The 139983-nt window shown below is 39.1% G+C and overlaps 1 protein-coding gene across 1 annotated transcript; it reads right to left on the bottom strand.

Annotated features, from left to right (window-relative positions):
- Nucleotides 1-31320: 31320 nt before the first annotated feature.
- Nucleotides 31321-107745, bottom strand: SEL1L (SEL1L adaptor subunit of ERAD E3 ubiquitin ligase). Its single transcript, XM_037832139.1, has 21 exons — nt 107579-107745; nt 101408-101445; nt 100257-100485; nt 78242-78409; nt 76317-76422; nt 75320-75482; nt 72872-72925; nt 72723-72782; nt 70540-70621; nt 70029-70183; nt 67778-67834; nt 66980-67048; nt 65073-65150; nt 48770-48832; nt 47367-47454; nt 46916-47064; nt 46025-46190; nt 45406-45480; nt 44467-44639; nt 39607-39735; nt 31321-36978 (listed from the first exon to the last, which is right to left on the bottom strand). Exons 1-21 carry the CDS (start codon nt 107646-107648, stop codon nt 36769-36771), a joined length of 2382 nt encoding a protein of 793 aa, XP_037688067.1. The 5' UTR covers nt 107649-107745; the 3' UTR covers nt 31321-36768.
- Between the last annotated feature and the right edge of the window lie 32238 nt (nt 107746-139983).

The following is a 139983-nucleotide window of genomic DNA, read 5'->3' as shown; positions in this document are numbered from 1 at the left end:
CTGCAAAGAAAATTGTTGGAATTTTTATTGGGATTGCATTGAATCTATAAACTGCTTTGGGTAGGATTGATATCTTAATGATATTTAGTCTTCCAATCCATGAACATGGAATATCCTTCTATTTATTTAGGTCTTCTTTGATTTCTGTTAACAATGTTTTGTAGTTTTCTGTGTACACCTCCACACACTTTTAAACACTGCTCTGATCCATCATGGTAATTGATGTCAGAATGATCTAATGCATGAATATCATTTCTCTCTCCTACTCAAAATCTTTCAATGACTCTTCTTTACCTAAATGATAAAATCTCAGTTCCTAACATGGGATTCAAGGTCCTCCTTGGTCAGGTCTAGCCTATATCTTCATCCTCAACTTTTGTCATTGTTCTCTTAAAATTTATATTCCTCTAATGCTGAACTAATTGAAGTTCCTGAATATACCAGGTACTCTCGTGCCTCTGTGCCTTTAAATATGCTCTTCCCTCTACCTGAGGTGTGTTGTTCCTCAACTACCTCCTCCAGCCCCAGTTACCATCTTCCAGTTCCTTTATTGCTCATTCATGTTTCATCTTCCCTGTAACCACACTCTCTCTCTCACACACACACACAACAATGATGATGACAACAACAACAACAACCCTCCTCATGGAAGCAGCTGCCTTATTCTGTGGGATCTTCATCCTCTGCCTTCAACCACATGTTTCTAGCAGGGACTGATAAGTTCTTACATTACTTCATGAAATGTAAGATCTCAGGGGATCTCAGGTGATTGGTCTACACATGGGCAACTGAGTCAAGGTGGACCAATCAGAGTCTCCAAGAATTTCCTAACAGGAGCAGAAAATTGCAGTTTTTCTCTCTCTGTGTTGTAAGAGGCAGAGAGAGATTCCCCACACCCTTTCTGCTGTAGACCAGTTATTTCCTTGCCCTTTCTTAATTCAGGTCCTTAAACTTTTCCTTTTATTTTGTAAGAGAGTCCAGTAACCTTACAATTAAGTCCCTTTCTCAAGAATTAGTTTGAATTGAGTTGCTGTCACTTGCATCCAAGGGCAACACATTCTTAATAGCCCTAGAAGTCCCAGCATTCCTTGACTTCCCCAAGTTGACAAAGGTGACTCTTCTCTTTCAACCCCCTGTATTTTATAACACCAGACTACTTTCTAGTGATTATCTGTGTTATTTTGACATTTTTGAGTAGAAGACAGACTATTCTGTCCCTCTTGCCTACTTTGATTGTTCTATTTATCATCTCTGATGGGAAGGGAGTTTAAGGCTTAATAACCTATTGACAACGTGCTCTAAAAGAAGTTAATAATTAGCAACAAAAAACTTTTTTTTATGTTTTAGCTGCTCCACTATGGAGATATATTAAAGCTAAGCTTAATTCTAAGAAGAGCTTTAAGAATCTACCAACTACAGGTATATCTCCTCTGCTTTTCTTCCAGGATGGACCTAGAAATGAAAACGTCCTTGGAAATGACTCAACAGAGAGTAGCCCAAGATGGAGTCAGCACGTGGTGATGAGAGCAGGAAGGTTGAAAACACTGAAGAACTCATGAAAGTGAGAGTCAGTGGCAAAAAGGGTATCTGAGAGAGAAGGAATGCTTGTAGTTCCATCTGCCATTGAATCTCTGTGAAATAAAAGGCAACTCCATGAGAAAAGTAATGTTTTCCACTATCCATGGACTCCATTGTGATACTACTTGGCTAAATAAGATTGAATTCTTTCAGGTAATTGGTTGTACCTATCATGAACCCATTCAGGTATTCCTTGGCATGACAGAGGAGTTACTTCTATTTGCATATTTATCTTATTTCTAGACTGGAAGTTCATTGAGAAAAGAGACACTTTCCTTTAGTGGTTGCATGTTGTGTATCTTGTACAAGACTCAGAATCTAGCCCACTCTTGAGTAGGACTCTGATGTTTTTAACCTATATATAAGTTAGCAATGTTTTTCAGCTACAAGTATCAGATTAACCAGTTATAGTGGTTTAAGCAATAAAGACATTTAATTTTCTGAGAAGAACAGTCTGGAGGTTGGCAGTTCCAGGCTATATTGGTTCAACAATTGCAAAAGGACCCAGACTATCTTTCTCTTCTCCCATCCTTGGCTTTTTTCATCTTGGGCTTGTTGCCTCATGCTTGCAAGATAGTTGTCATAGCTCCAGGTATCACATCATCAGAAAAGCATACTCAAGGAAGGAAGAAAGTAGACTGAGATAGAGAAGAGGCCTTCCTTTATATCAGTATCTTAGTTTTCCAGCTGCTAAAACAAATAAATAACAGGAATTTATCAGCTCACTGTTTTGAAGCTAGAAGTCCAAAATTGATGCTTTCTCCCCAAACATTGCAGCATTCTGGGGATGGCTGCTGATGATCCTTGCAATGCACATGGATCCTGGCTGCTAATAATGTCTTGACTTTTCTGTCACATGATAATGCACAGGGTGATGTCTTCTTTCTCCTCTGGGTTCTGTTGACTTCCAGCCTCTTCCTGTGGCTTTCACTTTCTATGTCTGAATCTCATTTTGCTTAAATCCTTTAATTGGATTAAAGTCCAACCTGAGTCAGTTGGGTTACACCTTAACTCACCCAGACCCTGGGCCTCAGAGGTCCCTGTACTTCGGAGTGCCTTCCTCATGATTTTCTGCTCTGGTGCCAGAAACTGGTTGGAGCTGACAGTGCTATCCCAGCTATAAAAACTTGAGCTTGAATCAGGACCCAAGTATGCCTGCCCCAATATTTTTTTCCCTTTTGGGCACTCTTGTACCCTTGGTCTTGTACATGGAGTTGACCAGAGGCCCCAGTGAGAATGTAGATTTGCACTTATGGGATCTTTTGGGGATCTTCTGGTTGAGGTCCTCTCTTGCCTCCAAACAGTGTGGTGACATCATACTCTCCCTGGTTGGTTTTAAATTGTGTGGGTGAAGGATGGAGGTTCCCTGTGTGGATGAGACTATTATTGTTCTGCTCATGGGCTCCTCTCCAATCCTCCCCAATGGTATCAGTATGTGGAAGGCAGGGGTGCCATCATCATTGAAAGAGATCATGTTCTGGGAATGCAATGATTAGGGCCCAAAGAACTCAAGAGAAGACCTGGTTGGAAGATGTGTTGTTCTGCCTTTACATTATAAAATTCCAAACAGTAACTTTATCACGGCTAGGAAACTAATTATCATCCTCAGTTTCCTGCATATTCTGGGTTAGGCTTGTGTTTGCGGTCAGCATCAATGAAGCACAGTAACAACCTTTGAGAGAGTCACTGGAAGTCAGTATTTATGAGCAGCAAGATGGACAACATGGTGTCATAGTTAATGATACCAGTATTTTTAAAATGGTATTAGAGAACTACAGAGGCAAGAAGATCTATATTGTTTCAGGAGTCACAAGACTGTGAGTAATGATAGCATTGCCACTTTTATCTTGCAAGGTAGATATGAAATTAGCAGGAATGGCATATTGGACAATAGAGAATATGAAGAGGTGGTTCCTGGACACCAGAAAGAATCTTCACTTGCACTAAGGGAACAATAAACAAATATGTAAGTAATTCTTTTGAACCTTGTTCCAGTTTGCTAATGTTGCCATTACACAAAATTCCAGAAATGAATTGGCTTTTATAAAGGGGGTTTATTTGGTTACAAAGTTAGTCTTAAGGCCATAAAGTGTCCAAGCTAAGGCATCAACAATAGGGTACCTTCACTGGAGAAAGGCCATTGGCATCTGGAAAACCTCTGTTAGCTGGGAAGGCACATGGCTGGTGCCTGCTTGCTTCCAGGTTGTGTTTCAAAATGGCATTCTCCAAAATATTAGTGTCAGCTTTCAATGGCCGTCTTCAAAATGTGTTCCTTAGTTGCAGCACTGAGTTCCTTCTGTTTGTCAGCTTTTACATGGCTCCAGTGATTTAATCAAGACCCACCCTGAATGGGTGGGGTAACACCTCCATGAAATTATCCAATCAAAGGTCTTTCCCATAGTTGATTGAGTCACATCTCCATGAAAACAATCAATTGGTTTCAACCTAATCAACACTAATACATCTGCTACCACAAGATTGCATCAAAGAACATGGCATTTTTGGGGACATAAAATATTCAAACTGGCATATACCTGTTATTCTAAATCTTCATCAATAAATAACCATTCCTCAATGGGTCCACAAATTTTGAAATTCATTTTTAATTAAATGGCTTATATGGACAGGGACCCTGGAAAAAATATTTGCTTAGGTCCCTGCACACCCCTGGGGAGTGTCCTTGATTACTAGTATTTAATGCAAATAACATTATTTTAGACCTAACACAATAAAATTTACATAGCAAAAAAGGTGAATAAAATCTCAGTGACTTAACAAAACAAGTATTTTCTCAGTCTTGTCTTGTCCCATCCCATATGAGTAGTGACTGAGGTGGGGAAGGGGTGAGGCAGGGCTGGGGTAGTGGCAGGCATTGCCCCACGTGGTCAATCAGGGACTCAGGCTCCTTCCCTCTTGTTGCTCTGCCTGCTCTATATCCACTGAGTCAGCAGATGTGGAAGGGAAAGGAGCACTGTGCCTGGAAGTTTCTGTGGGCCAGGCTTGGGGGTGGTGTACATCCATTGGCCAGGAACAGGGCCATCTCCAACTGCCAGGGAGGCAGTCAAGCTGTCTGCCTGGGGTAAGAGAAGAAACAAAATATTGGCAAATACTGCTAGCTCAGCCAGCCTGGGCAAGGGGTAAAATGGCTCTGAAGGGCTTTGGGAGATCAACTAACCATCTGCCACAAACTTATGATGTATTTTATTGGTAAGATGAATTTTAACTTTTCAAAGTTAAAAATTTTTAATGCAAATACTTATTAGACACATGGCTTTGGTTAGGTCACTAACTTTTGTGAGGTCATTTGTAAAATGCAGGGAGGGGCAGGTAGGGATCATAATTCCAGCTCTGCCTACTTTGATAAGGTTGTTAAAGATCCAAATGAGGTAATGAGCCTGAGTGTGCTTTATATCTACACAATTGTGCACAGACATTAGTTATTTTTATTAGTCCCATTTGACAGATGAAAAAACAAAGACAAAACTAAGGAAGAGGAAAGTTAAATGCCTTCCCCAAGATCGAGAGGCACCTTGAGAGAGTTGTTAGGATGTAAGCTCTGACTTCAGATGGCCTGGGATTGACACCCAGCGCTGCCACCTCCTACCCACATGGTGCTGGGTCAGGGTTGAGCCCCAGTTCCATATTTATAAAGTGGGAATAAAAAACATACTCATTCAGAGGGTTTTGGTGATCATTAAATGAGAGTTGCATGTCAAGCTCTTAGCACTGCGCCTGGCACATAGTAAATATTCAATAAATATGAACTATTACCATCCTTATATGACACAGATAGTTGTGACAGGGCTACAAGCCTCCTGACCCTCAGCTCTGTTCTGTACTAGAAATGAGTTATGATGGGGGGTAGGGAGTAGATCTTCCAAAGTGAGATTGCCAGAGCCTGCAACAGTAGGTTAGATTGTTTGGCATTTGAGAAGCAACATGGCAGATGGATAAGAGCAGATTTGGGAGCCAGGCAGCCTGGTTTGGATCCTGGCTCAGTCACTTAAGACCCTTGGCAAGTTTCTCAGCCTCTCAGTGCCTCAGTTTTTTCATCCCTAAAATGGGGATGATAATACCACCTCATAGGGCTCTTATGAGGATTGAACAAGTTGACGCACATTGATTGTTTAGGACAGTGCCTAACAATTATTAGAGAACAATATTATTATTTTGACTTCATTTAAAATTCAAAGTGTAGCTGGTTCTTAAAAATCCCAATTGGCTTTTATTTCAAGGAGCCTGCATTTCAGTGACTGGGAGCAGAGGGGCACAGAGATCGCCCCCTAACTTTGTGCCTTTGCCTAACAGCTTCCATTGTGTGAAATCCCTCCTTCTTGACCAGCAAAGCCACCAGGCCTTCTCTACCCCTGGGCAGCTGGGCTCCTTCTCTCGTGATCCTTCCCCTCAAACAGGATTTTTTTTCTATCTCCTTTTCGCCATCTGCTCATTTCCAGAGCCTGTTAAATTTGATGTCCTCAATAGATGTTTCTCGAATGCAAAAGCAAAAGAGTAAGGGAGATGACTATACTGTTGTAGTTTGCAGACAAATACAGAACTGTAGCTCATAGTGGAACAAACATTCTTCCTCAGAAGATGAAGGGATTGGCAGAGCGATTTAGGAAGATGGAGTCTCAACACCGGTGGGGAGAAACACAATGACAACAAACGATCCAGTCCTGGACTAGATGAGCCCCATGGCATGTCCTTCGGTACTGGGTAGAGTCAGTGTGGTGGAGTGAACCTGGGTGGGTCGTCAACCCAGAACCAACTGTGCTGGAATCCCACCTCTGTCAGTCACCAGCGGATTGCCCTTTGGACCAAACATCTCTCAGTTTGTTTCCTCACCTGTAAAATGAGGGGCTACCAGCCTCAAAGGAAGGTTTGGATGGTGAAATGAAATCAGTGCAAAATCTGGTGCTTGATGTTTGTTGAATGAATGAAGAGGACTTTAAAACTACAATTATTGGATGATGCACAGCACTGCTTAACATTGTCCTCTCTTCGTCCTTATCCGTTACTATTCCCCAAATCTTGACGGCCACCTTGACACAGCTGCACAGGCTGTTAATCTGGGGTTAATCTGAAATCAGAAGCCCAGATGGGAGGAGATTTGGCAAATCCCTTCCCCCAAACCCTTCTCCTCTCCAGCTGGCACAGAAATGCTCCATGTCTGCAGCTTCCTTGGCGATTATGAGAACCTATACCCTTTTATTGTTTTTCTTTTCATAAAGATGGAGCGATCACATGATTTCAACAGGAAAAACCACTCTGGCAATCGGAGACAGTCTGGATTGAGCCATGAACTTTCTGGTCCCCATGTCTGAGTCCCCAGAGAGAGAAGGCATTTGATGCTGGTGGGATGGGGCTGAGCGGGACACAGAGCGTGGCCAAGACAGGCTTGTTCCAGCCAACTGAACAGGTTGCTATTCACGTTTAAAAATAGTAATGGTTCTAACAAAATAGGCACTCACATTTTCTAAGCCTTAATACCAGGTGCTTTACAAGGGTTGTCAAGCTTAATCATCACAACAATCCAAGATGAAGGTTAAGTTATCTACATTACAGAAGGAGAAAAAGCCCAGAGAGCTAAGGGGTCTCAGGAGCATATGTGGAGTTTGCCAGCATTCCATCCCTCTGCAAGCCCAGAGCCCGTGCCTTTATCCTTTAGCAGCCCCTGTCCCAGTCCTCCCACAGCAGCTCTTCTCAAATCCTAATGTGCACACAAATCTCTTGGGGATCTTGTTGAAACAAAATTCATCAGGTCTGGGGTAGAGCCTGAGATAAGGCATTTCTAACAAGCTCCTATGAAATGCTGCTGTTTAGGGACTTCACTTTAGTGCAAGGGTTAGACCAGTGGACGCCACCTTTGCTGCACATAAGAATTACTTTGGAGCTTTCAGAATGCTGGTGCCAGGGCCCCATCCTGGAGATTCTGATTTAGTAGGTCTGGGGTGCAACCGGGGCACAAGATTTCTAAAGCTCCCCAGGTGACCGAATGGGCAGCCCTGGCTGAGACCGTTCTGTTAGGAGGTAGTATCTACAGGCTTCCAGAAGCCCGGTCACCGTGGGCTCCCTTTCCGCCGCAGAGGCGTCTTTGGCTGGGCTTTGAGGTCGCCCTTGAAGGGGCCTCTCCCAGCAAACCCCAAGCTTTGGAAGAGGCCAGAGATACCACCTGTTTCCTTGAAATAGTTCACAGCTGTGCACGGTGACCTCATCGTTCTGTGGTGGGCTGGGCTCCGATCTGGAAAGTCATTTTCCCAAGTCACTTTCTCAAGTCTGCACCGAGGGCAGCAGAAAGGAGGAGAGCCGTGGTGCAGGGGGAGCGGCTGGGCAAGGTCAGAGTTCCGACTCCTGGAAGGACCCCGGCCCCATATGGGGACCCCACTGGACTGTGTGGCCCAGGCTGTGGCAGCCCAGCCCTCTGCCTCACCCCTCACCCCACTCACCCGCCCCGAACACTTGTGTGCTGATGAAATCACTAGGGGGTTCTCCTCCTCTTCCCTTTAAAAGTTGTATAAACAGATAAACATTGAAGTATGTGGGTGAAAGTTGCAAATGCTCATCCCCTCACACTTCCCAGAGGCAACCACACTTAGAAGTTTGGCTCATATCCTTACAAACATTTTTCCTTGCGTGAACATGAATATTTATGCACATATACCCACATCCTGTTTTATAAAAAAAAAATGCATCCAATAATACTCTGAACATTATCTTGGATATCTTTCCTTGTAAATATATGTAAAGTAATTATGAATTAATTTAGTTTGTCTTGAACTTGTTTGGCAATAGAAATCTCTTGGGGGCAGTTACTAATCAGAAATTACCCAATTTCACCCAAAACTGGTTGAATCAGAAGCTCTAGTCCCCTATTGTTGAATATTTAGGTTGTTTCCAGCATTTTTCTTTCTGTCATAAACAATACTTCAAACATATGCACTTTGTACAGGTGCCTGTGTGCATGTCTCTGTAGGATAGTTTTCCAAGGAGTGGAATAGCTGAGTCAAAGGCTTACCTATAATTTCTTTCCCCCCTTAAGACTGTTCCTATTTGAATCATGGAGCCTTATAGTGGGACAGAAACCTAAAACCTGCAGTTGAGACCCATACTCTTCAATAGAAATGTAATGTGAGTCACATATATAATTTTAAATTTTTTGATAGCCACATTAATTTTAATAATATAATTATTCAACTCAATATACCCCAAATATGATCATTACAACATATCAATATAAAATTACTTATGAGATAATTTACACCTGTCTTTGAAAACTGGTGTGAGGTTTACATTTACAGCACATCTCAATTCAGACCAGCCACAGAGGTACCATTAAGTGAGGATGGGGCAGCATGCAGGGAAAAAGTTGGGGATCAGTAATGAAATCAGAGCCCCCACTTTGTGGGGACAATGTTTTGCAGATGAAGCTTTGTGGGGGGAAATGTTTGCCGATGATTTGACTGAATAAAATTTTGCAAGAATGTGTCTGAACTCAATTTCCCCACAGAACAATCCTATGAGAAGGCAGAACATGGGTTTTATTATGTCCATTATTTCACCTGAGGTTGAGAGGTTTCTGTGATTTGCCAGATTCATACAGCCAATAAGCAGAGGCAGAATTGGATAAAGATCTTCTGATTCCAGAACCTACACATTTGATTTTATTCCAAAGATGTCTCAGAGACAATTATTCAAAGTCTATCCTTACATTAGTGGTGCAGGGATAGCTGTCAACACATTAAGTAAATTATCAGAGGTTACAAGTGCAGCTAATCTAAATGTGGTACCAGGCTGTATACAGTTAAAAACATGTGTATTGAGGACCCCTGGTGGAAATTGTAGGTATTGCAGTTTGTGGACCTGCCTAGTTCTTTAACCGAATATATGAAAATTTGACAATTATTACATGGAAGCTCTCAAAAAAAAAAAAAAAAAAAATGGCTCTTCAGACAGAAGAGGGACAGTCACAAAGAGGTACAAGTTACAGATTCTGCCATAGCTGTGTCATTACTTTGAAAGTGTGTTCAGTTGCACTTGGCTATATCTCAGTTTTGAAGTTTACTTGTGGGTGTGTTGTTGTGTCCATTCCTTAGCTCTATTGTTCATTACCCAAAGGAAAAGACTTGAACCTCTGATTTAAGACTCTGGACATTCAGGGCACTTGAATGAGTAGTGTTGACTGCCTGGAAAAATGGTTTAAGAGATTAAACTAAATACGATGTTTGTGATGGAATCTTTTGACTTTGCCTGCTCAGCATCTCCGTCCCTGCTTTGGGCTGCAGCACATGGATTCTCTTTTCTTCCACCAGTCCATGTAGCTTTAGTGAGGCTGTCAGTCAATCACCTTGCCCTTTCCTGGGTAAGGGCTTGGCCTGGAGATTAGAATCTGAAACAGAGTTACAGAGCACTGCTTTATCTCCAACAGCTGGGCTCCCAATTTCAGTTACCTTGACTATCAGAGTTTTCCGCTTTTTCACTTTTCTATGTGATTCTGAAACCTAACTCACATCCTTTTCATTATTCCTTTAATGTCTTAAATTCCTTTTTCATTATTTTCAGAATAAATCTAAAATATAGTATATTATATATTTATTTAATTCGGCTTCAATTTGGAAATTTAAACAAGTTTTCACAAATATTAAAGAAATGGAAAACTTCCTGTTGCTAAGTGTACAACTAGCTGTTTCTCTCTAGAGGGCAAAATGATAACCAACGAATAATTTGATAAAATTGAATTTAAAAATCTTATTTTTGGTAACCTTTGTGAAGAATGTGAAATTACTTAAGATCAGCATCTGTTCAAACCAGCCAACTAGAAGCCTAGCCTCTGGTTGGGGTCCCTCATTGCACCCCTTTCAGCCATTAACCATGGCTGCAGCAGGTTGAATTGAGGACTGTGTCTTTTATAACCAAAAGGACCCCTTGGAGGGTGAGCTGCTCCTCCAACCCTCATGACCCCTATACACCCCCTCTGACCCTTTGCTCCTTGCCAGCCCCATGCTCTTGACCCAACACAGCCCTCACTAACCCCAACACCTCAAAAAGAAGGGCCACCTCACCAATGGCCTTTTACATACAGATCCCAGGTTGCACCCTCACTCTTTCCTGGGCCACATAGACCCAAGGGAGGTCTGAGTCACCACTCAAAGCCAGGGTGATTGACTGAGTTATTTCTGAGGAAAAGTCATCTTTGCAAACTTTAAAAAAATTAAACATTTATGAATGCTAGGTGTCATAACAACAATGGCGACAACACAATGATGTCACCATTCTTGACAGCCAATAGTTGTGGATATGCTGCCATTTCACAGTGCTTCCACACCCCATTTTTTTTGTGTGTGTTTAGTCCATGATTAAAATAAAACAAGTTAAACATCACCAAAAAGCCATCACAGTGGCTTTTGGACTAGCCCATAGGTTGTTATTAAGCGTGGTAACAGTGCTGTGTCCATAGCTAGCACTTGCTTAATACTTGTTAACAGAAACTTAATGACTAAATTTAGACAAGAGCTTAACCCAAATTTCAGGCTAGTATAGAGTATCATTCAATTGGGTGACAATCTTAATGACAGAAAGAGGAAGGAATCCCTCCCTACCTTGGTGTGGAGCCAGCCCACACTCCCAGTGCAGCTTCCGGTAATTCTTCCAGAGGGAGCAGAGTAACCCTTGTGTGCGGGACACTGATTACGTGCTTCAGCTTGGCGGGCCTGGGCCAGGGGACCGGATCCGCCCCTGGGGAGGGTGGTGGGCACGGGTGACAGCGCCCTCCACAGGCCCCCAGGCCTGGGAAAGTGAGGCCGGAGGCAGGCCCCATTTCCTCACCCAAAATACCACTGTTAGGGGAGGCTTGCCGGAGGGAACCGCCTTTTCCCCACCCCCTTATCTTGCCACACACTCCCCGTTGCCAGAGCAACTCCCCCACCGCCAGTGCGCATGCACCGTTGCCAGAGCAACTCCTGCCCGCGGCAAACAGCTTCCGCGTCCTCTCAGAACCAATCCAAGCCTTTAACCCCTACAGCTACCCCGCCCTCTAAACCGCCCGATATAAGCTTGTACTCTCCCCTAATAAACGCTCTCTCTTGGCTTCTTCACCCTAAAAGAAACGTGTCCCGCCTGTTCCTTTCTCGCCGCCCTCCATACTTTGCACGCCTCCGCCGGGGACCGGGCCCAGTCCCCCGCCTCGCCCTCGCCTCCGGGAAAGAGCCCCCGCCGCCGGTACCCTCCGAGCAACGCCGAGAGCCGAGGGTTCAGCAACCGGCCGCACCCCCCCCCAGATGAATCAACTGCGACCGCACTTGTGCACATATTAGGATACATGTTTGTCTGTATCAGTCTGTCTGCTGGCAGCCTGCAGGACTGAACCAGGGCACTCATGGCTGGCTCATGATCCCAGAACTTGCCCTACAGGTAGGTGGTTAGAATGCTGTCAGCTAGAATGCTGTCGGAGAACAGTCAAATTGTAGCTGCCTGGAGCAAAGGAGTGCCAGCCATGGGACATACAGTGTAGAACCCAAGACTGTGAGGAAAGACTATTTCCTAGGGAAAAAGGGGACATTCATATCTGTGAAAATGGGAGAATTCCAAGGCCCACACACACATGCCCAAGACAAGACACATGCTCAGACAAGACCAGTGTTCTAGTTTTCTGGGCTGAGCAAGAAAATACCATGAAATGAGTCAGGTTAAACATTGGGAATTTATTAGCTTACATTTTTGAGGCTAAAAGAAAGTCCAAATCAAGTCATCATCAAGGCAATGCTTTCTTTCTGAAGACTGGCATTCTGGGACTGGCTGGCAGTGATTCTTGGCTCCTCTGTCACGTAACAAGGCACGTGACATCTCCTGGTCTTTCCCTTCTCTTCCAGTTCCATTGATGTTCAGCCTCTTGCTTTCTGCGGCTTTCTCTTCCTGTGGCTTTCTTTCTATCTGAATTTCACTCCACTTATAAAGGACTCCAGTAATAGGATTAAGACCCATTCTAATTGAGATGGGCCACACCTTATTAACTGAAGTAACCAAATCAAAAAGTCCTCTACTTAAAATGGGTTTATACCCACAAGAATGGATTAAACTCAAGAACATGTTTTTCTGGGGTACATATAGCTTCAAACCAGCACAACTGGGAATGACTTGATGCTTTTGCCTTGGGCTATTTTTAGAACTCATTGTTAGCCACTCACAAAGGCCAACCTGAAAAGCAGGGAAAATGTGTTTTCTTTCCTCTTTTTTCTTTCTTTCTTTTTTCTTTGCTAGCTCTGGCATTAAAGAATAGATACCTCAGAGACAAAATTCCAGAGATAATGTACTAAAATATCAAAGTTTTCAGAGTGCAACAAAAGGTTATAAGGCATGAAAAGATAAGGGAATGATGGTCCATGCAAAGGAGGAAGATTAAACATTATAAACCACTGATGAGGAGGACAAGACCTGGGACATACCAAAGACTTTTTAAAAATTGTCCTAAATATGCTCAAAGAGTTAAAGGAAAACATGGACAAAGAACTAAAGGAAATCAGGGAACTTATAGAGGAAGAAAGAAAGATTGTCAATAAAGAGATAGAAGTCATAAAAAGGAACCAAATGGAGATGAAGGACACAGTTAACCAAAATAAAAAATTCCCTAGAGGGGTTCTGAGTAGATTGGATCTTGCAGAAGAAAGAGCAAGTGAACTTGAGGATAAGACAATTGAAATTATTCTGTCTGAGGAGCACAATGAAAAAAGAATGAAGAAAAGTGAACAGAGTCTGAGGAACCCATGGGACAACATCAAGCATACCAATATACACATTGTGGGAGTCCCAGAAGGAGCAGAAAGAGAGAAAGGGGTAGAGAGAATACTCAAAGAAATAATAGCTGAAAACTCCCCAAATTTAATGAACAACATGAATATGCACATCTAAGAACCTCAATGAACTAACAGGATGAACCCAAATAGACACATGCCACAGCATTTTATAATCAAACTGTTGAATACCAAAGAAAAAGAGAGGATTCTGAAAGCTGCAAGAGAGAAACAACATGTCATGTACAAGGCAGGCTTAACAAGATTAAATGTTGATTTCTCACTGGAAACCATGGAGGCAAGAAGGCAGTGGAATGTCTTACTTAAAGTGCAGAAAGCAAAAATTGCCAACCATGAATCCTATCTAGTAAAATTGTCTTTCAAAAGTGAGGGAGAGATGAAGATTTTTCCAGATAAACAAAAGCTGAGAGAGTTCATCACCACTAGACTGGCCCTGCAAGAGATGCTAAAGAGAGTTTTGCAGGTTGACAAGAAAGCACAATAGACAATAGATCGAATCTGTATGAAGAAATAAAGATATCTGGTGAGGGTAATGACATGGGTAAATATAAATGCCAGTACTATTATATTTTTGTTTGCAACTCAATTTTTATTTCATATAGGATCTAAAAAGCAAATACATAAAATGTAATGATAAATCAATAGTTTGGGGCTCATATTTACAAACACGCAATTTGTGACAAGAAATACATAAAGGTGGGGGAAGGTGGGGTATAGGAACATAGTTTGTGTATGTTATTGAAGTTAAGTTGGTATCAAAGCAAATGAGATTGTTAAAGACTTAGGGTATTAAATTTAAGCCCTATGGTAAATATAAAGAAAATATTGGAGAATATACAAGCTCATAGAGACAGAAATTAGTGTAGAGTTTGCCTGGGGCAGGAGGGCAGGCAGGAAGAATGGGGAGTTAGTACACAATGGGTGTAGGGTGTCGGTTCGGGGAGATGGGAAAGTTTCAGTAATGGGAGGTGGTGAGAGTACTGCAATATTGTGACTGTGATTAATTTTTTGAATGATATGCTGGGTAATGGTTGAGATGGGAAACCTATAGCCTATATTATAGGTTCCCAAAATGGAAAAAAAAAGAGCAATTATAGGCAACACATGATCCTGGATGGGGTCTAGCAAGGGAGGGGAAAAGGCTCATAAGGACATTATTGGAACATAATGAAATATAGGTTGGAAGCTTTATATCAATGTTATACTTCTTGAACTTGGTAACTGCACTTGAAGTGGTACATAAGTGAATATCCTTGTTTTTAGGAAATGTACATGGCAGTATTAAGGGTTTAAGGAGCATGATGTATACAAGTTACACTCAAGTGTTCAGAAAATAAGATTGATAGATAGACAAGTAGGTGGATAGAAAGAATGATATAGCAAATGTGGCAAAATGTTAAAATTGGTGGTTATGGTTAACTAGGGGGGTGGTGTTGGGGGATGCTGGAATTTTATTTATGGGGTTTGTGTTGTTTTTGTAACTCTCCTGTAAGTTGGAAAGTATTTCAAAATAAAAGTTAAACAAAGAGAAAGATCTCAAGTCAATAACCTAACCGCACACCTCAAAGAATTTGAAAAAGAAGAGCACAGTAAATCCAAAGTGAGCAGAAGGAAGGAAATAATAAATATCAGAGCTAAGATAAATTAAATAGAGAATAGAAAAACAATAGAGAGAATCAACAAAACAAAAAAAAATTGGTTCTTTGTACAGATCAATAAAATTGACAAACTTTTAGCTAGACTGACACAGGGATGAACTGTGTATGTGGGCAGAGAGATGAAAATCAGGTGTCAGGGAAGTTCCAATTTCAAGCTCAGCATAGAGTTTTCTTCCATTTGTGGCGATGTCATGGAAAAACCTGCAGTGATAAAACCTTACTTCAATGCTGTAGAAACAAAAAACATTTGTAGAGACAGAAGTCATCTGCTTTTCTTTTAGGTCCTTAAATTCAGCTAACAAAAGAATCCTTAAATTGGTAATATAAAGGCAGAACATGACTAATTTTGCTAGCAATAAAATTTTAAGAAAATGCACCAAAAATTATAAATGCTAACTTTAAATTCAGATCTTTTACTTTTAACTTAATGTTTGAACAGGTAACACAATCAGGTGATTCAGGGTATACATTCGGAAGTTTATCTTCCACCTTAGTCCTACTACCATCCAGTTTCCTTCCCTATAGTACACCTCTGCCACTAATTTCATATATATCATTCCTCTGATAATCTAGGCTCATACAAATACATATATCCATTCTTCCTCTCTATTTTTACAAAAATGGCACCATTTTGTAAACATTGCTCCTTGTATTTTTCACTTAATATATTTTGAAGATCTGTTCAGAGTAGTACATAGATAGACTCTTCATTCTTCATTTGTGACTACATAGTACCATTTTCCTTGGATGTAGCATAATTTACTTAACGAGTCCTAACTGATGGACATTTAGGTGATTTCCAGTCCTTTGCTATTACTACCAATGTTGCACAGTACATCCTCAACAGAGGCAATATTGCCCCCAAGGGGGTGAAAATTGGTTCTTGGGAGGAACAAAAATAAAATCTTACTCTTTTTATTTATAAAACTCTGATGTACATACTGTACATAACATACAGTGCATGAACATATGGTGTATCAATAGTATTAGAATTCCACAAGGGGAGGGGATTGGGGGAAACCCATCTCCAATGGCTCCTTAGGGTGCCAATAATGAAATAAAGTTGGGAAACGCTGCCTTAGCCCAATTACCACTTTCAGGGGAACACAGGACTGCTGTGACTGGCTCAGACCCAGCAGATCCATCCCTGATGCTGGAGCACAGTGGGTCCTGTCGGAGAGGCAGGACCGCTCTGGAAGTGTGTAGTCTTGAGGCTGCCGGAAACACGGCCAGAGGTGGGTTCCTCACCACCTGGTGCCACCACCGGCTCCCTCGGATTCTAGGTGTGTAGAGCAGGACACGGAATGAATGAGTGAACACAGCTTTCCAGTGACAACCTTGCCTCTTTCTTGACTTACTCAAAAATGTTTGAAGTATTAAGGGTTTCTCTTGGTTTTAGAGTTTCTAGATTTAAATACAAAACAAAACAAACACAAATGCTGCCACTCAGTCAAGGTCTATTCCCCTTCCCCTCTCATTAACTTATTTTGCACCAAAACAGTTTCCCTAACTGTTAATCCTCCTTGTATGTCATAACAATTGACATTCTATGAGAAAAAGAGGAATAGAGGGTAATGACCCAAATACAGTCATTTAAAAATTATTTTCAGTCCTTTTCTAGTTAAGAGCCCAATGATACAACCACAAGATGTAATTAGCATTTTATCCACTGAAGATATGTGGGGTTGATACCGTTAGAAAACACGGTTCTAGATAGTCAGGCCGGCCTGATCCGGCGTCACACAGAGAAACGAGTCTCTTTGCTTTGGTGAGAAGGTGAGTTTAGTGAAGATGCATCAACAAGGAATGGGAGGAAAAAAACAAAACAAAACAAAACTTTTCATGACTCGTTCAGAGTGAGAAGAGTTGTTTGGGCTTTTATAACCCAAAACAGACAAAGAAATGGCCAGAATCCAGAAGAAAGCAGAAGGGGAAAAAAATAGAAGAGAGAAAGCTATGTGGTTGAAATCTCCTGTTATCCTGAAGTCCTCCCCTCATTCAGGCTTGTTTTTCAAGAAGGTCCTGCTTATGAGACCTTATGGTTACATCCCTCACATCTTCCTGCAGGCAATGCTGGGAAAGTTCCTGGGAAGAGAGAATAAATGTTTTTTGTTCTTGAGATTAGAGCAACAGCAAGTTATTTTAACAAGGGCTTTTTATGCTTAGAATAACTCAAGGCTGCTTGAGTGAAGTGAACTTAATAAATAGTTTTTTTTTTTCTCTCTCTATTGGCTATTGAAGACTATACTAAGCATTTTCCAGCTAAAGAATTATATTGAGTATTTTCTACTTATCCAGCTATTAGGGTCATGCCCAGTGCCAAGTCCTTTCTGGAACCTTCCCTGCTACCCAGCTCAGGCCGAGAAAGCCACTTCCCTCAACACCCAGGTGGCTTCTGTTCACAGACCACCACCAGCCCCGGTTTCCTTTGCCCAGGTTCCCTCTGGCTCTTCAAGGGGGAAAACAGCTCACTTCATGCAAAGGATTCATTTCCCCAATACATTGAAATTAAAAAGGGTCAACAATCTAATAGGAAAAGTGAGCAAACAGCAGTGTTAAAGTTCACACACAAAAAAGACATGCATATGATTTCTAATATCTCAAAGATGATCAACCTCACTCATAAAAGAAAATCAAATTGAAATAACACTGATAGCTCTTTGGGGGAACTTATGGGAAAATAGGATCACCTCCTATAGCAGACCCCTCCACTCCCCACAGCCCATCTCTGAGTTTTCTGCAGCTGAGGACACTTCTTTTGCTCTGTCAGTTTCCCACATTGAGTGCCATGGGTTGAAGGGTCAGGGATGCTTTCCGTGTGCCCCTAAAGCCAGGTGTGCCAGTTTGTATATATTATGTCCCCCAGAAAAAGCCATATTCTTTAATGCATTCTTGTAGGGGCAGACATATTAGTGTTGATTAGGTTGGAACCTTTGGATTAGGCTGTGTTCATGGAGCTGTGACCCACCCAAATGTAGGTGATGACTCTGATTGGATAATTTCCACCGAGGTGTGGCCCTGCCCATTCAGCGTGGTCCTTTATTAGTTTACTAGAGCACTGTATAAACTCAGACGGAAGGAGCGAGCTTGCTACAGCCAAGAGGACACTTTGAAGAATGCACAGGAGCTGAGAGACGAGTTGCAGATGAGAGACAGTTTGAAGACAGCTGTTGTGGATGACCCAACTGTGGATGATGACTCTGATTGGATAATTTCCATGGAGTTGTTACCCCATCCATTCAGGGTGGGTCTAAATTAAATCACTGGAGCCATATAAATGAGCTGACAAACAGAAGGAACTCAGTGCAGTTGAGAGTCATGTTTTGAAGAGGAGCTACAGCCAAGAGGGACACTTTGAAGAATGCACAGAAACTGAGAGAGTAGCTGCAGATGAGAGACAGTTGGAAGACAGCCATTGAAAGCAGACTTTTGCTCCAGAGAAGCTAAGAGAGGACAAATGCCCCAAGAGCAACTGAGAGTGACATTTTTGAGGAACTGCAGCCTAGAAAGGAACATCCTAGGAGAAAGCCATTTTGAAACTAGAATTTGGAGCAGACACCAGCCACGTGCCTTCCCAGCTAACAGGTTTTCTGGATGCCATTGGCCATCCTCCAGTGAAGGTACCTAATTGTTGATGCCTTACCTTGGACACTTTTAAGCCTTAAGACTATAATTATGTAACCAAATAAACCCTCTTTATAAAAGCCAATCCAATTCTGGTGTTTTGCAATCTGGCAATATTAGCAAACCGAAACACCACTTAAGATGGAAGTGCAGGGAGATCTCAGTTCCAGAAACTGTATTTGCCGAGGATCCAGGCTTTTCTCAGGCTATTTCACGGAAAGAACTCACCATGAGTTAGTGGACAGAGCACAAAGATATATTCCAAGGACAATGGGCTAGAGATGGAAGAGGGGACAAATTGAAGGTGGTGTCTGCACCTTAGACTATGTCCCTCTGGCCGTTGACCTAGGCTTCATGCAAGAGTCGGAGGGGCCACAATAAGCATAAAAGAGCTGCTTCGTTAACATCTCTCTCCAGTGTAGCAAGCACGCTGTGATGAAAAGAAATGGGCATTATGGGACTGAGGGGTACATTCCCCACTGGGGGTACCACAGGGCACTGTGGGGAGGGGGAAGATACATGTGCTGAGTCGATCACACAAGAGAAATATCACCCACTGGAGAGGACTTACCCTAGCTAGCAGGAGATTGTAACACCATGTCTGAGCCTGCTTGCAGACTCCAAAAACTAACTGGGAGGAATTTGAGAGGGGTCTGGGTGCTCAGGGTGGTTGGAGTTGGAGCCAAAGAAATAGCCCTTTTGCTACTGTCAACATGATACAAGTTTTTACCTCCAGTGTGATGATGTCTGGAGAAATACAGGATTGAATGAGTGGGAAAGAAGGAGAGGAGGAGAAAGAAGGGGCCATGTTGTTGAATCTTGAGTAGCAAGCTTGGGGAGGATTTTACCCTGTAATGGTGAGCCACGGATGGTTCTTGAACAGAGGAAATGCATGTCATAAGTTGTTTTATGAATATTTGTCTGGTGTACAGGGGAAACCAGAAGGAAATGGGAGCAGAGATGGCATGGAGACTGTTACTTAGGTGTGATCAGATTGGAAGATCTAAATCCCGGTGGTAACTGCAGAAATGAAGAGGGTGGAGGATCTGAGACAGAGCACAGAGGAAGTTTCTATTTTCAGATGGAAATATTCACTCTGCCTGCAACCCTGCCCCTCCTTTGCCTGGCTTATTCCAACTTGTCCTCATGCTGGCTGCTCTTCTTGGAATTCTCCCCTTCACCAGCCAGGAAGGTAGGGCCCCCCTCTGCACCCCATCCTGGCATCCCTCCATTATAGCTCTTACCCATTGTGTTGGAAGTATGGTCTGGTCTGTCTCCTTTCTATACTTAGGCTAGAAAGCTTTGTGCACATTTCACAGCTTACATTGCTGATCCAATGTCCCCTTTCAAGTTCTGTAATAAGCTTGGTTGTTCATTTCTATATTGTGTGCCCAGCATGCGTGTTGGTTGTACTTAGGGGGCTAGAAAAGAGGAAGAAGTTGATAATGCTTTTATCTGAGAGGAAAAAATAAAATAAAAACAAACAAACCATAGATCCCAGCTGTTTTTGTTTTTCACTCTCTCTCTCCTTCTTTCCTTCCTCCCTCACTCTCTCCCTCCCTCCCTCCCCCCCTTTCATCATAATTTTCCCTTGTGTCATCTTAAAAATTAAAAATAATGCTGATGTGTGTGCAGAATAGGCCAGGGCAGTATTTTTCAACTTTTAAAAATTATCATGCCACTAAGAATCCTTTTTAGAGCCCCCCCCCAGTTGTCCTTCCCTCAATAAAAAAAATTTAATACTTCAGATATACTGTGTATCTATGTAATGCGGCCCTTTGGAGTGCCACAAACCATTGCAATATCTGACTTTTTTGCCCTGCCCCAAGAACTGATTTTCTTGTCCTTGGGGGTCATATCGCTCCTGCTGAGAATGCATGGTGTGGGTGACTCAAGTATTTCAGGAGGCAGAGGACAGATGACCTGTCCATAGTGGAGATACTCACTCTTCAGTGATACTAAGCTAGAAAGCTTTGTGCACATTTCACACTTGACATTGCTGATCCAGTGTCCCCTTTCAAGCTTTGGAATGCTTCGAGTAGTTACAATGATTTTGCTCTGGGAAGCTGGGGAGCATATGTTCCTCAGATCTCCACTATCCCCCAGAAAAGACTCTCCCCCTCCCCCCACCCAACGCCCCCATAACAGTCCCTCAGAAGTAGCCCTTTGGTGCCCTCTAGTAGAAGTTGTGGTAGCTACAAGTCATACTTTCTGGTATTTGCAAATGTAAAATGATTAGGTATGTGACACATAAGATAGAAATTAAACAAGAAAGGAGCTTGGAATATCTATACTAAAATCCACTACAATTTTCTGTTTACCCTCAAGAGAAGCGATGATGGGTAGAGTAAAAGGAGACTGCCTGCTTTGGTGATTCGAGGTCTCCTCTGCCCTGCTTTTCTCTTTACAGAAACAAAAACAAGTCTGGAAGGAGGCTAGCTGGGGGAGGGGATAGAATGAAGACAGCTTTATCTCTCTCCCAGACACGAAACCTAAGATAGCAGTGAAGTGTTTCCGTAATGAAGAGATATTGAAAACTTTAAAATTTTTAATAGTGTTTTAACCAAATACTTGGTAAGACTTGGTTTTTTCAAAAAACAAACAAACAAACAAAAAAAACCAAGCAAATCCTCCAACTATATTCCTTGGAAGTTTTTGATCATTATGTTCTCATGACAGTATCGGCCTATGGGATGAAAAAAGATCCGTTTGGGAGGGCCCATTTCCCATATAACTATCTACACACCTAACAGTGACATAGCATTTCCAGGTGGCACTCTCTAACCTCCAATTTCATCATCCTTCTCATCTCCTCCCATCCCTCCTGCCCAGCATGAGCTCTTGCACGTAAATAACCATTCAGGCAGTAGTGAGTGGAATTGTTAACACTGAAGTTAGCAGGGCAGAGGTTGCTTTGGTTTCTTTTTTTTTTTTTTTTTTTTTTTAATGCATTTTTTTATTGTGAACTTTAACATATATACGTAACAGTGATAACTGTCAAAATACGATTTAATAAGTAGTTAGAAAGCAAATTTCAAAGAATATCATGGGTTACAGTTCCACAACTTCAGCTATTTCCATTATTGTAAAATATAACATACATATGGAAAGGTGTTAACTTCCGATGTACAGCTCAACAAGCAGTTGTATAAGTAATTTCAAAAATTGTTAGGGATTACAGTTCCACAGTTTCAGTTCTTTCCTTATTATGCAATACAGGATATATTTATAGAAAGGTGAAGATTTCAAAGTACAATTCAACAAGTAGCTATAGAGCAAATTTCAAAGGGTGTTGTAGGATACAGTTCCACCATTGCATTTACCTCCTTCTAGCTATTCCAACAATCCAGCATCTAAAAAAATATATATTTTATATAAACTTTCAGTATTCATAGACCTTTGTTAAATCTTATCTTGTTTGTTGCTACCCCTTCCTCTCAATCTCTTTCTCCATCTTCAGGGATGTCTAGCCCACTGCCTTCTTGACTCTAGGGTTTCTGATGAGAAATTGGCACTTAATCTTATTGAAGCTCCCATGTGTGTGACATGTTGCCCTGCTCTTACAGCTTTCAGAATTCTTTATCTTTGGCATTTGACAGTTTGTTTGTAGTATGTTGCAGCATGGGTCTATTTGGTTTTATACCATTTGGAGTTAGTCAAGTGTCTTGGATATGTATATGCATGTCTTTCATTAAATTTGGGAAGTTTTCAGCCATTATTTCTCCCTTGCATATTTTCTCTGCCACTTTCTCTGTTTCTTCTCTTTCTGGGATACCCACAACGCACATATTGATATGCTTGATGGTGTCCCACCAGTTCCTCAGACTCTGTTTCCACTTATCTTCAGTCTTTCATTTTTCTGTTCCTCAGACTGAATGATTTCACTTGTCTTATCTTCAGGTGCTCTGATTCTTTTGCCAGCTCCAATCTGCCTTTTTTTTTTCTTTTTTATTGAAATACATTCACACACCATACAATCATCCAAAGTGTACAACATTGTTCACAGTATCATCCTTCCATTCTTTTCCCTATCCTTTTGTGTGTAGGATTTCAGGTGTCTTGTTCTCCAGTTTCTGAGTGTTTTCTTCTGCCTCTTCAGATCTGCTATTGTATGTTTCCATTGTGTTTTTCATCTCTTATGTTGTGCCTTTCATTTCCATAGATTCTGCCAGTTGTTTTTTCAAACTTTCGATTTCTACCTTATGTTCATCCAGGGTTTTCTTCACAGCCTTCATCTCTTTTTGCCACATCTTCCCTTAACTCATTGATTTGGCTTTTAATTTGATTTAGAATATTTCTTTGAAAATCTTTAATAGATTGTTTCATTAAAGTGAAACAATATCTCAACTGTATCTTGATTGAGGTGTAAGTTTTTTCCTTTGACTGGGCCATATCTTCGTTTTTCCTAGTGTAGATTATAGTTTTCTGTTGTCTAGGCATCTGGTTTCCTTGGTTACCCCAATCAGATTTTCCCAGACCAGAATGGGTTCAGATCTCAGAGTGGTGTTATATTCAGTTTCGAGTCTTCCTGTGGGTGTGTCTTAGAGATTGACAGATTTTCCTGTGAGGTCTTTAACAACTGTGCTTTTTATAACCTGCACATCAGGTGGTGCCTGTCAGTCTGTTGTTCCCAACTTGTGTAAGGAGGTGTGGCCCCTTTAGTTTCTGTTTTGGCTGTTTTCCCCCAGGCTCTGGTGTCTGGTTCTGAAGAGAAAGCTGGGCCCCACCTTCCTACTCTGAGGGAAGATAAAACTCCTAGGGAGTTATCATCCGCATTTGAATTGTTGTCTCTCTGACTCTCTTATCTCCACCTGTCTGGGTCAGAGCACTGCGAATTGAAAATGGCTAAGGCTCTCTCCACTGAGCCCCTGAGGTTGAGAGAGAGAAAAAGGAACAGAAAGCCCCCTTTTAGAGCCAGTACATGGTCCCCCAGTTTCACTCATTGGCCAGAGGTAACACCTGGTCTTTTGGGCGCCCCATCCTGAGACAGATGAGTCTTCTGGTTTTTTAAGGTCAGTTGTCACTAAAAGCCTCTGCTTGTTGGGGGTTTGTAGCTTGTATTCAGCAGTCCACATTTGTTAATTAAAACCCCAGTTGGAGCTTTGCTGAGCTATCTTGGAGAGTGCTGCTCTCTACCACAGAGAGGTTTTGCAGCTCAGCCTGCCATCAGAGGAGGGGGTTCCCGGAGCAGCTCTGCAGTTTTACTTAAAGATTTTATGCTGCAATCTCAGGCATCCCTCCCAATCCAAGCTGGTGTACGATGTGTGGACAGTCATGGTTGTCCCCCCAGCAGTTATTCCAAATTATTTACTAGTTGTTCCTGGTTATTTATTTGTTGTCCTGGGGGACTAACTAAATTCCACTCCTCTCTATGCCGCCATCTTGTCCCCTCTCCTCTCAAGGGGGTTTTGCAAGTACTTTTTATTCTCTGCCCAAATTACTCTGGATTGTATTGGGGCTTCATGCTAACCTGTACAAACCAACAAGATCTCATTCCCTAGTCCAGGTTCCATGTAATTATGGTATTTGAGTAAACTGACCATACAAATTAATTTATATGGTTTACTACCAAAAATATTGATTTTGCACCAAGTAAACATCTCTTCCTTTGGTCCCACACAGAAGCCAAAGTTTTAAAACACAGTTAATATCATCCTCTACCCTTTAGTCTGATCTACCCCAATCTCAACCAAGTCCATTTCATTCATATCTCCAATCGAAGTCTGATCTCCTTTTCAGCCTCTTTAACAGTTGATTCATGGAGCAGTGCCAACACTCACAGCTGCCAAACTCTGGCTCCAAGTCCCAGGTGCCACACAGACATCTGAAGCTCCAGGGACTGACCACATCTTACATAAACAACTCAGTATGTCAAAATTTAGAAATAACTTGCAACTCATGAATAGGTGTGACTATTGTGAGAGCTTACAATCTAGGAACCTTTGCATAAGCCTTCCCTGGTAACCTATCCTCCCAGATTCAATTCTCAGAGTTTGCACATTATTATTAGTCCATATTAGTGAAGCATTATAATGTTTGTCTTTTCATTTCTGGCTTATTCACTCAACCTACTGTCCTCATGGTCCATTCTCCTGGTTGCATACCTCACAACTTCATTCCTTCTTGCTACTGCCTCATGCAAAAACAGTCTTATAGTTTTACATTTAATCACACTCATTGACCACTCTAGGTTTCACTAAGTTATACAGTCCCCATCTTTATCTTCCATCTTTCCTTCTGGTGTCATACATAACCTTCCTCTTTCAATTGTATTCACAGTCATCTTTTTTTCAGTGTACTAACAATATTGTGCTACCATCACACAGTATTGTGCTATCCATTTCTGGATTTATACAGTCAATCCTATAGAACATTCTGTACTCCTTCAACCACAAATGCCTGATCTCTACCCTCTTTCTATCTCCTGATATCTTCATTTCTACACTGTTCTCCCAACCTCTCTCTCCTGTCTTTTCCTATCTGTCTGTAGCATTCCCTTTAGTATTTCTTGTAGAGGTGGTCTCCTGTTCACAGACTTTCTCAGTGTCTGTTTATCTGTAAATATTTTAAACTCTCCCTCATTTTTGAAGGACAGCTTTGCTGGATATAGGATTCTTGGTTGGCTGTATTTCTCTTTCAGTGTCTTGAATATATCATATCACTGCCTTCTTGCCTCCATGGCTTCTGCTGAGAGATCTGCACTTAGTCTTATCAAGCTTCCCTTGTATGTGATGGATCGCTTTTCTCTTGCTGCTTTTAGAATTCTCTCTATGTCTTTGATATTTGAAAATCTGATTAGTAAGTGTCTTGGAGTAGATCTATTTGGACCAATTCTGTTTGGGGTATGCTGTGCTTCTTGCATCTGTAATTTTATGTCTTTTAATAGATATGGGAAATTTTCAGTGATTATTTCCTCTATTATTCCTTCTGCCGCTTTTCCCTTCTCTTCTCCTTCTGGGACACCCATAAGGTATATTTGTGCACTTCATGTTGTCTTCAGGTCCCTGAGCCCCTGCTCATATTTTTCCATTCTTTTCCCTATCTGCTCCTTTGTGTGCAGGATTTCAGATGTCCTGTCCTTCAGCTCACTGATCCTTTCTTTTGCCTCTCCATGTCTGCTGTTGTATGTCTCCATTGTGTTTTTCATCTCTTCTATTGTGCCTTTCATTCCCGTAAGTTCTGCCATTTGTTTTTTCAAGCTTACGAATTCTTCCTTATGATCACACAGTGGCTTCTTTATATCCTTTATCTCTTTTGTCATATTCTCTCTCAACTCGTTGTTTTGATTTAAAAGATTTGTTTGAACATCCATAATTTGTTTTTAACTCCTGAATCTCAGTCGAGGTGTTAGTTTTTTCCTTTGACTGGGCTGTATCTTCCTTTTTCCTGATGTGGTGCATGATTTTTTGCTGTCTATGCATCTGATTTTCTTCATTGGTTTATTCTGGAGGTTGCTTTCTCTTTTGCCTAAGGTTTTGTTGTTGATTGACTTTGATCGTTATCTTTTCTTTGTTTGTCTCTCTGGCCAGTTGTCCAACTGGCTCTGTCATCCAGTCTTCCCCCCAAAATCAGGCACCCACTGTGGCCTGCCAGAGGCACTGGGCACCCCAGCAAATTCACTGTGTGTGGTAATACAAATATGCTGGCTTCCAGTGGTACTTATTTTCCACTGGCTGGCAAGACCTGGGTTTGTTCTGGGGCCTTGCTTTAACTGTTGGGTCTTCCCTATTTCTCAGCCAAAATGGCTGTTTTTCCGTGCACGGCATGTAGACCAGCTCCTGTGCTCCTAAGAAAGGGTTGCAAGCATCTTTTAAAGAGTATTTACTTCCCTTGCACTCCTGGACTGTCCAGCAGATGGTGATGTTTGGTAATTTAATTGTCCTCAGAGACTGCTTTGCCTCCGAGCACAGGTTTTATATGACCCGGAGAAGCTAGAACTGCAGGATTCCTATGCCCTCACTTTACCAGCCAGAATCCTGCTCGATGTTGGGCTCCAACTGTGGCAAAGTACTTCTTCAGGTGACCCAGCACTCCAGTTGCCTCCAAGGTGAGGAAACGGCCACCAGCTGCTGCTTCCCTCAAGGGTGGGGAAAGGGCTTTCAGACCTGGAACTAGAAATGGTCTCTGTCCAGGTTTTCTCAGTCTCTTTGTCCCTCACTGATCTGGGCCTTGAAATGTCCTCCTTCGTCCACCAGGTCTTAAAACAGTGAGGGTATTTTTCACTGCTATGGGAGATTTTAAAATCTGTGTCTCTGGTGGGGGGGTCCCATCCGCTGAGTCTGTGCCTCAGAGACCGAGTGAGGGGGAAGGGAGAGGATCAGCTGGTCTGGGATGGAAAATTCCTGCCTGATATTTCTTCTCTTTCTTCAGTTCGGCATTTGCAGGGTGTTTCTCCAGTCTACATCCTCCTCCAGAGTTTCAAACAATTATGAATTGTCCTTTCTCTCATTGAATCTCTGGAGAGAAGTTTTCAGTAGCTGTTTACATTGCCATGTTGATGACATTGCCTGCCTCCAGTCTGCTCTTGATTCCCTTTCGGGAAATTTTCATTTCTGTTACTGTGGTCTTCAGCTCTGTTTGGTTCCTTTTAGTAATTTCCGTCTCTCTATTGATATTGTCTTTGTGTTCATCTGTTGTTTTCCTGATTGCCTTTAGTTCTTTATCCATGTTTTAGCTCTTTAAGCATATTTAGGACCATTTTTTTGAAGTCTTTGGCTATGTCTCAGGTCTGTTTCTCCTCACTGATAGTTTCTAATGCTTTAATTTTCTCCTTTGCCTGGTTCATCACTTCCTGTTTGATTGTATGTGTTGTAAGCTTTTGTTGAAACGTGGACATTTTGATATTTTAATGTGTTATGACTGGAATTTAGATTCTCAGGGGTCTGTTACTTAATCTTGCCTCCAGCTAGAGTTATGACAGCTTTCCTTGAGTGCCTGGAGCTTTTTCTTGATTTGGCACTTTCCCTGTTACTGCAGTCCTTTAAATATTTTTCTAAAAGCTTTGAAAAAGATGCTTCTGCCAGCCTGCTGGTTGTTCAAAGCTTCTGTGAGGGGATGGAGCCCTGAAGCTTCTTATTCCACCATCTTGATTGGGGTGGTGCCTTAACTTTTTTTGTTGTTATATAAACAGTGCTACAGTGGCTGTTTTTGTATTCTCTTTTTGTACATGTAGAAGTGCTTCTCTAGGATAGATACCTTTTGAAATTGGCATCACCTGCTCCAGGTTAAAGAGAGACTTCTTTTCCAGGCAAGTAAGAGTCTTGTTTAACAAAGCTTTGTTGGATCAAGTTTGAGTCCAGTCTTGGATCACTGTGTGCTTCACTGGAGGATGGTCAATGGCGTCCGGAAAACCTCTGTTAGCTGGGAAGGCATGTGGCTGGAGTCTGCTCCAAAGTTCTGGTTTCAAAATGGCTTTCTCCCAGGACATTCCTCTCTAGCAAGCTTGCTCTTCTTCAAAACATCACTCACAGCTGCACTCCGTTGCTTTGGTTTCTTTTCAGTGGTGGCTTAATTATGAAATGGTTCCTGCTTTTTAGTTTGTAAAGTACTTTGTCACATCAATGCGCTGCCTTCAATGTTGAAATCTCCTGTCCCTATCTCTCGAGCTCCGCCCGGGGCTCTGAGGGGTAGGAGCTGTCATTCCCTGGCACCCCCACAAGCCATAAGGCAGCAAATGCCAGATGCACTCGTTCTCCTCTCCCTCCACTAGGGCTGTTTACCCAGGAAGGATTTCTCCTCCTTGTGTGGGAATAAGGAGAATAGGGGAGGGTGTCATGCTCCATAGAAACCTTACACGGAATGGGTAGGTCACACAATACTGCATAAGTCCTTCAAGTACATTTGCACTTCAGTAGGTTTTTTTTTTTTAAGCTGACTCGATCTTACCCACTTTTATATGTTATAATGTTTATAATATTATTTGCTGGAAAGTCCATCCACTTATTCCAACATTATTCAGACATGATCTGTGTGTCAGGCATCGTGCCATGCTCTGGGCAGACACTGATGAGATAGAAGCAGTGCCTGCATTCTTGAGATTTACCAGAGGGAGACCAAGAGTAAACAAATATGGCAAAAAGTCGATGATAAGAAGTCCTGCAAAGGGCAAGCACAGAATGGTTTTAACAGATGGACCTGGTTTACCGTGGGAGATAGGCAAGGCTGGGCAGAGACCTGGAGGCGAAGGAGGATGAGGGAGTCTGGCCAAAGGGCAGAGGGAGGGAAGGAAGGGCATGAGCTAAGCCAACAGGCAAGAAGCACTTTGAGGCATTGCACACCGTCAGGTATGGCTAGCACTGCACACGCACATACTCCCCATTAGCGCTATTAATCCCTTTCATGAGCTCAGCTATTTTAGGAAAACGGACGTGGGAGGTCTAGTTCTAAACTTTTAAACTGTGTTGGTAGAAGTCAGAGTCAAATTAGAAGCTTTTAAAAATTGAAGTCAGGGAAGCGGCTTTGGTCTTGCAGGCCACTGCTTATGAAGACCTCGAGGATGGGCTCATGTCTGATTCACTGTGTCCCCCGACTACAAGTGTCACATTAATATCACAAGTTATATACAGAGAAATTATCTAGAAGCAAGTCAAACACTGATGATTTCCTTAACTAACCAATCGATTGTTCAAAGGTTATTGATGATGCAGAGGAAAATGAATCTGTGATTGTGGCAACCTATCTCCCAGATGCCACCATTGATTCCTTTCCCCCTAAGAGGTGGGGTCTATTCCTCTGCCCCACCCTCCTTGGATCTGGGCTGGTCTAATTGATTTATTGACCAATAGGATGCTGTGGAAATGATGTTTTGGGCTTATGAGACTAGATCCCAAGATGCCTTGCAGCACCACCTGGGATCTTAGAGCACACTCTCTTATACTGTTCACCCTGAAGGAATTTTGCCCACCCTGAGATCCCTGCATGTGGAGAGGGTGCTGCAGGCCAGTGCCAGCTGTTTCAGCCAGCCCAGACCAGGCACATACCTGTAGGTGAAGGAGCCGTCTTGGATATTCCGGCCCAGGCACAGCAGATGCCAAATGAAGGAAAAGGGCTGAGGCCCCCAGCTGCTTGGCTTCTCAAGCCATTCAAGTCACTCCTGTGGAGGCCCCAGACCAGTGGAGCACATACCAGTAACCCAGCATGCCCGAGATGTTGCTTTCATGCCTCTAAATTCTAAAGCAGCAGTAGGTAACTGTAAACACTGCTATAGCAGTTCATGCTAAAGACAGAACAGCACCTTAGCAAGGACCAGGACAAGGCTGACATGTAAATTCGAGAATGTTGTGATTTTTGTTGTTAAACTTTCCTCTTTCCCCTTAGCTCTGTGTTCACACCTCCATTATAATAAACCTTACCATGTTGCATTAAAGAGAGAGCATAGTATAGTAGTAAAGAAGATGGGTTTTCTACTCAAGACAGTCTTTCATTTGAATTTCAGTTGTAAACCTCATTTATCCTAGCTGTGACCTTGAGCAAGTTGCCTTGAACCCTAAGCCTCCGGATTCCTTATCTGCTAAATGGGAATGACCCTTCTAGTATCTATATCATGGAATATTTAAGATCAAATTCAATAATGCATTTAAAGCACTTAGTGCCTGTCACATAGTGCACTGAAACTGTGACTCACTTGCAATTATAAAACCACCTTCATTAGTGGTAGTAGGTCTAATGGGTTGGATGCTGTTTAATTTTCTGCAGATAAGGTTGGAGTTTCCTCAATTCATAGGACTTTCTTCTATTTCACTACTCTAAGGCATAAATGTCCTGACCTGGTTTACTTTACTGTGTTTGGTGAGACCCAATAGATTCTTTTTTGGTTTAGCTAACCCGAGAAGTACACAAAGCATCAGTATAGTTATGAGGTTTTAATTATTTTGAAGTCTCAAAAGAAGTGATGAAATACAGCTAACAAATAAAGAAACTTAGGGCTTCTTCAATTACTTTATTGCTTGCCTTTGAGATAATATAGGCTGCTGTTCACAACTCCAGTATGAACAATTCTTTCAGCACATATTTCATCAAGAGTCAAAATAGGACTGTAGGGAAAGTCTGTGCCTTACTTACCTCTTTGTTCTGAATTTGAATTTCCGTGCATTGTGTAAGATGTCACCAGCCAAAGGACATTCTCCAGAGTATGTAAAATAACACACATGAAGGTTGGGAAAATTCAACTAAATTCTTTACTAGTACATAAGGGAAACAAGACCAGATTGGATGGCAGCCCCCTACCCCAACCAGGATTAGTCTCTATGCGTCTTAAAAGATTTTACTTAGAACAAAATAAGTTCAAAATTAATCATATTTTCCTAAGAAAAACACTTATGGGCAGGGCCAAGAGGGAAGAGTGCAGACAGCCAGATGGACAAACTCTGAAACCCACAGCTGTGCTTTCACATCTTGAAATAAATCTGTTTCCAAGCAATGGAGGTTTCTGTTGTTCACATTTAAATTCTTGAATGATGTGAAACTCAATGATGTCTTCATTTTCAAGGTTAGAATCCTTATTTAGGATGCTTGAATCTCATATGTAATAAGAGACTTACAAGAACATTTTTTCAATCTTGAAAAGCTAATTACTTTTAATAGAGCCCTATTTTGAGGTAGAAAAGGAACAAGGAAACGATTAACAACAAATACTTATGTGAATACTCTGAAGTCAGTTTTAACTGACCACATTTTATTCAACTTAATGTGAGAAGAAATTCTGTCGGGCTTCTAGAAGTGAGATTTAATATACAATTCAGCATTAACACCAGGCAGGCCATGTTTAAAAGAAATTAATCCAGACAAAAAGAATTTGGACTCTAAGAAAAGGACGGTTTTGCTCAAAATGTCATACTACATTCTGGTACAATGTTGGCGGAATTTTCAGAAGTCAGTTATAAGGATGTTCAATCTGACAGCTAAGAGGTGGCAGAAATGACAAGACGAAATAAGGCCTATGACAAAGCAGTACCTTCCTTTTGACTTTGTGGATTCCAAAGCTCATTTTATTTTTTCTTGCCTTTTTGTAGAAAATACCCCCCAATTAAAAATTTTCCATTTTCGGTGTTTTCATAGCTTCTACTACAGAAATTACTTATAATTTTTCACTCGCATATATTCACGTATATACTATAACTTAGTTTAAGCAAATTTCAAGGTGAATATAACCAATCAAAATTAGTATCCTAAGGGAAGTTAAAGGAGAAAGGCTGCTTTTTCTCATTAAGTCACCGCCAATCCAGATGGAGACTCATTTCATGACTTGTCAGAAGAGGGTGAGTGGTCAATAGGCATCAGGCACCCCACCCAGCTCTTCGTGGATGGTCAAACTTGAAGTTACAGCTCTGACATATGACTTCCCGCAACTTTTATTTTTAGCCCAAGGCCAGAGTCTGGATTGGCTGTGCTCAAAGAAGTAAAATTTGAGATGCAGCTTCCCACTTGCCACAATCAGCATCATCCAGACTTTTTAATCCAAGGACCTGATATTTCTATGCTAGAACATTTTATCTCAATTCCCTCTTTGAGTTGGCTGGTAGGACATTTACAGGTCAAATATGTAGCCACTTCTAACACACACTGAGTGTACAACATTCATTCCTAGTTTAATATTGTTTTTTCATTTTTTCTTAGATAGTCTTATTTATTTTATGTATATTTACATATATTTAATCATGTTATTCTGTATACATCCCTAAGTCCTCAAATACCTTCTGGGACAAGGCAATGCATACATAAATTAAACTTTAGATAAGTTATACAATAATCAGGCTAATGTGAATTATACTTAATAAATATTGGAGGTTACTTCAGGTCAAAGATTTCAGGCATAAAAAATGGTAATATTTCTTAGTACACTCATGTGCTTCCTAGGGTAATATTCAACTTACAGGAGTCTGAATGTTAGGAGTTAAAAGCCAATGAAAGATGGATTAAAACTGCCCCAAATAAATGCTTTTCCAGAAGCTTTTGCTATTCCAAAAAGGTTCATTAAAAAACTGAAGCATTTAGGTTAAAAAAAGTCTGACTGGAAAGGTGTTTGGCCACAGTATATTACAGCATACAGGATAACCAGAGGTGGAATTTTTATTTCACAAGTTTCAAGATACAGTACAAAATGAATCTGTACATCTCTCTATTAACAGGATTTGTTTGTTTACACAAGTATATTACACTTCATCAGCCTTTATACTGCATTTTGTTAAATACAAAATAAATTTACAAAAAAGTCTACCACGGCGTTTTTTCACAATGCCAGCGTATGGTCTTTTAAAACTTCCTTTTCTATATAGTGGTCAGACCTTGATCATATCAACAATATAATTTTTTTTTTTTTAATTAAAGAGAATAGTGTCAGCCGGTTTGCAAATCCAAATAGGAAAAAACAGTGCATGTGAGATGACCCCTGCACATACCCAAGAGATCTTCTCATGCACAAAAAATGGGATTTTTACTTAAGCAAATGGTCACTATAAAATAGGAATCATTTTTACTTGGGATCATTTTAAATTTTCTTGAAATGCCAAATGGAAGGAGAAATTTAGCTTCTTTTGAATGAATACTAGACATTTAAAAACCAGGTAGTGCCTCAGACAATATGGTATCCAGAAATTTTATATTTCCACTTACATTTCGAGCAATGACTAAAGAAAACATTTACATGAAAATGTGTTCTTTTACTCTGATTATTTCCTACATACTTCTAGCCATAATATTGTGCAACATTAAATTCACTTTCACAACAATACCAGCTGTCATTGGAGCAAACAGAGTCCACATTGCCATGTTGGTAGGTAAAGGGGCTGTTTACCTGAAGCATCTTGCTTTGAAATGTGCATGGGAAATGTTAGTCAAAACCTTTGCTCTGTAAAGGACATTTTCTGCAGATATATTTAGAAATTAGCATACATGAAACACACAAGAAGAGTTATGGTTTTCATTTACAGTCCTGCATGCACATTTCCAAAACACTGGTTTGAAGAACAAACCTCAGGAGCAAGGAATGGAAGGAAAAACAAAAAGCAAAAAATCCTATACAAAATACTTACAAGTTTCCTGGAGGCAACAGCAGCTCCTTAATTAAATAAAGCATCGGATGATCAACAGGTCATTGGTAGAAGTTTCTAAAACTTCCCAATGGTACAGAGATAAAACAGTTTAGAAGAAAAACTCACAATTATCCTTGTATGTAGGAGAGTAACAAATCCTCAAGAATATGAAGTTTAATGATTCACAAGCTAATCTAATCAAAATGCTAAATAATGAATTTTGAAAAAAAAAAAAAAGCTTTTTCATTTACCTTTTCTGTGCCATTGAATATTAACCAAAACTAAGTTAAACCCCATGTAGAAAAATAGCAAAAACTTTGGGCACAAAAAGAAAAACAAACAATACTCTCTTTGTAACATAAACCAGAAGCAAAATGGATATAGTCTCAAGACTCTGAAACAGTTGGCTATCCAACAACCCAAACGCATGAAAGAACAGAAGCGAAACAGAGAACTACTGTCATCGCCTTCTAAAGCAGGAAGACAGACTACAAAAGGGATCAGGAGGATAGGAGAATATGGGCTACTGTGGAGAAATGAATTCGCACTCTATCTGTTAACTATAAATTCTAACTTTAAAACTCCTGAATCCCTGAGTTAGTTTAATGTCACTGACATTAACTAGCTTTTGTTACTGTTATTTTATTCAAATGGATGCCATTTGATTAGGTAAGTATTGAGTATTATTTTAGGAGAAAACCCCAAACTCAGTTCCTTTTTCTTAGGTAAAATGTCCCATGAACAAAAAGAAAAAGGGAGCAAAGTATTTTGAGACATTCTTTAAATTGAAGTCACAGGAACTAAGTTTATTTTAAATATTCCATTCAAATTTCTGGTAACAAATGACCCCAGGGTAAAACAGGAGGTGGGGAAAAAAACCAAGAAATTGATATTTTGAATAATAGTTAAGAAAAAGATATGGAAGATGGTAAACTAAACAGGAAGTTTGTTATTGCCGGAAGAACAAGACTACACTTTCCCATCTGGGCTTAGGTAGTGCACACTGTTAATAAATGTTTTTTTTTCAAAGTACTAATGAAAGAAAATAAGCAGAGAGATAAAAATGTTGCTCAAGAAAAAATTAGATGGATGGGAAAGGAAAAAAAATAGTCACTGATAGTCATCTTACAGGTTTTTAAACTTTTAAATAAATTAAAACAGTTCCTTCTAAATGAAGTGTGGATTATACTTATTTTGAAGGGTGGGGAGAGGAGGCAGCGGGGAAGATACCAACATATTGTACCAACTGCACTCACATCTCTACAAGTAAGAGATCAAACAAGTCTTCGTATTTACAAGAGCTGCTCAAAGCAAGACTTTTGAGGGTAAAATTTCCTACCTTTCACAGACATCTATATAATTTATTCATATAGTTCTCTTCATGACCACCTCTTCAAATATGGAAGCAATTTATCTGAGAGGAAAGTTTGCTTGCCAGGTTCCTCACAATACTCTAAACACAAAAAAGAATACAATTTCACATTTAAAGCCTTCATGTTCATTATAAACTAATTAAATCTAGTTCTCAATACAATCCCAACTTCAACAACCAAAGCCTTAGAACTTTACAGATAATAAACTCTTCAAGTTTTCTGGCAGATGATGGGTTATAGGAAAAGGGTCTGCAGGTTAATATAACAGACTTGAGGTCAGCGGGCACAGAAAGTCGGGTAGCTGCTAATGGAGTCTTAGACTAGAACAGGCTGGTGAACACCACCATCTGCTAATAAAAACAAATACAAATTCAGTTTTTCTTTTGTGTGTGTGATATGTGAAGTTCTCAGTTTTCTTTTTTGTTGTTGTTTTCCGTACTCTTTAACCAGACAAATCTGAAGTGCAGTAGCCTTGAATTTCCTAATGTTAACAGTGAGAGGATGGTGCATATGATACCTAAGCAAGCAGGTCACTTCTACTGTAATATAAAACCGGCAGAAATAAGTATCTATGTGAACAGTAAAGAATAGTATTAACAGGCTTTGGCTTTCCTCAACCACTGAGTTCAATCCATCTTTGATTCTGAGTTTTGGTATTATAATGTTAGGTCACTGTGGGTCATATCCTGGAAATGACATTTCATATCTAAAGAATTCGGGAGGGTGATCTGTTCTTTGTGCAATAAGAAATACAAAGTGAAATAAATCCTGGGAACAAATGCTTCAACTCTTTGGGAAAGTGTATCTATGTTCTTGGTATCCCATCCAGAGTTCTTGAATATTATTTTCTAATTTCTCCCATTGAGTCCATCCTCTGGCTTCCAGATCAAGGCTCTGTATACTCAAACAAGCAAATTACATTGAGTAGGTGGGGCAATTTCATGTTAGCTCAAGGAGTCAGTTCACAATGTTTTACACGTAATTCCATTCCAAAGAAGTGGAATCCACATAAGGCTCTTTAACAATGTCTTTCAGTCTCTGAAGGAGAGAAGTCTGGTTTAAAGTATGACAAATGGCGAATAATAAGAAACCTTCGAACCTGCCCTTTAAAAATAACAAATATGCTGAATGTGCAGAATTGCATGTGGACTGGTAAAATAGATTCTCAGGTATCACAGTTCCAAAACACTTTGAAGACATCTTTCGCTCTCTTTTTTTTTTTTTTTTTAACTTAAAAGGCAAGTTCTATTTTCAGACTTTGAAACATGTTAAGGTTAAATTTGCAACTGTGTTTTTCTTTTTACATCTATCAGTTTTTAGTGTTGGTGCACAATACCGTAAGGATGGTTGACATAAAAACTTACGCATTTTGAGAGAATGACCAAAGGACCCAAGAAAGACCGTTGGATACAGTAGACAGTACTCTAAGTGTCTCATGTATGTTTCCAAGAAAGAAAAAAAAGGAAAGCCATTGTGAGTTGTTATTCCATATGGCACTAAAATGAACATTCAACTCAGTTTAGGTAAGAGTTACTTATCCCTGAAAATAAAGGCATCAGATTCTAAGCAGCTTTAAGAATTAAATGCTTCCTCGTGCCTCTTCCAGGAGGTGGCCACTGATCCAAAGTCCTAAACCAAATGCCAGTGTTCTCAGCAAACAATGTCCTTGGTTGTCACTGATCAAGGCTGGACATGGAGGCTGTTATTGTGGTGCCTGCTGCTCCGGTGGCCCCTCCGGCTGGGGTGGAGCTGGCCGTGGCCCCGGAGGCCTGGGCATGGGCATGTCTTGGTGCTGCCTCTGCCTGTAAGCTATTACTGTTCCCAACAGCAACGCAATGATGGTCATGAGGTACAGGTCCCACTCAGGTCCCAGCAGCTGGTCCATGTCAAGATGGGTGAACACATCTCGAATCTTAATGAAAATACAACAAAAATCATTATGATCACTACAACTTCAGAGATGGAACTGGGAGAGTTGTATCACAAATTAAAGATAAATACAGAACTTATTAAAATACTTGATTTTAGGAACTCTCAATGATGTACTTTAAAAAAAGGTTTCAAAAGCCGTTGACTGAAGCTCAAAAAATGTATCAGGAATTAAGCTATTTTATAATAACTATAATATAGAGTGTCTAACAGAGTTCCTTTCCATCAGTAATCTAATGCACTAAGTTCCAGCCATTTCTCACAGAAAATATTAGGAAGGAATGCTGGGGAGAATGGAGGGCACGGGATCAGGATTTTGGCCCACCTGTTACCTATCTGCAATGATGGCACACAGGCTGAAAAGCTCTGTTCTAATGACAGTAGGGCTATTTCACCAGTTCTCTCATGTATTTGAAGTTGGCAGGAATTAAAATTTTTAACCAAATGAATAATACTTTTATACTGTTTAGTTAGGATTCAATTAAAATGCAAAATGAAACACCTGATTTTAAACTCAAAAGTTATGTTCTCAGTTTACAATTTTTTTTTATTGTTTTAGTCCTGATCATGTCATATTGCTACTTAACCATACAGAAGGTTAATAAGGGGTATAAACCATTATATTTAAATAAAATTACTTCTAAAAACCCCCACAATATATACTTGTAATTATAGGTGATAAATTTTTGGGGGAAAAATATTATAAGAAACTATTAAGTAGGCTCCCTGGGGAGGGACCTGAGATGGGAGATGTGGGGTGGGAGAGGAGGCTTTCACTTTTCATTTTGTGCTTCTCTGTACTCTTTCTGATCATGAATACCTATTACTCCCTTTAAAAAAAAATTTTTTTTTTTAATTTCTCAGTTGGAATATGTGAGTGGTACAATTATGGGGCATTTTATGTTTTCTTTACAAGCATTAAAAAAACAACAGAGATAATATACTCAGTATGGTGTATTGCATGAGCAAATTGTTAGACTGTAACAGTTTATCAGTGATAAAAGCTGTAGGAGACGGGGTCTGAAATATCCTCATAGAGAAGCAGCAGGCTGCCACACATGATTTAATCTTTAATTAAAGGACTAAAGATTGTTTTAGTTAGCAGATGGCACAGCTGACTCTGGCTCAAGCTACCAAGTGATTACAGCAATTTGACATTACAAATGCATAAGCAATCGGAGGAAAGAGAGATATCTCCAGCACTCTGGAGCCCTATAGAGGGAGGATCTCAGTGCCAAAAGATAGGGTGGCAAAAGTAAGAAGTCGGATTTCTCTTTATAGATGCAGGAGCAGCAGAGCCTACATTTACATCTGTGTAACATAGGAAGGAAAGTCTGTTCTTAAATCTAATGCTGAAATGGTTTATCAACTTGTTCCAAAAGATACTAACAAAAAGTTGAAGCATCATACTTTTCTGGTCCTGAGTGAAATTTAGTTAAACAGCCCTTGCTTCTACATACATGTTTGGGTCTTCAGAGTTAAATACTGTACCAGTTAATCCATTATTAGGAACTAAAGTATGTGGTAGATTGAATTATATACCCCAGCAAAGGCATGTTCTTCCTCTTAATCCATGTTCCTGTGGGTGTGAACTCATGTATAAACAGAACTTTTTGAAGATGGTATTTTTAGTTAAATTGTGGCCAACTGAATTGTGGAAGGAAGGGGGATGGTCCTCAATCCATACTATTGGAGGACTTACAAAGAGAAGAAATCAGAAGCAAGAAGTCACAGAAACACAAAAGGAGCCACAAGCTGGGGAGTCAGTGGAAAACCAGAGGAGTAGACTTTCAAAGGAGGGGATATCACCATGTAACAGGAAGCAGAGATACATGCCAAGGAAACCTGAGGACTGCTGGCAGGCAGCACCAGCACACTACAGACTCGGAGAAAGCAAGCCTTGTCAATACCTGGATTTTTAACTTCTATCCTCAAAACTATGAGCTAATAAATTCCTGCTGTTAAGCAAAAACCAGTTGTGATATATGCCATAGCAGATGGGCAAACTAAGACAAGATACTTAAAACAAAGTATAAAAATGGCAGAACCCCCAGAGCATCTCTATATAAGAATTGTTAACTAAAGTTGGTAGTTTTGAAGAGAATGGGTAACCATCTCCTATCTAGCTTCTACCATTAGCATATTTAAATAATGCAAGCTATTTTTAGAGAACAAAGTTTAGGTGGCATTATAAACATGATTCATCATCAGAAGAATTATCAGAAGAAGGCCAACAGGCTCCGGCAGGTTTTTTATTTTTCCTTACAAAGGACTCATATGAGTCACTGCCAGGCAGTCATATGACTTAATGTACACTGAATTTAGTTAACTACCACTTCAGACTGCCATGACTTAGTCTCACTATTTCCCTAAACCAGAAAATATCTTCATCAGTGAAAAATGTTTTAGCATTGGGAATTGTCAAATGCTACCTGAAAACATCTATACCCATCACTCACCTGATAAAGTCATTTCGTCCTTCAACTGGGGGGAAGAAGGGAGAGACCTGACACTGCAGGATACCCTCTTCTGCCCTGCTTCTTAAATACAATTCTCCAGGACTGAGAAGGTTACATTTGTATTTTAATCACAAGAGGCACGGACCACTTACGTTTGTTTCCCTTATGTACTGCAAGAAATAGACAACTCCCAATTTGCAGAGTGCTAGGAAGACGGGTACTTGTGCATCTGGGCTGGCTTCAGCAGCCATGTCATAGAAACGTTTTGCTAGGTGAATATCCTAAAACATAAGGAATAAACCAGAATTCATTTCTTGTCAAAAGGAGTAAAAGTAATTATTTCTTAGTTCCTATATCAGGAAAACTTACTCTACCTTTCAAGTTTTCCTTTACAATGCGTTTCCCTTACCGAAAGAAAACCCCCAAGCTTTATATGGGAAAAAATTAATTATCTAACTGCTTAATTTTGAAAAATTTAATTAAAAATTAGAAAATTTCACTCCATTTTCTCCTATCCAATATCTCACTTGCTGGATACTTCCATATATTTACATATACTACTGTTAACCTGAAGACTTCCAGGGGCAGGCTATAAGTCTCAAGCTCATTTTTCCCTACTCAACTTCAATCAGTGTACAACAACTCCTGGTTTCAGTTCGGAATAGTGATCTTCAACTGGGACACAGGACTGTTAAATGGGGTACTGTCATGGATATTAAGGGTCTCCATTTTTTATATCCTCAACTTCCATATGGGAGGATATAAAAGAGGTCTGCCTGAGAACATGTCTGTGTACTCAGCAACCCAGCAACCTCTCTCCACTTTATAAAAGAAAGGTGCATCCCTCACCCACTCAAACCTTACTCAGGAACAGTGCCTTGAGGTGTGAAAACCTCAGGGATCAATAAAGACATAGTTTGAAATAGTGATTTTGGAGAAGGCTCTTTTAATGATTAATTACAAAACCGTAGGGGATCCTGTGTTTCCCTGTCTGAGACACATTTCTGTAAAGGGTGAAACATGTCATTATTAATTTTGGCTCAGGCTGGAATGTTTTCAATTCAGATGGAAGGAAGATTGGGAAGGTGGGAGCTGTGTCAAGTTTTGTTCAACTTCACTTCCTTGCCCTACTGTCAAAGAATACCAAACTCTTAAGAAAGAATTCCATGAGAGCATGAGAAAGAGAAGCTAAACACTAAAAATAACTTTTTTCATGTATTTAAATGCAAGTAGTTACTTTCAGATATTCCCTGTACTCATCCCTAGGATGTGTCATTAGTTAAAACGAAAAGTGCCTTCAAACAATGGTAACAGTTTGGCTAGTGTCTCCAATGTCTAAAAAAATATAATTGAAATTTTTTTTGGACTGCTATATTTTTTCAAGATCACAGATCAAACTTTTATGTGATCACACAGACTCTATGTGAATGATTCAACAGGGTAATGAAAACTTATCAAATATAACCTCAATTATTTATTCCAATTATAGCCAATCCTTACCTTATTTAATGCTTAATATTTTCTAGCTATGCTAGAGGCTGGATTGATTAGTTTTTAGCAGTATAAGCGCAGCTTTTTATTTTAAAAACAGGAAAAAGTAGGAAAAGGTGATCATAAAGTCTTACAGAATTTAATGGAGTTACTCTACATTTTATAATGATTATTTAATTATTCTCAAAAGCTGAACCCTAGAGCTCACCCCAACTCTTATCAATGGAACACTATGTCTCATATTATACTCTTTATCCACAAGAATTTATAGTATTAGCTATATATTATTTTATATTAAACCTGAATTGAGAGATGAGAAAAGCACAATGATTAGCCTTCTTGCTTTATAACCTATTCTAAAACAGATTATATAATTATTTTAATCTTGATGCTTTAAGTAAATTATTACTAGAAATATCCCCAAAACACCATAACTTCAATGTGCTCTTTATATTAGTCCTCAAACACATATTAAACTTTGTTTGAATGAAAAAATGAAGTCAGACTTTCTGACAGAAACTAAGCCTGATTTGGCTGACTGGTTTGACAATGAAGAGTGGCTCTGATAACTACATTACACGGCAGAGATCTTTCATAGACTGAATGCACTGGACCTTAAGTTCCAAGATTTTGATAAAATTGTAGTTATTTAATATTACTATTCCAACTATTAAGATAATTTAAAATTTACATATTGAAATTAAAATAAAATGACTATTTAAATGTGACAAAATAAAAAGCATTTTGTTAAAAAACTATATCAGCATATGTATAACGAAATTAACAATATTCTCCCTAACCATTGAACACACGAGGTCAACAAAATGCCCCTAAGTCACAGAGGAAGAGGTGGAATTGATAGTCAATTGATAATTCTTGGTAAAGCCTTGTTGATATTCTTCTCAGAAATGAGAAAACAAATGTCTCCAATGGTCAGGGAACACATCCTTTTGCAAATCTGTGGTTTCCAATTCTTTGCTTTCAACAAAATTAAAGGGGTACCTGATAAAGGTGTCAGTTGATAGAACATAATAATTAAAATAAAATTAAATAATTTTTAATGACAGATAATTCTGAATTTCTGCCATATGACTCCAAAGCAGTTTAAAGAAATGAGTGTTCTTGCTATAATAAAACTTCTATTTCCCACATACTTATTTATCTGAACAAGATTCCAGTTATACATCTATAAAAATGAAAAACAGAATTAATTGAATCCACTCAATGACACATAAACTAATTTTTTAAAAGGGCTCCATTATCTCATTAAAAATGCATTTTTAATAATTAACACAAAAGTAAAATTTTATCACAATTTATAACATTATATTGATTTGATCAACAGTATTAATTTGACCATGACTAATAATATATAAAGAATTTTCCTTAACATTTGGAGTCTTATGATCACAGAAAATAAAATTCAAAATTTGAATTATATATTTTTGATTCAGCTATGTATGATAGAATGGCATTTAAAGATATAAGCATTAAAACATAAACATTGATAGTATACAATGTGTGGGAATAGTGGACTGGAAATATAAAATTCAGTGAGAAAAGGAAAAGATTCAAAATTAAAGACCTATTTCATAAGGACTGTGGGGAGATGGTGAAGTAGAAAGGTCCAGGAATCAGTCCCTTCACCAAAACACCTATTGAACTGGCAGGAACTACCTGAATGAACTATTTTTAAACACCAGAGTCTAGTGGAACACCGTGCAGCACCTAAGGAAGAGCTGGAGGAAGAGAATGGTAAATTATGGTAAATTTCCCCCAGTTTCATGGTAGTCAGCAGTGGGGTCTGCAGCCCAGGCTCCTGATGTAACTTGCTGCTGCCAGGGTGGAAATAAAAGACTTATGTTCTCTAAAATCTGGAGATGTGTGGTCTGATTGCTAATCACTGCTTTTGATCAGCTACTGCAGATTGCTGGGGGCTGGTATGAGACTGGCCATTATTCCAAACCCCCTTAGGCAAAGGTGGAAGAGGAGTCTAAAGACATTAACCTTCCTCAAAACTACAGAAAACAGGTAAAGCACTTAGTAATTGGGCAAGTGCTGAGTCAAGAAAACACAGCTTCAAAAGCCACAGGAGATACCCCTGGCACCCTTGCTGGTCCTCTCTCCACAAGGCAATGTTGAGCCAGCCTATACTCCCACTGTAGGTCCCTGACCCTGTTCTAGTAAAGGTAATCAGAGTAGGTAACCCATAATCAAATCATATGGGCTACTATAAATGCCAACACTATTGTATTGTTTATTTTGATAAATAACTTCACTTCCTACTGCTTAAAGCTTCAAAAATGCGAATGCCTAAAAAAGTAATGATAAATCTATAGTTTGGGAAATACAATGTATAAAAATTTCATTTGTAACAAGTACAACAAAAGAGGAATGCAAGAACAGTGTATGTGTATGTTACTGAAGTTAAGTTGGTATCAAATCAAAATGACTGTTATAGATCTAGGATGTGAAATTTTAACCCCATGGTAACCACAAAGAAAATATATGAAAAATATATACAGAAAGAAATGAGAAGTGAACTCAAAATGGTACAATACAAAAAAATCAAATAAATATGAAAGTAGGCATTAATGGAAGAACTGAGGGAGAAAACGGTACAAAGACCAAATAGCAAACAGGCAGAAGAAAGTCCTGTATTATCAGCAGTTACTTTAAATGTAAATGGGTTAAACTCTCCAGTCAAAAGGTAAAAGCTTGGCAGAATGGATTAAAAGGCATGACCCAACTATATACTGCTTAAAAGAGACTTAATTTAAGTTCAAGACACAGTAGGCTAAAAGTGAAAGTACGGGAAAAAATATGTACTTGTGTTAACAGCAAACAAAAGAGATCTGGGATAGCTACACTAATATCAGATAAAATAGAATGAAGTTAAAAGCTGTTATGAAAGACAAAGAAGGTCACTATATACTGATAAAGCAGTCACTTTGACAAAACATAACAATTATAAATATATATGTACCTAATGGTAGAGCTCCACAATATATGAAACAAATACCAACAGATTTGAAGAGAAAAACAGAAAGTTTTACATTAATAGTAGGAGACATCAATATACCACTTTCGATAATGCATAGAAGACTAGACTGAAGATCAATAAGGAAATAGAAGACATGAACAATACTCTAAACCAACCAGACATGACATATATAGAACACTTCATCCAACGGCAGCAGAATACACATTCTTCTCCAGTGCATGTGGATCATTCTCCAGGATAGACCATAAGTTAGGTCACAAAACAAGTCTCAATAAATTAAAAAATACTGAAGTCATACAACGTATCTTCTCCAACCATAAAGGAATGAAACTAGAAATCAATAACAAGATAAGAGAGATGCAAGGGCAGTGCTCTGAAATATTACAAAACCACTTTATGACTTCATGGCTTAAACTCTGAGTGGGTTCTAAGGAAAATCTGCTTTGTATAAAAATGCAGATGCTTCCCCAAAATCACAATTCTATTATTCAAACATTTGTTTTGAAGCCACACTCACCTGTTTAATGCCTAGTCCTTTCTCATGCATATATCCCAGATTAAACATAGCTTGTGCACTGTGTTGTTGCTCAGAAGCAAGACGATAATGAATAAATGCAGTCTCGTAATCCACATCAGTGCCAAATCCATAGAAGTGGTAGTCTCCAAGCTTAATTCTAGCCACAGTATAGCCTTAAACAAAAGTTAAATGGAAAACTGCCAATAAATAAAGTTGTTTAAAAGAGACCAAATTGTTATTTCTCCTCCTGCCATCATACTTACATAAAACACAGAATTTTAATTCATAGTACACAAACTTTATAACTAGCCCCTGAGCTATGCTATAAATTCAATAAAAATTTAAACTAGAAGTGTAGCTCTTCTGCAGAGGTCTTTGTAGTAGGCAGGGAGAGGTAAAGGTGGGTGATATTCCCTATTTCACCAATAACATTCTTCAAATGATCATTCTCTAGTTCCATCATGTCTTTCACATTTTTAAAATAGTTCAGCTAGACCATTGATTAGGCTTGGAGAAAAGATAGGCAGACATTAATGTTGAGAGGAATATGTGTGAGAAAGAAATACTTGAAAGAAAAAGATTGAGAGAAAAGTGAGAGCTCTTACGGGTTTTAGGCTGATATTCTATTATATATTTTACTCAAGGCTCATTTTATACCCTATCAGCCTCAAACTAAAAATCAAAGAGCAAATCACAGTGTGATATCAATATAAATGTCCAGTATGATGATTTCTTTGTAATTCAATTTAGAAACTCAGGACCAGAATTTCCATTTCAATAAATATCAATCATGATACAAACAAATTAAGCAACAGTATTATCCCTGTTTAATTTCAAGGTGATGAATGGCATGATTTAATCTTTATGGGAGATTAAAAAAAAAACAACAATATAGAGAGGTTCCTGGGTGAAATTCTTATCCTAGAATTAACTCCTCACCTTGAGAGGCAGCCCTGTTCCAATGTAGCAGAGCTCTGGGGTAAGTTTCATTCTCACCGACAATGGTTGCTTCTCCTACAGGGAAAGAAATGAAAGATAAGCCAGTCAACATTTAAGGCAATGAACTAGACTTTTAGGCTTCATTTGTGAACTAGTGTGATAAATGGAACACAATTTAAACAAGAATTAGAATTAAACAAGTATTAAATTAAACAAGTATTGAAATTAAATGGGTGTCAGGATATTGAGTTCAAAGGAATCACTGGATTCAGGACAGTAGTATTTTCTAGGACACATTTTATCCTCAGAACCAGCTAAGTATTGAGCCACTTCTAAGGACTGACATATTGCTGAAAATAAAACAATGTTTTCTTATCCATGGTATTCTGGAAAATGTATTTATTGGAGGCAGTTAATGTTATGATGAATGTCAAATCTATTTCTACTGTCAATTCGATAACACTAACTTTGATGGTTTAAAGATGTGTGGTAAAATAACAAGTGGGCGTACTGTTTTTAAGTTCCATTTGCAATTATAATAAGAAAGGTTTCTTTGTGGCTTTTCCTTTATCTGATGTGAACCCTTGTAATCCAAACCCAGGACTAAATTCAAGCTTACGCTGATCAAGAATGAAGGCTGCATTGCTCTGTGCCACTTCATAGCCTTGTTCAGCCAGCAGGAGGTACTGGATCACCGCGGCATTGTAGTCGCCATCTTTATAGCTGTTATAGGCAGTCATCAGCCTTTCAGACCAACGGCCTCGTTCACATACATTCTTAAACAACTATGAGAAGGGGAGAGAAAAAAGTAAATGAAAAATAAGAAGTGGAAATCTATGCCAGAAAATCATTTTTGCACTTTGGCTACATGTGATTCTTAAGCCTGCTTCTTGAATCTCTGGCAGCTCTATTAAGTCTACACAAAAGTTTGAGATATTTATTCAAAGCTTTCACTTACGCTTTAGAAGATGACAGGTTCATAAAAATAATAGCAAACAATTATATACCATTTACTCTGTGCTACGCACTGTTCTAGTGATTAATGTATATTAACTCATTTTTAATCCTCACAATAGCCCTATGAGGTAAGTCCTTTTAATAGCCCTATTTTATAAGTGAGGAAGCTAAAGCACAGAGAAGTTTAGACCCTCTTCTGACCACTTGAAAGACCTATTTGAGAACCAAAGAGGAAAATTTTGGATTAGGAGATACTGGCATTCCCCTTTGGAACATTCATTCCCATATATCTTTTTGTCCTAGATGCTAGAGATACTGCAGACAATAATATCTGCCCTTATAAATGTTGATTCCAATAGGGAGAGACAAACTAAATTAATGAGTTCTGTAGCGAACACATACCTCAGGTTCTTCCCTCAGTATATTAATGCCAGTAGGCTTAGTCTATTTCTACTTTAGAAGAAATCATGCAAAGACAACCAGAACTAAAAGAGAAGAGTTTCCCAGTGGGCAAATTAATTTCCTTTATACAAGTCAGTAAGGAAGAGCTTACCTCCACCGCAGTGTGACATGATCGCGTCACGCCTGTACCACTGGCATGCATCTGTGCTAGGTTATAGAAAGCCAAGATATGGCCTCCCTGGGAAGCCAAATTAAAATATTTCAAGGCCTGTTTATAATCTCTCTTGACTCCAATGCCATCTGTAAGAAAAACCACATGAAAGGTCAGTAAGAGTCTTTAAGATTTAGTTGAAGTATCAGAGAAGCTTTATAAATGAGTAGTAAAACTATAAATGAAAGTCAGAGTTCTTATTTAGGAAATGTGTGAACCTGATTAATGACTATAACTTACAATGAAAGCCAAGATCCACAAATCATTCAACTGGGAGAACAGTCATCAGCCAGAAGTGAATGGCCCCCATTTCCATATCATAGTGCCATCTAGTGGAAAATCGGGTAATCTAGATCGTGGTGTATCTATCATTAGTTCCCATGTTACTTACTATAGTACATAGAGCCAAGCTGTAGTTGCCCATCTACCCAGCCTTGTTCAGCAGCTTTCTGGAAATACTTCAATGCCAGATCATAATTCTGTAGAAAAAGAGGTCACATGACCAGAAAGCTCAAAAGGCTGATACATGCAGAAGTTTAGAGCTTCACTCATTAGAAGGAATTAAAGCACACTTATACCCTCAAAGAGACATTAGAAGGATTACCTTCTTATTTTTTTTTTAATACACAGATGGTCATAGGGGGCTTAGTATTAAAGACTGTGAAGAAAAGCAAATAGAGTTTTTGTGAAATAATTTGTATGTTAGCTCTGATAAACATAAAGATCACTGAAACACCAGGTCAGGAATTAGGAAAGCATTATAGTTTTTCTCCTACTCCTTTTTACACCTCAATTTTCCTAACATTAAATAAGGAAATTTAGTCCCTCCTTATCAGTTCCTTACCTGTGTAGCTTATCGAACATTATATAATTATTAGATATCAAGTATCATGTCTCCACAGAGAAAAGTTAAAAATTCCTACTAAATTTTAGTATATGAAAACAACTAGAAAGAATGAAAATGCAGCAACATTACTACTTTTTTTGTGTTTGAGTGTTAGGGAATACCTATAGGTCAGAATCTTAAACTCTGCTCGTAGCTTCAGGCCCAACTTAAAGAACCTATTGGTGGGAGAGATCATAAAGAGAAGAGGACAACAATGAGAACTCAGGAGCACCCAACAGAATGAGGCACCACAGAAGGATGAGAAGAAATGGCTGAGGAAAACCAAGAGTGTCTGCAGCCACAGAATCCCAGGAAAGAGAGAGTTCAAGTGAGGTACAACCAAAAAATGTCAAGTGGAGTTGACATTTAGGAGGTTATGTTGATGTACACAAAGGAGTTATACATGACAGAACTCTGGCTGTGAAGAGCTAGGAATGAATGAGAGCAGCTAATGTGCATTCATTAGATGAACTTGGCTTTGCAGTGAAGGGCTAGAAAGAGGAATGGTGGTAGCTAGAAGGGACAAAGGATAGAACAGAAAGCTTTCTTCCTCCTAAATGGAAGAGACGTAAGCATTTTCATAGGCTTGAGTGAAGAAACAGCAAGCGATATGTTTAAGTCCTAGAAAGATGGGAAGGGTAGGTAAGGTAAAGAGCAAGATGGAAGAATGAGATCCAGCTTCACATCCTCAGGAGAAGATGCCAGAGATGGAGCTCTCCTAGGCAGCTGGGGTGGGGGCATTGAGTGAGGAGTGGCAGTGAACCAAACTTCGAGTCAATGGGAAAAGATTCAGTTTTGGTTTCAATGAAATGGCCTAGCCTGGGTTGACACAATGCTACTTAAGGAATATCTTCCTACCTCACCAGCTGACTGCTTATTAAAGTCAGAATGTCAGACTGAACACTTACAACTTGAACTCCTCTTCCATAGAGGTATGCCATTCCAAGACCACTCTGTCCAACTGGGTTCCCCTATAAAGCAGAGCAAAAAGAATTCATTAAAAATGTAGGTAAGAATATACGACTTCAAAAGAAATCATTTACAAGCATATTCAAAACATGTCTTTGTACTTTGCAAATCAAAACAAAGCTTTCTCCTTCCTATCAGACCAAACAAAACTGACGATTAGACATTTATGAGGCTTTCATAAACTCACCTGAAGAGAATAAACAGCAAATTCAAATTTAAAATTAAGTTTTGGTGATTTACCTTATGACCATTTATTTGTACCATGAATTTACAACACAAATTAAAGAAGATTTCATCTTTCCTCAATTACATAGATCACATTTTTTCTGGAGTTTTTCATTGGTAACCCTCTACCTCAAAAAAAAAAAAGGAAGATGCCATGGGGTAGAGTCAACAAGTAATAATTTAATTACAGCAATACTGCTATGAGGTGGCAGAGACATATGGAAGCCCTCTGGAGTGTTGTAGGGCCAAGATAATCACTGTCTTGAGACATAAAAGAGGGAAATCTAAAATGTGCCTAAACTCAGAGGAAAGACCCCAACGCATGTTTAAAAAAGTGGCACAGTGCTCCTTAGGGGAAGTAGCAGGCAAGGAGATGAGTGTACACACTGAAGGTGCATAGGGTCTTAAGCATTCATACATAGTCTTCCCAAGGGCCAAAGAAAGTCTAACTTATGAATTAAGATTTTCAAAAGAACCTAATTATATAAGCCTTTAAACCTCAAGTTGCAATATAAACAGGTGTAAATTATATAACTCCCAATTCCACTACTAAAATCAATCATTTCCCTGATCAAGAAACTCGCAACAGGGAAGATTGTGGACAACTAACAAGCAAAAGCCTAGAACAAGAAACAGGCCCAGAAATGCAGATGAAACCCTGCACACTGTACTTGCCTTGGGCAGACCTTCCTGATAGGGCTGAAGTTCAAGAAAAGCCCTGTCTTATCACCAGCTGGTTACAAAATCAAGAAATAGACTGAATCTCAGGGAATAAATCACCGAGTTAACATTTTAAAATATTAAAATGTATGTGTGCAACAAAAGAGTACAAGACAAACAAAGAAATAGGAAATGATGGCCCATCTAAAGGAAAAGGATAAAAATCCAGAAAACACTAATGAAGAAGACAAGAATATGGATATACTGAACAAAGCCTTTATAAAAGTGACCTTAAAAATGCTCAAGCAGATGAAGTAAGATACAGAGAAAGAACTAAAGGATATCAGGAAAACAATGACTGGGCAATATGAGAGTCTTAGTAACATGATAGAAATTTTAAAAAGGAACCAAACAGAACTACTGGAGTTTGAAGACCAAAATAACTGAATGGAAAAATTCCCAGGAGAGTTTCAAAAGCATATTGGAGCTGGCAGAAGAAAGAATCAGTGAACTCAAAGACAAGACATGTGAAACGAGTCAGGTTTCAGAGCAGAAAGAAAAAATAATTATTAAAACCAAAAGTACCCTAAGACACCTCTGGGACCTCATCAAGCTTACCAGTGTACACATTATAGGAGTCTCAGAAGGAGAAGAAACAGAGAAAGGGGCAGAAAGAAAGTTAAAAGAAATAATGACAGAGAATTTCCCAATCTTAGCAGAAGATGTGACTATGCACATCTCGGAAGCCTAGAGAACACACTAAACAGGATAAACATGAAGAAAAGTATACTCCATCATATACTGATCACACTATCGAATGCAAAGGACAAGGAGAGAGTTCTGAAACCTGCCAGAAAAAACAATGTGTTGCATACAAGGGAGTCCCAAATAGACTGGGTGATGATTTCTCATCAGAAACCATGGAGGCAAGAAGGCAGTGAGTTGAAATACTTACAGTGCTGAAATAAAACAACTGCCAACCAAGAATTTTATATCTGGCGAGACTTACTTTCATAAATGAGGGAGAGATCCAGACATTCCCTGTTAAACAAAAGCTAAAGGGAATTCTTTATACCAAAAGGAAAGGACACTAGAGTGGTTCAAAGCAGCATAAAGAAATAAAGACCTGTAGTAAAGGTAACCATTTGGGTAATCATAAATGCCAGCATTATTGTGGTATACCATTTGGTACATAACTTTACTTCTTACTTCCTATATGCTAAAATGCAAATGCATAAATGTAATGATAAATATAATGTTTAGGGCATACAATGTGTAAAGCTATAAGTTGTAACAAGTACAAAAAATAAAAGCTAGGAGGACAGAGGGGTATGGGAAAAGTGTACATGCATGATATTGAAGCTAAGCTGGTATCAAACCAAATATGATTGTTATACTTTTAGAAAGTTAAATTTTACCCCCATGGTAACCACAAGGAAAATAGCTGAAAAATATATCCAGATAGAAATGACAAGGCACTCAACATAGTGCAACACAAGAAACCACTGTATACCAGTAGTAACTTTAAACGTAAATGGATTAAACTCTACAGTCAAAAGGCAGAGATTGGCAGAATGGATAAAAAAGCATGACCCCTTTACATGCTGACTGCAAGAGACTCACCTTAAATTCAAAGATACAATTAGGCTGAAAGTGAAAGGATGGAAAAAATATATACCATGAAAGGAGTAACGAAAAGAGAACTGGGGTGGCTATACTAATATTGATAAAATAAACTTTAGTGAAAAACAGTTATGAGGAACAAAGATGGTCATTATAAAAGGGGACTATTTAACAAGAAGATTTAACAATTATAAACATATATGCCCCTAACAGCAGAGCCCCCAAAATATATGAAGCAATGACTGACAGATTTGAAGGGAGAAACTGAAACTATATTAATAGTAGGAGACTTTAATACACCTCTCTCAATAATGGATAGAACATCTAGTCAGAAGATTAATAAGGAAATACAAGACTTGAATGATACTTTAAACCAACTATACCTAACAGACACATATAGAACACTTCATCCAACAGCAGCAGAATAGTGGATCATGTGCATGTGGATTATTCTCCAGAACAGATGATATGTTAGGTTACAAAACAGGTCTCAAGAAATTAAAAAATACTGAAATCATATAGTATATAATCTCCAACCACAACAGAATGAAGCTAGAAATCAATAATGGAGAAATGAAAAGTATACAAACATGCAGAAATTAAACAACATCCTCTTAAACAACCTATGGGTTAAAATGGAAATCAGAAGTGAAATTAGGAAATATCTTGAGGCAAATAAAAATGAAAATACAGCATCCCAAAACTTATGGAATGTAGCAAAGTCAGTGCTGAGAGGGAAATTTATAGCTCCAAATGCTTACATTAAAAAAGAAAAAAGACTCCAAATCAAAGACATAACCTCAAAACTAGAAGAATGAGAAAAAGAAGAGCAAACTAAACCCAAAGTGAGAAGGAAGGAAATAACAAGAGATTAGAGTGGAGATACATGAAATAGAAAAGAAAAATACAATAGAGAGAATAAAAAAAACCAAAAGCTGGTTCCTTGAGAGGATCAATAAAACTGACAAATATTTAGCTAGACTGACAAAGAAAAAAAGAGAGAGGATACAAATAATGAAAAGCAGAAATGAAAAGGGGAACATTACTCCCCAGCCTGCTGAAAGAAAAAGGACTATAAGAAGGTACTATGAATAACTGATGCTAATAAATTAGATAACTGAGATGAAATGGAAAATTCTTAGAAACACACAATACTATGAATAACTGATGCTAATAAATTAGATAACTGAGATGAAATGGAAAATTCTTAGAAACACACAAACTGCCCAAATTGCTTACATTGACTCAAGAAGTAATAGAAGATCTCAGCAAACCAGTAACTAGTAAAGAGATTCAATCAGTAATCAAAAATCTTTCAACAAAGAAAAGCCCAGGACCAGATGGCTTCACAGGGGAATTCTACCAAACATTCCAAGAAGACTTAACTCCAATTCTGCGCACTATTCCAAAAAATTGAAGCGAAGGGATACTCCCTCATTCTATGAGGCCAACATCACCCTCATACCAAAGCCAGATAAAAATACTACAAGAAAACAAAACCACAGACCAATATCTCTTATGAATATAAATGCAAAATTCCTCAACAGAGTACTAGCAAACCAAATTCAACTGCATATTAATAGAATTATACACCATGATCAAGTGGAATTTATCTCTGGAATGCAAAGTTGGTTCAAGATAAGAAAATCAGTTAATGTAACACACCACATTAATACAATGAAGGAAAAAACTCACATGATCATCTCAACTGATGCATAAAAGGCATTTGACAAAATTCAGCATACCTTCTTGAGAAAAACACTTAGAACACCGGAATAGAAGGAAACTTCCTCAACATGATAAAAGGCCAAAGCTAACATCTTAATTAATGATGAAAGACTGAAAGCTTTCCCTCTAAGATCAGGAGCAAGAAAAGGACAACCACTGTTATTCAACACTGTACTAGAAGTTCTTGCCAGAGCAATTAGGCAAGAAAAAGAAATAAAAGGCATCCAAATTGGAAAAGAAGTAAAACTTTCCCTGTTTGCAGATGATATGTTCCTATATACAGAAAATTCTGAAAAATCCACAACAAAGCTCTTCGAGTTAATAAATGAATGCGGCATAGAGGTAAGGTACAAGAATAACACCCCAAAATCAGTAGTGTTTATATATATACAAGGAATGAAAAAGCAGAAACCAAGAAAAAAAAATTCATGACAGCAACTAAAAGAATCAAATACCTAGAAATAAATCTAACCAAGGATGTAAACAACTTGTACACAGAAAACTATAAAATACTGCTAAAAGTAATCGAAGAAAACCTAAATAAATGGAAAGACATTCCATGATCATGGATTGGAAGACTAAATATCATTAATGTGACAATACTAGCCAAAGCAGTTTATAGAGTCAATGCAATCCCAATCAAAATCCCAACAACTTCTTTGCAGAAATGGAAATGCCAGTTGTGCTGGTTTGACTCTATTATGTACACCAGAAAAACCATGTTCTTTTAATCCAACCTTGTGGAGGAAGACCTACTGTGTGTGGGACCTTTTGATTAGGTTGTTTCCATGGAGATGTGACCTACCCAACTGAAGGTGGGTCTTAATCCTTTACTGGAGTCCTTTAAGAGAGCTCATGGAGGTAGACATTTTGGAGAAAGCTGAGAGAAGTTAAGAAATGTAATCCTGAGTTTGCCCCCAGGAGAGGCAAGGAGGACCTACAGAAACTCAGAGAAGCTAATACAGAAGCCCAGAGACATTTTGGAGAAAGCCATGGAAACCAGATGCCAAACCGAGGAGAGGACCAGCAGACTCCAACCATGTACCTTTTCATGTGACAGAGGAACCCCAGATGCCATTGGTCTTTCTTCAGAGAAGGTATCATCCTCTTGATGCCTTAATTGGGACATTTTCATGGCCTTACGACAGTTAATTTGTGAACTAATAAATCCCCATTGTAAAAGCCAATCCATTTCTGGTACATTGCATTTCAGGAGATTTAGCAAACTGGAACACCAATCATCAAATTTATATGTAAGGGTAAGGGGCTCTGAATAGCTAAAGCCATCTTGCAAAAGAAGAATGAAGTTGGCAGGTTCACACCTCCTGTTCCTAAAACTTATTACAAAGTCACAATAATGTAAACAGCATGATACTTGCACAAGGACAGATATATAGACCTTTGGAATAGAATTGACAGCAATCTCAATCAAAATCCCAACACCTTCTTTGCAGAAATGGAAACGCCAATTGTGTTGGTTTAAAGTTGGCAGGTTCACACTGTCTGTTCCTAAAACTTATTACAAAGTTACAGTAATGTAAATAGCATGATACTTGCAAAAGGACAGATATATAGACCTTTGGAATAGAACTGAGAGCTCAGAAATCAACCCTCACATTTATGGTAAATTGATTTCTGAAAATGGAGCAAAGACCACTCAATTACTGGATCTCCATTTGCAAAAAAGGAGGGAGGAGGCAGAAGAAGATGGCAGCAGAGAGAGGAGTGGAAGTTAGTTAGTCCCCTGGAACAACTAATAAACAACCAGGAACAACTAGTAAGTTATCTGGAATAACTGCTGGGGGACAACCGTGACTGTCCACACATCATACACCAACCTGGATTCAGAGGAATGCCTGAGACTGCAGCATAAAATCTGTAACTAAAAACTGCGAACCTGAGCTGGGAGCCCCCTTCCCCCATTGCAGCCCAAACTGTAAAACCTTGCTGTGATAGAGAGCAGCACTCTCTGAACAAGCAAATATACCTGAGTCCAGCTCCAACTGGGGTTTTAATTGACAAACACGGACTGCTCAATACAAGCTACAAATCCTCAACAAGCAGAGGCTTTTAGTGATAACTGACCTTAAAGAGCCGGAGGACTTCTCTGTTTTGGGAGGGGGAGCCCAGAGGACCAGGTGCTATCTCTGGCAGGTGGGTGAAACTGGGGGGGGGGTGTGTGGACTGGCCCTGAAAGGGGGCTTTCTGTCCCTTTTTCTCTCTCTCAACCTGGTCAGATCAGTGGAGAAAGCCGCAGCCATTGTCAGTTCACAGTGCTCTGACCCAGACAAGGGTTGAGATAGCAGAGCCAGAGAGACAAAGAACCTATTTAAATGCTGATTATTATTCCCTAGGGGATGTATCTTCCCTAAGAAGAAGGAGGTGGTGCCCAGCCCTACTTCCGGACTTTCATTCAGAATCAGACCCCAGAGCCTGGGGGAAAATAGCCAAAACAGAAACTAAGTAAGCCATACCTCCTTACACCAGTCAGGAACAACAGGCTGACAGATGCCACCTGCTGGGCAGATTAGGAAAAGCACAGTAGCTAGAGGCCTCACAGGGTGTGTCAATCTTCTAAGATACACCCTCAGGGAAACCTGATACTGAATATTGCCCTCTTCTGAGATCTGAGCCCATTGTGGGCTGGGAAAACCTGACTGGGGTAACCAAGGAAACCAGATGCCTAGACAACACAAAACTACAATCTACACTAAGAAAAACAAAGTTATGGCCCAGTCAAAGGAACAAACTTACACTTCAACTGAGATACAGGAATTGAAACAACTAATGCGATTTAAAAAGTTAAAAATTCAAAAAGTTTAAGGAAGATATGGCAAAAGAGATGAAGCATATAGTGAAAATACTGGGCGAACATAAGGTAGAAAGCAAAAGTTTGAAAAAACAACTGGTAGAACCTATGGAAATGAAAGGCACAACACAAGAGATGAAAGACACAATGGAGTAGAAGAAAAGAAATAACAAGGATTAAAGCAGAAATAAATGACATAGAGAACAAAAAAACAATAGAGAGGATAAATATCACCAAAAGTTGGTTCTTTGAGAAGATCAACAAGATTGACAAGCCCCTAGCTAGACTGACAAAATCAAAAAGAGAGAAGACCCATATAAACAAAATAATGAATGAAAAGGTGACATAACTGCAGATCCTGAAGAAATTAAAAAAATTATAAGAGGATATTATGAACAACTGTATGGCAATAAACTGGACAATGTAGAAGAAATGGACAATTTCCTGGAAACATATGAACAACCTAGACTGACCAGAGAAGAAATAGAAGAACTCAACCAACCCATCACAAGCAAAGAGACCCAATCAGTCATCAAAAATCTTCCCACAAATAAATGCCCAGGGCCAGATGGCTTCACAGGGGAATTCTACCAAACTTTCCAGAAAGAACTGACACCAATCTTACTCAAACTCTTTCAAAACATTGAAGAAAATGGAACACTACCTAACTCATTTTATGAAGCTAACATCAATCTAATACCAAAACCAGGCAAAGATGCTACAAAAAAGGAAAACTACCGGCCAATCTCCCTAATGAATATAGATGCAAAAATCCTCAACAAAATACTTGCAATTCGAATCCAAAGACACATTAAAAAAATCATACACCATGACCAAGTGGGGTTCATTCCAGGCATGCAAGGATGGTTCAACATAAGAAAAACAATCAATGTATTACAACACATTAAAAACTCAAAAGGGAAAAATCAATTGATCATCTCAATAGATGCTGAAAAAGCATTTGACAAAATCCAACATCCGTTTTTGATAAAAACACCTCAAAAGGTAGGAATTGAAGGAAACTTCCTCAACATGATAAAGAGCATATATGAAAAACCCACAGCCAGCATAGTACTCAATGGTGAGAGACTGAAAGCCTTCCCTCTAAGATCAGGAACAAGACAAGGATGCCCGCTGTCACCACTGTTATTCAACATTGTGCTGGAAGTGCTAGCCAGGGCAATCCGGCAAGACAAAGAAATAAAAGGCATCCAAATTGGAAAAGAAGAAGTAAAACTGTCATTGTTTGCAGACGATATGATCTTATATCTAGAAAACCCTGAGAAATCGACGATACAGCTACTAGAGCTGATAAACAAATTTAGCAAAGTAGCGGGATACAAGATTAATGCACATAAGTCAGTAATGTTTCTATATGCTAGAAATGAACAAACTGAAGAGACACTCAAGAAAAAGATACCATTTTCAATAGCAACTAAAAAAATAAAGTACCTAGGAATAAACTTAACCAAAGATGTAAAAGACCTATACAAAGAAAACTACATAACTCTACTAAAAGAAATAGAAGGGGACCTTAAAAGATGGAAAAATATTCCATGTTTATGGATAGGAAGGCTAAATGTCATTAAGATGTCAATTCTACCCAAACTCATCTACAGATTCAATGCAATCCCAATCAAAATTCCAACAACCTACTTTGCAGACTTGGAAAAGCTAGTTATCAAATTTATTTGGAAAGGGAAGATGCCTCGAATTGCTAAAGACACTCTAAAAAAGAAAAACGAAGTGGGAGGACTTACACTCCCTGACTTTGAAGCTTATTATAAAGCCACAGTTGCCAAAACAGCATGGTACTGGCACAAAGATAGACATATAGATCAATGGAATCGAATTGAGAATTCAGAGATAGACCCTCAGATCTATGGCCGACTGATCTTTGATAAGGCCCCCAAAGTCACTGAACTGAGCCATAATGGTCTTTTCAACAAATGGGGCTGGGAGAGTTGGATATCCATATCCAAAAGAATGAAAGAGGACCCCTACCTCACCCCCTACACAAAAATTAACTCAAAATGGACCAAAGATCTCAATATAAAAGAAAGTACCATAAAACTCCTAGAAGATAATGTAGGAAAACATCTTCAAGACCTTGTATTAGGCGGCCACTTCCTAGACTTTACACCCAAAGCACAAGCAACAAAAGAGAAAATAGATAAATGGGAACTCCTCAAGCTTAGAAGTTTCTGCACCTCAAAGGAATTTCTCAAAAAGGTAAAGAGGCAGCCAACTCAATGGGAAAAAATTTTTGGAAACCATGTATCTGACAAAAGACTGATATCTTGCATATACAAAGAAATCCTACAACTCAATGACAATAGTACAGACAGCCCAATTATAAAATGGGCAAAAGATATGAAAAGACAGTTCTCTGAAGAGGAAATACAAATGGCCAAGAAACATGAAAAAATGTTCAGCTTCACTAGCTATTAGAGAGATGCAAATTAAAACCACAAAGAGATACCATCTAACACCGGTTAGAATGGCTGCCATTAAACAAACAGGAAACTACAAATGCTGGAGGGGATGTGGAGAAATTGGAACTCTTATTCACTGTTGGTGGGACTGTATAATGGTTCAGCCACTCTGGAAGTCAGTCTGGCAGTTCCTTAGAAAACTAGATATAGAGCTACCATTCGATCCGGCGATTGCACTTCTCGGTATATACCCGGAAGATCGGAAAGCAGTGACACGAACAGATATCTGCACGCCAATGTTCATAGCAGCATTATTCACAATTGCCAAGAGATGGAAACAACCCAAATGTCCTTCAACAGATGAGTGGATAAATAAAATGTGGTATATACACACAATGGAATACTACGCGTCAGTAAGAAGGAACGATCTCGTGAAACATATGACAGCATGGATGAACCTTGAAGACATAATGCTGAGTGAAATAAGCCAGGCACAAAAAGAGAAATATTATATGCTACCACTAATGTGAACTTTCAAAAATGTAAAACAAATGGTTTATAATGTAGAATGTAGGGGAACTAGCAGTAGAGAGTAATTAAGGAAGGGGGAACAATATTCCAAGAAGAACAGATAAGCTTTTTAACGTTCTGGGGATGCCCAGAAATGACTATGGTCTGTTAATTTCTGATGGATATAGTAGGAACAAGTTCGCAGAAAGGTTGCTATATTATGTAACTTTCTTGGGGTAAAGTAGGAACAGGTTGGAAGTTAAGGAGTCATCTTAGGTTAGTTGTCTTTTTCTTACTCCCTTGTTATGGTCTCTTTGAAATGTTCTTTTATTGTATGTTTGTTTTCTTTTTAACTTTTTTTTTCATACAGTTGATTTAAAAAAGAAGGGAAAGTTAAAAAAAAAAAAAAAGAAAGAAAGAAAAACAAGGAAAAAAAAATGATGTAGTGCCCCCTTGAGGAGCCTGTGGAGAATGCAGGGATATTCGCCTACCCCACCTCCATGGTTGCTAACATGACCACAGACATAGGAGACTGGTGGTTTGATGGGTTGAGCCCTCTACCATAAGTTTTACCCTTGGGAAGACGGTTGCTGCAAAGGAGAGGCTAGGCCTCCCTATATTTGTGCCTAGGAGTCTCCTCCTGAATGCCTCTTTGTTGCTCAGATGTGGCCCTCTCTCTCTGGCTAGGCCAACTTGAAGGGTGGGATCACTGCCCTCCCCCCTGCGTGGGATCAGACACCCAGGGGAGTGAATCTCCCTGGCGGCGTGGAGTATGACTCCCGGGAGGAATGTGGACCCGGCATCGTGGGACGGAGGGCATCTTCTTGACCAGGAGGGGGATGTGAAGGGAAATGAAATGGGCTTCGGTGGCAGAGGGATTCCAAGACGAGCTGGGAGGTCACTCTGGTGGGCACTCTTATGCACACTTTAGACAACCCTTTTTAGGTTCTGAAGAATTGGGGTGGCTGGTGGTGGATACCTGAAACTGTCGGACTGCAGCCCAGAACCCATGAATCTCGAAGACAGATGTATAAAAATGTAGCTTATGAGGGGTGACAATGGGATTGGGAAAGCCATAAGGACCACACTCCACTTTGTCTAGTTTATGGATGGATGAGTAGAAAAATAGGGGAAGGAAACAAACAGACAAAGGTACCCAGTGTTCTTTTTTACTTCAATTGCTCTTTTTCACTCTAATTATTATTCTTGTTATTTTTGTGTGTGTGCTAATGAAGGTGTCAGGGATTGATTTAGGTGATGAATGTACAACTATGTAATGGTACTGTAAACAATCGAAAGTACGATTTGTTTTGTATGACTGCGTGGTATGTGAATATATCTCAATAAAATGATTAAAAAAAAAAAAAAAAAAAAAAGAAAAGCTAAGACAGGAGACCAGAGATATTTTGGAGAAAGCCACGGAAACCAGAAGCTAACCCTGGGAGACGACCAGCAGACTCCAGCCATGTGCCTTCCCATTTGACAGAGGAACCCCAGATGCCATTGGCCTTTCTTCAGAGAAGTTATCATCCAGTTGATGCCTTAATTGGGACATTCTCATGGCCTTATAACTGTAAATTTGTGAACAATAAACCCCCATTGTAAAAGCCAAAAAAAAAAAAAAAAAAAAAAAAAGACACAATGGAGACATACAACAGCAGATCTCAAGAGGCAGAAAAAAATACTCAGCAACAGGAGAACCAGATACCTGAAATCTAACACACAGAAGAACAGATACGTAAAAGAATGGAAAATTATGAACAATGTTTCAGGAAATTGAATGACAATATGAAACACATGAATGTATGTGTCATGGGTGTCCCAGAAGGAGAAGGGAAAAGGGGCAGAAGCAATAATAGAGGAAATAATCAACGAAAATTTCCCATCTCCTATGAAAGACATAAAATTACAGATCCAAGAAGCACAGCATACCCCAAACTGAATAGATCTGAATAGGCTTATGCCAAGACACTTAACAATCAGATTATCAAACGTCAAAGACAGAGAGAGAATCCTGAAAGCAGCAAGAGAAAAGCGATCCATCACATACAAAGAAAGTTTGATAAGACTCTGTGTGGATTTCTCAATAGAAACCATGGAGGCAAGAAAGTGGGGTGAAGTATTTGAGATACTGAAAGAGAAAAAATGCCAACCAAAAAAACCATATCTGGCAAAACTGTTCTTCAAATATGAGGGAGAGCTTAAAATATTCTCTGACAAACAGACAATGACAACCTTTGTGAACAAGATACTTGCTCTACAGGTAATACTAAAGGGAGTACTACAGACAGATAGGAAAAGACAGGAGGGAGAGGTTTGGAAAACAATTTTTGGTGATGGTGGCACAGAATGTAAGTACACTGAACAAAGATGACTGTGAGTATGGCTGAAAGAGGAAGGTTAGGAGCATGTGGGACACCAGAAGGAAAGAGGAAAGATAAAGACTGGGACCTGTATAACTTGGTGAAATCTAGAGTGCTCAACAATTATGATAAAATGTACAAATATGTTTTTTTATGAGGGAGAACAAATGAATGTCAACCTTGCAAGGTGTTAAAAATAGGGTAGTATTGGGGGAAAAATACAGTCAATGCAAACTAGAGACTATAATTAACAAAAACACTGTACTATGCTTCCTTTAATGTAACAAAGGCACTATACAAAAGCTAAATGCATGTAAGAGGGAGGCATAAGGGAGGGGTATGGGACTCTTGGCATCGGTGATGTTGTCTGACTCTTTATTCTATTTTAGTTTAAGGCTATCTTTCCTTTTGTTGCTTCCTAGCTGTAATTTTTTTTTCCTCTTTTTTCTTTTGTCTCTACCTTCATTGACTCTTCTTCTTTGTGAAAAAAATGGAGATGTCCTTATATAGATAGTGGTGACGGTGGTGAATACATAAGTATGTGACTATACAGGGAACCATCGATTATTTACTTAGGATGGTATGTATGGTGTGAACAAAACCGTCTTAAAAATAATGGGTTCACAGATTACACAGCTGTTAAGCGGCACTTCTGCCTGAGAATCTTGACCAGCACAACCTCTCATCCTTCTATTGCCACCTCTTTCCCCACTTATGACCTCCATGCCTTTATAATTCCTGGGCACCCCGACTCTCACGATTCTTTCTCCATCCCCCAAACCTCCTCTCCTTGAGAAATGCCTGGTTCAGATTTTTAACTTTCATCAAAACATGTCCCTTGCCTCAGGAGCTTCCTCTAAATTTCCGTTAGTAAATTCTAGTAAGCCATCTTTGTTAATGAGTGAATGTGGAATAGGTCAACCCCTTTCTAGTAATATTTATTCATTTTAACAACAGGACCTTCTGGAAACAATGATTTAACCTAAAAAAATGACTGATGGTGGAATTTCAGGCATTATGATTATCTGAGGATGGGCATTAGGCTGGTAGGGAGGACTTTTTCAACTCTGGCAACGGGAAAATGAGGGAGAAACAAGGGATGGTTTCAATAAAGGAAGCAGTTACTTAATTGGACAGTGTTCATTAGTGCCTTCATTAGCTGATTACCAACTTAGATTCATGATGTTGAAAAGTACTTAATTGTTCAGCTGCTCTAAACTCTTCCAGGAGTTCCTTTTACAGTAGGACCCTTTTCCCAAATGAGGAGAGGGAGAATGTCTGAGAAAAGTTCAAGGACTCAAATTTCACTACTTACTAGAGGACTTGCTGCATTCCAATTAAAAAAAAAATTTTATAAAAAAATAATTCCATCTCATTTGACTTTACATAAAGTGGAGGATACAAGCACGGTTTCAACCTTTTTAAAAAACTTTTAAATAACATTAACACTCATTTAGTAATAAAATCCACAACTTAAGAAAAAAATGGGTTAATGAAGAAACCTTGAGGACACTATATTGCGTGAAATAAATCAGACATATAAGGACAAATGTTGCAGGGTCTCACTGATAGGAACTAATTATAATATGTAAACTCATAGACATGAAATATAAATTACCAGGATATAGAACGAGGCTAAAGAATGGGGAGCAGTTGCTTATTATCCGCAGAATGTTCAAATAGGTTGAACTTAAGTGTCTGGAAATGGACAGAGGTGATGGCAGCACATTGCAAGAATAACTAACAGTGCTGAATGTGGTGGAAAGGGGAAGCTCAGAGTCATGCATGTCACCAGAAGGAAAGCTGGAGGTTAAAAGATGGGAATGTATAAAACAGTGAATCCTGTGGTAGACAATGTCCATGATTAATTGTACAAATACTAGAAATCTCTTTTGTGAACTAAAACAAATATATGACATTATAACAGAAGTTAATAATAGAGGGACATATAGGAAAAAAATATACCTATTGCAAACTATATACTACAGTTAGTAGTATTTTAACATTATTTCATCAACAGTAACAAATGTACTAAACCAATACTAATGAGTCAATAATGTGGGGGAGGGGGGTAGTTAGGGGTATAGGAGGATTTGAGTTTCCTTTTTTTTGTCTTTATTTCTTTTCTGGAGTAATGAAAATGTTCTAAAAATTAAAAAAAAATTAATTGTCATGATGGATGCACAGCTGTATGATAGTACTGTGGGCAACTGTACACTTTGGATCTTTGGATAATTGTATGGTATGTGAACAATCGCAATTAAAAAAAACACACAAAAAAAGAAGGACCCCTACCTCATACCTTATACAAAAATCAACTCAAAATGGACCAAAGACCTAAATATAAGAGGTGGGCCTATAAAACTCCTAGAAGAAAACATAGGGAAGTATCTTTAGGATCCTGTTTTAGGCAATGGTTTCTTAGACTTTACATCCAAAGCACAAGCAACAAAAGAAAAAAACAGAAAATGGGACTTTATCAAAATTAAAAACTTTTGCCCTCCTAAGGATTTTATCATGAAAGTAAAATGACCACCTACATAATGGGAGAAGGCACTGGGAAACCATGTATCTGATAAAGCTTTAATATCCAGAATATATAAAGAATTCTTTCAACTTAACAAAAAGAAAAACAACCCATGAAAAAATGGGCTAATGACTTGAATAGGTATCTCTCCAAAGAATGGTCAGAAAGCAGATGAAAAGATGCCTGACATCATTAGCTATTAGGGAAATGCGAATCAAAACCAGAATGATATACCATTTCACACCAATTAGGGTGGCTGTTAATAAAAAACAGAAAATAATAAGGGCTAGAGAGGATGTGGAAAAAAAGGTACACTCATTTGTTTCTGGTGGCAATGTAAAATGGCACAGCTGCTGTGAAAGACAGTTTGGTGGTTCCTCAGAAAGCTAAGTACAGAACTACCATATGACCCAGCAAGAATTGAAAGCAGGGACTCGAATAGGTATTTGCACACCTATGTTCAAAGCAGTATTATTCACAATTGCCAAAAGATGGAAGCAATCCAAGTGACCATCAACTGATGAATGGATAAATAAAATGTGGCATATACATACAATAGAATAGTATTCAGCTGTAAAAAGAAATGAAGTCCTGATACATGCCACAACATGGGTGAATCTTGAAGACACCAATTTGAGTGAAATAAGCCAGACATAAAAGGACAGATATTCTATGAGTTCACTGATTTGAAATAATTAGAATAAGCACTCATGGATTCTGTTCACAGGTAGGGTACGTAGGCTTTCAGGGTTCCTATTTGGAAAGATGGGAAATATTTTGGAAATGGATAGTGGTGATGATAACAGAAAATTTTGAAGGTAATTAACAGCGCTAAATATATACATATATCTGAATGTGGTTAAAAGGGAAAATCTTTTGTATATATGGTAATAGAATAAAAAAAAAAAAAATCCATGAACTACACTACACAGTCAACCCGAAGTTAAACCATGGTCTATAATTAATAGCATAATTATAAAAACATGCTATCATCAATTGCAATGCAAGGTGTTAATAACTGACTGGTCTATAGGAATCCAGTATTTTATGAATGATTGTTCTATAAACCCACAATTTCTCCAATAATGGAAATGGAAAAAAATTTTAAAAAAGAAATCTCTCAATGAAATTTAAACAGAGACTTAATATTCAACAATTTTGTCCCTAAACAAAAATTCACTTCTTGTTGGAAGATTTTTTCCTAGTCAATTCATTCAGATGCAACACATTTATATAAGCATGTTCAACAATTTCTGGCAAGAGTTGGTTATAAACAATAAACTTATCTATAAACAATAAACCTACTTATCAAAATAATAGTAATATGGTACATATTTCAATATACTGAGTCAAAGTCCTTACCATGTCCGCAGCTTTCTTAAAGTAGTGAAGCGCTGTCTCATTACTCTGTGGCACAATATCACTTCCCTCTGAATACATCTGAAAAACAGAACCCCAGTTTCATTAAGATCTGTAACCTTCTTGCATTTTTTTCCTACCTCAGCTCATTCTGATTTTTGTCGGATCTCATGAAATCTTTCAATAAAGTTTAGAATTCCCTATAGGATACTTTAAAACGAAATATCCTTTAAAACAAACATTTTTATATTATTATATATTCTATGTCATATAAAATTTATGAATTAGTCTATAAACATGTACACATAAAATCAGTTCACAGATCAGTGTCAGGAGAAGAAATCTTTAACCCCAAGACAATCTTTTTATACTCTCTCACTCTATCCCATGGTTTGATAAATTGCTTGGATTAATGATTAAATAAGGGAAAGGAGAGCCGTTAGCTCTTTCTCCTCTATGCCTCCTTTCCCCAGGATAAGATAAAGGCTGGGTCTCAAGTTCAGGAAAAAAAAAATAACTAAAAGATTATTTAAAAAGGTTTCAAACTCCAAACTTTTAGAGTACCATGCATAAAACACCATGAAGGGCCAAGAAAAAGGAAAACAGAATGACCAATACTGTTTTTATCCATGTACACACTAAGGAAATTATGAACAAAATCACTGTTTTGAGATCACAATAATTAATACTTCAGAGCAAGAACCAAAAGGACTGCAATGAAAAGTTCTCAAACGCTTAATAAAAATAGATGGGGGAATAGCAATTCCTATGCTTTAATATTAGGTTGGAATGTTTAAATGTAAAGTTGCCAAGTCCCAGTTAACTATTTGTAATCCTGTGGCAAATACTGATTAGATTTTCCTATATGTATTAACCTTTGAGACATATCCTATCTGAACCTCCTTACCTTAGGATTTGGTTAGACATGAAAATACTCACTGGTTTACACTGCATTAATTTTTGAAATAATGATAAAGGAAGTTCTGAAATTGTGCCATGACATATGGAATCTATTTATTAAGTCTCTGGACTTAAGTGGATTGAGAAGTGGGTGATGGCCATTATATTTAATTTAGGGCAATCAGAACATCTTCAGGTAATTTTCAACAAACAATAATTGTCTCTATTCTACCTGGAAGGAAACAGGCAATTATAACAGACTTTGCAAAACATATATAGTATAAAGAATAAAATCCTCATTGTGGTGGTTTGAAGCTGTATGTATCCCAGAAAAACATGTTCTTATACCTAATCCACTGTAAGGAGAACCTTTTGTAAAGATGTGGCCCAACTCAATCAGGACAGGTCTTAATATTATTACTGTAGTCCTTTGTAAGAGGAACGAATTTCAGACAGAGGAAGAGAAACCACAGAGGAAGCAGCCAGAAACTGAGCATCAACAGAAACTGGAAGAGAAGGGAAAGGCCAGGAGAGGCCGCCATGTGCCTAGCCATGTGACAACATAAGGGTCAAGGATCTCCAGCAGCCAGCCCCAGAATTGCAGTCTTTAGGGAGAAAGCATCACTTTGATGATGCCTTGATTTGGACATTTCCTAACCTCAAAACTGTAAGCAAATAAATTCCCATTGTTTAACCTGACCCATTTCATGGTATTCACTTGAGCAGCCAAGGAAACTAAAACACTCATTATTCTACATAATACAAACAAGTAGGAGCTCAGATCATAATAGCTAATTTCAACAGAGAATTAACATACTGATGGGCTAATTTTACATTGCCTAAGAAAATGGCTCAAAATAGCATTTACCTTAAGACAAAATATAATATTTTTGGATTGGAAATTTTATTTACAATTTATTTATGATAACTTGTAAATCCTGAATACAATCTGTGGTTATTACGCGAATTCCTCACTGTGGCATAACACTTTCACTCAGGATGTACAGTACCTTTCCCAAGAAGGCCATAGCATGTGAATTACCAGCATTTGCCGCTAAATTGAAGTAGTCAAATGCTCTCTGTGAGAAAGAATTTATGAAATTAATTAGTTTTTAACAGAATCCCCTTAGCTTTTAACCAAAATAATTATTTCAGGAACACTTAAAAACATCTTGTTATATTGCAGTGCCTTTAAAAAGAACATCATCCTGTTATCAATATTTCAAAATAGAAATCAGTACAATCCAGAAGTTTTATTTTATCAGATAGCTGCATAAAGGTACCATTTATCCTTAAGTCATTTCATAGTTACAGACACAAAGAAATTTCTTTTGTTTCCTAAACTTAAGAGCCAAGAAGACTTCTGATATTTACAGGCAATGTGAACGTCAGGCTGCTTAAAAGACTTCTAATGGCAGCTCGACTTCTTTTCTCTCTACCAAATAGTCTGGGAGAAAAGGAGAAACTAAGTAGCCTTTACAAGGCATGGAACATATTTCATACTTATCTAAAGGAATACATTTTCCTTTTCATACTTCTATCACATACGGAAACCGAGACCCTGTATGTTTCTTTTTCTGGTAGAACTGAGAACTAGGTTTTAGAATTAATAAAATCTATCCCACCACTATGAGGTACATTTACATTTTTATTCTTCAGCTTCCTCAGGGGTTAGTTAGATTCTGGAAGCTCATTTGATGGGTGTCTACATAACACAAACTTGATACTGCCATTGACTTAGCAAGAAACACACCTCGAGCATCATTTCTGCAACACGAAGTGCAAAGCCCTAGGAGCAGGGAAGTTACCTGATGGTTTTGTTCCACTCCACGCCCTCCATGAAGATGCAGTTGTCCTAGACCAACCTGAAAGTTAACAAATAAGGCATGCAATTAAAATTGGACCATCAGGAAAGTACATGATCATGTAAAAGTTTCTGTCCATGGCTCAACAAAGTAAAGATTTAGTCTTAACTCCGAAGATATTACTCTACTCTAATTAATCTAAAATATTTAAAAACTATCTACTTTTAAATACAAATTATCCTTCAGAAATGGAGGTGAAATAAAGGCATGTCCAGAAAACCAAAAATCAAATTTGTCACCAAAGGACATGCTCTAAAGGAAATACTAAGGGGTATTCTTCAGGCAGAAGGAAAATTATCCTGGGAAGCTTGAAGATGTGGTAAGAAATAAAGAGCAACTGAAAACAAATTTGTGAGTAAATCTAAATTATTTATGGATAGCATAAAATAATAATGTCTTGTGGGGTTCAAAAATATATAGAATTAAAACATGCACAGAGTACTCTAAGGTCTCTGCATTGTCCAGGAAATGGTAAAAGTGCTCATTCTTATTAGATTTTGGTAAGTCAAGGATATTTGCGTGATCTCCAGGATAAACACTAAAATAGTAGTAAAAGAATGTCTAACTACCAAGTTAGTAGAGAGGAAGAGATGCAATAAATAGCAAAAAGCATTCAAATCCAAAGAGGGCAAGAGAAGAGAGAAAAAGGAACATGGAAAAGCTGGAGAAACAGAAAGCAAGTAAGGTGGAAGAGTTAACCCAAATGTATCATTAATTACTCTAAAAAGAAGACTCCCAGAATGGATGAAAAATAAAAGCAATCATATAATGCTTACAAGAGACACATCTTAAACATAAGAAGGTTGAAAGTAAAAGACAATCCATGTAAATACTAACTGAAAGAAAGTAGTATAGCTATACTCAAATAAGACAGTACAATTGAAAGCAAAAAACATTTCCACAGATAAAGTAGGGCATTTCACGATATATAGCAACTGAATTACATCTACATGAAAAAACATAAATTAAACTCACAAACATAATGTTGCACAAAAGAGGTCAAATACGAAAGAATGCTGTCTGATTCCATTTACATAAAGGTGAAAAACAGGCCACACCAGTGTTAGAAGTCAGCTGAGTGGGCAACCTTTGGGGAGGAGGAAGTGTTCATGATGAGGGGGCTCAAGGAGGCTAGTTATGCTACACAAGATGCTCACTTTGTGATAATTCATTGAGCTTTACACTCAAGATGTGTGTACATTTCTGTAAATGTCATAATTCAATAAAGATTTAAAAAAGGAAAAGAAAATGATATACTGTACTACACTGATTTTTTAAGTTGAGCTTTCCACTTAATACAGTGAGATTAGTTTTCAACAATACTAAGTAGTAGCTACACGATTTTTAACGGCTATATAGTATTCCATTGTATCGAAACATCATATTCAAGCTGGACAATTTCCTATCATTAAACATTTACACTGTTTTGAATTTTAATTGGTTTCTAATATAAAGAAAGATGTTTAGGGATAAGATCACTTTTTCCCATGAGCTAAGATCTGGATCTACCTTTCACTGTAGTTTCTTTTTTTTTTTTTTTTTTAATTTAAGACTCTCTTCTGTTAGTCTGAAAATTATTGTTCTTGTAAGTATCTATTGCTCATCTCTATGTATTTCTAAATCAGAAAAAAATGATAGATGTGGAAGTTCTTTTTATTGTCATATCATCAAAATAACCTCAGAAGCAGCAAATTAAACACGGTACTTTTACGGACATGATAAAATTCACATTAAATAAGCCTTGTTCTGTCCCTGACCTTGAGAAAATTGTGATCTCAGATAAGCAAATGAAACATGAAAAGTAATCAACTCTAAAGAGAATCTGAAATTCCAAATGTTCCATTCTTAGAGAAAGTGACAGCTTCTGTCCTCGGTGATGCCAGTAAGAGCCTTTATCATCAATATGGTTAATACTGCTCCTTTTAACCTGTGGTCTTCAACTGCAGGTACCTTAGATTCAGGTGGTGAGTTTTTAAGACTTATTAAGGCCTAGGCCCAACCCCACACCATTCCAAATGGAATCTCTTGAGAGTATGGTGTTCGTGGTATTTTTTTTAATGCTCCTCAGGTGATTCTAATATGTAGCTAATAATTGCACAGTGCAATGAAAATCTTCATTTATGAATATAAATGCTTGCCCCAGAGATGGAAAAACAAAATGCAGTAAGACATTCCCTGAGATGTGTAAACATACCTGTGCCTGTACATCACCTTTTTCAGCTAGGAACTGGTAATACTGAATCAAATCTTCTTCTAGCATTCCACTGTTCATTCCTGGATTTTCCACCTCATCAGGCAGCCGTATTCTCTGTACTACTGAGCCTCCTGTCAGTGAGATATCACTAGCAACTGAAATAGGGTGACAAAGTAATAACATGGAGGAAAGTCAGAAAGCTTGGCCCAGAGAGATAAGTACAGTACAATTCTAGCTGCCAAATGCTATCAGAGACTATGTATTAAAGAAAACAATTTCTATAATAGCCTATGGATTAGAAAATAGCAATCTATTAGTAAATCAGATTTTTCTACCACATTTTATAAGTGGAAGTTTAAGGTTAAAAAATATTCTTCAATAAACTAGCATAAAGATGATTTCACTTAAAATAGCCATTCAAGATATTTCAAATTGTATAAGAATAGATATGATTAAAATTAATTCTGAATATATTTTTTTCCCTAAAAGGTGAAAGGAAAAAAATAAATACCATGATTGGCAACAAGACGATAATGAGTCAATGCGGATTCACAACTCTGGAGGACTCCGATCCCAGCCCAGTATCGGTAACCCTATAAAACAACTTCAAGTGAGAAGACAGCAGTTTCACATGCTTCACTGGCATTCTTCTTGCAACAAAGAAATGAGATAACCAGAATGTTATGTTGTTGTCCTTTGATCTAAGTACACTAATGACATTTAGCTTGAGTTTTAAGTTTTGAGGTAATTTATTCAGCAACTTGAACAACCAGACTGGTTAAGAACTAGAAAACAAATAATAAAGTTCCTAGAGCAATCAAAATAGATACCATGAATTTTATGTAAGAAGTGTGCACATCTCATGAGAAAATTACTTAAATTCTCATTTAGAACTGATTTTGGTCTTATTTTAGACACATTTTTAACAAAAATGGGTTAATCTTCCAAACTAGCAAAGCAGCAGCAGCAAATTAGCAAAATAAGGGAAGACAAGAAACTACTAAAAGCAGGCACAGTGACCCCAGGAATAAGTGACTTCAGAATAAGTGGGGAGACAGCTAATCATGAAGAGCAGAAAACAGAAAGTAGAGCTATCTGAAGTCATTCGGCACAGACTCCCTATTTTTAACAATCTTTGGAGCATTACTCTATAATATGCATAATATTTAATGTCCTTATTATTTAAGTAGCCACTGTTTAAGACTGATAAATAATATAATTTTAAAAAAGACTCCTACAAAAAATATTTAACATACTTTTACCATACAAAAATGGTTTTATATTTCCTGAAAATTCAACTACAGGGAACTTTTTAACTACTGTTTGAGGAATAAATATGTTACTGTAAATTAAACAAACAAAACAAACTTCAAAATCAGTGAGGAATGTTTCAGAAAGTTAAAGCAACACCTTTGCTTTGAACCTGCTTAAAATCCTTTAGTAGTTTACTACGGTAACAGAATAAAGCCCAAGCTCCTCAGCATGATTTATAGCCCTTTTAAATGATTCCCTACCCACCCTGCTCATGAACTACCTGGCATTTGATTCTCTGGCTACACTAAAGTGTTTGTACTTTCTTGCAAATACCACATTCCCTTTTCTCTGTCCTTTTTCATATATTATTCCTGCTGTCTCAGCACCCTTTTCCTACTTTTCTCACTAACTACTCCTATTATCTTTCCGGAACACTTTAGTTGCTTCTTTTCTCAGAAGCATCTCCTTAAACCCACCTCTCTTCCAATCCCAGGGTGGGTTAGGTGCCTTTCTGGGTGAGCCTCAACATTCTCACACTGCATTGCAATGGTCTCCTTGTTTTCCTTTCTGGACTGTAAGCTTATGGAGGGCAGGGACAATACCTTATCGAAATCCAGTAACTAGCAGACAATAAGCATTCAATAAATATTTACTGAATACATGTGGGGAAAATTATTTAGGATCCATCCAATTAGCCAGAAAACTAGATTTTCCTTCTTTGTTAAGTCTTATATCCCATCAGTGACCAGGGTTTTAGATTCAGCTCCTATCCCTGTCTCTTTCTTTCCAGCTTTTTGACTGGTTTCTCTGCTTTCAGTCTCATTTCTGTTCAATCTACCTTTTACATTCCTGCATGAATGAACTTAACATATTCATTTGGAACACGGTAACATGGGTCAGAGGTAATGTGACTTACCCAAAATCAGTTTATATATAAAAAAAAAAAGGCAGGTGAAACACCTTAGCAGAAATGAATCTGGTGGAAAGATTCCACATTTACTTCTAATTAAATAATAAATGCTATCAGATAACACATAAAAGATACACATTAAGTCCTTTAAAGGATACAGTTCTTTGTATAGTAAGTCCTTTACCAATTTAAATGCAAAACCTCTGACAACCCAATCTAAAAAAATAATTCTGACAAAAAAATCCAACTTAAAGAAAAAAAAAGAGCCATTTCTCAGATTTCTAATTCTAAGGGCAATCAGCCAAACTAATCATTTGAAAAGAAAACTGTGGATTCTATAAATTTTCATCCACTTGTAGATTAAATTTGTTATAACCATTAACAAGAATTTAAAGGATGTTCAACTGAATACTTGGTCTTAAATAATATAAAAGCAAATATCAATCACGAAGACTGGAAAAGTTGTGGCCCTTGTAAATCATAAATTCTTCCGCTTCTCAATGTTATCAGCCTTGACTTGTCTTACTTACCAAAATCATGTGGGCTATTAGATTGCCCCCAAGAGCTCCAAAAGTGTAATATACAAGAGCCTGTGAAAGAAAAAAATATGCTTAACTGAACATAGGCATATATTTATCCTATTGAAATCCAGTATCTAATGAAATTTTAATAGCATTACCTTAGCCTGGCTTGAATTAACACCAAGTCCAGAGGCATAGAGAAAGCCAAGAGCCTGAAATTGAATGATAAAAGTAAGAATTCTTTTTTTTGGTGAAAGTTTAACCTAAGACAGACAGAGTTTTATGTACTACGAAAAGATACAAGTCTTTAGTTGCTGAAAGATTTGAACTGTGCAAGTATGCACAACTGCGGAATTAAAGAGTCTCTGAAATGCTGTCAGGGTTTTCCAAATTACATAATGAAATATAACTTTAAATAGGTCTAGAAGTTTAGCTTCAAGATTTAATAAAATATTAACCAGAAAAATAAAGCTGAACGCACAAACATAACTCTGACTTCATCTTTAAAGCACCTGAAATGAAGACAAAACGAGTCCTATTGCATTGCATCAATATATTGTTTATCCATGAAGAGTGGGATACAATATGAAAATGAACAAGAGATGTCAAGATAAAGTATCCTAGGAACAAAAAGAGGCAGCCAGGGGTCAAGTTGAAGGATTCAGGGAGAAAAGTCACTTTACAAGGCTAGAGAACACACGATTTTCTGAAAACACAAAAACAAAAACAAAAACAAAATTCACTGGTAAGATTCTACCCTTTGCCTTAAATTGGATCATTCTTGATGAAATGGAAGTGTAAGCTAAAGCTATAAAGGCAAGTGTGGCAGGGATCCTAGTGTGCATCAAATATACATGAACACCTCTACATTTTTCAGCCTCCTTTGTAGCTAGGTAGGGCAATGCTCTGGGATGTGGTTGTAAGCGCCATAAGCCATTTTTACATCTGGCCCTTAAAAACATCCCAGAGATTCCTCTGGCTCTCTCTTCTCCTTTCATAATGGCTTGAAAGCACCATGTTCCAGCTGGTATAGCTACATGATGGAAGCAACCTATAACCCTGAGCTACCTCTTGGAAGAGAATGATGCAGGCAGGAAAGCTGAATCAAGCCTGGCCTGGCAAGAAACAACACTGTAGTGTTAAGTCATTGTGACAATGGAGAGAGTGCTTTACAATGTTTAAAGCACTGCAGCATTATAAGGCTCTATTATTAGAAGGAAAAGATGCTTTATAAAGTAGAACTATTCTTCAGAGCAGAATGCCTCTAAAGATAAAGATATTTGTGTGCATTTGAAATAAACTGATTTATGTAAGAGGGGATAAAAAGCTTTGAAAACAAATGGGAGAAACTGAGATACAATCCGTATATAAATACAGAGAATTGCAGACTGGTTAGGTATTCAGTCCTATAGAAAACAATGGTCAAGCTTCCTGTCATTGCTTAAATAGTCTGAAAACAGATTTCTTCTAACCATGGTTAGAAATTCTGTTATTTCTTTAAGCAAATCGCATAACTTGAATAAATCTTAATTATTGAAGGCATTTTAAATAAACATGGTGGCCCCCTAAATCCAGGTCAATCTTAGCACCACTAACGGGGAATCATCCAGGTATTATGTAGCAACTGATGTGATGCAATGTGGAATACAGAATGTCCCCTATAATGTAATGTAGCCAAAAATATTTTATTTGAATTCATCAGTGTTTAGCTGTGATGTCCAGTTGACAGGAAATACAGGTGATAGAGAAACAAACCAAATGACACAATGAAGAAGCAAACAATCTGGTAGGACATTCCACAGAAAAATGATTTCTAGCTCTAAGAAGTCAGTGTCAGAGAGAAAAAAAAAAGGGTGTGTGTGTGGGGAAATTATGCTAGAAGGAACAACCAAATACAAGGTGTAGTCCTGAGCTGGTTGACAAAATAGATGCGAAGAAAAATTTTTGATTCAACACCATATAAATATAGTGTGGGTATTATACAACATAAAAATTTACCAGAATAGAAAGATGAAGACTGTTGACTGAAAAGAGTATATAGTGGAATCTCATTTTAATAAAAAATTTACATGTATATACACACACAGTTAAAGGTCTAGAAGGGTAAGCATGCACTAACATATTAACAATGGTGATGTCTGAGGTAGTGCATATGTGATGTTTACCTTCTTATTTTCATTAGTTTTGTTTTTCTAGTTTTCTATAATGTACACATGCTGCCTCTGTAAGATTTTTTTTTTTTTAAAGACATCATGATTAATAAGAGCTGGAACATTTCAACTTCGGCAAAAAATGCAATGGTGAGTAATTTCAGATAAAAAAAAAGAATGACCTTCACTTCCTTCCTACAGATCTAATGTGTACAATCATTAATGTAACTGTGGTAGATGCAACTGCAAAAATGCTTTAACTGGCCGTAAATGTTCTTAGACTAAGCAGAGCAATTATCCAAGAAGATTTGTAAAATGATATGCCACAAAATTAATATTTAAAGATACTTTACCTTCCAGTCTTGTTAAAAAAAAAGTCAGGGCATAGAGAGTGAACAGCTGTTAAAATAAACAAGTGCTTTGTGCAGGGAGATTCTCCACTGAAAGTGCACTTACTGTTTGCCCCTTGGGAGATCCTTCCTCAGTCAGTTTCTCAAACATTTCTTTAGCTGCCTGGATATTCTGTGTTAGGCAATCACCAAACAAGAGAGCATATGACACTCTCTCCAGGGCCTTGGTATGGTTCATGCCTGCTGCCTTTTGAAGATACCGATATGCTCTTTAAATGTAAGCAATGAAAAAAAAATTAGCAAAGTTCTGAAACTTCCATTAAATCCTTTTTCAAAATCTACTAAAACACGTCAATAATTTTGTTATGCTATAAAATCCCTCTAGTATCTTATTTCAATTAAGTCATGTTACTTACATACGTAGAAAACATCCTGGATACTTTGTTTTTACATAAGGCACTAACCAGTTCTGTCATCCTAATATCTAAGAACAATACAATTACACTAATAGCAATTCTAAAAACTTCTATTGAAAATGTCAACTAAATTTGCAATGGGAGAATTGTAGCAATATTACAGTGTCCTGTAAACAATCCAGTGATAACTGCTGCAATTTTCTTTTTAAATCTTTCCATGGACTATTTCAAAAGTTAGCTGAAATCAATAGGGCATAAAATATTAGAAAATATAGTCACTTGTTTTACATTATTTCCAAGTGCAAATTCCTAAATCCCAGTCTTTGCCTGAAAGAGAATTACAAAACAAAAACAAAACACCTTACAAAATTCCTTTTATTTTGTTTCTTTTATTCATTTTGAATTCTATATATATTATTGGTTCTTAGAAACTACTACAACTTTAGTCAATTATTTCTATTCTGCTAATTGTTCATTCTTGTGATCAATATATATAACCTTTTTATTACAACAAGTTAAAATCCGATAAAAGCAATGCCATTAATGTCTATATATCATATTAAGTTTTCTTGTAATACAACTTAAGAAATCTTATCTATCATTAGCAGTACACTTAAAAAAAAAGTTAGCTATTTATTTCAGTATTGCCTATCTTTGGTGAAGAGTGGACTTAGCAGTGCTACTTACTCTCTTTTTTGGTTTTTCTTATTGCTTCCATTGAGGATTTTCATCCCAGTCTGATACATCATTTCTGCTTCCTGCATTTGACGTCTTCTAGCTGCCTCTTCTTCAGCTAAAAAGAAAATGTCAATATCACATGCATTTAAACAGATTTTAATTCTACATCAATTACTTATCAAACATGAGTAATTGTTCTTTCTTTTGGGCAGTCATACAAACACAATTAATGATCTTTCACTATTTCCAAATCTGACTTGAAAGATGTTTGTTTTAAGTTTGGTCTTCACCTTATACAAGACTTTTTTTTTTTTTTTTAAATAAAACTCACTTTCTTTTAGAAAAAGCAATAGCAAGCTGCTTTCGGAGGGTGCTTTTCTGCTTAAAATTCTAAAACCTTTTATACAGCTCAATTAAAATTTCAGTAGGAACTTATGTATGGTGGTTTGGAACTATGTACCCCAAAAAACATGTTCTTAAACTTAATCCATTCCTGTGGGTGTGGGCCCATTGTAAGTAGGACCTTTTGATGAGGTTACTCCAGTTAAGGTGGGGCCCATGGGTCTTAACACCATTACTGGGGTCCTTTATAAACAGAATTAAATTCAGACAGAGAGAGAAAGCCATTGGAAGCAAGAAGCTGAAGGTCAAAGGAAACAGGGAGAGAAGAAGAGGCCAGGGGAGGCCACCATGTGCATTTCCATGTGACAGAGGAGCCCAGGACCAAGGATTACTGGCAGCTGGCTCCAGATGCTAGTCTCTGGGAGGAAAACATCATCTTGATGATGTCTTGATTTGGACGTTTTCCTAGCCTCAAAACCATGAGCTAATAAAATTCCTGTTGTTTAAGCCAACCCCTTGCAAGGTATTTGCTTGAGCAGCTAAGGAAACTAAAACATTACGAGTTTATGCCATGGCCAGCTAAAATCAGAACAAAAGGACATTAGACAGAAAATAGTAGTCAGAAAGATACTGTTGTAGGCAGAGGACATTTTAGCCTTATATGAAATACTGTATTACTTCACAAGTAGAAAGTATTGATGATGACTTACACAATTTAAAAATTAGTAAAAAATTGATTTAATCAAATAAAGGTACTGATTTGCGTTTACTTTTTTCCTATTCACTGACACAACATTAAAATCACAGAATTTTTATAAGAGAAATACACAACTTATTAAGAGACATTTAAATATTTCACTTTAGGGCCAATATTTATAGAAAAGAAGTGAATTCTTCTTGTAATATAAAAACAAAATCTGATGTATTAAACTGGAGTTCCTGGTCATACTGGCCTATACCCAAAGATGGACTCTATCAGATGTTATCTTCTAGGAATGTCCAAATATTCTATCAGAGACATTAATTTGAAAATGTTACTCAATATCAAAGGAAGTATTGTTCAAAATTTTTTGTCATTCTTTTACAGTTAGAAAGTTTTTCCTGAAAACACAGCTTTACCTTTAGCAATCAGCCTCTTTATACTGACATTAACACTTAAGATGGTTAAATACACTGTATGTACCAAATGTTACCTCAGTACAGCACATCTCACTCAAAGTATATTAAAAAGGTATTTTTTTTTGTAACCACTATTAACCTTCACCAGAATAGTCTGTTTCCTTTTTTTTCCAAAAAATTGCTCTACATTAATTAATTTAGTAGCCTGTCTGAAGTGTTCCCAGAACAGCTTGTGCATACCAACTGAAACCCAACTCTAAATAAGACATGAGAACGATAAGCTCCCTGAGGCACAGTCTGGAAATAAGTATACCGCATGCTTCCTGCTCCTAAGTCAATTCTTTAAGATTATAACTATATTCCAACAATGAGTACTTCTAATCAAGGTAGAAAGGACCACTAGAAAAAGGCCTTAAAAATATTGGCCTAGACATAAAACAATGTGGATGTGCCTCCTACTGTGTAATACTTACTTTCACAAAAGCCCCACTTTTCATCTGCCTTGTAATCATAGGTTGTAGCACACCACAGTCTGCCATCTTCCCTTCCATCTGATGTACATTCATCATATTCCTTATCCAGGAAAAGAAAAGGGAAGTGGCAGGGCTCCCCATGTGCTGTGCCTTCAATGGCCGTCAAAGCTGGAAAGACATGAAAGAATATCTAAACGTGAACAGAATTTCTGATATTCGTGGATTCAACACTGTCAATTTCAGCTATTAGCATCTGAAAACAAAGATCCATGATGCATGATTTATAATGGGGAACATAAAAGGGTCTAGCCACAGATTTTAATATGGGAAGATTTGAGGTTGAATTCCTTTGTGTACATGACCAGTGGACTACCCAGCATCTATATCTAGCATGGAATTTCTAAACATCTTGAGAAATAGCCTTAGAGCTGTTGCAAGTCTACTGTATAAGTCCTTCCCAACTAGTGAGCAAAAAATAAGCAAAATACAACCGAATTGATCATACTGCACAGCACAATTCTTTTTTTCCTATCAAAACACTGTAAGCCAATTCTTCAGTAATCTAAAAGTTATACTGGTAAAATGAAACCCCTACCCCCCAAGCAAAGTTAATCAGGCACACACTTCTCTGTGATCCCACAGCGTTTCAGTAGAGCACTTATCACATGCACTGAGGTTATTTCCTTTACCATACTCTAGTTCCCACTCAGCCAGTAGCTTGCTAAGGGTAGAGATCATAACTCTAATTTATTCTAAAAATTCATTCCAAGTGTGTCCTAGATGCCAGAATTACATGAGGTGCTGGGGGTGAGATGGAGCAGAGGTCTCTGCTACACAGAACTTACTGCCTAGCAAGGAAGAGAGACATTAAAAAAGTGTGTGGATGCGATGGGAAGGGAAAGCCTCCCTGGTCAGGAACTGAGGTTTAAATCAAGCCTCAAGGATATGCAGCAGGAGGAAGTAGATGAAAGGTAGGGGGGTGGGGTGCATTAAAGTGTTGCAGGCAGAGGGAACAGTATGTGTTAAGAATCAGATGAAAGAGAATATGCACATTAGAGAAAATAAAAGAGTTCAGATTTGCAGAATATGTAGTGTGAGTGCAAAGTAAGCAACAGAAGTTGGAGAAGCATGGGGAGGTCCTTAAAAGTCTTATTAAGGAGTTAGAATTTATCCTGAGAATAATGGGAACTCACTGAAGAGTTTTAAGTGGGAGTGACATGCTCATACTTACATTTTATTAAGAGAGTAGAAGATGGAATGTGGGGAAGCTAGGTAGATGGAAGGTGATCAGCTTAAAAGTTGTGACAGTAGTCTAATTGAGTGGCAATGGTGGCCTGAATAGGGAAATGGGGATGAAAGAAATGGGTGTACCCAAGTAATGCTGAGGAGGTAGATATGGTACCGCTTTTGACTAGGTGTGCAAATGAAAGGAATGAGGAGTTAAGAAAGACTCCCCAGTATTAGAATTCAAGAAATGGGTAGACAGTTGCCTTACTAAGATAGAGAACACTGGAGGCGGGGGTGGGGGTGTAGGTTACTGGATGGGTGTGAAATGGTCAGGAAAGAGACAAGTTAGGCCTTGATCATGCTACATTCAAGGTGGCTATTTAAAAAAACAAGTACGTGTTAGATATCTCTTTGGTTGAGGCCAAAGAGAAAGTTCTTCAGTGAATAGAAAGCGCTTGAAGCCAAGTGTATGCATAAGAATGTGGGATGAGGCTGTACAGGAGAAGACCAGAGGACCAGGCCTGGGCCTAGAACTGTACAGGCTAGATGTGAGTACATGCCAACCTCCACTGGTCGCTTTTACAAGGAGAATTTCATTATGCAGCGGAGCTTAGAGATTTAGGGCATAGGTTATGGAGTCAGAATGTCTGATTCAAATTCTACTACTTATTAGCTGTGCACTTTGGGCAAGTTATTTAATCACTCTCCTTATCTGTAAACTTATCTGTAGTTAGCTTTCTTATCTGCAAATGGGGATAACAGTTCTGACTTCATCCGGTTACTTGTGAGGATTAACTGAGGTTAATACATGTAAAGGATTTGCCATGCTGGGTGCCGCTTAAGGTAGTAAGAGTTCGAGAGATGTCAGTTGCTATTGTTATTACTGGCGACCCTGCTCTGAATGGCTAGAAAGTGTCTCTTCTTTTTTTCCGGTATAAAAAAGGATATATCCTAGGATACTACCTTTAAAAATATTTTCAGTAAATTATGAAAGACAAAATGAATTTCCACCAGGGAAATGTCATTCTTCATCCTGGTAATCACAGGCCAGAGGCAAATAACATCTTCACCTTTGATATGTCCAAATTTTTAAGAAATGATCTTTAATACAAAGTCTAAGCAACGTATCCCTTGGTAACAACCTCAGACGGACCATTCAGATTATAGAATTTGAAAAGGACACCCCTGTGCACTGCTACTCGATCCAAATCTGCTTTAGAAAGATTTTATCTGTAAAACTTCAGTTTGTAAGCTTGAATTTCGAATTAAATAACCTACAATGATTAAAAAGAATATTCAGTTGTTTCATTGATAATAGAAATCTATGTTTTAAAAACAAATAGCTTATCATAGGAATTCTAGTTTGCCAAAACTTATACTTTCTAAATGTTTCAAATATAAAAAAAAATTCTCTTTCATGTAATGGACATGTTCAGCTGAAAAAGAAACTGGAAAGAACCGAAGGTTTTGGCATCAAAAGGTTTTAACACACTGCTGATTCAGCACTAAGAAGCAGGAAGAATCCACAGGATACACCTGCTTTATCAATTTAGTGAAAACTGAAGCTTGTCAAAATAAAGTGTTTATTAGCATGTTGCTAGAAGAAAATTTGTCTCTCTCCACTATCTTCTCCAAATAAAATCATAATAGAGAAACTGTTATTACCTTTTAAACTTGTTTTAAAGTCTTCCAAAAAGTTACTGAGACTTCCTACTTTCAAGCCAATTATCTCAAGTAGAAATTCCTCACAATAGTGTTAATTTCAGTTAATTTTCCTTCCATGGGGAAATTCTGAAAGAATTTCAAAGCTATCAATTTTGAAACCTCCCTGACACAGTACCAGTTTTTCAAACAGTAATTATTGCTCTGATACAATGCTGACTGATTAAGCACTTTAAGTTAACATAGCCAGTAATTAAATTTGACATTTAAAATGAGAGAGGGGAGGCTGTCATTAAGTCAACTTTGCACTTTCATGTAAAAATTCACATTTTCTAGATAAGGAATCATATTTGGCTCTACAATAATGACAGTATCACAATCTATTGAGGCCTCAAGAGTTAAGAGATCTAAATACGGTACATGAAAACTTATTGTAATAGTGAACAGGCTGCTTTATATTTAAACTAGTAGAAATTTGCTCTTGCAAAGTCAATTAAAATCATTCAAGAAAGGTAGAAAAGGTGAAAAAAAATGAAGACATTCAATGATGGCCAGAGTAAGGAGATAATGGGCACTTTCATAGTGTTGGCAGGAGTATAAATTACTGTAATCTCCTGAGAGGGACATTTAGTAATATTTAGAATTAAAATGGTCCATACTTTTAGAGCCAGCTTTTCTACTTCTAGGGTATTTACTTAAAGATACTCCCCAAAGCACACACACACACACACACACACACATACACAAAAGAGATAAGTGCAAGAGAATATGTGTGCAGTACAGTATTATAACTTTTTAAACAAAACCAAAAAGAATTCAAAGGTCTACCAATAGGAGACCAGTTAAATCATCTATGATGCAGCCAGATCCAGATGAAAAGCTGGACATCATCAGCGCAGATGGGATTAAACAACACGAGTAGTGTAGACAGAGAAGAGGACCCAAGGCTAGCTCCTGGGGCAAGCTCATGCTCTGAGATCAGACAGATACCAAGGAACCAGCAGCCAAGTGAAGAAAACATATCCAGGAAAAGGAAGTGATCAACTGACCAGAGATCAGTAAGATGAAGATCAGAACTGACCACATCCAACAATTAGAATGTGGTTGGTGACCATGAGAAGAGTAGATTTATTGGCCTGGAGGGGACTAGATTAGAGAACAGGAAGAAAGGAAGTGAAATCAGTGAACGTAGAAAACTCTTCGGAAGACTTTTGCTATAAAGGGGAGTAGAGTAGTGGGGTGATAGTTGGAGAAGGATTTGGAACCAGGAAGTTTTTGTTTTTATTATATAAAGATATTACAACATGTTTGAATGTTAAAGGAAATAATCCAAGAGGGAGAAGAGGGAGAAAGTAAATGTGGTTTGAATGTTGTTATATTATGGAATTAAATGTCTTGGAAATACACACACTCATCTTTTCCTCATTTTTACTTATAAAATTAAAACAAAACAAAAACCTAAAGGATTAACATCTTAATTTACACAGATAAAAGCAAAAGATTTAGTTTGGCAAATTTCTCACTTTAAGAGCTTTCACAGGGCCACTAAAGAATGCCATTTCTTTAAGTTTAGATGGGTGATCTGGCTATAAGAAAATTAATCTATTTAACCATACTGCTTTTCTGACGTAATCCTGTACTTCCAAATACAGAGCAGGAAATAGTGTTCTAGTCAAATACAGTTGAGACACAATTATTAAATGTTAAAAAGTTACCAAACTCAAGACAACTATTACAGTGTTTATCAATCTTAGTAAACACCAAGATAAAAACTCAACCAACCATCACCAATCACCACCTCAAAATTCCCAACACACTATGCTCAAGACAAAGTAAGTGGTGTAGGCTACATAAAGAGGTATTTACTGCTGACTGGGCAACAGGCTATGGTAATCTTTTTTTTTTTTTTATTAAATTCAGTTTTATTGAAATACATTCACACACCATACAATCATCCATGGTATACAATCCACTGTCCACAGTATGATAACATAGTTATGCGTTCATCACCACAATCTATCTCTGAACATTTTCCTTACATCAGAAAGAACCAGAACAAGAATAAAAAATAAAAGTGAAAAAAGAACACCCAAATCATGCCCCCATCCCACCCCATTTGTCCTTTAGTTTTTATCCCCATTTTTCTACTCATCCATACACTAGATAAAGGGGGTGTGATCCACAAGGTCTTCACAATCACACTGTCACCCCTTGTAATCTACATTATTATATAATTGTCTTCAGGAGTCCAGACCGTTGGGTTGGAGTTTGGTAGTTTCAGGTATTTACTTCTAGCTATTCCAATACATTAAAACCTAAGACGTGTTATCTATACAGTGCATAAGAATGTCCACCAGAGTGACCTCTCGACTTATGGTAATCTTTTGGGGTAAAATAACAATGTTATATGATTTGCTACAAACATGACTGTTTCACCAAAGGTTGAGAATTGCTAACCAGAGTTGAGAAGCTATATGTGATATAAGAAATAATGGAAGGAAGGAAGAAAGGACAGAAGAAAGGAAGGAAGGGAGGAAATACTAAGGAAGGCATTACTTTATGGATTAAAATATATTTTTCAGAAGAAAAATTAAACATAGTTATATGGAGCATGAACAAAATACAAGACCAAATTCATACAAAGCTCAGCTCCTTCTAGGAGGAAAATCTAATTATTTTCTAATCAAAATAAAGGCAAGTACTAGCCCATGTGGCTAAAACAAAGTGGCAGGCTTCACGAGAATTAGGTACCCTGCATTGTAAAAAAACAAAGAGTAAAACTGGGTCAGGAAGACTATGTAAGAACAATAAGTTTCTTTTAAAAACAGCTTTAAAGACAGTTCTTTGAAAAAGCCCTGGTAGGGTAAGGGTGGGTAAGGACTCTTAGAAAGGTGCTTTGCCACAAGAACGGAAAGGAGTTTCTTTGCACAGATAATTTCTTATAAAACCAAACAAAATAAAAGAACAACAATTTTAAAAACCTTTTAATTAAAGTCAGGACCTATTGTAGGCAATTGCCTATATATATATATATTTAAACATGTATATATATATATATATATATATATATATATATATATATTTAACGTTTAAATAAAATGAATTTATTTAAAACGAAGATTATAAAATTTGACATTGAGAAAGATAAAGACAGCATGTCTATTCTGTTATTCAACCAATTTGCTTACTTTGGAACCCAATTTTAAGTATGATTTACTAAGTTTAAACTCAGTTCCTTTTGTGCCATTTGAAATAGATCAAGATTCTGGTTATTCTATTTCATTTTTCTTCTTTTTATTTTTTTTAAACTATAAAGATAATGTGTTTATTGCAGAAAACAATCCAAACAACAGGAAAGAATAAAGAGTTAAATATTCTAGTTATCTTATCTTTCCTTACACTTCTCATTCTTTTTTCTCCACAAGTAACAACATAGTAGAAAAGAAGTTCCAGATCTTTTTATTCTCATTTGCAAACATACAAAAAAAATGGTTTTTCTTCACATAAGGGATCATACTTAGTGAATTCTTCCAGGTGGCAGACTGCAGATTGGTGCACTATCAATTCCTAAACTCTTCCTCACTTTTTCTTGAGCTATGGACGGCCAGGTGACAGTTTTGGCAGTTCTACTAGTGACTTGGGAAGGTTTCTGGTTTTGCTCTCCTGAGACAGAGGAACCACTCCTTCCTGAGGACCCAAGACATGGAGGTATAGCCACCCCTAGGTATAGCCATGTGGCACAAACATGAGGAGGAAGTCAATTTACTAAGTCAGTTGAAATAGGAACGAAAATAAGAGCCAGAGTCCCTGATGGCACACACCTGGAACTGCCTATGTATGGAGATCTGGTTATGGGAACCAAAAGAAAACTTGTTTCTGCAATTGCTTAAAGGATTTTTTTTTTTTAAACTTGCAACAATACATGTTCCTTTAAAATAGTTACAAGTATTCTATTATAGTGGATAACAATGCAATTATTTCCCTCTTGATGGCTGATCATTCATTTTCAACAGGTGTTTATTGAAATAGCATGCAAAAAATAGTCAATATAACAAGACAGCTATTGTTTGAAAGGCCTATTTATAAGGTTGGCCTTTGGATGGCATCTGGGAACTTAGGTTTCAATAGGGTTCCCATCAAGGACCTTTGGAAGTTTGCAGCTGGTTTCCTCTGAACTTCAGCCCACGTGCCTTTTGCTGATTTAGCTTAGTATCTTTTCAAGGTAATAAATCATAGTTGTGAGGACAACTGAATGCAGTACTCCTAATGAATCACTGAATCTATGGGTGGTCTTGGGAATGCCCAACACACATGGCATCAGAAATGGGATTTGTTCCAATGACCCTGACTCACTGAAATCTGGTGAGAGCACTGTTTAGGAAAAGGAAGGATGAAAGGGTGGGGTGTGACAAATCTTTGCTGCTTGGGTGACTATGGAGTCATCTATGGTATGAAACAGCAGCTGAGATGCTATCTGTTGTGAGAGGTAAAGTTACCTATGGAATATGGAAATGATAGATCCAACTCAGGGCAGTTGGTTCACTGGATCCCCTTGCTTCTTCTGACCATGCTGGCTAAAGTAAAAGGAAAATAATGTGCAGCCTGAATGATGACTCTGGTTTTGGTCCTGTCTTCCAGGTGAGAGGAGAAAGAGTGCTAAAATTCCCAAAGGTGGGTTTTGGGTGGGCCAAAAATATTAAAAGTCTGCAATGCTCTCTTCTCTAAATGGAGGGAAAAAAGTTAAATATCAGTTCCCAAGATTGGAGAAAAAGTTTAGATAAACCAGTTAAAAAAAAAAAAAAAGTAGGGGAGTCTGGGTTGGGGGCAGGGCATGCAGGCTGTTGCTTCAGGCTCGCCGCTGCCAGAACTGCCCTCCTCTCCATCCCCATGGTATTCCAATCATATCTTCACAGGTAGCTGTAATGTTATTGCTGCAAATGCTGAATTGACTACCAGAGGTTGGAGTAATTTTGCAATGAAAAAAAAAATGGTGGTGGTGGAGTTTTTTAAATGGCATTATATTTTGTGGTTACTGCATCTAGATGTATGATAAAAATTGATATAAAATGTCAAATGTTTGTAATTTCATAAATGCTAGAAAAATTATAAAAATGAATAGTGTTAGTGGGATACAACTCCCCTTGTTTTTTGCTGCCAGTGGCTGGGTTGGAATTGAACTCTGAGTACCGGAAACAGAACAAGTCTCTGGAACCGATGGTTTTTGCTAGGGAGGAGTGGATTTTTGCTTATTGGAGCCTTTGGAAAAAGGGAGATAACATGAAAAGAGAAGCAATATTTAAATGGAGATATCTTTTAGAGAGAGAGAAAAAAAAGAAGCTTTCCATTTCTAATGAGCTTTTGCAAAATCAGGTATTTGACCCTTACAGGCTGATGATTTTCTAATTGATGTGCATAATTTTGACTCAAAAATTGACAAGTTTAGACTTGAACTCTAAGACTGACAAGACAAAAAGGGCTTAGAAAAGCCTTGCATGTCACCTGGACAAGGAACACAGTGTTCTGTTTTCACTACTGCTTAAAGAAAAGTCTCTGGATTTTTTTTTTTTTTTTTTTTTTTGAATCCTGAACCTATAGATCCTAATTGCCTGGAGTTAACAGCCAGAACCTGATAGTGTCTGCTAAGAGCTATTTCAGCACAGTAAGTGCTGAAATGAAATCAGGCATAGGCTCAATGAACAGAACTTGAAATGTGGGACCTTTGCAGATTTAGGACACCCTCCGTGGGGCCCACACTGTGAAAATATCACAAATGCTTGGCTGTAATGTCTGGGTCACATACAAATGCCCACAGGAAAGGGCTTCTACTCTGATGAGATCATCTGAAATCAAGCCATGGTCTGGCTCTTTATTTCTGATGAGAAATGGAAATGATTGCATTTCTAACTTGCAATTACAGCCAAAGGCTGCAAACTGGGAAGGGCACATGAACAAGACTGTAATCCCTCCATGCACTCCTGATAGACTGACAGACTGATTGCACTCCCCATCCCCTCTGGAGGTGTTTCACTGCTAACTTGTGTTCAGCTTTCCAGATTAATTACAGTTTACAACAATGGAATGAAAACCTGATACTGCTTCCCTCGCTTTTCTCCTGATACATATATCTTACTACAATTTGACTGTTAAATCCAGTTGTCCTCAGAAAGGGACTGATCTTTTCTAGGCTGCTCACTGGATAAATGATCAGGGTGAAAGGGGTAGGTTATATAAACCCATTTTGAAAATTTTTGAAAATTCAGGATTTTTATCCTGACCAATTTCTGAACATGATGTCTTTCTGTTAAACTGTATAAAAATGTTTTTGTCCCTCTTGTATAAAACCCTTCCTGGCAACAGGTATGAATGAAAGTAGGGGATGTTTGAAAAAATGTAGTTATGATTGCTGAATGGAAACGCTGGTTTTGTAACAACTAATGGGATGGGGGGAGGGGTGCCTAAACCCCTGTACCTGGGAAGGCGAGGGAGCAGGGAGAGAACATTAATGATCTTGGTTTTTCAAAACTGTTCCTGGAAGCCTTCCCCTCTTCCGACATGAAAACTCCCTCTGCTGCCTCTCTAAGCTGCTGATAGTGCTTTGAATTCAGACACTGAGTCTACCACCACACCTGACAGTGCTGACTATCAGACAGCAGGGGGTGGACCCAGTTCCTGCACTTTCCATGCAGAATATTTCTAGATGTCACCTACACTCATGAGGTGGATGAACTGGTATCACAGATAAGGAAACAGTTTGGAACTGACTGAATTAGACTGAACTAAAATCTTTGGACTGCACTGGGAACCCAGGGCAGGAGGTCCCATGATGGCAGCCACATTGTACTGCCCAATTTAACAATTGCAAATTCTTTGTTTCCAGGGGACCACATGTGTCCTCTGGGATTGTACATATTGGATGCGTGCCCTGATTATTGTGACACTACCTTAGCCCTGGAAGGCTTTCAGGTCAGCTTCAAATTAAGGCCAGAGCTGTGCTATGCCTGAATTGATACCTTGCGATGGATTGAAAAAGGCTAACAGAAATGTAAGGAAGAAGCCACCTGGCTTTTTAAACAGCTCTTTATGGTTACTGATACTGGTTTTAATTGGCTAAGCCCAGAACCTCTAAAGGGCACATGTGAGATCAATACCATAGGTTGTTCTAACCCTGTGTGGAGTCCTTTTGATGATAATTTTGCTGTAAGGACAGACACACCTTGGCCTAGGACCAAGGAGGTGGACTGTGTAGAAAAGAGTTAATTTAGCAGGCCTGTTATCCTTTGAAAGGCCTCTTTATAAGGTTGGCTCTTGGCTGGCATATGGGAACCTAGATTTGGGGAGGGTTCCCACCACTTTAATTGGTAAGAATGACTCACTGTGCCTAAACTGTTTGCACAAACAATCTGGTTTACAGTTAACACCTACCTTCCTTCTGGGAGTCTGAAATTTCAGTATATGCTAGACAGAGGCTGCCTACTTGACCAGCCCCCAATAAAAAATTCTGGGCACTGAGTCTCTAAGAAGTTTCCCTGGTAGGCAACATTTGACAGGTGCCATCACAACTTGTTGCTGGGGGTATTACGGGTCCACTGAGAGGACCCTTAGAAGCATGCACCTGATTTCCTACAGCCTTCATTCCCTGTGCCTTTTCCCTTGGCTGATTTTGCTTTGTATCTTTTTGAGGTAGTAAGTCATAGCTGTGAGTACAACTGAATGCTGAATGCCGTGAGTCCTCCTAGTGAATCACTGAACCTGGTGGTGGTCTTGGGGATCCCTGGAACTGATGGGAGTAAGCAGGAAATGTTAAGGAAACAGTAGAAAAGCAAGTGTGTCTGAAGTCATCTGAGTGAAGGTGAGTGACAGGAGATGGAGTCAGAGAGACAGGAAGGGCCTGGTCAAGTGAGACCTTTGTTAGTAAAGGTAAGGAGTGTGGATTTTCTTCTGAGTGTGACAGGAAGCCACTAGAGGTTTCTGAACAGGAAGGAGGATCAATCTGGCTGCTGTGTAAGGAACTGACATTAGGGGAAAGAATGGAAGCAGGGAGGCCAGAAGGGAAGTTCTTAAATACAGGAGAGTCTTCAATTTCTCTTGGGTGTTTCAGGAACTGCTTCAGAAAGCAGAAACTTACACTTATCTTTAAGTATGAATAGAAATTTGATTGATGGATTTGGGTGAGGGGGTGAGAAAGGCACTCCAAGAAGTGGGAATAACCTGTACAAAGGCCCAGAGGCATGAACAGAATGGTATATTTAAAGAACCGTGAAGAGTTTACTACTGCTGAAAAAGGGTGCTTGCAGAAGAGTTGTGGAAGATGAAGTTACAGAAGCCAGCTTGCATGCCAGATGCAGATTTTGTGAACCATGCTAAGGAGTGTGCCCTTCACCTCCTGGGCAAATGGAGAGGTAATGAAGGGTTGTAAACAGAGGAGTTACAGGATCCAATTTGTGTTACTGGCAGTAACATGAATGAGAGGCTGAAAAAAGAAGAAAGTCTAGAAGTACTTGTCCTATAAACCCAGTTCTAATCTAGTTGCGACTACACACACACAAAGCCATGCCTATGCAATTATGTTATATATTGAAGACTGAACCATGCCCCCCACAAAAGGCATGTTCAGGTCTGTGAAGCTGTATATACCCCAGAAAAACATGTTCTTAAATCTAATCTATTGCTGTGTGTGTGGGACCCACTGTATGTAGGACCTTTTGATGAGGCTACTCAGTTAAGGTGTGATCCACCTCATTCTGGATGGGTCTTAATCTCTTTACTGGAGTCCTTTATAAATGGAATGAATACAGAAAGTGAGTGAGAAAGCCACAGAAGCAAGAAGCTGAAATCAATAAAACCTGGAAAAGAAGGGAGAGACCTTGCCGTGTGGTAGAGGAGCCCAGGATCACCGGCAGCTGGACATCATGAAGAAGGCATTGCCTTGATGATGCCTTAATTTGGACATTTTCCTGGATTCTAGCCATAAGTGAATAATCTCCCCTTGTTTAAGCCCAACCACTGCACAGTATCTACTTTAAGCAGCCTAGGAAACTAAAACACGTCCCAACCTCTCGTCCTGGGAGTGTGAACCTATCTGTAAATAGGATCTTTGAAGATGTTATTAGTTAAGGTGTGTCCAAACTGAATGAGGGTGGGTCTTAATCCAATATGGCATAGCCCTTATAAGCAACGGAAACTAGACACAGAAAGAGAAGCTATGGGGAACAGCCAGCAGCTGGAAATCAACGGAATACAGAAGAGAAAGGAGAAGACACTGCCACATGCATTGCCATGTGACAGAAAAGCCAAGGTAAGGCCAAAATTGCTGGCCAGCCAGAAGCTGCTGACCCCAGAAGGACGCAAGCCTTCTAGCCTCAAAACCATAAGCCAATAAATTCCTGTTGTTTAAGCCAACCCATTGTATGTTATTTGTTTCAGCAGCTAGGCAACTAAAACAGTATATATGCCTTTTCATGTATTAAGAATAAATTAAAAAATCTAAATAAAAAAGAAAAGACAAAGTAATCATTTAAAAACTAAAGCGAACTGAAACAACTGAATCTAAATCTTTATAAAGTTGTTGGTATAACCACAGGGAATAATTAGTCAAGTGACTTTAAAACATCATATTGTCATTGCATGTATATATAGGAAGATACATCCTCAGAATAAGAAGAATCATAAAGAAATCAAACTGCATTTAGTGGTCCTGCTGCTAGTTATTTTGAAACTAATTAACATACACACACATATTAGAATAAAGAAATATAACAATGTTGTTAGGTACCAAAATTTTCAGCATTAATGAAAAGAGCAACAAACATAAATGGAAAGAAGCAAACCCTCAGATGGGGTAGAAAATGTTAGCAGAACTGCAATCCATTTTCTCCTTTTACTGGCCCAAAAAAGAGAGATGACCTGATCAACTCATCTTATAATCATATTAATGAGAGACCTTCTGGCAAATACAGTAATGATATTTACCAGCAGGAATACTTTAGCAGGATGTACCTTTTCTGTCTAGATTGCTCACTGTACATAAACCTGGAATGTATGGATTAATGGGGTATGCCCCCCCCCCCAGAAAATATCACATAAGCTATGCAATTATCAGAGAATAAACTGGAGGTATTTCATGACTCAAATAGCTCCCTTTTGTGGAAGTGACACTCCATATGCATCACTTAGAGGCTTGACATGTTAAAATCTGGGCCCCAGAGCGCAATCCAATTGATAAGAAAGGGCTTGATGGAAGCTTTGGCAGTCCTGGAGAAATTCAGGACTGCCTGTGTCTCATGATAATCGTACCCTTGAAATTATTAGTCAAATTTGACACTGGGTTAAGATCTCTGTTTCTTGTGCATTCAGTTTGACAATCCAACCCTTTGTGTTATCTCACCTACAATATTTAGTTTGAATAGAAGTATCAGTATGAACTGTTGTTGTATTTCCTAGCTTTTTCCATCAAAAAAGTCTAGAAGTAATGAAAATGCAGTAGCAACACATACTCCTGGTGCCTAGACTGTAGTAACTAAATACAATTTCCCACTAAAAGGAACCAGAGTTCCTTGAAGAAATGGCTGAGATCCATGGCTGGTGTATAAGATGAGGTTGAGACATCTTGCCCTGCCTGAAAAGAAGGAAGTTATGAAAGACCACCAGAGTCTAGTCAGAAGGATAAAGGAAGAACTTAAAGGGATTCCCAATGGCCAAGGATGGGATCATTAGAGCATTAAAAAAAAAAAGGTTGCCAATAGCTAATGTAACACTCAACGGTGAAAGACTGAAAGCTTTCTTTCTAAAATCAGGGGTAAGACAAGGGTGCCCACTGTCACCACTGCTATTAAACATTGTACTGGAAGTTCTAGCCAGAGCAATTAGAAAAGGAAATAAAATAAAGGCATCCAAATTGGAAAGGAAGAAGCAAAACTATCCCTATTTGCAGACATGATACTATATATAGAAAATCCTGAAGAAGCTATAAGAAAGCTACAAAAGCTAACAAATGAATTCAGCAAATTGGCAGGGTACAAAATCAACACACAAAAATCAGCGGTGTTTCCATACACCAGCAATGAATAATTCAAAAAGGGAATAAAAAAAAAAAATTCCAATCACAATAGCAACTAAACTAAAAAAAAAAAAAATAAGGATAAATTTAACTAAGGACTTTTTATGGAAAACTACAAATCATTGCTGAAAGAAATTAAAGAGGACCCAAATAAATGGAAAGATATCTTGTGTTCATGGATCAGGAGACTTCACATCATTACAATGTCAACACTACCCAAAGCAAGTTACAGATTCAATGCAATCCCAGTCAAAATTCCAAAAGTCTTCTTTGAAGAAATGGAAAAGCCTATCATGAAATTCATATGGAAGGGTAAGGGGTCCTGAATAGTCAAAACCATCTGGAGAAAGAAAAACAAAGTTGGAGGACTCACACTTCTGATTTCAAAACTTACTACAAAGCAACAGCAATCAAAATGGTGTGTATTGGCACAAGGTCAGACATACAGACCAATGGAATAGAATTGAGAGTTCAGAAATAAACCCACAAATCTAAGGCCATTTTTTTTTTTTTTCACTAGTCAAATCCTTATCAAAAATCCGATGTGCCAATTAAAGTGTTTTCACCAGCTCAGAGAGCAGAAAACTTTACAGACTTCACAATCTTTTATTTAGGTGCTACTCTTAGGGGAGATTTAGCAGCAGCCATTGCTGTCTTTTTAGATGCTTGCTTCAGGCTTTTTTTGCTTCCTTGGCAGCCCTGATAGCTAGTTCTCACTGAGCCTTTCTAACTTCAGATTTCTGATTCCTCTTGGACATTATATCAGCAAGAGATGCACAGTGATAGCCCTCTGGAATTTGACTGCATGGTGTGCCAGTTTGGATATATTATATCCCCCAGAAAAAGCCATGTTCTTCAATGCAATCTTGTTAGGCAGCCCTATTAGTGTTGATTACGTTGGAACCTTCAGATTAGATTGTTTCCATGGAGATATGACCAACCCAACTGTAGGTGATAACTCTGATTGAATTAGTTCCATGAAGTGTGGCCATGCCCATTCATTGCAGGTCTTGATTAGTTTACTAGAGTCCTTTAAAAAGAGCCACACAGGCTCAGATGTTTACTGCAACTGAGAAAGACTTCTGGAGAGATGTTGCCGATGCTGACGCTTAGAGATATTTGGAGATGCAGACAGAAGGACCTTTAGATAGGAGATGAAGCCCAGAGTCTGCCCCAGGATATGCTAAGACAGGACCCCCAGGTGCTTAGAAATGTCCTGGGAGAAAGAACCAAGAATGCACAGGAGCTGAGAGAGGAGCTGGAACACAACTTGGAATCAACAGACACCAGCCATGTGCCTTTTCAGCTAAGAAAGGTTTTCTTGATGCCATTGGCCATCCTTCAGTGAAGGTGAATTGTTGATGCCTTAGTTGGGATACTTTTATGGCCTTAGAACTGTAAATCTGTAACTTAATAAATCTCCTTTATAAAAGCCAATCCATTTCTAGTATTTTGCGTAACGGCAACACTAGCAAACCAGAGCACACAGCAAGATTTCTTTTGAATTTCTTCCAAATGTCCCTTTTTGTGCTTTCTTCTTTAGAGAAGAGTTCAGTTAATCTTCCAAGGGTTCCTCCTGGAAAGGAATGTCAACTTGCATTTTGCATTAAGAATTTGGAAAACTTTGCCTGGCATAGTGCCTCCTGTGTCCAGGGTAGATCTTGTACCCACTGAGATTGCATTGCTTGATCTCCATGGCTATGGCCAACCAATTTTTTTTTTAAATTGTGGAATATAACATATTTACATAGAAGTGATAACTTTCCAAGTGCAATTTAACAAGTAGTTAGAGAGCAAATTTTAAAGAATGCTATGGGTTACAGTTCCACAATTTCAGTTATTTCCTTATTGTGAAATATAACATATATGCAAAAAGTGACAACTTTTAAAGTATGATTTAACAAGTAGTTATAGAGAAAATTTCCAAGAATATTATGGGTTACAGTACTATAGTTTCAGTTATTTCCTATTTGTGAAACATAACATATACACAAAAAGTGATAAAATTATAATTTATTTCAAAGAATGTTATGGGGTACAGTTCCACCATTTCAGTTCTTTCCTTCTAGCTATTCCAATACCTGGGCAACTCAGAAAAAGAAAATTATATAGAGATTCAGTATTCATAATCCTTTATTAAATTCTCTTTTGTCTGTTGCTACCCCTTCCTCTAGTTTAATAACTTTCCCGATCTTCAGGGATGTCTGGACAGTGACCACCCTAACTTGCTCATGTTGAAAAGGGGTGACAACATTATGGGAAAAGGGGATGCAGCTGGTTGATGTTCTGGAAGAGGCTGATGCCTCTGGGTTTAAGGGTGCCAATTTCACACTATGGAGAAAGAATAATATCTTCAACAAATGGTGCTGGGAAAAGTGGATATTCACATGCAAAAATCAAATCAAATCAAATCAAATCAAAGTGGACCCCTACCTCACACCATATACAAAATTTAACTCAAAATGGATCAAAGACCTAAATATAAGAACTAGAACTATAAAACTTCTAGAATAAAACATAGGGGTACATTCTTCAAGACCTTGTATTAGGCAATGGATTCTTAGACTTTACACCAAGAGCATGAGCAACAACAAGAAGATAAACTGGGCTAAAACATTAAAAACTTTTGTGCAAAGGACATTATTAAGAAAGTAAACAGATAATCAACAGAATTGGGAAAATATTTTGAAACTGTATATCTGACAAAGGTTTAATGTCCAGAATATATAAAGAACTCCTACAATTCAACAACAAAAAGACAAATAAGCAATTTAAAAAATGGGCAAAGGACCTGAATAGACATTTTCCAAAGAAAATATCAGATGGCCAATAAGCACATGAAAAGATGCTCAACATTAACAGCTATTAGAGAAATGCAAATCAAAACTCCAATGAGATACCACCGCATACCCACTAGAATGGCTAATATTTAAAAAATGGAAAATAACAAATATTGGCAAGGAATCAGAGAAAAAGGAACCATTGGACATTGTTGCTGGGAATGTAAACTGGTACAGCCACTGCAGAAAACAGTTTGGTGATTCCTGAAAAAGTTAAACTTAGAATTACCGTATGACATGGCAATCCCACTTCTAGGTATATACCTCCAAAAACTGAAAGCAGGGACTTGAACAGATATTTATATACCAATGTTCATAGCAGTTTGATTCATGATAGTCAAAAGGTAGAAGCAAATGTTCATCAACAGATGAATGGATAAAAAAATGTGGTATACAAATATAATGGACAATTATTCAGCCAAAAAAGGAGTGACATTCTGATACACATTGCAGCATGGATGAACCAGGAAGAAACGCTGAGTGAAATAAGCCAAACACAAAAAGCAGGTAATATATGATTTCTCCTATATGAAATTTCTATAACATGCAAATTCATAGAGACAAAGTAAATTGCAGACTTACCCTCTACCACAGGACTTGCCTTTGGGAAGACTGTTGCTGCAAAGGAGAGGCTAGGCCTGCCTATAACTGTGCCTAAGAGCCTCCTCCCGAATGCCTCTTTGTTGCTCTGATGTGGCCCTCTCTCTTAGCTAAGCCAACTTGGCAGGTGAAATCACTGCCCTCCCCGCTATGTGGGATCAGACACCCAGGGGAGTGAATCTCCCTGGCAACGTGGAATATGACTTCCGGGGAGGAATCTAGACCGGCATCATGGGATGGAGAACATCTTCTTGACCAAAAGGGGGATGTGAAAGGAAATGAAATAAGCTTCAGTGGCAGAGAGATTCCAAAAGGAGCCGAGAGGTCACTCTGGTGGGCCACTCTTACGTACAACATAGACAACCCTTTTTAGGTTCTAGTGAATTGGAGTAGCTAGTGGTAAATACTTGAAACTATCAAACTACAACCCAGAACCCATGAAACTTGAAGACGATTGTATAAAAATGTAGCTTATGAGGGGTGAACAATGTGACTGGGAAAGCCATATGGACCACACTCCCCTTTGTCTAGTTTATGGATGGATGAGTAGAAAAATGTGGGAAGGAAAGCAAACAAACAAACAAACAAAGGCACCCAGTGTTCTTTTTTACTTTAAATTCTCTTTTTCACTTTAGTTTTTATTCTTGTTATTTTTGTGTGTGTGGTAATGAAGGTGTCAGGGATTGATTTTGGTGATGAACGCACAACTATGTAATGGTACTGTGAGCAATTGAATGTACAGTTTGTTTTGTATGACTGCACGGTATGTGAATATATCTCAATAAAATGAGTTTTAAAAAAATTGCAAAAAAATTGCAGGCTCTATAGGACAGATCAGGGAGGGGGAATAGGGAGTCAATGATTAATGCATGCAGAGCTTTTGACTGGGGTGATGAAAAAGATTTGGTAATGGAAGATGATGAGGGAAATAATTAATTAATGGTACTGAATTGTATGCTTAAAGGTGATTAAAATGGGAAATGCTATGTTGTATATATGTTACAACAATAACATAAAAAAGCATGGTTGCCAAAGAGTAAAGCATAAATCCATGGGTTTGTAATGATACTCAAAATCAAAGCAAGCAAAACAAAAACATATTTATTGGTCTCCCACAGAGGTTGCTAGGGCACAAAATCATTATTTTGAAAGTATTTAAAGGGAAAGAATCAAGCATTTATTCTGCTTTTCCTGTTTTCAGGGTTGCCAAAAAGTTGATGAGGGAAAGTTCTTCTTTATAAAAGAATCCCAGGTAATAAATGCAGGAGGAGTGATACAGTTAGAAAGCCACTACTAGGCAATCCCTAATGAAATAATGGATCCAGACAATGGACATCAATGGTTGCCAAAACCTCTAGGTGAAAGGTGGAGGAAGAACTTTATAATGGCTGGATCAGGCTGACACCAATTGAACTAACTGATCAATCTTAGCACCAAAAGTGGAACAACCAAGCACTATATGCCTCCCAATGTGAAGCAGCAGGAAGTACATACCACCACCTGTGAAATAGTCTCAATAAAAAATAAGCCTCCAGAGCTAATTTCCAGCTTACAGACTACACAGCAGATAGAGAAACAAGTTAAATGACATTACAAGGATATGATAAGATAAAACCAGAATGTGGGAAACTGTATAGCACAAGACATTTCTTTAACAAATAATATGGCACTTAAAAACAAGGCAGAACAGTTTCTCAGGCTGCCTGCAGAAGAAACCACCATAAATTATCTGCTGTCTACTTGGTACAAGAACTATTGACTCATCTGATACTTGTTTTATTACTTTCTTTTAATATTTTTATCACAAGGGTGGTGAGAGGGCTTAAAACTTTGGCCACAGTTGTTCCAGGAAGTCTTATCTCCTACCCTGCAAGAATACGCTGGGGGGTGGGGTGGGGGGGAGGGCATGTTACTGAATTTTTACCCTATAGTAATTTGCATTCCTACATAAGTAAAATGTTATGAAAACATTCCTTCAAAGCTATCTGTGCTACAAAACATGCCAGAATATCACAGACAAAACCATTATAGAAATGTCATACCAATATCAAATCTGGAGAACAAGCTACCATAACCATTTCTCCTTCCTATAGACTCATATCACCTATACATCATTAACTATTCCTGGCATCCTGTAACATCTATTTCTACTCAGGTACTCATTTCCTTGTAGGTGATTTACTTTTCTGATTTTTTAAAACCAGTTTTCCCCAAGGGAGGAAATTGCACTTAACTTCTAGTATCTGAATTCCTTCTCACTTAACTTCTGATGTCTGAATAACTTTCAATATTTGAATTGTTTCTCATTTGCTTTTCCATGTGCTATATTCTTTGTCATCTTAGACAGCATCTAAACGCAGCTACTTTCTACTCCAGAAGTCTCTGTTCCCTCCAATTCTACTTAATTTATCCTCCACTGACCTACTATAGTTCCTGGCCCTTTCCTCTTTATGTCCTATTTCACTTGCTTTGGGTGCTTAAAGGTTTTTTCAGGACCTTGAATTTAAGGTTCCTGCATTAGAGCCATAGTCATCTTGCTGAGAAACGTAGAAAATGGGTTCAATTCCTGTTTCATTACAACTCCTCTGGGTCTCATCAGCTGACAGATGATGCCTTACGGGTTGCATAGCACAAGAACTTTCCTAGAGTAATGGCTCTACAGTAGTCAGTGTTTTTCTGGGCTCATTCTTCCACTGATTTAAACATGATCTATGGCTAACACAGTCCCAGTACAACTGTTTTGCAGAATGGCTATTACCCTAGAGTTACTACAGTACAACTGGGACTTAGTTGAACCCCCAATAGATAGAAACTGACCCCAACAATAAACTTTGATAACAAAGAAAAAAACAAAAACCAAAAACAAGGCAGAACTGTTACAGATTAAAAGAAACCTAAGATTTTAGCTTGGATCCTGATTCTAACAAACCAATTGCTAAAAAAAACATTTGAAACAATCTGGAAAACGGAACCAAGTATGGGTTTCAGATTGATAAAGGAATAACTGCTAGTTTTGTGGGTATTATAATAGTATTGTTTTGTTGAAAAAAAAAATGCTTATGTTTTAGCATAGGTAAAATAATGTCTGGAATTTGCTTTAAAATACTTCAGGAAAGAAAAAAGAAAAAATAGTTATTATCTGTGGGGTGGTAAAGATGAAACCAGAGCAGCAGAATGTTCATGGCTATTGAAGCCAGGTGATGTGTGGGTAAAAGAGGATCATTTATTTTATTTTCTACTTTTGTGAATGTTTGGAAATCTCCTCAATAAAAAAATAAAAAGGAATGAATTAAATTATAATATTTAGCAAAAAGTTTTAAGTAGTAAAACACTTGGCTCAGATACAGGAAAAAAGAGTAATTTCAAAGGAAGTGAACAGAATAATTTTTCTGAAGAACATTTTACCAATAGGTATCAAATATCTTTAAAATTTTTTACATTCAATCCAGAAAATTTATTTTTAGGAACAATCCTAAGGAAATAATCATAGATATGTGTAAAGATATATCTAAAACAACCTCCTGGCAAAACATGGCAAACAACCTATTTCTAAGTTATGGCATATTTACATATAAAATTTTTTATAGCCATTAAACTATCACTTTTAGCAAAGGGTTTACCAACTGTTCCTTTTGTAAAGGAATACTAAATAACATGGGAAAAAGTTCATGGTAATCTGTTAAAGTAAAAAAAACAAGCTATAAAATAGTATATACATTTTGACCCAATTTGGTTTTTTGAAAACTATTTACATACCTAGAATAAAGCCTGAAAGACTATTCTTCATATTATATTAACAGCTGCTATTTCTAGTTGATGGGATTAAGATACTGCTAATTAAAATTTTTTTTTTTTTTTAAAAATCATGAGTGTCAGACACTTGTGATAAAAAATAATCATATTTCTGAAGTTCAAATTTGGATCAATTCCTGAGAATTGATGACTGAGATTAATAAAATATATAAGTGGTCATGGAGGTAATCTTTGACAAAGTGAACCAAACGACAGAAGGGTGATGGGACAGGGCAGAGTTGACATGTTAATGATTAATTTTTAAAAAGACAGGTCTTCAGCACACTGAATTGTGGGAAAGACTGAGTTACAAATATAAAAGTAGAGGGTGTCAAGGAGGTGAAAATTAGAAGAGGATTAAAGTTCATGTGAGTTTCAATTGGCAAGGGATAAACATCTAAAACAAATTCCCTAGGATGATTGAAAAGGTTTTTATGGTAAAAATCCTAACATTTCTGAAAATAACCAAAGGAGCATATCATACAATTCTTCCTATCTGAGCTTCTGTTTTGTATACCACCCTGACAATTTTCTAAATTCCTTAGAGAAATTTGTTTACATTCTGCAGTCCAAAAAGAAACATTATGATATTAATATAACACAAATGCATTTTCATCTACATGAATTCAGATTATATAACTTGGGTCATAAAGATCAAATTTGTTAAGTGAATAATTTTGATATCTTAAAATTTAGGAAAACTTGTTAAGACTGCACTCTATACACTATACCTGGTTAACAATCTGTAAAACCAATCTTCCTCTGCATTTTTCTAACATTAGCTTTAAAATTTCAGTTGTCTCTTTCCTACATCAGGCAAAGAAAATGTTCAGACTACCTGGTTTCTGTACTTTCTTTGGTTCTTCATAGTCCTTGTTTTCTGGATTCGAAGATTCTAGAAAGCTAATTTCTTCTGTTACACTTTCCCCCTCTTGGCTCTTAAAGCTTTCTTCCTCTTCTTGAATAGGTGATTCCAATTCTGATTCTTCTGAATCAAGAAATATCTGACCAGCAACCACTCTGCCTGCTGTGGTGTGGTCCTTTACTGACTCATCTGATGGCAAAGTCTGAGGATATAAAGAATTTTTTGTTACCAACAATACCAAGACTTCTCCCAACCCAATTTGACTATTTCTTTTATTAATCCAAATATAACATTTCCTTCTGCTCCTTCAATGTGCCACACTTGCTCATCTTAGGCTTTGGCACGTATTGCTCACTCTCTGCCTGAAATACTCTTCCTTCCCTTCATCACCTGCCTAACCCTTACTCTTTCTTTAGATTTCATCTTAGATGTTGCCTCCCCCAGGAAGCCTTCTTTAATTCTTCCCCTACAAGCTCCCTACCTACCTTGTACTTCCCCTGTTGTATCACCACAGTATACTGAAACCTGCTGTCTGTTCTCTATATTTCCTCTAATGTAGAGATCAGGAACCATATATGATTGGTCTTCCTGTATACATAATAATCAGCCTTTATTCATTCACTCAACCAATATGTATATCCACTCTCTCTATATTTTTTTGGAAATTGACATTAGTGGAAACAAAAGGCAGAGGTTAAAACTCCAAAAATTAAAAGTTAAATTAAAAACTAAAGAAAATAGAAATAAAATCAGTATCTTGATTGCTCTTACACACACACACATGCACACACGCACACACAAATAGAATGCATTTAAATTGAAGTTAAATCTAATAACCAACATTTTTAAGGGAAATATTTACTATTCGACTTTCATTATTCTTTGGCTCTAAGATTATAACAATATGTGAAAAACAGAGATAAATCTCTTTTTTGTAGGTCAGTGATTTTTTTCCCCTCAGAAGTACTAGGTCTATATTGACACATCTATCTTTTCCTTTTTATATCTTTTTTATAAATTTCAATTCTGTTATTCAAATGATGCAGATTTCACATTCTGAGATACATAATTTGTGCTTTTAAACTGGGCAGCAAATACTAAGCAATGCAAACCTTAGTACATACCTTGGAATCTAAGGATTCGTCCTGGCTGCCTTCCTCATCTGAAAAGAAAATTTAAGACAACTCAGTTATCTTTCCTATTGGGTAATCACAGATACCGTTTAAAAAAATAATTTCATAGGTATAACATATAATAATCAGACACTAGATTAATAAATGTAGAGCTATCTAAATATTGGTTGTAATCAGCAACTGTTCAGGAAAGACTAAGTAAAAGGAAAAAAAGAGGGGTGAGGGTCAGTTTTTCTCTTTCTCCAAGAAAGACATTAGTTTTATTTGTTACACAGGTAGGAGGATCAACAACAATGACCACCAAAAACCGAGCTTTCAGATTGCATCCAATTCTTCTGTATATATATATTCTGTTACTGAAAATAAGTTACTTTAAAAATAAATCTCTGATTTTGTGGTTTGGGCTTCTACCTCTTCTATTCCTCTGGTCAGGATCTGGAGTTACATTATTTTAGTGCTGATTAGCATTTTATTGTTCACTAAGACTACTAAGGATGAAAATCAAGAATTATTATTATTTGATGGCAGAGTTGCCAGACAAAGTTATTTAGGATTTGTGCTCTACTTTACTGAAGGGATAACCAGATGCTGGTTAAAAAAAAAAAAAAAAAAATCATGGGGTCTATTTATTAAGAAATAGCTTTCTTTAAATATATAATGAATCCAGCCAACTAGTTATACCTTTCTTCCAAAATCATATAGGCTCCTTTGGTTTTCTCCAACTACATTTAATTTTCCTTCTACTATTCTTTCCATGCTTTCCTGCTATTACTTCTATTTGGTTGCTTGTTATTCTTTTGCCTGCTCTTATATCAACACATGCAACAACCCAATGTTCATGTCCAATGTTTGATCTTTGTATTGCTTGCCAGTTTAAAAAGAAAAAAAAAAAAAAAACACAAAAAAACTGTCAGATGATCTCTGAGTTTCCTTTTTACTCTTAAAATTACCTGAGTCTACCCAGAATCAAGTTTCGGTATTGCCTGCTCCACAAACTACATAAGAAGTTATGAATATTTGAGAAAACCACTGTATAAGTAAGTTTTGTCAAAAAATAAAATGCCGTTAATTTGAAGAAAATTTACAAGACAGCTACTATTCATTACTATTAGAATACCTTCAAAGTATGTTTTATTTTTGGTGCGTGAATGCCTATAACATTTAGGTAGTGATGTCAATTTAATTGACAACCATCCTTCATGCCAACTTTTTCATAAGTACCCTAAGTTCTAACATATGGTTCAAATCAAAGCAGAATATTAAGCAAATGAAAGATTCCATTCTCAGCAAATCTTTGGATAAAGAAAAAATTCTTCATCTGTATCAAAGTTGTGCATGTGGATGCATTTAATGAATCACAAATATTAACAACTCAAGTTATCAAGAGCATATATTAAATGTGCAGATGTGTACCACCTGTCCCCAAATATTGAAACTTCAGATTAGGTATAACTCTTAAACCACAAATAATTGTATCACTAAATTTAGCACCTCATCACAACAGGATACATAGTAACTGAAAGGTAAATAATACAGATACCTATAAATTTAAAGATATGTAAGTTTGAGACACTACAAGCTGTTAGGCATTATAGCAGCAAAATGTGCTTTTGAACTCCAAGAGACACGGGAACTTGTGACATCAAGTTTATTTCATGTGAGTTGCATCATGCTTCTCTCACTTTTCTCCCTCCACCAATGAGGACTACATACTAAGGTTACTGGTAAATAAGATAATTTTTTCTCATTTACTAAATTGGGAAAGCCTGCTCCAGATGGCAGTCTTAAACCATCAGCTATTTTCTCTTTCAAACCGACATACTCCTTTGTAAAGTACTTTTTAAAAAGTCAAATATAACCTAAGAACTTCTGACAATGTAATATTCAGGTAAGGATTAAAGAGACTGAAGTTCTGCACAAACAAAAAGCTAATGGTAATGCTTTTATAAGAGCACAATATTAGACAACAAGAAAAAAATGCAAGAGGATTAAATAAAGATTTTTGAATTTCTCACTCAACACTGTCATATCCAAAATAAAAATGGTTTAGATTTCTTTAGTAAGTGTACATCTCTCTTTGAAAAGATGAATTTTCATTTTTATCAGCTAACAACACTGCATAGTACCATGGATATTCTTTCAGGGAGAAGTGATCATTACAAATTCATTTTCCCACCTGTCATGGAAATTAAACAGACACCTTCATACACAGAAAGCATAAAGTTTAGTGAAAAGAGACCAGACATGCTGTCTTCTGCTTTGCCACCAATTCTTTGCAGATCCTAGGATACTCCTGACTCTTAATTATACCAAATCTGAGGCCTACAGAGCTAGGTATGAGACCTGGCTTCATTATGTATTAATTTTGACAAGCATGGTTTGACTTCACAACCTTGCTCAGTCTCCATTTTCTCAATCTGTCAAAAGGGATAATATCATCTGTGCTCTGACTTGCAGTAATGCTTTAAGGAACAAACAAAAGAATGAAATTAAACATTCTCAGCAATCTGAAAGCTACCCTATACATTTATGTTATTACTATAACTATTAACTGAAACACCTGACAGCAGGCCTAATTAAAAAGTCTATAACATTGTTTGGCACAAAGGAAACAAAAGTAAAGCATTTCCCTCTTCTTGACAAAAAATAAGATAAGCATGTATTTCTTTTTTTTTTTTAATCATCATTTTATTGAGATATATTCACATACCACGCAGTCATACAAAACAAACTGTACTTTCGATTGTTTACAGTACCATTACATAGTTGTACATTCATCACCTAAATCAATCCCTGACACCTTCATTAGCACACACACAAAAATAACAATAATAATAATTAGAGTGAAAAAGAGCAATTGAAGTAAAAAAGAACACTGGGTACCTTTGTCTGTTTGTTTCCTTCCCCTACTTTTCTACACATCCATCCATAAACTAGACAAAGTGGAGTTTGGTCCTTATGGCTTTCCCAATCCCATTGTCACCCCTCATAAGCTACATTTTTATACAACTGTCTTCGAGATTCATGGGTTCTGGGTTGTAGTTTGATAGTTTCAGGTATCCACCACCAGCTACCCCAATTCTTTAGAACCTAAAAAGGGTTGTCTAAAGTGTGCGTAAGAGTGCCCACCAGAGTGATCTCTCGGCTCGTTTTGGAATCTCTCTGCCACTGAAGCTTATTTCATTTCCTTTCACATCCCCCTTTTGGTCAAGAAGATGTTCTCCGTCCCACGATGCCGGGTCTACATTCCTCCCCGGGAGTCATATTCCATGTTGCCAGGGAGATTCACTCCCCTGGGTGTCTGATCCCACGTAGAGGGGAGGGCAGTGATTTCACCTTTCAAGTTGGCTTAGCCAGAGAGAGAGGGCCACATCTGAGCAACAAAGAGGCATTCAGGAGGAGACTCTTAGGCACAAATACAGGGAGGCCTAGCCTCTCCTTTGCAGCAACCGTCTTCCCAAGGGTAAAACTTATGGTAGAGGGCTCAACCCATCCAACCACCAGTACCCTATGTCTGTGGTCATGTTAGCAACCATGGAGGTGGGGTAGGCGAATACCCCTGCATTCTCCACAGGCTCCTCAAGGGGCTACTGCATCTTTTTTTTTTTTTTCCTTGTTTTTCTTTTTTTTTAACTTTCCCTTCTTTTTTAAATCAACTGTATGAAAAAAAAAGTTAAAAAGAAAACAAACATACAATAAAAGAACGTTTCAAAGAGACCATAACAAGGGAGTAAGAAAAAGACAACTAACCTAAGATAACTGCTTAACTTCCAACATGTTCCTACTTTACCCCAAGAAAGTTACATAATATAGCAACATTTCTGTGAACTTGTTCCTAGTATATCCATCAGAATTTAACAGACCATAGTCATTTCTGGGCATCCCCAGAACGTTAAATAGCTTATCTGTTCTTGGATTATTGTTCCCCCTTCCTTAATTGCTCTCTAAGCATGTATTTCTAAGCAAGAAAAATTACAGCTTTTTTTAAAACTACTATCTTGAGAAAATGAAAGAGAAAAATTTTCTCCTTTAAAATAATTCATTCTCTGGGAAAGAAAACATTTCTAATGTATCATACTTTACAAGCCACTGAAACAAGCTGTTCGATAATCATAATCCCATGTGTTGGCTGACCATATTCTGCCTGATGATACATACTATTTGCTCTGGGTAACCACTAAAAGCTTCAAACTTCAAGTCACCATGAAATTATCACAACAACCTGATTTTTATACAGGAACAAATTTTTAAATCTAAACTATAGAAACAAGACTGAACTCTCTTTAAATAAACAATTTAATAAATAGAAAAGGGCAGCTGATAATTCATGTACTTAATTTATAAAACTCTTACACAAGTGCTTTATGATGTGTGAACATCTTGTCAGCACAATACTGCCTTTATCACCTTTCAGCAGATACATCTCTATTTTAGTTCTGGTTAAGTAAGACTTTTGTCTCTACAAAAGAAATGTTCTGGCATAGCTTTAACTATCTTGGCAATCAGAGCAGACATTTCTTGAACATAATGCTCTGCTTACATCAATACAACCCAAAGATTTCAGAGTTCAGTATAAAGTCTTCTAACTGTGCAAGAGTAAACCATATTATAACATCCTGAGAATCCCAACTGTTGAGTAAAAGCCTTCTTCAAGTATCATCCCCATTGACATGGAGCTCCATGTAAATGAAATACAGTCAAGAAGGATGCAGGAAAATGTATACTTCAGTTTTCTTTAAATCTGAAAATTGAATTCAGAGGAATATACACCATGTTCTTTAGTAGTTCTCAAGCTTCCGTGTCAAGAAAGACCTGTGCAGCTTGTTAAACTACACATACCCGGGGCGTTTCCCAGACCTAAATCTACATTTTTAACAACTCCCTCAGAGGGATTCTGATGCAGGCAGTTCATGGTTTATCAGGTACTCATTAAATTCAACAGCTTCATTTCATGCTTAGTTTGTAACTGCTAGAAGTGCTTCAAGAATTATATATATTCTTAAAAGACTTGATCATGAATGCAAACCATCACTACACCTGAAAGGGGGTGGACCACCCCAAAGCATGATGTTGGCAGTAAAGTAACTAGCATATATTTGTTACTTTCGAAATGCTGTTTCAAGCAACATTGTGAAGAGAATTTTAGGTTTAGATTTCTTAGTTTAGAAGGAGAACAACTTTATGTCATTGACTTGTAAGTAGGACAGATAATTTGGAGATTCAAAAAACCCTTGGGAAATTTTCTGTTGAAAAAAAAAAAAAAGATTAACATTTATACCCTACCCTATTCCAAAAAAGACTTAAAGCTGTATATCAGCTGTGTATTAACAGAGACTGATTAAAACTTCATGATCTTATTGTACATATTGTTTCCCTATCAATACCCTCAAAAAAGAAGTTTCCAGATGTAGACAGAAAAAAAACTATTTTCAGAACCACAGTATAAATCAGCTAATTGGAAAACCAAAAGTACACAAATTACTACATCTCTATATAATATTGAAAGTATTTGTTATTCATTCTAAGCTTAAAGGGATCACGATTTTCTCAAAATCATAAAATCACTGTAAACAAGCATGGGGCAACTCATGACAGGTAAACGCCACTTTCTCAGGAAGGGGCAGGGGTGGATACAATTACAAGAGTTTTTATTTTTCAATAGACAGAGAGAGCCGTGACCATCTCAGCTGCAAAGCAAACGGACCAAACCACTGTCAACATCCCAGTCTTGATGGACCCTGCACTGCCCAAAGTGACAGCCCCAGGTGTGCCAATTATCAAACCTACAAATCCCAAATTTCAGGGCTCCAAACCAGAGGAGGATCGAGGAAACTCCAGCAGGGCTCAGGTGTCACTGTGGGTCTAAGCCAGCTATCGGGAGTCATTACCTTGGATCAATTCCTCATTCGTGAGAAGGATCCGGGTAAAGTTTGTTACGTGCGGGAGAGGTGTGGAAGGGTGGCCGCCCCTTCTTTTCCTTCCATCCCTAAACAGCCTCTCTGGCCCAGACCAGAAGCCCGAGGAAGGACCGAGTGATAGGCCGGTGCGAGGCGGGACCAAAGAGCGCGCAGTCCCGAGCCTGGAGACCCCACGGCCCTGCCCAGGAATGGAGGCCGGTGGACCGCGGCTCGGGGCCTCCAACCCGTGGAGGCAGATACTGACCCGGGGATGCCGAGGTCGAGCCCAGCAGAGCCACACAGAGCAGCAGCGTCAGCCCGACCCGAACCCGCATCCTGCTCTCCGGGCCGCTGCCACCCCCTGGAGCTGTCGCCCTCGCCTCTGCCAGCACCTCCTCAGCCGCCGTCGCCGCCTAGCCGCTGCTCTTCCTACTCCGTCCTCCTTCTTGCGCCCCTTCCCAGGCCTCCTGTCCCAGCGCACAGCCAATCCCCGCCCGCCGCCTCGGGCTCCCCGCCCAATCGCCGTGGCCACCTGCCTGTCCCATTGCTCCGCCCCCGGTGCGGGTCAGCCATTGACCAATCGATGTGCGAGGCTCACCACACCGGCTTTCGCGGTTGGACCACGGCGTCACCGACATGGCCCCAGCTAATTGGTAGCTCTTGGGCTCACCCATCCCGGAATCAGAGAGTGAGTCAAGGACTGGGAGAAAAGAAAGTGACCCAGGACTACGATCCCCACAATGCACATCGTGTGCCTCGCTCCGCTTGTCCTCTTGGGACACGTAGTCTATTGTGGGGCAGGATTTACAGGCGCAGGTGGCTGCTGAAGTCAAAAGAAGTTCGCTGATACCTGGTCTAGACATTAACTCAAGGCCATGAACTGACAGGCTTTCTTTCTTTCTTCCTTTCTTCCTTGCCAAAATAAATATCAAGGAATACACATAAAATTAAGAGCTTGTAATGCATTGAACTCCTCTTCCTATTTATTTAGAAAATTTGATTTGGACAATAATAGGAGCTTTGAGAAAAAAATGCTAAGGCTACAGCGAATTCAAGGGAACTTTAAAAAATTAGATAAAACAGTACCGTGATGTTCTAGTTTGCTAAGAACACAAAACACCAGAAATGGATTGGCTTTTATAAAAGGGGGTTTATTTGGTTACACAGTTACAGTCTTAAGGCCATAAAGTGTCCAAGGTGACACATCAGCAATCGGGTAGGATGGCCAATGAATCTGGAAAACCTCTGTTAACTGAGAAGGCATGTGGCTGCCTTCTGCTTCAGAGTTACGGTTTCAAAATGGCTTTCTCCCAGGATGTTCCTCTCTAGGCTGCAGTTCCTCAAAAATATCACTTTTAGTTGCTCTTGGGGCTTTTTCCTTGTTTAGCTTCTCTGGAGCAAAAGTCTGCTTTCAACGGCTGTCTTCAAACTGTCTCTCATCTGCAACTCCTGTGCATTCTTCCAAGTGTCCCGCTTGGCTGTAGCAAACTTGCTTCTTCTTTCTGAGCTTATATAGTGCTCCAGTGGACTAATTCAGACCCATCCTGAATGGGCAGGGCCACACCTCCATGGAAATTATCCAACTGGAGTCATCACCCACAGTTGGTTGGGTCACATCTCCACGGAAACACTCAAAGAATTACAATCTAGTTAACACGGATACATCTGCCCACACAAGATTACATCAAAGATAATGGCGTTGTGGGGGACATAATACATTCAAACTGGCACATGTGGTAGATGTAAACTGGGGTGTAAGTCACTACCTGTCTTCCTTCCCCAACAAAACAAAAGGAAATCAATCCCACTCAGAGCTGATCATTTTTCAGTGCTCATATTCATTTTTACCCGGGCTGCCAGAGAATAATCACCAGGAAAACATGGCAACAGCCCTTGCACCACCCTTTCAAATGTTTCTTTTTGTGAGCTGCATTTTTTCTTCTGCACTGACTGGATTCAGGAGGCTAGGTTGAGAGGTGTGAGACACTGGTAAAAGTGATTGCACTGCAGAAATGGAAATATTTGATGTAATAAGCACTGATTCCGGGAATGCTCCCAATGGGAACTAGATCAATGACTTCATGTTCCTGCCCCTACCTCAGGATGTGTCTTCAGCTTTCCCCAGCAGCCACCCACAGTCATCACTTAGATCTGGAACTTAGCCAGTCTGAATTCAAAATTTTGGAAAAATTCCCACTGAACATATACCTTGACACCTCAGGGCATCTGTCTTCCATGTTTTTTGAGAGAGATTGAGAGAGAGACCCTCTTTCAAGAGGGGTTCAAAAATAACCGCTGTTCCTCATTCACATTGGAGAGGATGAAGGAAAGATATTGTCCCATTACAAAGCATCCTCTTTGCTACTGCAGCCTCCTTGACGTTGTCTCTATTTCTGTCACTAGCAAAGTTTCCTCAGAGTTCCCCTGATTTTATTTTTATTTTTTTTTAATTTTAATTTAATTTAATTTTTTTTTCATTTTTATTGAGATTGTTCGGATACCATACAATTATCCAAAGATCCAAAGTGTACAATCACTTGCCCCTGGGTACCCTCATACAGCTGTGCATCCATCACACTTAATTTTTGTTCAATTTTTAGAAACTTTTCATTACTCCAGACAAGAAATAAAGTGAAAGATGAAAAAAGAAAAAAAGAAAAGGAAACTCTAATCCTCCCCTATCCCTAACCAACCCCCCTCAATTTTTGACTCCTAGTATTGATATAGTACGTTTGTTACTGTTTATGAAAAAATGTTGAAATACTACTAACTGTAGTATATAGTTTGTAATAGGTATATAGTTCTTTCCTATATGCCCCTCTATTATTAACTTCTAATTGTATCATCATACATTTGTTCTGGTTCATGAAGTGATTTCTGGTATTTGTACAGTTGATCATGGACATTGCCCACCACAGGATACAGTTTTATACATTTCCATCTTTTGACCTCCAACTTTCCTTCTGGTGACATATATGACTCTGAGCTTCCCCTTTCCACCTCATCCACACACCATTCGGCGCTGTTAGTTATTCTCACGTCTTGCTACCAACACCCCTGTTCATTTCCAAACATTTAAGTTCATCCTAATTGAACATTCTGCTCATACTAAGCAACCACTCCCCATTCTTAAGCCTCGTCCTATATCCTGGTACCTTATATTTCATGTCTATGAGTTTACATATTGTAATTAGTTCTTATCAGTGAGACCCTGCAATAATTGTCCTAATGTGTCTGGCTTATTTCACTCAGTATATTGCCCTCGAGGTTTTGTCATCGACCCATTTTTTTTAATATGGTTTTGTTCATTCACCATACATTCCATCCCAAGTAAATACTCCATGGTTTTCTGCATGGTCATACATTTATGTGTTCACCACCTTCACCACTATCTATATAAGAGCATCTACATTACTTCCACAAGGCAGGAGGGAGAGTCAAAGAAGGTAGAGAGGCAAAAGAAAGAGGAAAAAAAGAAAATGACAGCTAGGAAGCAGAAAAAGGAAAAATAACCTTAAATCAAAGTAGAATAAAGAATCAGACAATACCACCAATGTCAAGTATCTAACATGCCTCTCCTATCCCCCCCTCTTATCTGCATTCACCTTGGTATATCACCTTTGTTACATTAAAGAAAGCATAATACAATGATTCTATTAGTTACAGTCTCTAGTTTATGCTGATTGCATCCCTCCCCCAATGCCTCCCCATTTTTAATACCTTGCAAGGTTGACATTTGCTTGTTCTCCCTCGTAAAAGAACATATTTGTACATTTTATCACAATTGTTGAATACTCTAGATTTCACCAAGTTACACAGTCCCAGTCGTTATCTTTCCTCCTTTCTTGTGGTGTCTCACATGCTCCCCATCTTTCTCTCTCAACCGTATTCATAGTTACCTTTGTTCAGTGTACTTACATTGTTGTGCTACCATCTCCCAAAATTGTTTTCCAAACCACACATTCCTGTCTTCTATCACCGTGTAGTGCTCCCTTTAGTATTTCCTGTAGGGCAGGTGTCTTGTTCACAAAGTCTCTCATTGTCTGCTTGTCAGAAAATATTTTGAGCTCTCCCTCATATTTGAAGGACAGCTTTGCTGGATACAGGATTCTTGGTTGGTGGTTTTTCTCTTTCAGTATCTTAAATATATCACACCACTTCCTTCTTGCCTCCATGGTTTCTGCTGAGAGATCCGCACATAGTCTTATTAAGCTTCCTTTGTATGTAATGGATTGCTTTTCTCTTGCTGCTTTCAGGATTCTCTCTTTGTCTTTGACATTTGATAATCTGATTATTAAGTGTCTTGGCGTAGACCTATTCATATCTCTTCTGTTTGGAGTACGCTGCGCTTCTTGGATCTGTAATTTTATGTCTTTCATAAGAGATGGGAAATTTTCATTAATTATTTCCTCTATTATTGCTTCTGCCCCCTTTCCCTTCTCTTCTCCTTCTGGGACACCAATGATACGTACATTACTGTACTTTGTTTCATCCTTGAGTTCCCGGAGACGTTGCTCATATTTTTTCATTCTTTTCTCCATCTGCTCCTTTGCGTGTAGGCTTTCAGGTGTTTTGTTCTCCAGTTCCTGAGTGTTTTCTTCGGCCTCTTGAGATCTGCTGTTGTATGCTTCCATTGTGTCTTTCATCTCTTGTGTTGTGCCTTTCATTTCCATAGATTCTACTAGTAGGTTTTTTGAACTTTTGATTTCTGCCGTATACATGTCCAGTGCTTCCTTTACAGCCTCTATCTCTTTTGCAATATCTTCTCTAAACTTTTTGAATTGATTTAGCATTAGTTGTTTAAATTCCTGTATCTCAGTTGAAGTGTACGTTTGTTCCTTTGACTGGGCCATAACTTTGCTTTTCTTAGTGTAGGTTGTAATTTTCTGTTGTCTAGGCATGGTTTCCTTGGTTATCCAAATCAGGTTTTCCCAGACCAGAACAGGCTCAGGTCCCAGAGGGAAGAAATATTCAGTATCTGGTTTCCCTGTGGGTGTGTCTTAGAAAATTGCTCCACCCTTTGATGCCTCGGGTCACTGTGCTTTTCTGCCCAGCAGGTGGCGCCTGTTGGCCTATAATTCTTGACTGGTGTGAGGAGGTGTGGCCGTGTTCCCCCAGGCTCTGGGGTGTGGTTCTGAATGGAAAGGGCCCCACCCCTTTCCTCCTAGAGAAGACAGACCCCCCAGGTGGAGGTCATTAGCATTTCAATAGTCTTGCTCTCTGCTTGTGCTGTCTCCGCCCTTCCCCGAGTCACAGCCCTGGAAACTTAAAATGACTGGGGCTTTCTCCACTGGGCCAAGAAAGAAACAGATAGTCCCCTTCAGACCCAGTCAAGGTGACCCTCCGGCTCTCCCAGGTCAGTTGTCACCCAAAGCCTCTGTCTGTTTTTTGGAGCTGCGTACCTGTAGTGAGCAGTTCACACTCGCTACTTAAAACCCCAGTTGGAGCTCAGCTGAGCTATATTCGCTTGCTGGGAGAGAGCTTCTCTCTGGCACCACGGGGCTCCGCAGCTCGGGCTATGGGGGAGGGGGTCTCCCGACCTGGTTCCGCAGGTTTTACTTACAGATTTTATGCTGTGTTCTCGGGCATTCCTCCCAATTCAGGTTGGTGTATGATGAGTGGATGGTCTCGTTTGTCCCCCGGCAGTTATTCAGGATTATTTGCTAGTTGTTTCTGGTTTTTTGTAGTTGTTCCAGGGGGACTGCTTAGCTTCCACTCCTCTCTATGCCGCCATCTTGCCCCTCTCTCCCCCTGATTTTAAATCATAGAGTAAAAATATCTGGCATATTTTCCTCCCCTTTTCATTTTATCAGTCATCTAGACCTATCAATTTTAAGTGTGTTTACTATTTTATGGGACCTTTTTTCCTCTTTCTTAATGAAAACTCCCTTAATGACCTCAATCTTCCTTTACCTGGGTGATGCAACTGAGTTCTAGCCATATTTGCCAACATCATTCTCTTTCCATTCTAACCTAAACCACACACCATGGTCAGGTTAATTTTCCTTAAACACTGCATTCATATTTCTACTTAAAATTTTTAATGGCTGCCCTGTTCATAAAATTAAAAAAAAATTAGAACTTTTTCTATACACAAAACAGGAACTTGTGCTGACAGTTCTACTCTCTTGGGGAAGTACTGGAGAAGAAACTTCCACCTTCCACAAGAGATGCATTGATTATCTGATTAATAAGAATGGGCAAAGTTCACCGCTTATTAAAGGCCAGTTTTTTCCTCCTAGAGTTTTTTTTCTTTACTGAATGTATCTTACATTTAAGGTCCTGCTAGGTACTATGTGGACCAATTAACCACTTCTCTTTTACTGCTTTCCAGATTTCATATTAATATCATTTTGCTTTACCATGGGTTTCCTTATCCTCTCTACTCTTGCTCCTTCACTCTACTTAGCCACAAACGTGGAATCTTTCTCAGTTTCACTTGAATTTCTCTTTGCTGAGACTTCTCTAACCAGCCAGTCCTCACTGACCTCCATTTCTTGAAACACTTAGAGAACCTTCACAACCTTACCCTTTTATAGATATGTAGCACTGGACTTGCCACCTACTAGTTCTATATAATTATTTGTTGGTTGGCAGAAATAGAAAGTGTTTTAATAATAAAATTTTCAAAGTACTTGCTCTATACTATCTAATTTTAATCTTAAAATGTCTCACAGGAAATGTTAAGCAGCATTTGTATGTTTATTATACAGGAAATTTACTTTACTCCTCTGTGGCTTCCCTGTAAAATGAATATTAATAATATCATCTTCACTGGGGCTTTGTGAGGTTCAAAAGAGATATGCAGGAAAAAGGTACTTTCTACATTGTAGAGTGTTCTACCAACACTATTATTTCCTATTGTTTGTTTGGTTGAAGCAAAGGAGGGAATTAGTTTTATTTCCTTAATTAGAAAAGGATTTAGAGTTGCTAGAGCTTTTGCCTTTAGCCAGCAATGAGCAATTGGCATATTCTGAGAGTGCTCATAGGACCTGACTTCCTGGAAAAATTCTAGTTCTCCAGAGTAGGCCAGAACATGGTGTGGGAAAACCAAGTTTATTTTATCAGCCTGTTATGTTGCATGATGATTAATTAGAAAAAAGGTTGTGAATGCTCCATAGCTTTACAGCTTTATGCTCCCTAAGCAAGCACTCCTCAAAGCTCCTGCCAACACTCGCAGATCAAGTTATGTACTCACTCCACTTGAACAAAATGTTACTATTATTTATTAATTTGCAGAGTTCTTTAATATTTGCTCAGCTGTCCATACTCTGTTCATATCTGTCCATATCGGTGTTCCAGGTCATTGTCGTAGAGTTCCAACTTGCAGAACACCTGTTTGCTCCGCATTACCACACAGCATGGAATACAACAGAGATAAATAATAAATGTCTTTTTGTGCAGGTGACATTCATTCAATAGAAATGAATCAAACAATCAACAAATATTGAGAACCTCCTGAAGGTGATTTAGATACAAACTCAACTTGCTTTTCACATAAGGGTGGTTAGAAAACCACCCAGAGTTATGAGAATGGAGTGGATCCATTCCCCGTGCTATTCTTAGGGATCTGTTTGAGTTGGCAAAGTGCACAGGCTGCCAGCACTTGCATCAACATTTCTGCCAGGACAGGATGTTTTCCCTTCAGGGCTTGGAGAAGAATATACTTTCTTTGGTGTAGAGAAGGCGAATTATAGTTATGATTCCTGTGTTTCTTTTTCATGGATAAATGAAAATATGAATCCCTGCTTTGTACAGTAAGATAGAAACCTGGCTTTTTGTCATGTAGATTCTGAGCTCTTTGAGTAAATAGACAATAGATTTATACCTCATTGTATCCTCCATAATTCCAGGACAGTATAGGACAGGTACATAATAAGTAATCAAAATAAATACATTTTATATGTTCATATTGCTTTCCATGATTATAATCGAGTGTTGTAAAGGTCGGAGTATAGCTCAAGGATTGCAGGGCAGTGTATCCAATGTACCTAAAACTTTGGAGCTGATAGAATGAATGGGGGATTCAAGTCCTGTTTACCGAGTTTCATCTTGCAGTGACAATTACTTTGGTGGTAAGTATTCTTTCAGTGTTGACTCATACCAGATAAAGTTAAAAACAGGATAAATTTATGCCCTGAAGAACTTCACAGGCATCCTTTGACCTAATCTTTTAAGAATTGGACAGACATCCTTTGCCCTAATCTTACCATTAATTTGTTCTGCCAGTTATGGAGAGAGATTGGAGTAAAACCAAGTTTCAGTAAGAACTGGATTAAGTGAACCATATAAATTCAGCACTTTAGGGCTCCCATTGAATTCAGAATACACAACCTCTGAATAGGGGACAATGTATTTAATTAGTAGATGTTGGATTAGGAACATTACATTCATGGGATAATCATTCATTCACTCATTTAACAGATTTCTGTTTGTTTCTTGAGCACTGTTGAGGCAATGAGGAACACTCTGACAGGCATGGTTTTTGATGCTGGGATTCAGTGATTGATAAGACAGATGAAAATCATGAGGTTTGCTTTCTAGCCAGAGAAGGAGAATAAACAAAATAAATAAGTAAATTATAATATATGTGAAGGTGGTAAGTGCTATGGGGAGAAAAATAGAGCAGTGAAGGGGGATATAAGGATAGTGGGGGTTGGAAGACAATTAAATTTAAAATAGGGAGGTCAGGGAAAGCTTCCTCATAAAGCTCACATTTGAGCAAATAGTTGAAGGTGACAAGGGAAGAAACCATGAAGACACTGGCATGTAGAGCATTCCAGGGAGAGGAAAAAATCCATGCAAAAGTTCTGAGGCAAGAGTATCTCTGGTATGTTTTGAGAACAGCAGAGTCTTGTGGTGCAGAAGAGGGGGTGAAGTAGCAGGTAGCAGGAGATGGGGTCAGAGAAGTGATTGGGACCATATGGTTCAAGAATATTAGGCCAGGATTAAAAGGAAGGCAGAATGTGACTTTTTACAACCTTGATAACTCTGTCTATCTTGAAGAAGGGTGGCTTAGAAAATTGTCTGGAGATCCCCCCTCTCCTGCACTGGAATGGCCAAATTGATTACACAAAATACTTTGTTAATTATTTGAGATTGATGCTAAAGTGACCAATTAAAAAACAATTGTATTAAAAAGTCTGATTCAGAGGAAGTTCACACACTGGCTAGAAAGTAAGATGGTTAAGAACACAATAGTCATTATCAAGGGAAAGATCTTCAAATAAGGGAATGAATATTATCAAAAATGCAAGTCATTTGGAAGTATATTTAGAAAACATTCATGATATAGATAGGTTTTATGATCATTTCTTGCTCTTGAATAGGCTGCCAACTATGTCAATTTGACTTCATGTAAATCCAACTCAAAAGGCTGCATGGACAAAAGAGAAATAAATACGTTATAAATTATTAATAAATATTTGCTTTTTATATATCTGAAAAATATGTGTATACACACATAAGTAAATAAAATAAACAGTTTAAGAGTTAAGACTAGGTTGTAAACATGTTATCATTTTATCCCTTTTCATGGATTGAATTGTGTCCCTGAAAAAGACATGTTCAATTCCTTATTACCAGTCCTGTGACTGTGAATATATTTGTAAATAGGATCGTTGAAAATATTATTAGTAAAGATGGGGCCAAATTAGATTAGGGTGGGCCCCAATCCAATATTACTTGTGTCCTTGTATGGAAAAGAGATTTGGACACAGAGAGACATAGACAGAAACAGCCATGTGACGGACAGAGATGTTGAGTTAGGCTGCCACAAGGCAAGAATGCTGTGGTTTGCTGGTTACCCACCAGGAGCCAGGAGAGAGGCATGGAATAGATTCTCCCCTTTAAGAGGAAGCACAGCCCTGCCAACATCTTGATTTTGGGCTTCCAGAACCATGAAACAATAAATGTATGGTTTTTAAGCCAACCAGTCTGTGATGTTTTGTTATAGCATCTCTGGCAAACTAGGACAGCCTTAAATGTGTTTTTCTGGAAAAACAAGGAATTCTCTTACATAACTACAGTACCATTATCAGGAATTTAACACTGATTCAATAGGATCTAATCTATAGATTTACTCAGATTGTACTGATTGCCACCACAATGTACTTTCTAACAACAGAAGATCCAAGATCATAAGGTATCTCCCATTTGTCATGTCTCTTTCTTTGGTCTCCTTTAAGCTCCTGAGGTGTGCTTTCTCCCCCTGAATCTCATGACATTGACATATCTTAAGTGCAGAAGTGTATCTTGTAGAATAGCCTCTAATTTCAGTGTGTCTCAGGAACCAGTTATGCAATTTTGGTAAGAACACCACAGAATTGGTGAATTCTTCTTGTGTGTCATATCAGGAGGCAAAGCTGTTGGTTAGTCCCATTACTGGGCAATGATAACTGCCAGTTTGAATGTATTATGTACCCCAAAACGCCATTATCTTTGATGCAATCTTCTGTGGGTAGACTTATTAGTGTTGATTAGATCATAATTCTTTGATTGAGTGTTTCCACGGAGATGTTACTCACCCAACTGTAGGTGATAACTCTGATTGGGTAATTTCCATGGATGTATGGCCCTACCCATTCAGTGTGATTTATAAGGTCAGACAGAAGGAGTGAGCTTGCTACAGTCAAGAGGGACACTTTGAAGAATACACCTGGGAGAAAGCCACTTTGAAACCAGAACTCTGGAACAGATGCCAGCCATGTGTCTTCCCAGCTAACAGAGGTTTTCTGGATGCCATTGGCCATCCTCCAGTGAAGGTACCCGATTGTTGATGACTTACCTTGGACACTTTATGGCCTTAAGACTGTAACTTTGTAACCAAATAAACTCCCTTTGTAAAAGCCAATCCATTTCAGGTATTTTGCTTAACAGCAGCATTAGCAAACTAGAACAGATTTTGGTACTAAGAGTGGGGTGCTGCTGAGTTTGCAAATACCAAACATGTTGGAATGGCTTTTTAAATGGATAAGGGGAGGATTCTGGAAGAATTGTGAGGAACTGGATGGAAAAGGCCTAGACTGCTTTGTAGAAATGTGAATTCTACAGATACTTCTGATGAGACCTTGAACAGAAATGATGGATATGTTGTTGTAAACTGGAAGAAAGGTGATCCTTGTTTTAAAAGTGGCAGAGAATTTGGCAAAATTGTGTCCTGGTGTCAGATGGAAGGAAGTGACAACCTGGAATACTTAGCTGAGGAGATCTCCAGACTACATGTGGAGAATGTACCCTGGCTTCTCCTTGCAGCTTATAGTAAAATGTGAACGGAGAGATAAGCTAAGAACTGAACTCTTGGGTTCAAACAAACCAGAAACTGATGGCTTGGAAAATTCCAGGCTTCTAGAAGGTGGAATCCCAGAAGCTATAGCCCCATGTGAGGATTTAACCAAACATGGAACCCAGCTGCCATTTCAGTACAAGCCAGGATTGGAGATGGAATTATCCAGAAAGGATTTGTGAAAGTCCTATTGTCTGATGGCTTTCACACCTGTGTGCTTCCTGTGAAGCCAACAGAAATTTTTGTGAGATCTTTATAGACAGAGCCGCTACCAGTCTGCACTGGAGGGGATAGACAAGGAACAAATTGAAGGAAAAATTTCTTCAAAGACAGAGGCATGGAGGTTGAGGTCTGGAGTCAAAAAGTCTCAGGCTGGGAGAGTGGAGTGGCCCACACACATGGAAAGGGTGAGTTTGCCCCAGAGGCTGAGGGTGGGCCTTCCACCTCAATGTTCAGGAAGAGTGCTGTTACCACAGGCTTCAGGAAGGCTGGAGCACATTCCCAGGGTATTGGGAATACCACCCCACTGTTCTGAAGAGGTTGAGTGTGTGCCCTGGCGATGGAAGAGAATTCGGGTGCTGCCCCAATGTTTGAGAAGGGTAGGGCTGAGGAGGTGGTCTCCCCAATGCGTGGATATTTTGGAGCACTCACCCCAGCATTTGGAGAGAAAAGGTTGGAAAGGGTTCGACTCCTGCTCTCTCAAGCCCCAAGGATAAAACATCATTCTGTAAATGACTCTCAGACTTTGAAATCTAATGGAGTTTGCCCTGCGGGTTTTAGGAGCTGTTTTGGTCCCTTAAACCCTGTTTTCCTTTCAGTTTCTCCTTATGGCAGTGGGAATGTTTATCCTATGACTGCCCCTCCTTTGTGTATTGGAAGCAGATAATGTATTCTAAGTTTCACAGGTCCACAGCCAGAGGGGAATTTTGCATTAGGACAGACCATGCCTGTAACTGATTTTGATGGGATCTTGTACTTACCTATTGTTATTGAAATGATTTATATTGCGATAGTATGAATGTATTTGTATATAGAAAGATCATGTCATTTTGGGGTACAGGGGGTAGAATGTACCAGTTTGAATGTATTATGTATCCCAAAATGCCATTATCTTTGATGCAGTCTTCTGTGGGGCAGACTTATTAGTGTTGATTAGATTGTAATTCTTTGATTGAGTGTTTCCATGGAGATGTGGCCCACCCAACTGTAGGTGATAACTCTGATTGGGTAATTTCCATGGATGTATGCCCCCACCCATTCAGTGTGATTAATTTACTAGAGAACTGTATAAGCTCAGACAGAAGGAGCAAGCTTGCTACAGCCAAGAGGGACATTTTGAAGAATGCACCTGGGAGAAAGCCACTTTGAAACCAGAACTCTGGAACAGACGCCAGCCATGTGTCTTCCCAGCTAACAGAGGTTTTCCAGATGCCATTGGCTATCCTCCAGTGAAGGTACCTGATTGTTGATGACTTACCTTGGACACTTTATGGCCTTAAGACTATAACTTTGTAACCAAATAAACCCCCTTTATAAAAGCCAATCCATTTCAGGTATTTTGCTTAACAGCAGCATTAGCAAACTGGAACAATAACTTTGATTAATAGTTAAGGAGGTGTCTTCAACCATATTTTACCTTTTGTAATTAATTGATTAATCATGTAGGGAGACACCTACAGATTTTGTAAAAATCATATTATTCCTCAAACATTCCCTCACTAGTTTTACCATGTATATTCATGATTCTTGCCTAAAGCAATTATTATTATGATGGTTTTAAATTGGTGATTTTCTAATTCCATCATTCCTTTTACATTTATTAGTTGGCTTTCTAATGTGGGCAGAACTTATTAATTAATTAATTTTAAATTTGGTTGTAGACTCATGGATTCTTACTTTATTCAATAGATTATAATCCTTTACTATCATAACTTATTTTGATGTTCAGCTTATCTCAGATTTGGCCAGTGGGTGTCCCTTCAAGCTGGATCTTGTGTCTTTTGGCATGTCACTGTCATTCTTTGGGCATATCCTTACATTTTAGCACAGTGAGGTGTTCCAGTGTCATCTTCTACGTTCCCTGACTCAGCCCTGGAATCAGTTATTTCTCCAAGGAGCCCTGCTTCCTCTCAGTACAGAATGAGATTCATAAACCAATATCTACATTCTAGGGGTACTCATTGCCACTGGAGTCCCATTGCTTCTAAACTCTCTTATCAGAAAGAACTTGGAAATAGGAAAATTGTACGTACGTGTGTGTGCAGATGTGTATATGTATATGCATACATAAATATGTGTGTATTTATGTGTATATACATAAGTATGTAAAAATATGTGTGTATATACACACACACGTGTAAATATATATATACACCCATATACATACCATACACATTATACACATTTTTGTTTCTCTATATTGATATTTCTGAGGAAGTGAACAGATAAGTGAGCCACAGATTAGGAGAAACTATTTGCAGTCCATATTTTTTTTTTCAAATAAATTTCCTTTATTAAAGGAAAAAAGGAATGTTGTTAAGCATCAAAGCTGTATGTTGTTACACTGCATGTACAAAAAGAGAAAGGCAATTGCAATGTTTCGTGGACAAGTACTTGACTCCTCATAAAAATTATGAAATACAAAGCAATACATTCATTTCATTTTTAAAAAGTGGCAGGCTATTTCTCAACTTATTCCACTCTTGCTGTAATTCTGAAAGGCTCCTAGGTTCACTGAGCTCCTCATGGTAATACTAAGGTTTATTGTGCACTCACATTGTGCCTGGCACTTAATACATGTTATGTCATTTAAACCTCATATTAATAGTAGTATGAGGGATGTGCTTAGTTATCCCTATTTTGCAGGAAAAGAACTAAGGTGCTGGCAAGTTAAGCAACTTTGAAGGTGTCAGTATTTCAACCCGGCAGCCTGACTTAGTTTCTCAAGTCTTAAATTGCTAGGCTGCACTGTTAAATACTATACAATGGATTGGTTTAGCAATAGGAATTTATCGGCTCAAGGTTTGAGGATTAGAAGTCCAATATCAAGGTGCTGGCAAGGTCATGCTGTCTCCCCAAAGTCTGTAGCATTCTGGTGCTAGTTGACTTCCATTTTCTTCTCTTTATAAAGCCTCTGGTAATATGAAACAAGTAGAGTCAGGGGAGATGATGGCCCTCTGGCCCCTGTGTGATGAGACTTTTCCCATGACTTTTGCCCTCAGCTCCGTTTTCATTAACTCTGCTAAAATTTTGAGTTCTTGATGTAATGGAGTTTGTTGTTGTAATGCAGGGTTTCTCAACCTCAGCAATGTTGGTGTTTTGGACTGGATAATTCTTTTTTGTGGGGGGCTGTCCTGTGCATTGTACAGAACAGAGAAGAGTTTATTTTCCTACTCCAAGAAAAGGAGCCCAGATAAACAGATAAAAGGAACCATGAGCCACAACAGTGAAGAGTTAATGAATTGAAATGAAGAGAGAGGAATAGAATTCTGTGGAATTCTTCTATGTCACAGGGCCAAGCTGTGAGCGAAGTCAGCAGGGGAGGTCATGGGCATTGCTCGTGCTGAGGGAACACACAACAACTTACTCTAGAAGAGGGCTCCAGCAGAGAAGACTGGGGACCAGATATGTGCCCCTTCACCCCCATTCGATGCCACCAAGTGATTTAATCTTTCCCTGAATATAAGAAGGCCCCTGGGATGGGGATGTGGAGACCTTAGATTGATTCAGTTTTAAAGTCAAACTTGGATTGATTCCATTTTAAAGTCACAAAGGCACAACAAAAACAGCCCCTAACACTTGCTTTATTAGACTGAGGAAAACTTAGTCCTTAATAGATTACAGTTAAGGGTTGAATTGTGTCCCCCATAAAGACATGTTCAAGTCCTAATTCCTGGTACCAGAATGTGACTTTATTTGGAAATAGGATCATTATCGATGGAATCAGGCAAGTTAAAATGAGGTCATGCTAGAGTAGAGTGGGATCTTAATCCAGTGACCTTATAAGCAGAGAATTAGACACATACAGACAGACAGGAGAGAACGCCATGTGAAGACCGAGGCAGAGAAAGCCAAGGATTGCTGGCAAACCAGAAGCTAGAGGAGGCAAGCAAGGATTCTCCCCGACAGGGTTAAGAGGACACATGACCTTGTTGACACCTTTGACCTCCAGAATTGGGAGACAATAAATTTCTGTTATTTTAAACCAACTAGTACTTTGTTAGGGCAGCCCTAGGAAATGAAGACACCTATGTTACATTGATGCCATTAGTGAGGCTATGGGCTCAAAGTTCAGAAATAAAAATGAGTTGTAATGTGTTGTGTCACTTGTGACTTTGAAAGCACATCCCCAATCACCCTCAAGTTGCCTGTTACCTTCTAGGAGACCTGGAACGCAGACGTTCCCCCTTCCAACCTCTGGCCAGCTCTGCCTGCCTCTCTGGATGGCCTCAGGTGTCACCTTGTGGCCCTCACTCAACACGGCTGCTGCTCAGGGTGGGAGGGAGGAGATGCCTTGCGTCAGAGGAGACTGGTAGGGAAAAATGGCCTGAGGCTCTTGGTGGCACACACATGGCCATTTCCTTCAGAGCATGCCCATGGGCCAGGCTGGTTGATGCAGGAAGTTCCCAGAATCAGTGCCCTGCTGTGCCCAGACCATTCTGGGCCCTGGGATTAGTCTCTTTCACACTTCCAATCTCCTCTCTGTCTGTGGTGAGTGTCTTCTTAGGGGTCTCTGTTCTCCTTTTCTAAAAGAAGGCCTCAGTTGGGTCATTTTTTAAAGACTAGATTTAGATTTTCAGAAAAGTTGCGAAGTTGGTGAAGAGTTCCCATATACCCCACACCAAGTTTCTTCTATTGTTAACATCATACATTGGTTTGGTATGTCTGTCACAAGAAATGAACCGATATTGGAGCATTGCTATTAACTAAAATCCACACTCTATTCATTAGATTTCCTGTTTTTACCTATGTCTTTTTACGTTTCCAGGATCCCATCCAGGATACCACATTATACTTAATTGTGTCTCCTTCAGCTCCTCTTGGCAGTGATGATTTCTCAGATTTGCCTTGTTTTTAATGACCTTGAAAGTTTTGAGTAGTATTCATCAGGTATTTTGTAGAATGGTCCTCAGTTATAACTTGTCTGATGTTTTGCTCATGATTAGACTGGGTTTATGGGTTTTGAGGAGAAAGGTACCAAAGAAGAAAAGTGCCATTTTCATCACATAGAATCAAAGGTACATGCCATCAATATGACTTATCATTAATCCTATTAACCTTGATCATCTAGCTGAGATAGTGTTTGTCGGATTTCTCTGCTGCAATTCCTCCCCCACCCCCATCCCACACTGTACTCTTCGGAAGGAGGTCACAATACACAGCCCTGTTCCATCATTTTGAAACTCAGTGAGGAGTCTGGGTCTCCAGCTGTTGTGTTTTTCAGCATCATTCCATAATCAGCTGTTAATCAGTTAACTTATTAATTCATTAATTTTGGCACAAGCCACATTATAAAATAATGTTTGAACCCATTTTCATGTTGGATTGTATAAATAGTCTCTAAAGGCTGTTCTGTCACAGAGAGAAGACTGTCCATTTGCATCAAACTGCATCCAAAGCAGCAAGGAAGGACACTTTTACTGGTGATGTTGAAAACCAGTGTGTTGCTCCACCAAAGGCTACACCTGGCAGGCCCGTCCCTAAGGGTTTTAGGACCTAAGGTGTAAACACAAACAGGTCCTATGTATTAGGTTTTTTACAAATTACAAGTTACAAATTAAGCAAACTGTTAAATTATGTTCTATCCTCCCACCAAAACAAATACATCCTCACAAAAAATGTGCAAAGATACATCCAGTCTTATTTGCTGAAAGTCAGCCAATATCAAACACAAACACATTTAATTACTGCATATACCTGGCTATTCTGTTGATGAGTCATATTTGGATAAGTCATAAAGTAAAGACCCATGCAGTTCACAAATTGCACACCAAAAATTTTTTGCCTTAATTTCAGCAGAATCCCTAGTAATTGTGATTTATTTCTATTCTACTGCTAGTAATGCTTAATTAGATGCTCTTTCTTTTTTTTTTTAATCATTTTATTGAGATATATTCACATACCACGCAGTCATACAAAACAAATTGTACTTTCGATTGTTTACAGAACCATTACATAGTTGTACATTCATCACCTAAATCAATCCCTGACACCTTCATTAGCACACACACAAAAATAACAAGAATAATAATTAGAGTGAAAAAGAGCAATTGAAGTAAAAAAGAACACTGGGTACCTTCGTCTGTTTGTTTCCTTCCCCTACTTTTCTACACATCCATCCATAAACTAGACAAAGTGGAGTTTGGTCCTTATGGCTTTCCCAATCCCTTTGTCACCCCTCATAAGCTACATTTTTATACAACTGTCTTCGAGATTCATGGGTTCTGGGTTGTAGTTTGATAGTTTCAGGTATCCACCAGCAGCTACCCCAATTCTTTAGAACCTAAAAAGGGTTGTCTAAAGTGTGCGTAAGAGTGCCCACCAGAGTGATCTCTCGGCTCGTTTTGGAATCTCTCTGCCACTGAAGCTTATTTCATTTCCTTTCACATCCCCCTTTTGGTCAAGAAGATGTTCTCCGTCCCACGATGCCAGGTCTACATTCCTCCCCGGGAGTCATATTCCACGTTGCCAGGGAGATTCACTCCCCTGGGTGTCTGATCCCATGTAGGGGGGAGGGCAGTGATTTCACCTTTCAAGTTGGCTTAGCCAGAGACAGAGGGCCACATATGAGCAACAAGGAGGCATTCAGGAGGAGACTCTTAGGCACAAATATAGGGAGGCCTAGCCTCTCCTTTGCAGCAACCGTCTTCCCAAGGGTAAAACTTATGGTAGAGGGCTCAACCTATCAAACCACCAGTTCCCTATGTCTGTGGTCATGTTAGCAACCGTGGAGGTGGGGTAGGCGAATACCCCTGCATTCTCCACAGGCTCCTCAAGGGGGCACTACATCTTTTTTTTTTTTCCTTGTTTTTCTTTTTTCTTTTTTTTTTAACTTTCCCTTCTTTTTTAAATCAACTGTATGAAAAAAAAAGTTAAAAAGAAAACAAACATACAATAAAAGAACATTTCAAAGAGACCATAACAAGGGAGTAAGAAAAAGACAACTAACCTAAGATAACTGCTTAACTTCCAACATGTTCCTACTTTACCCCAAGAAAGTTACATAATATAGCAACATTTCTGTGAACTTGTTCCTACTATATCCATCAGAAATTAACAGACCATAGTCATTTCTGGGCATCCCCAGAATGTTAAATAGCTTATCTGTTCTTCTTGGATTATTGTTCCCCCTTCCTTAATTGCTCTCTATTGCTAGTTCCCCTACATTCTACATTATAAACCATTTGTTTTACATTTTTCAAAGTTCACATTAGTGGTAGCATATAATATTGCGGTCGCAGTTGATTCGTCTGGGGGGGGGGGCGGCCGGTTGCTGAACCCTCGGCTCTCGGCGTTGCTCGGAGGGTACCGGCGGCGGGGGCTCTTTCCCGGAGGCGAGGGCGAGGCGGGGGACTGGGCCCGGTCCCCGGCGGAGGCGTGCAAGGTGTGGAGGGCGGCGAGAAGGAACAGGCAGGACACGGTTCTTTGAAGGTGAAGAAGCCAAGAGCGTTTATTAGGGGTGAGCACAGGTTATATAGGCTGGCATAGAGGGCGGGGGTTGTTACAAGTCAATGCTGAGGGGATAAAGGCTAGGATTGGTTCTGAGAGGGTGCGGAGGTTAGGATTGGTTCTGAGAGGGCGCGGAGGTTGATTGAAAAGGGGCGAGAGTTGCTCCGGTAACGGTGTCTGGCAACAATGTATGCGCACCGGTGGTGATGGGAGTTGCACTGGCAACGGGGAGTGTCCGGGCAAGATAAGGGGGTGGGGAAAAGGCGGTTCCCTCCGGCAAGCCTCCCCTAACAGTGGTATTTTGGGTGAGGAAATGGGGCCTGCCTCCGGCCTCACTTTCCCAGGCCCGGGGGGCTGTGGAGGGCGCTGTCGCCCGTGCCCACCACCCTCCCCAGGGGCTGATCAGGTCCCCCAGCCCAGGCCCGCCAAGTCAAAGCACGTAATCAGTATCCCGCATTTCCCCCTTCTTTTCTAATTAAAGGAAGAAGCTTACCGGAGAGGTCCGCTAAGGGATGAGGGAAGGGGAAGGTTGGGGAGGGGAAAAAGGGTTGACGGTGGCTCAGCAAGGCTGGAGCTCAGCGTTGGTGTGGCGCCCGGGCGCTCGACAAGGGCCTCGCTGCTAGCGGGATGGGTGAAGGTGGAAGGTTTAACTGGAGCTCGAGGTTGGTACGAGGTTCAGGCGATTGAGAAGGGCCTCGCGGTCGGCGGGTTGACCGGTGGCGGTGAGGTCGCGGAGGGTTGGTTGTCATCTTGGAGTAGGGAGAGTCAGAGGTGGCGAGTCGCTGGTACTGGATTTGCACGAACGAGGAAAAAATAGCATCTGTTTGTTTTCTTACAAGTTGGACGATTCTGCGGATAATGCAGGGTCCTAAAGTGAGAGCTAGAATGATCATTAGTAGGGGGCCGAGGAGGGGGGTAAAGATGTGGGACCAATAGCTGGTGGCTTCACGGTCTCTTCTACGTCGTTCTAGTCCCTCTCGGACCTTTTTTAGGCTGTCCTCGGCGAGACCTGTGGAATTGGTATATACACAGCACTCTTCTCCTAGGGCGGCGCAGAGGCCTCCTTCTTTGAGGAGGAGAAGGTCGAGACCTCGGCGGTTTTGGAGCACTACCTCAGAGAGGGAATTGACAGAATTTTTAAGATGGGAAATAGCGTTCTGTAGGTGACGAATGTCCTCGTCAACCGCCGCTCGGAGGTGAGTTAGGGCGGAGCCTTGACTGGCTAATGCAGCGATTCCGGTGCCAGCGCCTGCAAGACCTAGGAGGGAGGCAATTGTGAGGGCGGTGATGGGCTCTCGCTTTTGCAGAAGGGCAGAAGCTGCAGTTGTTTCTAGGCGGAGGAAGAAGTCTTCCTCGCTGTGGTATAGGACCCTAGGGATAAGGACAATTAGGAGGCAAGTTTCATTAGTGGTATTGAGGGTTTGCACATTAAGGCAGGGGGTAAGTCCTGTAGAGGAGCAGAGCCATTGGGAGGAGTTGTGGGGAATAAGAAACTTGGCAGAGCTGCTGGGAGAGGAGTAGTTGGCACAAGCTGTGAGGTTGGGAGAGTTACTTGAGCGAGGGCGGATGCACTTTCCTGTAAAGGAGACCGAATGAAAGGTTAGGGGGACGGCAGAGGTATTCCAATTGCATTTCGAGGGGCTGTCCTCTGTGTTTTCTGAAAAGGAGAGGTTGGAGGTAACTGGCTCATACAGGGGGAAGGAGGTGGAGAGGCAAAGCCAACAAGAGGAGGTAAGATTGGGGTTGGAGGAATTCACTCGGACTGGGGTCCAGGCCCAGGTGTACTGTTGTTATCTGGTGCACCAGGTTGCAGAGACGACGGCGTTCTCGTCTCGTTAGACGCATGGTTGCTGGTGGCGGGCCGGATTGCCCTTCCTGGGATCCAGATTGGTTGTGCTGCATCATCTGGGAAAACACAAGCAAACCCGCGCCCCTGGGCGAGGAGTGGGGAGGGACCCTTCCAGGCATTATTCTCTGGGTCCTTCCAGTAAACCATCGGGGCCTGGGTGGGCCTATACGAGGGCCCCCAATGTTTATGTAGGGGCCAAAGCCCTTCTTTATTGAATGTGAGTAGATTAAGGTGAATAAGGGCTGCTATGATAAGGTCCCCTGGAGTTGCCTGGGGGAGCATTGCCCTTTCTTTTTCAATTTGTGTTTTTAAGCAGCGATGGACTGCTTCTACAATGGCTTGCCCCTGTGGATTATAGGGGATGCCGAAATGATGGGTGATGTTATATAACTGAAGAAAGGCCGCAAAGGAGGCACTGCGATAGGCAGGCCCATTGTCTGTTTTTAGGTCCCAGGGGACTCCCATGAAGAGAATTCCTTGTCTTAGGGCCTTGATACAGTGTTTGGCCGTTTCCCCGGCAAGGGGGACTGCATAACACATGGCCGAGAAGGTGTCAATTATTACATGCACATATTTGAGGCGTCCAAAGGACAGAACGTGAGTTACACCCATTTGCCATCTAGAATTGGGTTTTAGGCCTCGTGGGTTGACTCCCTGAGGTTGCAGGGGGCCAAGCGGCGCAAAGGGCGCACAAGTTGCACAATTGCGGACAAGATGTTTACAGGTGTCTAGGGGGAGGCCACATAAATGATGTAACAACGTAGCCGAAAAGTGAAACCTGGAATGCAATAACTTGGCCTGGTTAACAGCATCCCCCAGAGGGGCTGCCGTGTGGGTTAGCATAGATTGGGTATTCTGAGCTGAGACCGCTTGGTCTACTATACTATTGCCATTAGCCAGGGGCCCCGGAAGGCCTGAGTGACTACGAATGTGGCTAATGAACCAAGGATCCTGTCGATGCTCCAGGATGCTTCTGAGGTCAGAAAGTGCTTTATCAATGGCCGAGTCTCCCGGGAAAAAGGTGGAAAACGCGAGGACTCGGCAGACCTGATACGTGTAGAGGCTGTCTGTGAAAATGTTTACTGGGTGGTTGCAGTGGGCGTTTAGCGCGTATGACACCGCCAGAATTTCCCCCACTTGGACTGAATGAAGGTTGACATAACTGAATAGGCGGGGTTTTGGGTGGTCCTGAGAATAAGAGAGGAAGGCAAAACGGGTTTTGGAGGCGTCAGTGAAGACGGTAGTGGCACCCGGGATGGGTGCAGAGGAGGGGAAAGGATGGAAGGGGCTATGGAAGGGAAGCTTGGCGAGCCCCTGTAACAGCCGATGGCTAGGATAGTGGCAGCTGAATTCCCCCTGAAATCCTTCCAAGAGGATTTGCATGTCCGGGTTATCACGTATAAGCAGGCGGGTTTGGCCTGCGTCCAGGGGCCAAACAATTTTTTCCGGCGGCTCTCCGAATACATGAACAGCCAGGGTGACTAGATCTGAAGCTAGGCTGATCCAGAGCCGCACTGCGGGGCAAATTTTCCTAAGCCGGCTTTTAGCAGGGTGCATCAAAGTAGAGGGCCTGGCACGGGAGTGGGGGTAGGGGCAGCGCTGTCCTAAGGGTTGCCTTGAGGTGTAGAAGGCAGCCAGGGGTTGTTAGTCGGCAGGGTGGGAGGAGTAGCGGCAACTGCCGGTAGCGGCTCCGAGGGGGAGCTTGTCGAAGGGGGAGGCGGAAGTGGGAGGCCCCAAGCGTCACAAGATGGCGGCGCTGTGGGCGTGGCTAAGACACAAGATGGCGGACTAGCTCCGCCCTGTGAAAGGGCGGGGTCTAAGGCATAAGATGGCGGACTAACTCCGCCCTGTGAAAGGGCGGGGCCTAAGGCATAAGATGGCGGACTAGCTCCGCCCTGTGAAAGGGCGGGGCCTAAGGCATAAGATGGCGGACTAACTCCGCCCAGTGAAAGGGCGGGGCCTAAGGCATAAGATGGCGGACTAGCTCCGCCCTGTTAAAGGGCGGGGTCTAAGGCATAAGATGGCGGACTAGCTCCGCCCTGTGAAAGGGCGGGGTAAAGCGCATGCGGTTTCCGGCCCAGCTTAGGGCTGACGTCATCACTAGAGCACTTCCTCCCCTCAGTAGAAGAAGAAGGAGGAAGTTCGCCATTTTGGAGCAGTCTGGGGGGCGGTTGCAAAGAGGCACACGGCGCCAAACAAAGAAACAAACACACAAAGGACTACAGCAAAGTAATGGAGGGAAAGAGGGAGAGCGTTAGGAGGAATGGGGGTTACAGAAGAAAAGAAGGAGAGGCAGCCGGGATAATTGGGGAAGGGAGGAGCGGCTCCGGAGCGGCGAGGGAGAGGCGGCCCCTAACGCGGAGCGGCGAGGGAGAGGCGGCCCCTAACGCGGAGCGGCGAGGGAGAGGCGGCCCCTAACGCGGAGCGGCGAGGGAGAAGCGGCTCCGGGAGCGGCGAAGGAGAGGCGGCCCTTACCTTGCAGGCGAGGAGAAGGGGAGCTGGAGAGGCGTCCGGGCGAGCGGGTGGTGTACTGGATCGCTGCGTGGAGAGGTCGCGCCCCACGTTGGGCGCCAGTTGCGGTCGCAGTTGATTCGTCTGGGGGGGGGGCGGCCGGTTGCTGAACCCTCGGCTCTCGGCGTTGCTCGGAGGGTACCGGCGGCGGGGGCTCTTTCCCGGAGGCGAGGGCGAGGCGGGGGACTGGGCCCGGTCCCCGGCGGAGGCGTGCAAGGTGTGGAGGGCGGCGAGAAGGAACAGGCAGGACACGGTTCTTTGAAGGTGAAGAAGCCAAGAGCGTTTATTAGGGGTGAGCACAGGTTATATAGGCTGGCATAGAGGGCGGGGGTTGTTACAAGTCAATGCTGAGGGGATAAAGGCTAGGATTGGTTCTGAGAGGGTGCGGAGGTTAGGATTGGTTCTGAGAGGGCGCGGAGGTTGATTGAAAAGGGGCGAGAGTTGCTCCGGTAACGGTGTCTGGCAACAATGTATGCGCACCGGTGGTGATGGGAGTTGCACTGGCAACGGGGAGTGTCCGGGCAAGATAAGGGGGTGGGGAAAAGGCGGTTCCCTCCGGCAAGCCTCCCCTAACAGTGGTATTTTGGGTGAGGAAATGGGGCCTGCCTCCGGCCTCACTTTCCCAGGCCCGGGGGGCTGTGGAGGGCGCTGTCGCCCGTGCCCACCACCCTCCCCAGGGGCTGATCAGGTCCCCCAGCCCAGGCCCGCCAAGTCAAAGCACGTAATCAGTATCCCGCATAATATTTCTCTTTTTGTGCCTGGCTTATTTCGCTCAGCATTATGTCTTCAAGGTTCATCCATGTTGTCATATGTTTCACGAGATCGTTCCTTCTTACTGCCGTGTAGTATTCCATCGTGTGTATATACCACATTTTATTTATCCACTCATCTGTTGAAGGACATTTGGGTTGTTTCCATCTCTTGGCAATTGTGAATAATGCTGCTATGAACATTGGCGTGCAGATATCTGTTCGTGTCACTGCTTTCTGATCTTCCGGGTATATACCGAGAAGTGCAGTCGCTGGATCGAATGGTAGCTCTATATCTAGTTTTCTAAGGAACTGCCAGACTGACTTCCAGAGTGGCTGAACCATTATACAGTCCCACCAACAATGAATAAGAGTTCCAATTTCTCCACATCCCCTCCAGCATTTGTAGTTTCCTGTTTGTTTAATGGCAGCCATTCTAACCGGTGTTAGATGGTATCTCATTGTGGTCTTAATTTGCATCTCTCTAATAGCTAGTGAAGCTGAACATTTTTTCATGTGTTTCTTGGCCATTTGTATTTCCTCTTCAGAGAACTGTCTTTTCATATCTTTTGCCCATTTTATAATTGGGCTGTCTGTACTATTGTCATTGAGTTGTAGGATTTCTTTGTATATGCAAGATATCAGTCTTTTGTCAGATACATGGTTTCCAAAAATTTTTTCCCATTGAGTTGGCTGCCTCTTTACCTTTTTGAGAAATTCCTTTGAGGTGCAGAAACTTCTAAGCTTGAGGAGTTCCCATTTATCTATTTTCTCTTTTGTTGCTTGTGCTTTGGGTTTAAAGTCTAGGAAGTGGCCGCCTAATACAAGGTCTTGAAGATGTTTTCCTACATTATCTTCTAGGAGTTTTATGGTACTTTCTTTTATATTGAGATCTTTGGTCCATTTTGAGTTAATTTTTGTGTAGGGGGTGAGGTAGGGGTCCTCTTTCATTCTTTTGGATATGGATATCCAACTCTCCCAGCCCCATTTGTTGAAAAGACCATTATGGCTCAGTTCAGTGACTTTGGGGGCCTTATCAAAGATCAGTCGGCCATAGATCTGAGGGTCTATCTCTGAATTCTCAATTCGATTCCATTGATCTATATGTCTATCTTTGTGCCAGTACCATGCTGTTTTGGCAACTGTGGCTTTATAATAAGCTTCAAAGTCAGGGAGTGTAAGTCCTCCCACTTCGTTTTTCTTTCTTAGAGTGTCTTTAGCAATTCGAGGCATCTTCCCTTTCCAAATAAATTTTATAACTAGCTTTTCCAAGTCTGCAAAGTAGGTTGTTGGAATTTTGATTGGGATTGCATTGAATCTGTAGATGAGTTTGGGTAGAATTGACATCTTAATGACATTTAGCCTTCCTATCCATGAACATGGAATATTTTTCCATCTTTTAAGGTCCCCTTCTATTTCTTTTAATAGAGTTATGTAGTTTTCTTTCTATAGGTCTTTTACATCTTTGGTTAAGTTTATTCCTAGGTACTTGATTTTTTTAGTTGCTATTGAAAATGGTATCTTTTTCTTGAGTGTCTCTTCAGTTTGTTCATTTCTAGCATATAGAAACATTACTGACTTATGTGCATTAATCTTGTATCCCGCTACTTTGCTAAATTTGTTTATTAGCTCTAGTAGGTGTATCATCGATTTCTCAGGGTTTTCTAGATATAAGATCATATCGTCTGCAAACAATGACAGTTTTACTTCTTCTTTTCCAATTTGGATGCCTTTTATTTCTTTGTCTTGCCGGATTGCCCTGGCTAGCACTTCCAGCACAATGTTGAATAACAGTGGTGACAGCGGGCATCCTTGTCTTGTTCCTCATCTTAGAGGGAAGGCTTTCAGTCTGTCACCATTGAGTACTATGCTGGCTGTGGGTTTTTCATATATGCTCTTTATCATGTTGAGGAAATTTCCTTCAATTCCTACCTTTTGAAGTGTTTTTATCAAAAAGGGATGTTGGATTTTGTCAAATGCTTTTTCAGCATCTATTGAGATGATCAATTGATTTTTCCCTTTCGAGTTTTTAATGTGTTGTAATACATTGATTGTTTTTCTTATGTTGAACCATCCTTGCATGCCTGGAATGAACTCCACTTGGTCATGGTGTATGATTTTTTTAATGTGTCTTTGGATTCGATTTGCAAGTATTTTGTTGAGGATTTTTGCATCTATATTCATTAGGGAGATTGGCCGGTAGTTTTCCTTTTTTGTAGCATCTTTGCCTGGTTTTGGTATTAGATTGATGTTAGCTTCATAAAATGAGTTAGGTAGTGTTCCATTTTCTTCAATGTTTTGAAAGAGTTTGAGTAAGATTGGTGTCAGTTCTTTCTGGAAAGTTTGGTAGAATTCCCCTGTGAAGCCATCTGGCCCTGGGCATTTATTTGTGGGAAGATTTTTGATGACTGATTGGATCTCTTTGCTTGTGATGGGTTGGTTGAGGTCTTCTATTTCTTCTCTGGTCAGTCTAGGTTGTTCATATGTTTCCAGGAAATTGTCCATTTCCTCTACATTATCCAGTTTGTTGCCATACAGTTGTTCATAATATCCTCTTATAATTTTTTTAATTTCTTCAGGATCTGCAGTTATGTCACCTTTTTCATTCATTATTTTGTTTATATGGGTCTTCTCTCTTTTTTATTTTGTCAGTCTAGCTAGGGGCTTGTCAATCTTGTTGATCTTCTCAAAGAACCAACTTTTGGTGATATTTATCCTCTCTATTGTTTTTTTGTTCTCGATGTCATTTATTTCTGCTTTAATTCTTGTTATTTCTTTTCTTCTACTTGGTTTAGGAATGGTTTGCTGTTCATTTTCTAGCTTCTTCAGTTGATCCATTAGTTCTTTGATTTTGGCTCTTTCTTCCTTTTTAATATATGCGTTTAGTGCTATAAATTTCCCCCTTAGCACTGCTTTTGCTGCATCCCATAGGTTTTGGTATGTTGTGTTCTCATTTTCATTCGTCTCTATATATTTAGCAATTTCTCTTGCTATTTTTTCTTTAACCCACTGATTGTTTAGGAGTGTGTTGTTTAACCTCCAGGTATTTGTGAATTTTCTAAGTCTCTGATGGTTATTGACTTCTAATTGTATTCCATTGTGGTCAGAGAATGTGCTTTGAATAATTTCAATATTTTTAAATTTATTGAGGCTTGTTTTATGTCCCAGAATATGATCTATTCTGGAGAAAGTTCCATGAGCACTAGAAAAGTATTTGTATCCTGGTGATTTGGGATGTAATGTCCTGTATATGTCTGTTAAATCTAATTCATTTATCAGATTGTTTAGGTTTTCAATTTCCTTATTGGTCTTCTGTCTGGTTGATCTATCTATAGGAGAGAGTGATGTGTTGAAGTCTCCCACAATTATTGTGGAAACATCAATTGCTTCCTTTAGTTTTTCCAGTGTTTCTCTCATGTATTTTGTGGCACCTTGATTGGGTGCATATACATTTACGATTGTTATTTCTTCTTGCTGAATTGCCCCTTTTATTAGTATGTAGTGGCCTTCTTTGTCTCTCAAAACATCCCTGCATTTGAAGTCTATTTTATCTGAGATTAATATTGCTACACCTGCTTTCTTTTGGCTGTAGCTTGCATGAAATATTTTTTTCCATCCTTTCACTTTCAGTTTTTTTTTGTCCCTGTGTCTAAGATGAGTCTCTTGTATGCAACATATTGATGGTTCAGTTTTTTTGATCCATTCTGCGAATCTATGTCTTTTAATTGGGGAGTTTAATCCATTTACATTCAAAGTTAAAACCGTGAAGGCATTTCTTGAATCGGCCATCTTATCCTTTGGTTTATGTTTGCCATATTTTTCCCTCTCTCTATTAATATCCTTTATTGTACCCATACCGAATCTCTTTAGTACTGAACCTTTCTCCAAGTCTCTCTGTCCTGTCTTTGTTTCTCTGTCTGTAGGGCTCCCTTTAGTATCTCCAGTAGGGCAGGTCTCTTGTTAGCAAATTCTCTCAGCATTTGTTTGTCTGTGAAAAATTTAAGCTCTCCCTCAAATTTGAAGGAGAGCTTTGCTGGATAAAGTATTCTTGGCTGGAAATTTTTCTCACTCAGAATTTTAAATATATCTTGCCACTGCCTTCTCGCCTCCATGGTGGCTGCTGAGTAGTCAATACTTAGTCTTATGTTGTTTCCTTTGTATGTGGTGAATTGCTTTCCTCTTGCTGCTTTCAGAACTTGCTCCTTCTCTTCTGTGTTTGACAGTGTGATCAGTATATGTCTTGGAGTGGGTTTATTTGGATTTATTCTATTTGGAGTTCGCTGAGCATTTATGATTTGTGTATTTATGTTGTTTAGAAGATTTGGGAAGTTTTCCCCAACAATTTCTTTGAATACTCTTCCTAGACCTTTACCCTTTTCTTCCCCTTCTGGGACACCAATGAGTCTTATATTTGGACGTTTCATATTATCTATCATATCCCTGAGGTCCATTTCGATTTTTTCAATTTTTTTCCCCATTCTTTCTTTTATGCTTTCATTTTCCATTCTGTCATCTTCCAGGTCACTGATTCGTTGTTCAACTTCCTCTAGTCTTGTACTATGAGTGTCCAGAATCTTTTTAATTTGGTCAACAGTTTCTTTAATTTCCATAAGATCATCCATTTTTGTATTTAGTCTTGCAATGTCTTCTTTATGCTCTTCTAGAGTCTTCTTGATTTCCTTCATATCCCGTACTATGGTCTCATTGTTCATCTTTAGTTCTTTGAGTAGCTGCTCTAGGTGCTGTGTCTCTTCTGGTCTTTTGATTTGGGTGCTTGGGCTTGGGTTATCCATATCGTCTGGTTTTTTCATATGCTTTATAATTTTCTGTTGTTTTTGGCCTCGTGGCATTTGCTGAACTTGATAGGGTTCTTTTAGGGTTTGTAGACCTATTGAAGTCCTTATCTCTAATTTATCAGATCTACAGCTTCGTGGAGTACACTTTCTCTAACTAACCAGCAGGTGGCGTCCACGAGCCACCTGTTCTCCACAAGCCAGTTCTCCCCTGCTTAGCCTTTTTTGGTGAGTGGGGGAGTGAGTCTTGTGGGGTCCAATTGGTGTACCAAGCTTGCGTGTGTAGTTGGTGTTGCCTGCCCTGTATGTGGGGCATGTTTCTGGGCAGTCGGGGAGGGGGGGTGGCCCTAACAATCAAATCTCCCTGGTGATCCTAGAGTTTTAAAGCTGCTGCAATAGTCTAATCCTTCAGTTCAGTCCTGCCACAGTTTGTCTCTGCCACTGATCCACAAGTCTTTGGTATTGGCGTATGGCTCCTGAGACTTGCAGGTGGGCCCCTCTTCCAGGCCGTGCACCCCGGGTCCTCTGTTGAGGGATGACTGTGCTATGTCACAGGTGAGTGCCGTCCCCCCAGGGCGGTTCTGGTCTGCTGGGCTGTGTGGGGAGGCTCCCAGTCTGCTGAAATGATGGCTGAATGGGGCTTTGTTAATTCACACTGCTCCACCTTCCCAACTCTGGGACAATCAGCTGAGGTTGCAGGGAAGGCTAATGTCCACGCCCAGTTTTGTGGTGTGTGCCTGTTATTTGAAGCACTTCCTTCACACTGGGTTGTCTGGGGCAGCTCTGGGCTATGGGGCTGGTGATGGGCAGGAGTGTTTCCTGTCCACCAGGATGGTGGCTGTGAGCGGACACCCCCCTTTTCTTGGGAAGTTGTGGTGTTTAGTGAATTTTCTCAGCCACTGGATTATTGCCTTTTGTCTCAGAGCTCTCTTAGTTCTGCTCTTGACTTGACGTGCCCAAATTGCAATTCTTTGAAGCTTTCTGTATTGGGCTTCTTAGAGTAATTGTTTTAGAAAAAGAAAAAAGGATTAAAAAAAAAAAAAAAAACAGGGCCCTCCTCAGAGATCTAATGGGTTATTGAAATGCTAATAGACAAAGCAACCAGGGCCATTAAGGAAAGGTCCTCAGGGCAGAGAGATCAGCTTTGCTTCGGGATTTGCATATGCGCCTCAAGGTCTGAGCTCCGCCCTTCCCCTTTCTGTGTTCGCCAGAACTCCAAAAATCCTCTGCTTTTATTTTGGAGTTTTTCGTGTTATTTTTTTTTTTCTATGCCTGTCTCCTCTCTGCTGGGCTGGCAGCTCTCAGATTCTCTGGTGTCTGGTCTCAGTCTATGTATGGTTGGAGTATGGATCAGTAGAATGAGTTTCCGAGAAGGGCTACCACTGCATTTCTCCCTTCTCCTTCCCGGAGCTGACAGCCCCTCCTCCCACAGGACTGAGCCCGGCAGGGAGGGGCGCGGGTCCCCTGGCCGCAAAAACCCACAGATTTCGCTGATCTCAGCAGTTCGACATTTTCGTGAGTGTTGTATGAAGTATGCCCAAAGACAGATTGCTCTGTGGTGTTCAGTCCACGCAGTTCCTGGCTTTTTACCTACTTTCCTGGAGGAGTAACTAAAACTTACAGCTCACCAGTCTGCCATCTTGCCCCGCCTCCAGATGCTCTTTCTTGAGTTACTGAAGTTCTTAGATAGTTTTTAAATTTCAGTTTGAAGAAATCACTCTGTTGAGGCTGTAGTAGTATGAAGTTCCAGTAAATTTCTTAAGGCACTACTTTAATTCAGAAATGAACCACAAATATTACATAAGATGTTGAAGTACTGTAATGAGGTTATATGTGATAAATTATTTTTATCACAGAAAATATAACTACATATTTTATTTCATCATATGAATCACTATTTCTATATCACAATTTTAATTGTCTCAAAGCAATATCTCGAATCATTTAGTATTTCGTAAGTTCTTAAAAATTTTTCAGAGGTATTATAAAGAGAATGTAAAATTCACAGTTTGATAATCAATTGGTTAAAATTTCTCTACAATTATCAGTCTCAATCTATGATTTGCTAGAAAATAGTCTTTCTGAAATTTGGTTCAGAATTATTTTTACATGAATCTTTTCCTTTCATAGTCATAAATCTTTCTCATTTCCTTTTTCTAAATTCCTTACATTTTATTAGGATGTTATCTTTGTTGCATGTTTTACAGTAGTTTCTTTCAGCTAAAAATTCTCTAAAATTAAAAAATATGCATAGTTTAATGCTTTAAAATGAAATATCAAACTAGATCTGTTTTATTTTATTGTTTTTTTATTTATACATAAGAAATGGCTCATACTGAATAAAGGTGGATGGCAAAAACTCAAAATTAATTTCATTTTGGACCATCATTCACTCTTTCTTTGGGAATGCTTTGCTGAACTGTCCCAGTGCATCTTGAAGCTTGTAAAACTGGAACCTTATTGTTTGTTTTTTTTTTTAACTTTCAAAATATGATTTAACAAGTCGTTAGAGAGCAAATTTCAAAGAATGTTATGGGTTATAGTTCCACCATTTCAGTTATTTTCTTCTAGCTATTCTAGTACCCTAGCATGGAAATATATATATAAAGTTTCAGTATTCATAACCCTTTATTAAATCCTATCATGTCTGTTGCTACCCCTTCTTCTCATTTAATCACTGTCTCAATCTCCAGGGGTCTCTAGGCAGTGAGCATCCTAACTTGTTCATATTGAAAGGGGGTGTTGACACTATGGGGAAGGGACTTGTCTGGCATAGGAACACTCTGGTGGATTTAAGTTTCTGAGAGATAAAACTTAGTGGATGAATCTTTTAGATAATCTCAGATAGGGACCCAGGTATTTGGTTAGGGCTTGGCATCCTGTGGCCATTTGGGATGTCTAGCTGGATCTTGCATAAGAGAACCTCCAGGATAGCCTCTTGACTCTGTTTGATATCTCTTAGCCACTCTAACCTTATTTTGTTACCTTTCTTTTGCCCCCTTTTGGTCAAGTAGGCATTTTCAATCCCTTTATGCTAGGGCCAGGCTCATTCCTATAAGTCATGTCCCATGTTGCCAGGGAGATTCATTCCCTTGGGAGTCACGTCCCATGTGGGGTTGGGGGGAGGTTAATCAATTTATTTGCAGAGTTGGGCTTAGAGAGAGAAAGTCCACATCTGAGTAACAAAAGAGGCTCCCTGGAGGTGCCTCTTAGGCATAATTATAGGAGGGCTCAGCCTCCTATTTACAGCCCTGAGTTTCACAAGAGCAAGCCTCAAGACCAAGGGCCTGATTTATTAAGTAGTGGGTTCCTAATTTCACATAACATATATTCTGTCCCAAGATAAACAGTTTCTCACATTCTCTTCACTTACTTGTACAATCATCATTACTCTCAATTTTAAACAATTATCATAACATAAAACATTCCGGAGCTCTTATCAGCCGCTAATTATTCATCTGTAGTATTAGTACAATGCTGGTAAGATATTCCTATTAAATATAGTCTATAATATGTAATGGGTAGTTTTTCCATATACCACTCTGTTGTTGACTCTTTGTACTATTGTCATACTTTATAAATATATCATGATAAGACTTATGTTTGTAGTGCTACTCTGTGGGTTGCATGCCTTTAAACAACCACTTTCAAACATGTTTGCCTTCAATGCAGCACTCAAACTTATAATTCCATTAACGAACCATAGTCACACCTGACCATTCCCATACCATTAAGTTCATCCTCATTATCATGTCTGTACATATTAGATTATCATTTCCCCCTCACTAGCCTCTGTCTATCTCTAGATCACCTATA

The sequence above is a fragment of the Choloepus didactylus genome, chromosome 4, assembly GCF_015220235.1.
Source record: "Choloepus didactylus isolate mChoDid1 chromosome 4, mChoDid1.pri, whole genome shotgun sequence".
Classification (NCBI taxonomy): domain Eukaryota; kingdom Metazoa; phylum Chordata; class Mammalia; order Pilosa; family Megalonychidae; genus Choloepus; species Choloepus didactylus.
This window is presented reverse-complemented; position numbering and strand designations above follow the sequence as displayed.

Bases quoted from the DNA above. Each gene is read 5' to 3' on its own strand.
- SEL1L (XM_037832139.1), bottom strand. From the start codon at position 107,648: ATGCGGGTTCGGGTCGGGCTGACGCTGCTGCTCTGTGTGGCTCTGCTG. The intron at 100,486-101,407 runs GTATGTACTAAG...TTATATCCTCAG, and splicing joins ACGAATCCTTAGATTCCAAG to ACTTTGCCATCAGATGAGTC. The intron at 47,065-47,366 runs GTAAGTAACATG...TTTTTCTTACAG, and splicing joins GCTTGGCTCTATGTACTATA to ATGGCATTGGAGTCAAGAGA.